Consider the following 144,179-nt stretch of genomic DNA (forward strand, 5'->3'; position numbering starts at 1 on the left):
TCTAGTGTTATTGTTGAAATAAAATTCTTTTTTCCCCAGCAGATAGACATCTATTTTGAGAAACAGTAACACTGAGCTTGTGTATTTTTAAAAAAAACTTTGTCTTGTTGTTTCACTGCAAATAATCTTGCCATTATGTACTCATCTGAGTGCCAGCTCTAGGATTTTAAGTTCAGTACAAACTTTGGATCTCATTTCTTTCTAACAAACTATCTATGATAATTGGTTTTCTTGTACTGTGTATGACATATGATTGGTTCCCTTGTATCCTTCATTTCATCTGCAAATGATTAGGATAGCCACTGATTAATTGTACATGCTTGAATGATGTTACTGACACATTTAAAACAGTTTGATTGGGCAGTTGAAATAATTTGACTCACTACTATGATCACCACATGGGTATGATTTGCATTTCTTTCTAAGTTTTTTAAATTCTTCCTCCTTTACTTGATTTGATACAAAATAAAACTAATTAACGTACAGTGCAGTTCTACCTTTAACTGACTGTAACAAAATTAAGGAAAACTTCTGCAATTTGCAGATCAAAACAAACTTGATACTTAATTGGGTTATTAGGAAAACACTTATGGGCATCATCACTTTAACAGTTTATTTACATTTTCACAGTTGAATAGAAGGCACAGCACATAATTACACTGAAAGCAAATAAAAGGTAAAACTGAAACAGATTTCACTTCACAAGACTTCTTTAATTGGTATTCCATTGCAAACATTTTTATTTCTTGATATTTCATCATGCATTGTTATTTATATGTATTGAGAATGTTTTAAAAAAATAAAATTGAACAAAATATGCAGTTTCTTATTAAAAGTTGAAATTTAATAATGTGTTGATTCCAAATTTTTCTGACCTCCATGTTTGACAATAAAATGTGATATATCAAAGTTTCATTTACAAGTTTGATCACCTCCTCTGTCTGTGTGTGTTTATGCTCAGCCAGTGTGAGAAAGCTGCCAATAGTCTCCTGTGGGTCTGGTTCTTACTGGGGGTTTTCTCGGGTTCTTCCTCCACCAGTTATACAGGCCACCATATACAGTCTTAAGCTGAGAAATGGCTTTAAACTCAAATCAACAACAATTTTGATCACAATTTTATTTGTGTTAGCAAATATGGGCAAATTTTGGGCGTTATTTTCTACAGTTGGAGAAATACCTGCTCTTATGTGGTAAGCAAGTCTGATCATTAGTTTGGCATGCTAAAATAAGGGAGTGATTTAATTATGTAAAGGCTATTAATAGCATATAGCTAAGTTTTCACTGGCCTGTAGCCTTTGCAGTGTATCATGCACATGTTCTTTCAGTCTACATGTAGGTTCAGTTACTGGCAGTCAACATGTACAAGGCTTGTATGTAGTCAGACACGAAAGGGCTGGTACACTTTATCTGCATAAAGTGAGTAACCAAGAACAAATTATATGAGTATTCTGTCTGGTGATTGAAAAATACATACGGAGATATTTGTATCTCTCAAAGACGGTACAGCCTGATAGGAAATGGAGACATTAATTAAATGGGAGTCCAGGCATTTCTAACTAAACTGCCATCACTTGCCTTTTTACAGAAACATGTATGTACAAAAAGCTTAATAGACAAGTGTTTTTGCCACTTGGGGTGCATCAAATCAGAGGATCAACTAACGTGTGCTCAAAAATACTGGTGTAACTGACATGTTCTACACACAGCCAATTTGACATATTTGATTTGCACTGATGGGAAGTTTGAATTTGGTTACAGAAAATCAGAGCTAACACTTGCCAAATCAGAGATGAAAGCAGATTTTAGCAACAAGTTTCATCAAAGCCAAGCAATATTTTCATGCATTTTAAAGGTCATGAATTTTTCATGCATTTTTAAGATCATGAATTTTATAAATTAGAGGTTCCTTTGTTCTTTTGAAATTGTTAAACACAGTCCAATGGCTTGACCATGTTGCATTTGAAATTGCGTTATAATAAGGGCATTTTAACAAAAAGAACCTGTTACAGTCGTAGTAATTCTAGTTCTACTGGTTATTATGCCATGGATGTTCTTACTACTTCTACTACTACCACTTCTGTTACTACTACTGCCAGTACTACTACTACTCCTCCTCCTCCTCCTACTGTTATCATAGTCTCTGCATATCCTCCAAAACTGAAGTGATGACAGTGTTCTATACAGTTGCCAACAACCATCCATTGGACAAGTACCTGCAGAATTCATTTAGATTGTTCAAATGTTTTCTGAGGGACTGGGTGGGGGGGTGCACATGTGTGAGAGACAGAATTTTAGCACAATATTGGCTATATAGTGCCAATTACAAGTTTAGTTAAACACTGGCAGATCTGGGTTTTTGAAGTTTCTTAAAAGTAATCTGTTGAACAAAAAAATTGAGACCCTGATCTGCCAGCACATTATGTAAGATTGGCACCATTAACATTTAGGACCAGCCAGATGTAATAAACTACTGTCAGTGTTGTCATCCATTCATGAGAAGGAGCTATAGAAAGATATTCAAGATGGCCACAGTGGTGGGCACATTGGATGTCAGATCTGGGACATATCAATTAGATTTCATACGTTTTCTGGTGAAAACCCCATGTTGATATTTTAAGAAGAGTATTCACAGTATGATTTCCAATAAAGCCACTGTGAATGTCCCAGTTGCACAATTTTTATTTAGAACCAATTAGACCTTGAGATGAGGGGCCCCGAGTGGCCAAGTGGTCTAAAGCGCCCACTGTTACGGATCACTGCCATCTCGCCTCTGTCTGCGTGAGTTCGAGTCTCAGGCTCAGCTAACGTTGGTACATGAGAAAGCCTGCCAGTAGCTTCTCGTGGGTCAGTGGTTCTTCCCTGGGTTTACCAGGGTTCTTCCTCCACCAATTATACTGGCCGCCGTGTATAGCCTATCTTGTGCTGAAAAATGGCATTAAACCCTATAACAACAACCTTGAGATGAATGTGTGTAAAGTTTCAGTAGCTTAGGAATAGTGATCACACACTTCTGCTAATGGATGTATGACAAACAATGGGCCATCTGACAAGTTCTTCTGTCTTTGACTATTACAGCTAAATATTGCAAACAGTATTTCTTTGTGTAAAAAAATGACAACAAAATCCCAATGCAACCAGAAAGTAAAAGCTTCAGTTGATGTCAGAATCTGTTTTCCAGGATTGTCAGCATCATGATGTATATCCGTAATCCTTGTCTCGCCTGTGCTTGCAGATCAAGATACATTCATACTGCTTTTTTGATCCTGTTTAAGTTCATCGTGCTAGCATAATATTTTTTTATTCTTTTGTGGTTCATCATGCTGGAAGATTGTGATACATTTATATTATTTTTATGATTCTGTTCGGGTTCATCAATAAGATTATATTTTTGAAAGTCATCATGTATACATCATTATGGTGTTAAGCAGTATGTTAGACAATGTTCCAAGGATCCTTTTGCATCTCTTGTGGAAAATGATAAATGGCCATTTTGAATCACATGTCTTATGAGCAGATAAAGATTACATGTTCCTCCTCAATTATCAGCACCATGATTATTGCATTTCTTTTCACTAAGCAATGGCAATGATGTATAATAACTTTGTTCCAGTCAGTTTGTTTCTGTCACCTGCCTTTATAAGGTGTACAAGTTGTATATGTCCTATTATTACCTCTAATGTGTAGAATATTGTCTAGACTTTATTGCAGTGTTTGTGGAACATTTGTTGCTTAAAGCAGCCAAATTCAATCGAAGGAGCTTAAGAGATCCTAAAGTTTTAAGCTAAAAGAAAGAAACCCCAAACTCCAGGCTGGATTTGTCCAGTTTTATTTAATCCATAATATTATGATAACATATTCAACCAATCAAAAACTATGCAACTCATTTGAATGTAATGGATAAAAAGTTTAAGATCACTCCACAAATTTCATGCCCAGAAAGACAATGTGTGTTAAATGGAAAAGAAGCATTTTTTGCATTAATATACTCTTGTTTGTGTTTTAAAAAAAGTGCTCATTTTTGTTTGTTTGGGCAGGTTGGCTAATCTAAGTCACTATCAGAAATGGAAAACATGTAAGTCTTTGAAGAATATAATTTAATTTACCATGAATTCACACCATGGTGAAGACAAAGGTAAACTGTAAACATGATAGTATTCAGTATACTGTAAACACCATAGTATTCAGTATACTGTAAACACAATAGAATTCAGTATACTGTAAACATGATAGTATTCAGTATACAGTAAACACAATAGTATTCAGTATACTGTAAACATGATAGAATTCAGTATACTGTAAACATGATAGTATTCAGTATACAGTAAACACAATAATATTCAGTATACTGTAAACATGATAGTATTCAGTATACTGTAAACATGATAGTATTCAGTATACTGTAAACATGATAATATTCAGTATACTGTAAACATGATAGTATTCCATATACTGTAAACATGATAGTATTCAGTATACTGTAAACATGATAGTAATCAGTATACTGTAAACAATAGTATTTGCTTACAAAAATGTTTCAGACTGCATGTAAATGAAAAGAAATCAACAAAGACTGCATTTTACAGACAATAAAATAATGTACTTGCAAACTAAAACTGAATCAAGTTATGGGTATACTGTGGTTATTATCGGAGAAATACCATATATACTCCTAAGTCCAATCCAATCCACATCGACTGGCAAATTACGTGATAGCAGACCTGGGTGTATGCAATTTGTCAGGAGTAATCAGTAGAACAAACAACATAGACTCTGACTTGACAGCACATTATGCAATGGCAGATCAGGGTATATATTGTTAGCAGCTGGATTCTAGTTATAAGTGAGTATATATACAGTATGCATACAACTGATAGCACAATTTAAGCTGATCTAACTAAACACGGCCTAAAAGAGATTTCCAGTTCCTGTCCTTTCTCTGTCTCTGTCTCTCTCTCTGTGGCCCATGTGGCCTAAGGCAGTGGTCTCAAACACGCATCCCGCAGGCCACATGCAGCCCGCCAAGCCGTATCTTGTGGCCCTCCCCAAATGATTGTCATCACAAAGTTTCATGAGAGATAACAAAGGAGGTGCGCCCCTAGGGCCATCGAAAATGCCCTCATGCAGCCCTCAGGGTGGTTTGAGTTTGAGACCCATGCTCTAAGATTGTTCACCTTTACAAATCACTAACCTCTCACCTCTGGCCACACGGGCTCAAATCTCAGCATGGCTAATGTGGGTACGTAAGTAAGTCTCCAGTAGTTTGGATTGTGGTTTTTCCTCATTCCTCCACCAAATATAGTGGCTGCCTTGTATAGCCTAACGTGTTAAATAATAGTATTAAACACCACAAACCAACCCTCCCCTTTAATCCTTCAGCCCCAGGTTCTTACTTTCTGGCTCAACATTAAAATCTGAGTCAAACTCATCAGAGTGGGTTCATCTTCCCAACATCATCAATTTTAATATATACCAAAGTTTTTAAGCAGAGTTTGTACATTTTTAAAAAAATAAAAAAGTATGCCTGTTACAGATGGAAATCAACAATAAAGAAAAGTATTCAACCTTTTTCCACCTCAGTGGAAATGTCTAACTGAAGCACAGTTATATACCAAACTTAATTTCTGACAAATGAAACATCTTAGTATGATAAAATTGAATCTGTCACATGTAATATTACATAAAGAGTACGTCTTTCATATACCATGATATGACAAAGAAGTGATCTGCTACATGATATGAAAAAGTAGTGATTTGGCACATAACAAGATATGACATAAAGTAGTTCTCTTTCATATATCATGATATGACATAGTGTGTGTGTGTGATTTGGATTTTGAATGTAGTATTAACAATTTTTCAGTCATATCTTTACCATGTCTGCAGTGTGGCAGTTTATAGTGCTGTCTAGCACTGGAGCATCATACTGCAGACATGCAGCATAATGTCCCACCCAGTCACGTTATCCTGACACCAGGCCGACCAGCCCTAACACTAACCTCTTAATGCTGAGTGCCAAGCGAGGCAGCTGTTAGTACCATTTTTGTAAGTCTTTGGTATGACTCGGCTGGGAATCAAACCCATGACTTCCCGCATCTGAGGCGGATGCTCCAACCACTAGGCCACCGGAGCAGTGATATGACATAGTAGTGATTTGTCACATACCATGATATGATAAAGTAGTGATCTGGCACATACCATGATACGACATAAAGTAGTTCTCTTTCATATATCATGATATGACGTAGTGATCTGCCACATACCATGGTATGAAAAAGCAGTGATCTGTCACATAATATGATACAACATAAAGTAGTGATCTTTCATATACCATGATATGACATTAAGTAGTGATATTTCATATACCATGATATGACATAAAGTAGTGATCTTTCATATACCATGATATGACATAAAGCAGTGATCTTTCATATATCATGATATGACATAGTAGTGATCTGCCACATACCATGGTATGACAAAGTAGTGATCTGTCACATACTATGATACAACATAAAGTAGTGATCTTTCATATACCATGATATGACATAAAGCAGTGATCTTTCATATATCATGATATGACATTGAGTAGTGATCTTTCATATACCATGATATGACATAAAGTAGTGATCTTTCATATATCATGATATGACATTGAGTAGTGATCTTTCATATATCATGATATGACATAAAGTAGTGATCTTTCATATATCATGATATGACATTGAGTAGTGATCTTTCATATATCATGATATGACATAAAGTAGTGATCTTTCATATACCATGATATGACATAAAGCAGTAATCTTTCATATATCATAATATGACATTAGTGATCTGCCACATACCATGGTATGACAAAGTAGTGATCTGTCACATACTATGATACAACATAAAGTAGTGATCTTTCATATACCATGATATGACATAGTAGTGATCTTTCAAATATGATACAAATTAAAGTAGTGATCTTTCTTATATCATGATACGACATAAAGTAGTGATCTTTCATATATCATGATACAACATAAAGTAGTGATCTTTCATATATCATGATACAACATAAAGTAATGATCTTTCACATACCATGATACAACATAAAGTAGTAATCTTTCAAATATCATGATACAACATAAAGTAGTGATCTTTCATATACTTCAGATCTTTAACTCCTTTCCAAGCAAGTACTTATTTTCACTTCTAAAAATTATTGTATCTTTCTTTACATGAAAATATAACCATAATAAATTGCAAGAAATAACTAGTTTTTCTTCTGTAAAACATTTACCTGTAACCAAAATAAGTCCAGAGTTAACATTTTTAAAAATAAATAAAAATTGCTTTATTGGGATAAAAATCTAATCATCTACATATAAACATGCAAACCAATCTCATTTGTTCGTGCTTAGTTCCCCCATTCCTGACATTGGTTCAGAAAGTTCTTAAAATTAAACAAATATTGGAAAAAACTACTTTAGGGGCATGAAAATAAAATCAGATCATATCCCTACACATAAAAACAATGCAAGTTAAAAAAGGATTAAAAATATTTTAAAAATAAATAAATTGCTTTGTCAAATAATAATCTACACCGGTCATCTACTTAAGGCTACAAACATGCTAACTGAATTTTTATTTTTGTCTATTAGGTAGTTTTTATGCAACAAAGCTAACAAGCTTCCCCATATTAATGGATCAATGAATTAATGAGCATCTGAACAAATGCTGCTAGACTGGAATGCCTCTTTTGCAAGCAGTGGGGATATAAATTTAAAAAAAAGCCTGATATGGCTGATGTAACTAATACTGCACTCCAGGATCATGAGATGTAGACAAACATGAAATTTTTGTACAAGTGCTGAAAAGCATCCTTATGTTGAAAATAGCATGTGTTTTGATTTCTGCCCAAAGCTGAGAGGCTATTTGAGCCTATACAATTGAGACTATTTGCACATATAATATTTCCGACCAGTGTACACATGGATCTGATGGCTGTATGAAAAATATTTCTATGTCTCCTTTCCTCTGCAGCTGGAGTCGAAGGAATATAAATAACAAACAAGCTAGAATTGAGTTTATAAAACATATACACTCTAACTCAGACCAAATGTCTACTGTAGTAAAAATTTTGAAAAACTGTTACAACAGCATGAAAACCTAAATATATCATCTAAATATATATCACATATATCATCTAAATATATATCACATATATCATCTAAATATATATCATATATTCAATCTAAATATATATCACATATATCATCTAAATATATATCACATATATCATCTAAATATATATCATATATATCAATCTAAATATATATCATATATATCATCTAAATATATATCATATATATCATCTAAATATATATCATATATATCATCTAAATATATATCATATATATCATCTAAATATATATCACATATATCATCTAAATATATATCATATATATCATCTAAACATATATCATATATATCAATCTAAATATATATCACATATATCATCTAAATATATATCATATATATCAATCTAAATATATATCACATATATCATCTAAATATATATCATATATATCATCTAAATATATATCATATATATCATCTAAATATATATCACATATATCATCTAAATATATATCATATATATCATCTAAATATATATCATATATATCATCTAAATATATATCATATATATCATCTAAATATATATCATATATATCATCTAAACATATATCATATATATCAATCTAAATATATATCACATATATCATCTAAATATATATCATCTAAATATATATCATATATATCATCTAAATATATATCATATATATCATCTAAATATATATCATATATATCATCTAAATATATATCATATATATCAATCTAAATATATCATCTACATATGAATATGTAGACCAAATTTTATTTCGTAACCTAAAGTGCTTAATATTACAGTGTTCCCCTTCTTGAACAGACCCTCTGACCAGTGGCCTTCCGCTTTTTACAGCAAAAACCCCTGGACACTGACAGGTTTGTGTTTAAAAGTACCCCTTATGGATGCCTGTCCCTCTAATGTAACTATGTGCAAACTGGTCATGTGGCTATTGGGAAGGAACTGGCAATAACAAATGTGAATGGACAATTCATTAAGTGGACAAAGGTCACTTGGACTTACATCCCGAGAAGCTGATAAACCAATGGTTAATCTCTAGCATGTGTACTTGGATTTATCAGCTGACACTCCTTTATCAATGTCATTCATTATTGACTGGGTCAATGTCAAACCAAATACAAAGGCTCCAAGAATCAGAAAAGCTGAGGAAACTGCAAACAGGAATCTATTTTTTCTGCTCCATGTTCCTTTCTCTCTCACTTCCTTCAAGTTGGTCACCAGTAAACACATACCTGTAACATAAAACAAATATTGTGTTGTAACTTCCCATTCTTTTACTTTGTAGTTGTGCGCAAAATATTTAGAACACACTAATTGTTTTATTTTTATCCAACTAGAGTTATTACTACAATTTGATCATCAGGCCCTAAAACAGAGACTCTTGTGATGAGAAACCCAAGTCTGGAGCATGGGCAGTCAGGGGAAGTAACTCCTCTGATAGAATGACAACATTGGAAATCTAACTTAGTATGGTCACATCAATATAAAACTGAATGATAAATTTAATTGAAATTCAACATTCATAAGTAAAAATAATTGCTGTGAAGTCATTCTTGATACAATATCTTAATCAGTCAGCTGTGCTACTGGTATAGAATTCTTTCTGCATAAGAAAAACAACAAGAGGCCTAAGTGTATCTGGTAGTGCTCACCTGTCATATACAACTTGTCATAAGATCAATTCACCCAACTGGCTTAGGTGGTTTTGTCTGAACCAACACATCCAATGTAAACTCTCTCCCAAATTTTATATCATGTTAATTGTACCTATTTTATCCCAACAAGAATGTTTTCAAACGATAAGGGCATCATTAATATGCAGTGTTTTGATCATAATCAAAGTTATCTAAGATGCAGATGATATGCATATTCACAAAGTTTTATCAAAAATTTCATGAGAAATATAGTTTCTAAATCTAGAGAGGTTACAAGCCCTGCCAATCAGAGGTAAGATGTCTCATCAAATATGTAGATTTCACTTATTACAGAACCTGTCAATGATAATGATAACATAAGCTTAAGATAAAGAAAAATTTGATTGGAATCTGTTCTTCGGGGTGGTAACAAGCTCAGCCAAACAGATTCAGGATTACCTCATTAATATGTACAGATCTTGCCCATAATAAAATTCATCCCTCTTGATAATACAGTATTAAAATATTTAACAATTTTGATTAATCTGATTAAAATTAAATCCCCACTGTCCTATGTGAAGATCTGACCCTCGACTGCTTTGGAGTTATGTTCTAATGACCTTTAAATTAGCCAATGGAAATTCAGCTTTCAGAAATCTAAAAGTGAATTAAATCATTCAGTACACACTGATTCTGTTCAGCCATGCTACTCAGTCTCCCAGACATGAAGACTTCATTTGATTGGCTGATAAAATTAGCAATTATGGAAATAAGATAGGCCACTAAAAGATGACCCCTAAGTGGTCACTGTCAGATCTTCAGTGACGATCTGATTATAATCAGATTGCAATTCTGATCAAATTATAGCTGCTAGGATTTTGACAAGCACATCCAGTCAGATGCAATATGTTGACAAGCACATCCAATCAGATGCAATATGATGACAAGCATATCCAATCTGATGCAGTACGATGACAAGCACATCCAATCAGATGCAATATGTTGACAAGCACATCCAATCAAATGCAATACGATGACAAGCACATCCAATCAGATGCAATATGATGACAAGCACATCCAATCAGATGCAATATCTTGACAAGCATATCCAAGATTGGATGCAATGTCCCCTCATTAATATACATCCATTTAACTCAATGAAACTCAAACAAGATCAAAATAACATGGGCCTATTTAACCAGTCTGATCAAAATCCTTTTTAAAATAATCCCAAGAGTGATAAAAAAAAAAAATTCATATCTGATACAATATTACCCCATAAATATGCACAGGTCTCACTCGTAACAAAAATCATCCAACATCTTGATATCTGTCTATTTATCAAGTCTGATTAAAACTGATAAGAAATACAGCCTGTCAAGGGGAAAAAAGCTCAGCCAATCAAATGCAAGATCACCTCAATAATGTGCATAGATCTTGCTCATGATAACACACATATCTAACACATATCTGTAAGCCTATTTAACAAATTTTATAGAAATATGATCAGAAAAAGTCACTACAGTCTTGACAAGCAAATCCAATCTGAATCAAATCACCTCATTAATAGGTAATGGATCTTGCTCATAACTACTCAATTAAGATGTTAATGATTTAGACACACAGACCAAGTTTAATCAAAACTGGATCAGGAATACACATGCAGGATTATTTTATTAATAAGTCTGGATCATGCAAATTATCAGACTCATTTGAGATCTTTATAATATAAGCTAACATTTGATGTTGGATCAAAACAGGATCAAAAATATGGCTTCAAGAGTGGTAACAAGCACAGCCTATCAGATGCAGGATGACATTAATATGCATGGATCCTGCTCACTTCCAAAATTGTCCATGATCTTGCTGATATATCTGTACGCCCATATACCAAATTTTATTTAAAAAACAATCAGAATTATGGCTTCTAGAGTGGTAATAAGCACAGCCTACTGGATGTAAAATCATGTCATTAATACAATGGATTTCACTCATCATAAAAATTGCCAATGTTCTTGATGATAACAACACATTTCAAGCCTGATCTAAATCAAACCATAAATATCGCTTCCTGAGTTGTAACAAGCTCATCCAATCAGATGCAATATGTCTTCCAGAGTTGTAACAAGCTCATCCAATCAGATGCAATGTCTTCCAGAGTTGTAACGAGCTCATCCAATCAGATGCAATGTCTTCCAGAGTTGTAACAAGCTCATCCAATCAGATGCAATATGCCTTACAGAGTTGTAACAAGCTCATCCAATCAGATGCAATGTCTTCCAGAATTGTAACAAGCTCATCCAATCAGATGCATGATTATGTCATTATATGCATGGATTTCACTCATTATCAAACCCATCCATGATCTTGATGATGCACATCATACCTTCAAGTTGGATCAAAATTGGATCAGATTTATAGCTTTCAGTGCAGCAACTAGTTCAACCAATCGGATTCAAGATCATTTCATTAGTATGCATGGATACTGCTCATAATACTGAACTCTGAAATCCTCATGATATGTTCCATGTCTGATCAAAACTGAATCAGAAATATGGCCTCCAAAGTGGTAACAAGCTCAACCAATTAGATGCAAGATAATGTCATTATCATGCATAAATATTCCTCATTATCAAACTTGTTTGAGATCTTAATGATGTAAAAATATATTCCAAGTTTTATCATAACTGGATCAGGAATGGTAATAACCTCCATAAATTTAATGCAAGATTATCCAATCAGCATGTAAAGATCTTGATTATCACCAAACTAGTCCAAGATTTTAATGATATAAACTAAATTTCCAAATTGTATTGACATTGGATCAAAAATAAAGACTTCAAAGTGGTAATTAGCAATTGTTGATGGACAGATGATGCAATTTGTTGATGACATGATGGAGACAGGGCCATAAGATCACTTAGCCTAATGGCTAGGTGAGCCAAAAATATTTTCAAGCTACCAAAGGAACATCTTCATTAGCCAAGTTCTGATATGTTAACCCTATCTACACCTTGATGGATCAATCTGATATTTCTCTGCTTCGGGTCTGTGAATTTCATTGGATGTGGCAGCAAGCCATCACATCCAATTAAATTCAAGTTGTTCAAATTTGAACACTGTTTCTACATGAATGAGATAAGGGAAACACACATCTGGAATGGACTCATAAATAAGCAATTTTATATTGCCGGTCTATGTTTGTATAAATACATCCTTTCAATCAAATACACCTGTAATAACTTCTGTCTAGTATGTAGTCATACTTTTGATGTTAAACTTACAATGTATCCTTTTGAAGTCAATTGCCTTTCCTATATCAGCTGATGTACAATGCACCACTGTTACATGATACTGATTAGTTACATACTAAGGGAGACAACTCATGAAATCCAATAGATATTGCTTGGACAAAGCACTAAAATATCTGATCGATCTGTCACGGTGTAGATATGGTTAACATATCAGAACCTTGTCTGGAGAAGATCCCAAAACAAACAGGTCCCGACCTGATGAAAATAAATATGTGAACTTAACTCCCTCTATAGTTTAAGAAATAGATTCTTACCAGGAAAAATGAAAATGAAAGTTGCTGCTAGTGTTCCCAGCAGCTGTATAACAACTCCAATATTGGGTATAAAGGATGCAAGAATTATTGTGGAAATGAACCAAACAATGGTAATGACGATACGACGCAACTTCTCATGAGACTCGATAACTTCTGGTGATAATCTTCGTAAGTCTATCCATAAACATTCAAAGGATGCCCTACAAAGATATTAAAAGAAAGGAATCACAAACATTCTATGCTGATACATTATATTCCCGCCCTAGGAATCACAAACATTCTATGAATGATGCATTATATTCCTGCCCCATGTTTAAAACTTCTTTAAAGAGACACTAAAAGAGCATGTCCGACCATATACAGCAATGACACTTACCATGCCCTTCTAACTCTATAAATATAATGTTCCTTCCCTGACCAAAAGGCAAACAACTTATCAATTTTATTGCAAGAAGATGGTTATAATGTGACAACAACACAGTTATAATGTAAAAATAATAGTTATAATGTAAAACCCAAACAGTCTATAAAGTTTCTGGTAAACAGTTCAAGTCTATAATGTTTCTGGCAAACAGTCTATAATGTATCTGGCAAATAGTCTATAATGTTTCTGGTAAATGAGTCTAAGCCAGTAATGTTTCTGGCAAAGAGTCTAAGTCTATAATGTTTCTGGTAAACAGTCCAAGTCCATAATGTTTCTGGCAAACAGTCCAAGTCTATAATGTTTCTGGTAAACAGTCCAAGTCCATAATGTTTCTGGCAAACAGTCCAAGTCCATAATATTTCTGGCAAACAGTCCAAGTCCATAATGTTTCTGGCAAACAGTCCAAGTCCATAATGTTTCTGGCAAAGAGTCTAAGTCCATAATGTTTCTGGTAAACAGTCCAAGTCCATAATGTTTCTGGCAAACAGTCTGTCAGTAATGTTTCTGGTAAACAGTCTAAGTCAGTAATGTTTCTGGTAAACAGTCTAAGTCAGTAGTGTTTCTGGCAAACAGTCCAAGTCCATAATGTTTCTGGCAAACAGTCTAAGTCCATAATGTTTCTGGCAAACAGTCTAAGTCAGTAATGTTTCTGGCAAACAGTCTAAGTCTATAATGTTTCTGGCAAACAGTCCAAGTCCATAATGTTTCTGGCAAACAGTCTGTCAGTAATGTTTTTGGCAAACAGTCTAAGTCTATAATGTTTCTGGCAAACAGTCTGTCAGTAATGTTTCTGGCAAACAGTCTAAGTCAGTAATGTTTCTGGCAAACAGTCTAAGCCAGTAATGTTTCTGGAAAACAGTCTAAGTCAGTAATGTTTCTGGCAAACAGTCTAAGTCAGTAATGTTTCTGGAAAACAGTCTAAGTCAGTAATGTTTCTGGCAAACAGTCTAAGTCAGTAATGTTTCTGGAAAACAGTCTAAGTCAGTAATGTTTCTGGCAAACAGTCTAAGTCAGTAATGTTTCTGGAAAACAGGCTAAGTCAGTAATGTTTCTGGCAAACAGTCCAAGTCAGTAATGTTTCTGGCAAACAGTCTAAGTCAGTAATGTTTCTGGCAAACAGTCTAAGTCAGTAATGTTTCTGGCAAACAGTCCAAGTCCATAATGTTTCTGGTAAACAGTCTAAGTCTATAATGTTTCTGGCAAACAGTCTAAGTCAGTAATGTTTCTGGCAAACAGTCCAAGTCCATAATGTTTCTGGCAAACAGTCTCAGTCAATAATGTTTCTGGTAAACAGTCTAAAACAGTAATGTTTCTGGCAAACAGTCTAAGTCAGTAATGTTTCTGCAAACAGTCTAAGTCAGTAATGGTTCTGGCAAACAGTCCAAGTCCATAATGTTTCTGGTAAACAGTCTAAGTCCATAATGTTTCTGGCAAACAGTCTAAGTCAGTAATGTTTCTGGCAAACAGTCCAAGTCAGTAATGTTTCTGGCAAACAGTCCAAGTCCATAATGTTTCTGGCAAACAGTCTAAGTCCATAATGTTTCTGGCAAACAGTCTAAGTCAGTAATGTTTCTGGCAAACAGTCCAAGTCCATAATGTTTCTGGTAAACAGTCCAAGTCCATAATGTTTCTGGCAAACAGTCTGTCAGTAATGTTTCTGGCAAACAGTCTAAGTCAGTAATGTTTCTGGCAAACAGTCTAAGTCAGTAATGTTTCTGGCAAACAGTCCAAGTCAGTAATGTTTCTGGCAAACAGTCCAAGTCCATAATGTTTCTGGTAAACAGTCCAAGTCCATAATGTTTCTGGCAAACAGTCTGTCAGTAATGTTTCTGGTAAACAGTCTAAGTCAGTAATGTTTCTGGCAAACAGTCTAAGTCAGTAATGTTTCTGGTAAACAGTCCAAGTCCATAATGTTTCTGGAAAACAGTCTAAGTCAGTAATGTTTTTGGCAAACAGTCTAAGTCAGTAATGTTTCTGGCAAACAGTCTAAGTCAGTAATGTTTCTGGCAAACAGTCCAAGTCCATAATGTTTCTGGCAAACAGTCTCAGTCAATAATGTTTCTGGTAAACAGTCTAAGTCAGTAATGTTTCTGGCAAACAGTCTAAGTCAGTAATGTTTCTGGCAAACAGTCTAAGTCAGTAATGTTTCTGGCAAACAGTCCAAGTCCATAATGTTTCTGGTAAACAGTCTAAGTCCATAATGTTTCTCGCAAACAGTCTAAGTCAGTAATGTTTCTGGCAAACAGTCTAAGTCAGTAATGTTTCTGGTAAACAATCCAAGTCCATAATGTTTCTGGCAAACAGTCTGTCAGTAATGTTTCTGGCAAACAGTCTAAGTCAGTAATGTTTCTGGCAAACAGTCCAAGTCCATAATGTTTCTGGTAAACAGTCTAAGTCCATAATGTTTCTGGCAAACAGTCTAAGTCTATAATGTTTCTGGTAAACAGTCTAAGTCAGTAGTGTTTCTGGCAAACAGTCCAAGTCAGTAATGTTTCTGGCAAACTTCCTAGGTCTATAATGTTTCTGGCAAACAGTCTAAGTCAGTAATGTTTCTGGCAAACAGTCTAAGTCACTAATGTTTCTGGCAAACAGTCTAAGTCAGTAATGTTTCTGGCAAACAGTCTAAGTCAGTAATGTTTCTGGCAAACAGTCTAAGTCAGTAATGTTTCTGGCAAACAGTCCAAGTCCATAATGTTTCTGGTAAACAGTCTAAGTCTATAATGTTTCTGGCAAACAGTCTAAGTCAGTAATGTTTCTGGCAAACAGTCCAAGTCCATAATGTTTCTGGCAAACAGTCTCAGTCAATAATGTTTCTGGTAAACAGTCTAAAACAGTAATGTTTCTGGCAAACAGTCTAAGTCAGTAATGTTTCTGCAAACAGTCTAAGTCAGTAATGGTTCTGGCAAACAGTCCAAGTCCATAATGTTTCTGGTAAACAGTCTAAGTCCATAATGTTTCTGGCAAACAGTCTAAGTCAGTAATGTTTCTGGCAAACAGTCCAAGTCAGTAATGTTTCTGGCAAACAGTCCAAGTCCATAATGTTTCTGGCAAACAGTCTAAGTCCATAATGTTTCTGGCAAACAGTCTAAGTCAGTAATGTTTCTGGCAAACAGTCCAAGTCCATAATGTTTCTGGTAAACAGTCCAAGTCCATAATGTTTCTGGCAAACAGTCTGTCAGTAATGTTTCTGGCAAACAGTCTAAGTCAGTAATGTTTCTGGCAAACAGTCTAAGTCAGTAATGTTTCTGGCAAACAGTCCAAGTCAGTAATGTTTCTGGCAAACAGTCCAAGTCCATAATGTTTCTGGTAAACAGTCCAAGTCCATAATGTTTCTGGCAAACAGTCTGTCAGTAATGTTTCTGGTAAACAGTCTAAGTCAGTAATGTTTCTGGCAAACAGTCTAAGTCAGTAATGTTTCTGGTAAACAGTCCAAGTCCATAATGTTTCTGGAAAACAGTCTAAGTCAGTAATGTTTTTGGCAAACAGTCTAAGTCAGTAATGTTTCTGGCAAACAGTCTAAGTCAGTAATGTTTCTGGCAAACAGTCCAAGTCCATAATGTTTCTGGCAAACAGTCTCAGTCAATAATGTTTCTGGTAAACAGTCTAAGTCAGTAATGTTTCTGGCAAACAGTCTAAGTCAGTAATGTTTCTGGCAAACAGTCTAAGTCAGTAATGTTTCTGGCAAACAGTCCAAGTCCATAATGTTTCTGGTAAACAGTCTAAGTCCATAATGTTTCTCGCAAACAGTCTAAGTCAGTAATGTTTCTGGCAAACAGTCTAAGTCAGTAATGTTTCTGGTAAACAATCCAAGTCCATAATGTTTCTGGCAAACAGTCTGTCAGTAATGTTTCTGGCAAACAGTCTAAGTCAGTAATGTTTCTGGCAAACAGTCCAAGTCCATAATGTTTCTGGTAAACAGTCTAAGTCCATAATGTTTCTGGCAAACAGTCTAAGTCTATAATGTTTCTGGTAAACAGTCTAAGTCAGTAGTGTTTCTGGCAAACAGTCCAAGTCAGTAATGTTTCTGGCAAACTTCCTAGGTCTATAATGTTTCTGGCAAACAGTCTAAGTCAGTAATGTTTCTGGCAAACAGTCTAAGTCACTAATGTTTCTGGCAAACAGTCTAAGTCAGTAATGTTTCTGGCAAACAGTCTAAGTCAGTAATGTTTCTGGCAAACAGTCCAAGTCCATAATGTTTCTAGTAAACAGCCTAAGTCTATAATGTTTCTGGCAAACAGTCTAAGTCAGTAATGTTTCTGGCAAACAGTCTAAGTCAGTAATATTTCTGGCAAACAGTCCAAGTCCATAATGTTTCTGGTAAACAGTCTAAAACAGTAATGTTTCTGGCAAACAGTCTAAGTCAGTAATGTTTCTGGCAAACAGTCTAAGTCAGTAATGTTTCTGGCAAACAGTCCAAGTCCATAATGTTTCTGGTAAACAGTCCAAGTCCATAATGTTTCTGGCAAACAGTCTGTCAGTAATGTTTCTGGTAAACAGTCTAAAACAGTAATGTTTCTGGCAAACAGTCCAAGTCCATAATGTTTCTGGTAAACAGTCTAAAACAGTAATGTTTCTGGCAAACAGTCTACGTCTATAATGTTTCTGGCAAACAGTCTGTCAGTAATGTTTCTGGCAAACAGTCTATAATGTTTCTGGCAAACAGTCTAAGTCAGTAATGTTTCTGGTAAACAGTCCAGGTACAAAAAGTTAAGAAATGTGTAGAACACTGAAATCTTTCTATCAAGTCCTGAAAATCTAATCAGGTAGTCAACATATGAATACAAATATGCTAACCAAATTTCATTTTTCTGTGTTGTGTAGTTTTGTGGAGTCTGGGTAATAAGCTACTTGGGACTGATGGACAGGACCAATTCACTTCAATGCAAGCAGTCTGGCATAAATACCACTGGGACAATTTTACTGGGCATTTTTATTATCAGGCAAGTGAGACATATCAAAGCCATATCCTTACTGAGACAACACATTGCTATGATAAATGTATTTTCACACTTACCTGCCACAAAAAAGCAGGATTGGATATGTTGTGTAGGTTTTAACAGCAATGAGAATGACAGCCATTAAAATGACAGGAGAGTGGTCATATGATAATAAAATGTCACTGGTCACTTTATCCCCAAATGTCAGGTAGCCAAAAGCTGCAGTACCGGTATAAGTTATCACACATATTAACATGGCAATGCCTGCAGTCTTGGAGAAGTCTCGTAGATTTCTTCCCTCCATACAGGAATATATAGGAATGACGCTGACATGGCACTGAAACAAAACAAAAGGCTCTTGTGGGCCTGATATCACTCACCTGGCTTATAGAACTTAACAGTCAACCATTTCACAAAGCAGTCTTGTGTAGTATTGTAAAAACACAACATATTCAAACTACATCCCAAACTTTATATTATGTCAGTTTTATCTATTTTACCAAAGTCTAATAAAATTATTTCCAATGATATAAGCATTATAATCTGATAAAAATTATTTTCAATGACATAAGCAATATAATCTATAAAATTCTTTCCAAAGATAAAAGCATAATTAATATGCGTAGTCTCCTGCTCCTAACTGATGTCAACCATGAGCTTTAAAAGTTAAGTTTCCGGATGAAACTTGTTGTCTACAGAATCATGTCTTTCAAAATCATAAGTCACATTTTTTTCAATCCATGGCTCTCCTTATTCTTTGTAATTAAACTTGTAATTGTTCCATGAAAAAAGCATATTAGGATAGGTTTTTTATTATATGCCAGAAATCCAGAAAAAGAATTCCAAATAATTTGTGAATTAAGGCACTGAATATATATAATGTCATAAATCAATAATAATACATGAGATAATGTACAAATGACAAATGTTTCAGGCACTTTAAATTGGCAATACTAGCAACTATCAAACTAATTCACCACAAATATAAATGCTCTTCCAAATATTTAAACATTTCAGATACGTCAAAAAGTTTAGAAATAATTCTTCGCAAATAAATTTATAACCATAAACATGGCATTTACACAAATGTTTTTGGGAAACAAAATCATTAGAAAAAACCAATTATTTTCAAACAATTATCTATAACTGTTTAAAGAAAATCTTATCTTTTTTTATAATACTTAACATAAATTATGCAATCCTCAATTATTCTCTTGACCGCTCTGGTGGCCTAGTGGTTAGAGCGTCCACCTCGGAAGCGGGAGGTCATGGGTTCGATCCCCAGCAGAGTCATAACAAAGACTTACAAAAATGGTACTAACAGCTACCTTGCTTTGCATTCAGCATTAAGAGGTTAGTGTTGGGGCTGGTCAGCCTGGTGTCAGGATAATGTGACTGGGTGGGACATCATGCTATATGTCTGCATCATGATGCTCCAGTGCTGGACATCACTATAAACTGCCACAATGCAGAGATCGTAGCAATATGACTGAAAAATTGCTGAAGAGTCCAAATCACACACACACTCAAATCTTCTCTAGCAATATACTATCTCTCCAGTAATAAAATGCAAATCATTCATTTTTAATGAATTATTTCAATGACATTTATGATTTTTTGTATTCTGAAATTCTTTTCCTAAAACAGATTTTCATAATTTTTTCAAGGACCCAGTAACATTAATTCTGGGATTCTCAATAATTAACATGATGTATTACTTCCCATTCTTCTTAGGAGAGAGAGAGAGAAAGCAGATATCTGAAACAAAACCTACCAAAAATGTACAAAATTGCATTTGATCATGACCTGAGAAATATTTCACTGAATTTCATTAATATGTGAAGATTTTGTTCAAATAAATCTTATTTGACATCTGGTTCCCTTGAGGTAGTGTGGTGGAATTCTGTCTCTATCCAAACTTATACAAAAGGCACCAAGTTGCTGCTAAGATTCATGAACCAAATATGAAACAAAATGGGGTGGGCTGGGAGAGGAGGGCACATTGTTTACATGTCAATTGCCAAGGCATGAATTAGGGTTTTAAAATAAAACAAGAAGCTGATGATGGCTTACATGTCAAGACTTTTCTGCAAGCTTTTGATAAATTGGTGTAATATACATATTAGGCCAGACAGACACATGAATGCCAGGATACCAAAGTGACTGTGATGAACGGGACAATGCTACAGTGTCAGTGCATAGTTCCATCACTTGAGAACAATGCACAATGCCAAAAACTTTAATTTTTTTCTTCATCCAAATTCTTCATTCAATAGGAGATGCAAACTGGTTAAATCAAGGACTCCATAACGACCCAGACAACTATGATGCAGAGAGAAAAAGGAAATATAATGGTAATTTTGGATGAGCTTTTTAATTTACGAGAGATAAATGGAAAATGTAATAAATTAAATTTACAAACATATGCAATCACATGTGGGGAAATCCAAACAATAGATCATGCCCTTGTCTCATGGATGAATAAATAAATTAAAATCTGGTGCCAATAAAACATAAAATGTCCACTTACCTGATAACCAAAACATATTGTTGGTACTACAATAAAGACATCCATCCATTCATCTGGTCTGGAATACAAGAAGAAACTGATTGTGCTAAGTGGTTATGGTGAATTTTCAAAAATGTCTTTTTTTATATGATTTAAATTTTTATCACACGATAGCAATGAATGTGCATTGTAAAACTTGTTTCTTAATTTTGATATTCAGCTGGTGACATACCACCTTATGACATAGTATTCTGATATTCAGCTGGTGACATACCACCTTATGACATAGTATTCTGATATTCAGCTGGTGACATACCACCTTATGACATAGTATTCTGATATTCAGCTGCTGACATAACACCTGATGACATATTACAAGGTACATAGCAAGACTGACATCCAATGGTAAATGCAGGATGTTAGAGATATCCTAAAGTAAATTTATGTCGAAAACATTTTTTTTAAAAGGTGTGCATGTTATATTGAGCTCAACAGAATCTTAAAATATTCAAACAATTTGTCTGTGACATAAATAATAGCAAACACCTTGTCTATAACATAAATCATTTCAAACACTATTTGGAGATCCATTTGTTATTGCATGATTTATTTTGTCATCTTGATATACAGAATTAATAAATGATTGTCTTGTCTCACCTACATTTTTAAAACCTCCTTTACTTAAATTATTGATAAAATCAGAACCACTAGATCCAGTTTGCACTGGGCTGAATATTTACTTAACTGATAAACTGCTTTCTGAACTTCTGACAATGAAGCAACAGAAATAAAAATAGCACTTTAATGAGAAATACTTTTATCCACAAAATCTCTCTCCTACTGTGAAATGCTTTATTTTTATAGGTTTCAAATATCACAGTTTGGGTAAACCAAAAGTACATATTTGTTGGTACCTAATTTCAAGGATCTATCTTTAAGAAAAATAATGATGTATATGCAAGCGATTACATTGATATTTATTTCCAGCTACAGTTATTCAGTTGATTAAGTTATTCATTGCTGGCATAAATACAGAAATCTTAATGCCTGGATGACCTTGACCGTGTAGTCCAAAAATTGGATCCATAAAACACTGACAAGTAAATCTCCTTTTATTTACAAAACAAAAGAGTCTTTACTGCCTTGCATGTTGTTGCTGTTGTGGGGGTTTAACGCCATTTTTCAGCACACGATAGGCTATACATGGCGGCCAGTATTAATGGTGAAGGATTTGGTTGGTTGTTGTGGGGTTTAACGCCATTTTTCAGCACACGATAGGCCATATATGGCGGCCAGTATTAATGGTGGAGGAAGAACCCGGGAAATCCCCAGAAAGAACCACCGACCCTCAAGAAGCTACTGGCAAGCTTTCTCACATAACCACATTGGCTGAATCTGAGACCCGAACCGCTGCAGACAGAGGTGAGATGCAGTGATCTGTAACAGAGAGCGCTTTAGACCACTCGGCCACTCGGGGCCCCTTGCCTTGCATGAATTTTCAGGTTCATTAAATTCTGCATTTAATTAATTGTAATTAATTAGTGCCAGTTTTCTTTATCATTCATTTCTTAACCTAATGTATATTTCATACTGTCAGCACTACAGATAGCTGTGGAATTAAAACAAAGAAAGAAGCAGGTAATGCGTTTCTACTTCATATGATGGAAGGGGGCATAGGGGATGTTGGCTTTGGGAGATATTTCATTGTGACTTTAAATTCATGGTTTAGCTCAACCATGTAAACCACAAAAATTAGAATCAGGAAATTTAAAGTGTTTCACAGTATCAAAGAAAAATTCTAAATGTCACTACTTCTAAATGATCACTTTTGTACTTCTAAATGATCACTTTTGTTCTTAATCTATTTACAAATGATTTCCATCCATCACAGTACAATTGTAAAATGTCAAATCCTCTCTGCAAGCCAACAGATGAGTTATAAAAATGTACATTATCCATCATTAACATACATAAATAAAACAATTATAAAAACAATTTTATCATACTTATTTCTTTCCCATCATTAATGAATTCATCAACCAGAACATGCATATACATTACAAATAAAAATAGAGAAAAACATCTACCTTGGTGTACACCTAAAAAGCATGAAAAGTTTTACTCTAAGTGCATTCTGAGAATTATCCTTTGTATACATCTAAATAACATCTAACATTTTGCCATGAATCCCTAGTTTACTCAATTTACATCACAAATTATCAACATAAAAATCAATTTCTTATCACTAATTATCATATAAGTAATTAAACCATGCAAAATGAATATATCATCTCAAGTCTCCATATTCTTCATATAACCTAACTGTGATTCAATAAAAACATTTAATTCATCAACCTAATGTTGAAAATACCAATGATAAAGTTATCAAGGTGAAACACAGTACAGTACCAAGTTGATAGCATAGCTTGCCTCTCAGCATTTTTTCCATTGCAACTACAGCAAATAGGAGACACAAATCAATTATGTGTTTTACATATTATTACTCACAATGATTAGTAAATACAGGTAACTGTCTAGTGCACAACGTACTGATCCCAAATAATCAGCTTTGAGAAATTTCAAAGACACATGAAGCCCACATTGACTTAATGTTTAAATGATGATGATGAATACAAACCACAGACAATCCACACAAATAGAACATAACCCTACCGGTAAGAGTGCTTGAGACAATGTCCTAAAAATCTAGTTCAAAATCATGCATACATAAATTTAGGACAGTGACCTAATTTTGATGTGATGATTACTATGTTGAATCCAGAGTGAAAGCCACATGTCTACACACTGAAAATTGTATGACTGTAACAAAATTGCTAAAGGTAAAAAAAAAGTCAATTAAGTGTAAAATGTATATCATGATGACCTACTTTTGATATGACTGTTTAGTACTCCATGTTTGATCCAGACACTAAACTACAATATTCTAGAGACCGCTCCAGTGGCCTAGTGGTTAGAGTATCCACCTCGGATGCGGGAAGTCATGGGTTCAAACCCCTTCCAAGTCATACTAAAGACTTATAAAAATGGTACTAATAGCTATCTCGCTTGGCGCTCAGCATTAAGAGGTTAGTGTTAGGACTGGTTGGCCTGGTGTCAGGATAATGTGACTGGGTGGGACATCATGCTACATGTCTGCGGCATGATGCCCCAGTGCTAGACATCACTATGCATTGTCATACTGCAGACATCGTAGCGATATGACTGAATTTTTTTAAAAAGCTACGTTAAAAATCTAAATCACACACACACACACAATATTCTAAATGAGAAAGTGCATGAAAATATCAACTTGAGAAACACAAAATTAAACCAAGGAAAGATGGAGAGAGGTCAGACTAAGGTCAGAGGAGGTTAATGCTATATCCACATTCACATATTAGCCTTCTGATATCAGTCAATTAAGTTCAATTAAGATGAAAGATTAGAGAATTTAAAAAAGTCAAGGTCATTTTATGTAACACTTGTAAGTGACAATCAAATGCAGTTTCTTCTTAAAAGAAATAAATAAAACCTTAACACAAACTTTAGCTTTCCCTCTATAGTGATCAAATACAGACTGGAACCTAAAATGTTTCAATTTAAATTGTGAAGAAAATTTTTTATATTTTAAAAACATGTATAAAACAAGGTTAGGCATATGCTGATGAAAACATTGCAGTTCCTTCCAATAATAAAAACTCAAAAATATAAAATGCTGTCTACACCTTCCAATGCTGATACCACGGATGACACTGGTATCATAAGCTCCCTACATGTCATGCAGTTGAGTTAAACAGCAATTAAATGTACACGAGAAATAGAGAAAAATAATAAAGTAATAAAATTCAAATGATAAATCTTACTTGGCAGGTTTGAAAATTAAATAATTAGTTCTGCTTGATAATAAGCCATATTCTATTTAAAGAATCGTAGCCATTTAGCAAAAAGTACATATGCACTGAAAATTCCTGCAATCTCTTGCATTGATGGGATACACAAAATAATTGGCAGATTTTATGCCTCTTTACTCAAATGCAAAATACATTCAAGTCTGTAAAAGGAACTTAGTAATGATATGATTATTTTAAAGAAAGTATATAACAGAACAATGAAGTTGACTGGTTGGAAAAAAGCTCTCTGTTAACACAATAACGGAACATATACAGAAAATGAAAGGAATTTGTTTACCAGTTCTCTTTCTTCATCATAATAATCATTATTATCACTATTTTATCGTTATTAATATTTTTTTGCTGTTCATATTATTACAATTATTATAACTGCTACTAATGTTGTTGGTATTGTTGTAAATGCAGGAATCGTGCTTGGCTTCACCAAAGTTGCAAACTGCAATTTTTTCACCTTATTGGCAACAAAATATACCATCTGGCGATTTTTTTGGCAACAACATTTTTGGCTGTTAAAAACTCCATATACAGTCTTGGGTTTGGAGTTGAGAAATTTAAAGCACCAAGACTGGAAGCTGCAAACGTAGACATAAAACTCACTAGAATATATTGTTACATGAACAAATCCTTTGTTCATATTGACAAAACCCCTAACATGGCATTGTTATATCATAATCCACTTATGCTGATGTCTGGCCTTAGTACTCTGTGCTGTAATATGATAAAAATAGCCATGCTACCTGACTATAGTCTGAATATACCTCCGATTTAAACAACAAAAAGCACAAATGAGATAAAAGATGCACTGAACTTACTCAGTTCATTTATTGATTTATAATTTTAAACCTGATTAAGCCTGGGTAGGACCCTAACACCGTTATCATCTGTGCGTTTCATTCCAAATGGAAGTTTTCAGTGTAATAGACAACCCTGTTCACCAGTCATTTCCAGTTCCTGGACAAGTTCATTTTCAGCAAGGGATGTATGCAAGACCATACATGTATGTACATAGAAGGAAAATACTATGTCATCTGCTTCAGATATTTACAAGGTCAAATCAAGCAAAGGAAAATAATGACAAATTTGCCTTTCATGTGGATTCTGTAATTTCTTTGTACATGTGTACAAAGGGATATAACTAAACATTCAACATTATGGTAATTTACTGAATTATTCAGCAGGTACCAAATAGGATGAACTATGTCACAATGTTGTCTGAGAAAATCAACTTACCCTTACAGGGTGTATGCAACATGGTGCCTTGTTAGTATGGAAAGTCCATTAAATATGAAAGGCACAGAGAATGCCAGTGTTAAGTCCACTCTGGTCACATTCAAGTTACTAATTATAAATCAATGAAATAATTGACTAAGTTCTGTGCACCTTTTATCACATTAAAAGTTTCCGTTTTTTAAATTGGTGCAAGGGGTACAAACAAATGGGGAGGTATATTAAGATTATAGCTGCAATCGACCACCTCTGAAGGTGGGAACAGGAACAACTACAATCTATCAGACAATGGCAATTTTTTTTCTTTTGAAAAATGTACCACAAAAAATAGCTTTGTTGAAACTTCAAAGAAAACTGATTAACGCTGAAGCATCGATCGTTCTGAATATATACTAAGCAAATGAAAAAAATTGTGTCTCTGTCAATGTTTTAGTTATCTGATGTTGCCGCAGAAATACCAAATGGGCATTTGTTTGGTCCTTGAACAATCATCACATGAACCATCATCAAAGTAAGCCAAAGACCTCTGATCAAAGGAAGTCGGTAACAAACGTAAATAAAAACATTGCTTCATTTTTCATAGTGATTGGAACATATTTATTGTGTCGTGCAAGTTTCCTGTTTGCAACAAAAAAGTTCATGCTTACAATCGCTACCAATGGCAGAGTAAAACCACAAATTAAAGTTCCATTATTTTGAAACAACAGATATCTGGCTGTCGAGTTAAATGAAGGTGGGACAACTCACAAGAATGTTAAGCTTTTTAATTTGTTCACATGTTTTCATTTCCCTTTTTAATTTGTTCACATGTTTTCATTTCCCTTTTTAATTTGTTCATACATTTTCATTTCCCTTTCTAATTTGTTCACGTTTTCATTTCCCTTTTTAATCTGTTCATATGTTTTCATTTCCCTTTTTAATTTGTTCACACGTTTTCATTTCCCTTTTTAATTTGTTCACATGTTTTCATTTAACTGTGAATAGCCTCATCCCCTTGATACCTCGGCATCATGTACATGTACATGTAGCATATAAATAACTATACAGCCATGTGCTACTAGGATAATGAATATCAGAGTGAATTGTTTTGGGAAACATTTTTGTTGACAATGGGATATAAATCAAATGAGGAGTACCATTTCGTATATATTTACGTTTTAGTTGTGTTTTCTAACGGGATTTGACTGATACATGGATTTTTTAACATATAGCTGAATACCTGAATTCACAGATTTTATTATGTATTATTTAATACACTGTGGAGTGTACTACACAAATGTAAGTTGTCAATATACAAGTGCATTTCAAACTAGTTGTCTTCATTTAATCAAAATTTCCCAAAAATTTTCTCTGCATAAATCTTAATCATTTATGACCGGTTATCTCTTAAAAATTTCACTTGTATGTGAAATTTCAATTTATTATCAGCCCCCCCATATAAACATCTATTTATGTCAACAATATTACCTTGGTCCCAAGGATGTTAAGATAAACAGATAGTATTGCATTATGAAAATGGCGATATTTTTTAAAATTGCCGACAAAATAATGAGGTTGTTAATTTTTTGGGTGACAACTTTTTAAAGTGAGTGCCAAGCCTGTTAATGTCTGGTAAATGAAGTTTTTGCAACAGTAATACATCCATTAATGATGTGACCGTGAGAACATTAGTGGCATTCCCTGTTGTCATTTCAATTGAACATCAAGGAAAATTTTATTGGAGTGCTTGTGTAGCTCAAAATAATATTCACAGATTGAAAACTTGTCCTAAATATTCTTTGTTTCAATATGTTTCATAAAGCAAGACCACAGTGAATCTTAAGAACAGAAAGCACTAGAAAAACACATTTGTTGATAGTTTCAAATCATTTGATGTCAACATCTGCTGCCAAGTGCCATGAAAGGATGCTGAAATATTACTGGCTTTCAACTAGATGGAAGATCAAATATGGAGGATCTATAAGACATAAACTGTCAATCAAAGTGTTTTGGAACAAAGCTGATGGAATATAAGTAAAATTATCTTCTAAGTCAAATGGATGACAAGGAAGACTGCCCTTTATGCCGATGCACTATAAAAATTATTTCTAAGCAACTGATGTATGCAACAGCCTCACTATGATATTGCCCCTACACTATGAAATTGCACCACAATGATACTTCCCCACAGTATGAAACTGCCCCACACTATGAAACTGCACCACTATGATACTGCCCCATACTATGAAACTGCACCACACTATGAAACTGCACCACTATGATACTGCCCCACACTATGAAACTGCACCACTATGATACTGCCCCACACTATGAAATTGCACCACTATGATACTGCCCCACACTATGAAACTGCACCACTATGATACTGCCCCACACTATGAAATTGCACCACTATGATACTGCCCCACACTATGAAATTGCACCACTATGACACTGCCCCACACTATGAAATTGCACCACAATGATACTTCCCCACACTATGATATTGTCACAAGCAATGAAACTGACCCACTATGATACTGCCACACACTATAATAATACCACACACTGTGAAATTGCCCCATGCTATGAATTTTCTGCACACTGAATTTGCCCCACTGTATTAATCTGCCTCACTCTGATATTGCCCCACACTATGAAATTACCTCACACTATGATACTGCCCCACATTATGATATTGCTCCACACTATGTAACTGCCCCATGCTATGAATTTGTCCCACACTATAAATCTGCCTCACCCTGATATTGCCCCACACTGTGAAATTGTACCACACTATGAATTGCCCCACACTATGATAATGTCCCACACTATGATACTGCACCAAAACACTGGATGAATGCAATATCCTCACTATGATATTGCCCCAACACTGTAAAAATGCACCACTAAGGTACTGCCCCACATTATGAAATTGCACCACTATGATACTGCCCCAGACTATTATACTATCCCACACAATCAAACTGCCCCACTGTGTTACTGCCCCATGCTATGATTCTGCCCCACACTATGATACTACCACACAGTGAAATTGCCCCATGCTATGAATTTTCCACACACTGAATTTGCCCCACTGTATCAATTTGCCTCATTCTGATATTGCCCCACAGTATGAAATTACCCCACACTATGAAACTGCCCCACATTATGATATTGCTCCATGCTATGTAATTGTCCCACACTATAATACTTTCCCACATTATGAAATTGCCCCATGCTATGAATTTGTCCCACAATGAATCTGCCCCAAACTATCAATTTGCCTTACCCTGATATTGGCCCACACTGTGAAATTGTCCCACTCTATGAACTGCCCCACACTATGATACTGCACCAAAACATGGATGCTTTAGATACCTTACCAAACACATTATATGAATAAATGTCTCAAAGTAATTGTTTGCAATCAAAACAAATTTTCTTTTCCTCCAACAGATTTATCAATGACTCAACATGGATAGTTCAAAATTATGAAAAGTAAATAAACTGCATTAATTTCTCCATATAAAATGGTACTAATCATAGTTACCTTGTTTTAATAGTGATGTCTTGGCTGTCATGAGGTTGAAAGTACTCAGCTGTCACCACAGCAACAACATAAAAGATTGCTACTACTCCTACCATGCTGAAAAGATAAATGAAAATGCTGTTAAAGTACCTGCAAGAATTTTAGCAAAGCAAGCAAAGTCTATGTATTTATGTCCCCCATTAAAACTGTTGAAGAAGTGAACATTTTATTATGATTTACATTTCTCAAAAAGTAAATTAACCCAATCAGATTAACATTCGGAAATTTTCATCCAATAAGTGTACCTCCTCCATGAAAGCTGAAAAAATTTGTCTTTCCTAGCTATATAACAAATTATAATAGTAGCATCTATGAGCAGAAACTCTTCCAAGATACAATTTAATTATTTCCCAGAGTCTCCTAGGTTGTCACTCATATAATGAACAGTCCTTAGTTAAAGTTAAATGGTACATTGATGAACACCACTGCATTTGCAAGGTGGCTTGGGAGAGTTTATTCATAATGTGAACATGTACATATTCTCAGAGAAACATAATTTAGTAAAAAAAATGTTGTTTCTAAACTGAATATGTGATCACATTAACATTAGGGAGGTATGAGGCAGAACTATGAATATGAAAGGATAACTATCAATCAAGCAACATCTAACTGCCCTAAAGCTTCAACCTGAGGTCAAGGAGAAATTTAATTGGCTTCCTTAGTTGAGAAAAATTCAGGATGAAAGCTTTAAACCAGTGCCCATGACAAGATTGTACTGGTATCAACAAGGTCTGGTGGACATTTGGGCAACTACCTCATGGCTGGTATCAACAAGGTCTGGTGAACATTTGGGCAACTACCTCATGGCTGGTATCAACAAGGTCTGGTGAACATTTGGGCAACTACCTCATGGCTGGTATCAACAAGGTCTGGTGGACATTTGGGCAACTGCCTCATGGCTGGTATCAACAAGGTCTGGTGGACATTTGGGAAACTGCCTCATGGCTAGTATCAACAAGGTAATGTGGACATTTGGGAAACTACCTCATGGCTGGTATCAACAAGGTCTGGTGGACATTTGGGAAACTACCTCATGGCTGGTATCAACAAGGTCTGGTGGACATTTGGGAAACTGCCTCATGGCTCACCAAATTCAGATATGTTAATGAAAAGCCAAATTCTGAACATAAAAGCCATGGAAAGTTGATTGTGCATGCCAGTCAACAGTCTTGAATTGAACAGCACATCTGAATGCATGGCTTTTGTGGTTGACTCAAATATGAAATCTTCAGGAGGAATATCTGATCTTGTGATATCGTTGAATATAAATCACCCAAATTATATGAGAGACCAAAGCTTCTAGTGTGATGTCCTGCTGTCATTCCTGTACCGGGAGGAAAAGTTTGATGGCCCTGACAAATACCTTTCAGTGATTTTAGATCTAAGATCTAAAAGAGATAGCTAATGGTACCCTTCTGATTACCAACTGACATCCCAAGTTACATCATTAACAACAACTGAATCATCTTAGTAGAACAAATGAACCATCTGAATGGAACAAGTGAACCATCTTAGTGGAACAAGTGAACCATCTGAATGGACCAAGTGAACCATCTGAATGGACCAAGTGAACCATCTTAGTAGAACAAGTGAACCATATGAATGGAACAAGTGAACCATATGAATGGAACAAGTGAACCATCTTAGTGGAATAAGTGAACCATCTGAATGGAACAAGTGAACCATCTTAGTGGAACAAGTGAACCATCTGAATGGACCAAGTGAACCATCTGAATGGACCAAGTGAACCATCTTAGTAGAACAAGTGAACCATATGAATGGAACAAGTGAACCATATGAATGGAACAAGTGAACCATCTTAGTGGAACAAGTGAACCATCTTAGTGGAACAAGTGAACCATCTGAATGGAACAAGTGAACCATCTTAGTGGAACAACTGAACCATCTGAATGGAACTGTAGATAGTTCAGGTCAATCAAATAGGTATGCAACTCACTCATCCTGCAAGCCAAAGCCAAGGATATCAAAAAATATCTTGTATAATAACAGCTTCAACAAAGTCATGGACAAAGGTTCATACTTTGAGGACATGAGCTAAGAAAGAACCAAGAAGGGATTCCATATGGGCCACAGTGACCTGTTCTAAAATGAGGGTGTAATATTCATCAAGCTAAATCCTATTTCCAAGTTTCACAATTCCAAGTTTAGAAGTATTACACAGTAGTTAAAGAAACAAATGTGGTCATGAGTTATGCAGAAACTTAACATGCCATATAGATCATGATGACCTTAAGTTTTGCAAAAAGCCTGTTAAATGTGCCATGTAGGTCATCTTGACCTTAAGTTTTGCAAAAAGTCTGTTAAATGTGCCATGTAGGTCATGATGACCTTAAGTTTTGCAAAAAGCCTGTTAAATGTGCCATGTAGGTCATGATGACCTTAAGTTTTGCAAAAAGTCTGTTAAATGTGCCATGTAGGTCATGATGACCTTAAGTTTTGCAAAAATCCTGTTAAATGTGCCATGTAGGTCATGATGACCTTAAGTTTTGCAAAAAGTCTGTTAAATGTGCCATGTAGGTGATGATGACCTTAAGTTTTGCAAAAAGCCTGTTAAATGTGCCATGTAGGTCATGATGACCTTAAGTTTTGCAAAAAGTCTGTTAAATGTGCCATGTAGTTCATGATGACCTTAAGTTTTGCAAAAAGTCTGTTAAATGTGCCATGTAGGTCATGATGACCTTAAGTTTTGCAAAAAGCCTGTTAAATGTGCCATGTAGGTCATGATGACCTTAAGTTTTGCAAAAAGTCTGTTAAATGTGCCATGTAGGTCATGATGACCTTAAGTTTTGCAAAAAGCCTGTTAAATGTGCCATGTAGGTCATGATGACCTTAAGTTTTGCAAAAAGCCTGTTAAATGTGCCATGTAGGTCATGATGACCTTAAGTTTTGCAAAAAGCTTGTTAAATGTGCCATGTAGGTCATGATGACCTTAAGTTTTGCAAAAAGCCTGTTAAATGTGCCATGTAGGTCATCTTGACCTTAAGTTTTGCAAAAAGCCTGTTAAATGTGCCATGTAGGTCATGACGACCTTAAGTTTTGCAAAAAGCCTGTTAAATGTGCCATGTAGGTCATGACGACCTTAAGTTTTGCAAAAAGCCTGTTAAATGTGCCATGTAGGTCATGACGACCTTAAGTTTTGCAAAAAGTCTGTTAAATGTGCCATGTAGGTCATGATGACCTTAAGTTTTGCAAAAAGTCTGTTAAATGTGCCATGTAGGTCATGATGACCTTAAGTTTTGCAAAAAGCCTGTTAAATGTGCCATGTAGGTCATGACGACCTTAAGTTTTGCAAAAAGCCTGTTAAATGTGCCATGTAGGTCATGACGACCTTAAGTTTTGCAAAAAGCATGTTAAATGTGCCATGTAGGTCATGACGACCTTAAGTTTTGCAAAAAGCCTGTTAAATGTGCCATGTAGGTCATGATGACCTTAAGTTTTGCAAAAAGCCTGTTAAATGTGCCATGTCGGTCATGATGACCTTAAGTTTTGCAAAAAGTCTGTTAAATGTGCCATGTAGGTCATGATGACCTTAAGTTTTGCAAAAAGTCTGTTAAATGTGCCATGTAGATCATGATGACCTTAAGTTTTGCAAAAAGTCTGTTAAATGTGCCATGTAGGTCATGATGACCTTAAGTTTTGCAAAAAGCCTGTTAAATGTGCCATGTAGGTCATGACGACGTTAAGTTTTGCAAAAAGCCTGTTAAATGTGCCATGTAGGTCATGACGACCTTAAGTTTTGCAAAAATCCTGTTAAATGTGCCATGTAGGTCATGATGACCTTAAGTTTTGCAAAAAGCCTGTTAAATGTGCCATGTAGGTCATGATGACCTTAAGTTTTGCAAAAAGTCTGTTAAATGTGCCATGTAGATCATGATGACCTTAAGTTTTGCAAAAAGTCTGTTAAATGTGCCATGTAGATCATGATGACCTTAAGTTTTGCAAAAAGTCTGTTAAATGTGCCATGTAGATCATGATGACCTTAAGTTTTGCAAAAATCCTGTTAAATGTGCCATGTAGGTCATGATGACCTTAAGTTTTGCAAAAAGTCTGTTAAATGTGCCATGTAGGTCATGATGACCTTAAGTTTTGCAAAAATCCTGTTAAATGTGCCATGTAGGTCATGATGACCTTAAGTTTTGCAAAAAGCCTGTTAAATGTGCCATGTAGGTCATGATGACCTTAAGTTTTGCAAAAAGCCTGTTAAATGTGCCATGTAGGTCATGATGACCTTAAGTTTTGCAAAAATCCTGTTAAATGTGCCATGTAGATCATGATGACCTTAAGTTTTGCAAAAAGTCTGTTAAATGTGCCATGCAGATCATGATGACCTTAAGTTTTGCAAAAAGTCTGTTAAATGTGCCATGTAGATCATGATGACCTTAAGTTTTGCAAAAATCCTGTTAAATGTGCCATGTAGATCATGATGACCTTAAGTTTTGTATAAAGCCTGTTAAATGTGCCATGTAGGTCATGATGACCTTAAGTTTTGCAAAAATCCTGTTAAATGTGCCATGTAGATCATGATGACCTTAAGTTTTGCAAAAAGTCTGTTAAATGTGCCATGTAGATCATGATGACCTTAAGTTTTGCAAAAAGTCTGTTAAATGTGCCATGTAGATCATGATGACCTTAAGTTTTGCAAAAAGTCTGTTAAATGTGCCATGTAGATCATGATGACCTTAAGTTTTGCAAAAAGTCTGTTAAATGTGCCATGTAGATCATGATGACCTTAAGTTTTGCAAAAAGTCTGTTAAATGTGCCATGTAGATCATGATGACCTTAAGTTTTGCAAAAAGTCTGTTAAATGTGCCATGTAGGTCATGATGACCTTAAGTTTTGCAAAAATCCTTCTAAATGTGCCATGTAGGTCATGATGACCTTTTGCTTGCAATGGTTTGGTATAAATAGAGATGCATACAGTTACCTAGTTTGACAATTCTGGCATAAACATTGCTTGGTACTGAATGCAAGTAAGCGAATTATGAAATATGGGTTACAGTGACATACTTTTAAGACAATGGTACATTATTCGTCAAGATGCATGGCCCAGAATATGATAATAATGGTATACATAGAGGTTGCAAAAAACACATTTGGTCATAAGCTAAACACAAAAACACAAATATTTAAAATATGTAGGTCACAGAGACATTCTACAGTGGTTTGTGTATGACAGTAATATTTTTTATTGATCTTTGTGGGGTTAACACCATTTATCAGCACATGATAGGCTATACATGGTGGCCAGAATATCTGGTGAAGAGAGAACCAGAAGACACCCCAAGAAGAACATCAAGAGACTACTGACAAGCTTTCTCTCATGCCTATGCTGGTGGAGCAGAGACTCAAACTCAAGTGGACAGGTGACACGTGTGAGGGACTGGTGGAGCAGAGCATCCTAAGACCACATGGCCACCCTGGACCTCTGCTACCAACAGAGATACATACAATCATCTAGTTTGATTGGTGAAGTTGAGCATCCTAAGACCACATGGCCACCCTGGACCTCTGCTACCAACAGAGACACATACAATCGTCTAGTTTGATTCTAGCATGAACAAAGCTTGAGAGGTAAACTTACAAGTCAGTGAAGCATGAAATACAGGTGATGAGGATATAGTACTTCCTAGGGCGCATTCCATCACCAAGTGTCATGACTCAAGATATAACAGTATTTATACAACAAACTGATCTAAATGCAGAAACTAACCCGGTCCCCTCAGCCCCTGCCCTGGGGGTACATATACATACAAAGTAAGTGCCCCCAGCCCCTTCCAAGGGGGTCAGTGCTTTGACAGTCAATGATACATAGCAATAAGAGTTTCAAGATTAGACCCGGGGGGGGGGGAATACTGAAAATCAGATCAGCAGAATTTTCATTTAAGACCAATTATAAACCATAGGAAGTCTTCCATGCTGATATGACTTTATGTTCAGGATTTTCAAGATGGTTGCTATGGTACCAAAAGGCAGTGAGCAAGGTCAAAACTGGAAATTTTGGCCCCTGCTGCAGATGTTCTATAACAATGCATAACATGTAAAATCTTAGAATGGTTCCCTTTACTTTTTACTTAAATTCTACCAAACAAAACTGATTTGTTTTTATATTCAAATTATCACCAAGTGACAGAAAAATCTACATGCCCAGCAAAACCACTTGTCCTGGGCAGCTGCTGGGCAATGGATTCTTCCTGAACTATGGTATCTTCCCACCTTTTGTGGATATGAACTTATGGTGACAAAACTATTGCCTGACAAATTACTTAATGCTGCTCCCTGTTTCCTTTGTGAACCACAATGAAGTCTGTCACAATCCTTGTCAACTCATTAACATGTTAAACTGTTTGACTGATAACTTCAAAAGTACTACTGTCAGTTCATTAACATGTTAAATTGTTTCGTTGATAACTTCAATAGTACTACTGTCAACTCATTAACATGTTAAATTGTTTCATCGATAACTTCAATAGTACTAATGTCAGTTCATTAACATGTTAAATTGCTTGATTGATAACTTCAAAAGTACTACTGTCAGTTCATTAACATGTTAAATTGCTTGATTGATAACTTCAAAAGTACTGCTGTCAGTTCATTAACATGTTAAATTGTTTGGCTGATAACTTCAAATGTACTACTGTCAGTTCATTAACATGTTAAATTGTTTGGCTGATAACTTCAATAGTACTACTGTCAGTTCATTAACATGTTAAATTGTTTGATTGATAACTTCAAAAGTACTACTGTCAGTTCATTAACATGTTAAATTGTTTGATTGATAACTTCAAAAGTACTACTGTCAACTCATTAACATGTTAAATTGTTTGACTGATAACTTCGATAGTACTACTGTCAGTTCATTAACATGTTAAATTGTTTGGCTGATAACTTCAATAGTACTACTGTAAGTTCATTAACATGTTAAATTGTTTGGTTGATAACTTCAATAGTACTACTGTCAACTCATTAACATGTTAAATTATTTGGTTGATAACTTCAATAGTACTACTGTCTGTACTTGCTTAGAAGTTGAGTCACACTGCAAACAACACAGACCCTTATCTACCAAGGCTTAATATAACAGCAGATCAGGGTCTATGTAGTTTGTTCAACTGATTACTCCTAACAACCTGTATGTACCCAGACTTGCCAGTGAATCATTCAAGAGCAGATCTTGGTATCTGCATCTTGCAGCTGAACATGCCTTTTAAACAAGTGTATATTGTGTATTCTCAATATTTTGATTAACTTTAATTCTTTTTTTTTTTAAACAGACATTTAATGATTATTTCATATATCAGTCCATAGCCTTCAATAACGTTAGAAAATATTGTTTTCAGTATATATAAAATACATTACAAGCAAGGCACAAGTACTATAAAATAGTTACCTGGGATATTTAAGGAAGTCGATTCTCTTTGGAAAACAAAGTGGCAAAATAAGAAGTGTGGATGTGACCATGATGGTTGTAATTCGGTTCATGTACCATGGGTTCTCGTGACAGAAGGTGTCATATGCTACAGACAGGAAAACTGAAAAGAAAACAACGTTAACTGGAGCTTCCATGATAGATTATCATTCTTTCTGTTTCACATTTCTTCCCCCTTTCTAAACCATATGACATAGGGAGGGGAGAAAATCCCTAAATTCATTATATGATTGAGTTACTAAACTTTAAATAACTAAAAAGATATATAAAAAAGATAAAATCTTTGACCCCCTTCCAGAGACCCCATGAGAAAGTCCCAAAATGTACAAGCTTCTTACAGAATAATAATAATAATAATAATAATAATGCTTTATTTATAGAGGGTGACTAATTAGTCAAGGACTATTCTTCCTTGAGGCCATCTTAAGGAAAGTATAACAATCCACATTGTATGAAGATAGCAATAATTAGTGTTTATTTTAACATGTTCAGTATTAAAATACTAAATTCCATTATCTATTAGAAACACATACCTGCTCATGATATCTTTTCTTAAATACTCTAATATTTTCAGCAGATTTTACATGTAGTGGAAGCTTAATCCACAGAACTGTACCAGAGTATTAAAAACTCCTTTTAAATTGCTCTGTTCTCGGTTTTGGTATTAGAAGGTTTCCATGTGATATTGATCTCAACTGGTATTGTGTTGAAAAAGGCCTGAATAAGTCTTGAAGATACTCTGGTGCAGTTCCATGTAGACATTTATATAAAAGAACTGCCTTGTGAAAATCTATCCTGTCATATATTGTGAACCATTTGAGTTCTGTAAATAATGCTTTTGAGGGATGATCAACAGATGCATCTAAAATTACACGTGCTGCTCATTTCTGAAGTTTATAAATCCTGTCAAGCTCAGATTTAGCACAGTTTCCCCATACATTAGAACAATAATCCATTGTTGGAAGAATATATGACTTGTAGTATAGATTGCGGGTTTCCATAGGTAAATAGTTCTTAATTCTGCTGAGAAGGGCAATTTTGGATGACAGTGTTTTACAAAGCTTATCAATATGGTCATTCCATAATAAATTATTATCTACAGACACACCTACAAACCTTTCATGTTTGACATTTTCTAATGGATGATTATTTATTGCAAGAGATAGTTTTGGGTTCCCTGACTTGTGTAGCTTTTGTGATGTCCCCAAAATCATACGTTTTGTTTTACCTTCATTAATTACCATCCAATTTTGTTGTTCCCAGTTTTGGACTCTAATAAGGTCTGAGTTTAATCTCATTTGGATAACTTCAGTATCAGAACTAGATGTATACAAGGTTGCATCATCTGCAAACAAATCTGTATTTGTGGATTCATTATTTAATGGTAGATCATTGATACAGATAAGGAAGAGGAGAGGGCCCAAAACTGAGCCTTGAATGAACAAGGTATGGTGAATTTCCACCCAGTGGTTTTGGAAGAGATACTTACAGACAGATGGACAGTGGGCATCATAATATTAACACTTAAAACAAAATAATTAGCAACTGTAAAAATATCATAGAAGGCACAATATCATAGAACTAACTTAAAATACTAAGGAGATAATAAATGTCCTGCATGAAAGGGAACAAAGAAAACAATTTAAAGGGAGATTACAGATGCAAAAGTTATGGTTGTTAAGTTATGTCTACTGACTCTTGAGTTAAATTTTCTCAGGAAACTAACTTTTGATGATTCTGATTAGAATGAAGACAGCCTTAACCAAAACAAAAATCATTAAAGGCATTATATATATATATATATATATATATATATATATATATATATATATAAAAGCCTATAAAAGTACATATACACCCATACTGAAAGGTACATCCATACCTATATTTGCAGGCAAACCTTTACCTATATTTAAAGGCACATCTAAACCAATATATCCAAGGCAAACCTATACATATTTTTAAAGGCAGCTATATATATACATATATATGCCTATAAAAGCACATATACACCTATACTGAAAGGCACATCAATACCTATATTTAAAGGCATATCTATGCCTATATTCAAAGGCACATCTATGCCTATAAAAGCACCTATCCACCTATTGAAAGGCACATCTATACCTACATTTACAGGTGAACCTATATCTATATTTAAAGGCACATCAAAACCTATATTTAAAGGCATATCTAAACTTATATTTAAAGGTACATCTATACCTATATTTAAAGACATATCTATACCTATATTTAAAGGCACGTCTGTACTTATATTTAAAGACACATCTATAGCTATATTTAAAGGCACATATATGTATACTAAAAGGCACATCTATGCTGATATTAAAAGTACATCTACACCTATATTAAAAGGCATATCTAAACCTGTATTTAAAGGTATATATATATATATATATATATATATATATATATACATTAAAAGGCACATCTATGCTGATATTAAAAGGTACAGCTACACCTATATTTAAAGGCACATCTATGTTGATATTAAAAGGTATATCTACATGTATACCTATTTCTTGTTTAATAAGAACTGAGTTTAACTAGACCACTTATGTCATCAAGAATACTGGAGTGAACAAGTTATCAATCATTGGAAAACTACAACCAATTATACATGACTGATTAAGATGTAGTATCAATTCTTTTTTTTAAATTTAATAAATAAAACAAATGATCATATATGACTGTCCACTAGCTGGCAACTGCATAATAGTCTAATGTAACTAGAAAAGACATCTGGTTTGAATACATTTATTCAAATTCTGGTAAAACAATATGTGATAATGATTTATATTTGTATTAAACCACAGCTAGTCAGAAAATTAAAAATATCACCAAAATGGCATGAATGACAGATTTACACAAATGAGATTAACACTGTCTGGAAAAAGAGAAGCAACCATCATGGCACAAATGTGCCAAACACGGCCAACCCAGGTGACAACTTTTATGCATACAGGAGTCTCTCATCACAGAAGTGCAAAAGGCAGACAAACTCATCATCCATCATGACTCCAATGTTAGAGTTGGTGCCGCCCACAAGACATGGCCCAGCGAGAGTGGTAAAATGGCTTTAGCAAATGCAATAACAACAGGCTTCTTCTACTAATGATATTTGCTGAACATGACGTCCTAACCACCAATACAGTCTTCTGCCTACCAAACCACAACAAGGACCTATCCATGTTCCAAACAATGGCAACTCAAGCAACTATGTCATTGTCTAGACAAATAGACAGGCACACAGAATCATTGCCTCCAAGGTCAATATCCAGAATCAGCCTAATGAATGACCATAAGCAAAACTGCACAGAAAGTTTTAATGTCTCCAAACTGAAACAGGAGAATGTGATGCAAGAGTCTGTTGATGAACTGAGCTTGAACTAGTAAAGAGTTTGGCAAATTCCAAGAACATTGATGAAAACTGAGCATCTTTCTAAGCCTCAACTGCGTCCAAATAAAATCAAAACCTCAGTGCCATGACATATGAACATCATGCCTGGTTTGTTAAGAACAATCCGGATATGTCAAAACTACCAATTGAAAAACATCAGCTTCAAAAGGCCTGTTTTGAAGAGAATGCTTTATAATCTAAGGACACCTTCAACAACAACAAGACAACTGTCAAGATTGATGGCTTAGCAACAAGGCAGATGATATTTAGTCCTATGCAGACAGGAAAGACAGGAAGAGCTTTGAAGACAATCTGTGTGTCTCAGTCATCAGGAACATCTCCATTATTAGGTGTTAATGCCACCACACGGCAGAACACTTCAACAATTATACATTTTAAATAAAACCATCAGAACTCGGGCTACATATTTGTTTTCATCAATAACCTACTTCCAGTGTAGAAAGAAGATATGGGTGGTGTTGTTCAGCTTGAAGTGTCAGAGATGCTCAGAATAGCCATGTGCATGGGCACAATCAGTGATTTAAAAATGAATCACCGATAACTTAAGGTGAAAAGTTTCTAAATTATTTGATGAATAAAAATGAAACATTCATCAAATTGATGTATAGTGTGGTGTACCTGTACCAATCTGATTTCTTCAAAACTAATGTACCTGATTATACCTTACTGTCACTCACTGTAAAGAAATAACATCAAGACCGCTCTGGTGGCCAAGTGATTATATCGTCTGTCTCGGATGCGGGAGGTCATGGATTCGATCCATGGCTGAGTCATACCAAAAACTTATAAAATGGTACTAACAGCTGTCTTGCTTGGTACTCAGCATTATGAGGTTAGTGTTAGAACTGGTCGACCTGGTGTCAGGATAATGTGACTGGGTGGGACATCATGCTACATGTCTGTAGCATGATGTCCCAGTGCTAGTTACCACTATAAACTGCCACACTGCTGACATCATAACAATATGACTGAAAAATTGTCAAAGCTATGTTAAAAATCCAAATCACACACACACACAGATAACATCTATGTGAAACAATGGTCATCACAGCAGACATATTTAAAAAATGAATGATACCATACGAATTTCAAGTCAAAATAACTTTTTGGTGAAAACTCTATCAATGTGTCCATAAATTCTGGAGGAACAGCATGGACAAGACTTATTTCGAAGATGGCCACCATAGTGCAATAGCAGACGACAAATCAAAGCCATTTTCATCTGGGACAAACTAGTCATCCTAAAAAGTCTTCCAATGTCATCTATCAAGAAGGAGTATCAATAACAAGGTTTTCAAAATGGCTACCATGGTGTCCATATTGACCACCAGACTGGCACCATTTTCATTTCAGACCAACTAGACACCATTTTCATTTCAGACCAACTAGACACCATAAGAAGCTTTGTTAGAGAAAACTTCACACTGATATAACCATCCAGCAATGACAAAGATTTTCAAAATGGTTATGATGGTGGTCATACTGGATGTCTGAGTGGCATCATTTTGTTTACAACCAGCTAGACAAAAGGATGAATGTGTGTGTAAGGTTAACTTAGGATGAGGAGTGACAGCAATGTAATGTTTGATGGACAATAAATAACAGACAAGAGAACATGCCTTAAGTTCTTCTGGTCTCTGACCCATATTACGGTTTGATGGACAATAAATAACAGACAAGAGAACATGCCTTAAGTTCTTCTGGTCTCTGACCCATATTACGGTTTGATGGACAATAAATAACAGACAAGAGAACATGCCTTAAGTTCTTCTGGTCTCTGACCCATATTACGGTTTGATGGACAATAAATAACAGACAAGAGAACATGCCTTAAGTTCTTCTGGTCTCTGACCCATATTACGGTTTGATGGACAATAAATAACAGACAAGAGAACTTGCCTTAAGTTCTTCTGGTCTCTGACCCATATTATGGTTTGATGGACAATAAATAACAGACAAGAGAACTTGCCTTAAGTTCTTCTGGTCTCTGACCCATATTACGGTTTGATGGACAATAAATAACAGACAAGAGAACATGCCTTAAGTTCTTCTGGTCTCTGACCCATATTACGGTTTGATGGACAATAAATAACAGACAAGAGAACTTGCCTTAAGTTCTTCTGGTCTCTGACCCATATTACGGTTTGATGGACAATAAATAACAGACAAGAAAACATGCCTTAAGTTCTTCTGGTCTCTGACCCATATTACGGTTTGATGGACAATAAATAACAGACAAGAGAACATGCCTTAAGTTCTTCTGGTCTCTGACCCATATTACAGTTTGATGGACAATAAATAACAGACAAGAGAACATGCCTTAAGTTCTTCTGGTCTCTGACCCACAGCAAGAAAAGCCATTTATTGATCATTGTTTGGTGCAAATACTAATTATGGTCCTAAATGATAGATTATATATGACTGTGAAACAGAGGGCTGACTCCTTTCATAATCTGGCTGTTCACACTTCAAATTAAACAGCTGCTCAGCTTGTTGAGATTAAAAACTTATATGAGAGGCCTGTGATGAAGATGGAATGACAAGAAGTTTAATGTGGTATCGTTGGTAACAAATGAACCAAAACTTCACCTGCCTCAACAGATAAGTTTTGTCAATACTGAATGATGTCTGACTCAAATAAAAAGGAATGTAATTCATATCTCTCCTGAAAGGTGAACTATTTTCATTTGATTCATAAGCAAATAACTACGTGAAGATATCTAACTATACCTTTGATACTAGCACAAAAGGTGACTCTATTGTGACTACAATACTACTTCCCCCATGAACCAGCTGATGAACTTGGCCTGACTGTGAAAAAAACTGCCTCACTTTTAAATTTGAGTTGAATGTGTGAGTATAGTATGGTGAGTACAAGCATGATGATTACAGACAAGATATCAAACAAAACAATGCTGAATTTTTTTAATTTTTTTTTTGCTGCATAGTTACCACTTTGTATGAAACCAAACTACTATAATAATTTGAGTTAGTTTAAAAAAATGGATGATTGATAGACACCCACTGCTTTAAAGACTTTGTACTATTTTAATGGCATATAGTAAGGGTGCACAATATACAGAATGCAGCTTGCTATCACATTTTGTGCAGCCCATGGCACGTGTCCTTATTTTATGCATGTGCATTTATGCTTTGTTAGACACAAAACTTTAGCATTGCAGCCCACTTCCATTCAAGGTCAATTCTGGCCCATGTAACCCTCTGAGTTGTGCACTCCAAGTGTATAGCAACAAAAGAATTTCTAATGCAGCAGAATTATTTTACTACTTCCCATCCCAGTCACTTTTTTATGTAGACTCCTACTAAAAGAAACTCACAGTACACCACTTAAGTCTATCTTTGTAAACATGGCTTTAAATATCCACTTGATCAACACCTGAAACAAGTTCAAATATGGCTCAGGCCAGCTCAAATTTGCAAAGTACTTACTCACAATCCAAAAATTCCGAGACAGAGAGAGAAAGAGGTCATGTTCAGTTTGTGATTCTTTATTTCCAAAAATTTTCTACCTTGCCACTACACACGTATCAGCAGTTTTGTTCAGTGTTTTCCACGTTCTTTCATTACATAACTACAACGGTTTCTTTGATCTATCAATCTTTTATTTTAATGATATATACTCAGTCTGTAATTTCCATCCGTTATTTAGGGTCAAGGTCAGTCTCAGATTTTCTCGCATAGATGTGATAATGTCAATATTTACTCTTGAACAAATTTGACAAATAAGGAATAAATATTTAGATATGAACATATTAGTTAAATTGTATTCATAATATTTATATATATATCAAGGATTCACAGATTTTCAAGTCTTAAACCATCCTTGGGCTGTTAGTGAGTTTGCTGAACTCGAAGTCAATGGCTTGTCAAAGGTTGTGTTGATGCATGTTGCCAATTTCAACATAAATAGGTGGCACTTGTTAACATTATAACTTGTGAGATTTCTTTGACAAGTGTATTTGGATATAAAAGGCACTAATCTCTAATGATTAACCACCAGGATTTCTTTTAACCATGATTGGCATCATCATGGATTAATCAGCATCCTGGATAAAATTCCAATCATCATGGATTAATGAGTATCCTGGATACAATTACAATCATCATGGATTAATGAGTATCCTGGATACAATTACAATCATCATGGATTAATGTGCATCCTGGATAAAGATCCAATCATCATGGATTAATGAGTATCCTGGATAAAGTTCCAATCATCATGTATTAATCAGCATCCTGGATAAAATTCTAATCATCATGGATTAATGAGGATCCTGGATAAAATTCCAATCATCATGGATTAATGAGCATCCTGGATAAAGTTCCAATCATCATGGATTAATGAGCATCCTGGATAAAGTTCCAATCATCATGGATTAATGAGTATCCTGGATAAAGTTCCAATCATCATGGATTAATGTGTATCCTGGATAAAGTTCCAATCATCATGGATTAATGAGTATCTCTCTCTCCCTACATATTTTTTTTTTCAGGTTGGGCTGTTCTGTTTTGGGGTAAGCTCAAATTTCCCAAAAGCAAGTTCGATTTTAAAGTCAGCAGGCCTCTCTTTCTCTACCATACATTTTTCTTCAGATTGGGCTGTTATGTTTTGGGGCAAGCTCAAATCTCCCAAAAGCAAGTTCGATTTTCCAGTCAGCTTCCCCTAGGCAAGCTGATTTTCATAAAAATTTCAAAGCCATGGTTTATGTGCTACTTACACTATAGATTTGTTTTAACTGAAGCATGTAAACTGTTTAATTAAGGAAAAGACACATCTACACAACATGCATGATATGCATACCAAATTTAGTTCAGTTTCAAAGCTATGCTCTGGTAATGAAAATGTTACTGACAGACAGACAGACAGACACATGGTCTTAGTGACATGTAGATCACCCTTTTTACATACTGAAAGGATGACAAGTAATAAATATGGTAGTGATTATTTATTCTATTCTCACTTACACTCTTCCCACTGATCTCCGATGATGATCAAGAACGTGATGCAGGTTCCAAAGCAATAGGCAGTTAGACAGATGGCACTCGCTCTCTGGGCATTCTGACCACATACTGTTAACACTGTATCTTGATACGTGCATGCTTTCTTCAGGTCAGAGCAATAGGCTAAGATCAAAAGAGCACATAGGACAAATACTACAAAAACCTGAAATAAACAAGATTAATATCACTGCCTATGTGTCTGTCTGTCTGTCCATCACATACATACAGTAACAACTTCTAACATGTGAATAAACCTTACTTTCAATTAGGATGTCTTTATCTTTTTACCTATGGTCAAAAGAAAGGACACCAGCTGCAGTTTGGCATAAGCGATTGTGCTCTATTGCATAATTATGGTTCATAATGTGATATCAAAAACAGGCCAAGTCAAACAAAGTAGACTAAAATGTACAGAAAATGCCTATAATAACATTTTTTGTAAACCCAAACATGATGACTGGATTCTGTCCAAATTTTCATTTTAATTTTAACGAAATATCTGTAAAACTTTTACAATGTAGGTGTCATCTGTAAAGATTTTCCTATGCAGATCTGGGTTTAGGGCAAATAGTCATGTTAAACAGTCCTATATGTAGGCACTAATACAACAAGGCTGACTTGGAAGATTACTGACAAAGTGTCTCAGTGACTGACCTTTGGTTAAAGTATGCAGACTTGAACTAAACCTAATGTGCAGAAATCATTAATTTCTTATCATACATACCATGACCATGATCTATGATATTTAGCCCCTAGAACATTTTGGTTTCTTCATTACCTTCAGTACCAATCATTAAGGACTTACTCTACAACAGAACGCATTCAGCAAACCTATTTTTCTTGAAGGTTCAATGACTGATCTTTGACCTTTGTCCCACAAAGTCAATAATCATCTTCCTTCAGTGCAAATGTTCCACAAACTCAATTCAAGATACATGATTTAAAACTAAAATAATACAAACAATTTTCTTATTTCTCTCATAGTCACCATGACACCTGACCCCAAAACCAAAACACTTCTTTATTAACCAATGTGTAAATAATCCACAAACTCTGTAAAAGGTACATGGTTGAGAACTGAAATTTGTGTGCACCAACTCTTTTTTTTCTATCAAACATGCTGACCTTGACACTTCATATATTGACTCCATAACCAAACATGCTGACCTTGACACTTCATATACTGACTCCAAAATCAAAATACTTCTTTCTTACTTCTTCACACTAAGTACGAGTCATCAACAAATCTTGGCTCTGAGTAATAAATAGAAATTATGTTTTTGTGCTGAAATCACAATTCTTCTTTCAGTTATAGCAACCATGATCTTGACATGTTCATTTTTCTTCCTCATCCAAAAGTGCAAGCTATCCATGAAGGTTGGTCAAGGTTTCTAATGAGAAAATATAGCCATTCTCTGAAGAATTTTTTTTTCTTCTTTTAGGCATAGTGACTTCTACCTTTCACCTTCTGGCCTCATGTGAATACCTTCCACAAAGTTTGGTGACAGCATGCAATGCAGAACTGATGTTATTCTGCCAAAACCATTTCTTTTTCAATCACAGCAACCTTCACCTTTTGACCCTAAAATAAACAGGATTCCTCCTTAACCCTATTGCAAACCATCCACGATGTTTGGTCTAAAATAAAATTTATTCTGTAGAACCTGATACTTCTTGAAGCCACTATGACCTTAACATTGCCATGTATAAATTCTTTGGTGGCTGTACACTTAGGGTACACAACTCAGAGGATTACATGGGCCAGAATTGACCTTGAATGGAAGTGGGCTGCAATGCTCAAGTTTTGTGTCTAACATGCATAAAATAAGGGCACGTGCAGCTCAACCACCACCCCAGCAACCTCCTCAGCCACAACCAGAAGTTCAACCACAACCTCTGCCAAGAGTCATAATTAACATTACAGATAAATTTACACCTGAAGGCATTGCTGCTATCAGAGACCAAGACCAAGTAATTAGCATTGCCACCATGACCTTGTTCCTTGAGCTTTTGACTCCAAGAACATCTTACCTTTTTTAGGCATTAAGTGCAAGTAATCCACAAACTTTGGTAAAATTATAATGTATGTGGTCTAGAAAGCTTTTATTATTCAAGAACAATTATTTTTTATTCAGTCACAGTGACCTGGAACTTTAACTTCTGACTAAAACCAAACCCACAAGCTTTTTCATTACTGTAAGACCATAAACATAATCCAGGTATGTGATGTTAAGCTAACATTAGTGTGCAGAAACCATTTTTCTTCTTTCAGTCCCCCTGACATTTGATATTTTTACCCCCCAAATTACCTTTTTACCTCCAGCATGTGAGGCATCTACAAACTTTTGTAATAAAAGATGGTATTACAACTCTCTGGTCTTAAACTGTAATTGAAGAAAGCAAAATCCAAGAAGTTGTGTAAAATTCAACAAATTATTTTTTTCCCTAGATTACAAAGTGAAACATGTAAAAAGAACTTACAGTATTGTGAATAAATCCTAAATAATCATAAAATTTCTAACATGAGTCCTAATGATTAAAGTTCTGAATAAACTTTAGAAAAGTGTTGATGTGCCTGTGATGGCCTGTGTCATGGTGATGTGACAACAGTCTTTTGTTTAATCACAATAATACAATCCAATAATATATCTTTGTTTGAATTTCACTATAAATCCAAGCATCTACTTCCAAGAATGTTATTTTTGAACACTTTGTATTTCCTGAGAAGAATAACTTTATTTTATAAATATTTAACTTTAATTAAATATTTGGAATAAATCAATTTCAGCCCAAATGAAATACTCGACAAAACAATAATACAAGTGATTCTGCTCAGATCTTAATTGGCAAATACTTTTTAGATAAGCATGATTATATAGTCCTCTACTTGACCTCAGGCAACAATTAGCATTTTCTATATATAAATAAATTACCTAATGGAAAATTTCATTCTGGAGGGTTCCAAATGTTTACAAGATAAAATCTTAGCTGTAATTTGAAGGTATATTACTAAAATTATAATCTAAAATGGTGCGAACAACAGGAAGACTCTGCATTTCTTGGGGAATTTCCAATGTTCTGGACTCAGATTGAGATGAACATGTTGTTTACAAAACCAAAATAAATTATTCAGATCAGAAAATGAACTTGATTTTCAACAAGGTGAAATCCAAAATATTATTATCCATAGCTAGTTAATATCATGGGTCACATCTCTTGCTTATCTCTACGGAGAGGACAGGTATATGAAAGGGAAAAAGAACCTGATTATATTGCACTAGATGCAGATTATCTCATTATTATGAGTGGATCTGGCTGATTGAACACACAATAAAATCCTAATAAAACTAAATATTGCTTTCAGAGTGGTAACATGCTTAGCCAGTCATATGAAAAATCACCTTATTAATTTGCATGGATCTTGCTCATTTTTAAGCTCATCAATGACTTTGATGATACGAATCCATAATTTATGTTAACTCAAAGCTGATCAGAAAATTGGCTTGCAGTGTGGTAAAAAGCAAATGTTTATGGATGGGTGGGTGAGGAACACCAGATAGGGTCATACTGTAAACTCACTTGGTCTTATGGCCAGATGACTTAATAAAGAACTTAAGATTTAAAACTTAAAACTAATTGGTCAGCTGGTCAATAAGTGGCCTTAGAGGTATCTTTATCACTGCAAATAAACATTTATCCTACACTGAATACAATGCAATATACATAAATATGGATCCTGAAATCCTGCTTACAGCTTGAATGAGTATAGCCACCAGAAGTCCTCCTGCTCGTTCATAAGCCTGCGGAAAATTCAAAAGTCCTGCACCAAGAGCTGCGTTTACAACCAGAAACACTGAAGCATACCATGAAGTACCTTGGAAAAAAAAATGGAAACTTAGTAATAGATCGGCTGAACATTTAATAAATAATTCAAACCTTAAAAAGTTATAAACTATAAGATTAATCTCTCTCTTGTTGTTTCATATATGTACTCAGCAATTTAGGTGTTTCCTAGAAATTCATAATCCTTGAAGAATTCTTCCAGTTCAACAGGTAATCATCAAGTAGAAAAAATGATAATATTCACAGTCTGAATACAGCTGCATGTAATATCAAAACTACTTATGAATTCTATCAAAAAGAATGTGATTTACAATATTATTTCGTATGTATACATGTTACCACAGGGGTATATTTAAACAACAGAGGGATATTCTTTTGCAACTGCAAAGCATGTTACCTATGACACATTTTGAAAATTTTTCATTTTTTTCTTAATAAACTGAAAAAAATAATCTCTGCTTTACTATAAAACAAGAGACCAAAGTGGCTCTTCTGATCAAGATCGACATACTCAAGCCAACTTTGTCTACTGAAATGAGCATTTTGGATATTTAGCTAATATTAAATACTTTTCATTATCTTTACATTATTATTAAAAATAAAGGACTGATAATACAAAAAGATGTCAAGTTCTGTGAATACATATGCAAAAAGAACTGCAGTGAAGAGAGAGGCCAGGCAATGTTTAGTAATTTTCTTCACGATTACAATACCACTATATATGTTCTTTCTACATGGAAACTGTGATAGCTATCAATTTACAGACATGTGTGGAAGATGACTCAGTCATGTGACTGTTCTGACTGAAAGAAGACCAATATGGCTGTCTCCATTACAAAAAATCATAATGTTTGTCAAATCTCTATGTGTATGCAAAAAGTTTTACTCACTAATCTTGTTTACACTTTATGCAACCTGATAATTAGAATGCAACTACTTAATTATCTGTTGTGCATAAAATGCAGTTATCAAAATACATATTTAAGATCTTATCCTGGCTTTCTCAGTTTTGATGCACTTAAGCACTTAATTTCACCTTTCAGAAATTTGCTTTTTAATAGTGAAACCACTCATTTTTATCTGAAACAACAGTTGTTTTAACAAAGCATGGGTATCAAACAACAATGATATTTGCTCTCATACTCTCTGTAAGCTTTCAACCAATTGGACCCTTGTTGGAAATGTCATGTATTGATTCCCTTGTTTTGATTCACTTCACATAAGTCTACATATGCCCCGGAGGAAAAAAATATTGCAGTAGCACACAGCAGAAAAAAAAATTTATAGGAAAAATGACAAACTTTTTTTCACATTCCAAAAGATTCTCTTAGGCATATCATAATATGGGTCTTGAAAGAGATTTTATATCAAAAGCTACATAGCAGAACTCCCTGGGCTACACTACCCCGAGCCTTGTTATCTCTTGTTCTTTACGATAGGTCTTTGTCCACAGTGTGACAGATTTCTACCCCAGCAGGACACCATCTTACTCATGGCTTCTTGTCCTTGAGTGGGTTCTCAACTGAATCACTGAATCGTCTTCCTGCGTCATCCTCCCCTCATCTACTGATTCGCTGAGTCATTGAGTGGGTCATCCTTCTGGATCACCAACTGGGTCATCAAACGGGTTGCTGAGTCAATGACTGGGTCATTGACAGTGTCATCCTCTGGGTCACTAATGAAATGCTGAGTTGTCAACTTGGGTAACTGACTGTGATCCTCTGGTCACCGACTGTGTCATCCCCTGGATCATCCTTCTGGGTTGTGGTCATGCATCATTACTTGATCAAGATCCAAAAATTAAGACAAACAGTAAAACAATGAGAGAATCGATATCTTCATTTGAAATGTATATTGCTGCAATGTCATGATTCCAAGATTTTTGTGCTTCTTGGATGAGTCTTGTATTGCCTGTATTCTGATTGACCAAAGACCTTGTCCCTACACATTTTAGATTCCCCGGCCTGGCCCTTGCCTGTTCAGTAAACTACAACCAAATATGCTTGCTCTGGTGGGCTGATTATTCTGCTTCACTTGCAAGGGGACATCTTCACACAATACCGCACACTGCAATTACAGCCACAGTTGACACATACATACACTCAACAGGTGGAATCATGTGACCTAAACTGAGATCATTGACAGCACTAAAAAACCCACTAACATTTAAAATCAAATATAAACTTTAATGACACGAAAATTATGAGATACAAAATGAAAATTACTGTACATGGGTTTTTTTCATTACACTACTAAAATTATTTTCTTGTACAAAAATACATTTTTGGATTTAGCTTATTATGACCAAGGGGAAAATGAACTGGCATGAATGTACTGTTTTGGAACTTCAAAACCATTTTTTATCTTTCATAACTCATTTCTGAAAAACTGCAAATACTTCGGGACAAAAAACAAAGTTACACAAAAGGGTTTTTTCATTGTATTATCATTTTAATATTATATACAATTTAAGAAAATTAAATAGGTTAAAATAAGTTAATTAGATTCACTTAAAAGATCACTGAAAATCTGCTGTTAAAGAAAAGTTCCTGTTTTGTCATTGGATAGAAAATCCTAATGCTTTAATAAATAAATATATACAAATTAAGATGATGTTAATTTAGCTATTAAATATACCATAAAAGGACATGTTTCTTATAAATATGCCCAAATTATTACAAGAACCACCTTCCACATGAAACGTTATGTCCTGTATGTTATTATAAATAGTGATAACTATTCTGCTATCCACCATGCTTCACGCTGCTATCACATGCCAAGTGGCTTACTGTGCACCTGTTGTCTGTCCCCTTATTAACAATATCATTTTTACATGTGTGCAACAGGGTGTCAGGTATTCTTGCATTCCAACAGCAGCCACCCTAATTACCAATAGTCCCTGGGGCCCAGGTAGCCGACTGGTCTAAGGTGCTCCCCTTTACAGATCACTGACATCTCACCAGAATCCCACTACTTTTTATAGTATATGTATAACTGATAGGTAAATTCTAAGCAACGATACCAGTCATGTGCTCTGTCCCCGTGGGTTCTAACTTCTAGTCTCGGATTGACCAACGTGGGTATGCGAGAAGGCTTGCCAGAAGCTTCCAGTAAGTCACAGGTTCTTCCCAGTCCTACAATGTAAGACATAGCACATGTTGTTTTGTTTTAGTGCTAAATATCAGCACCAAGGTCTGACATGTAGGACTAAGGTTCTTCCCTGGTTCATCCTCCACCAAAGGTAATGGATGCCTATCATGTGCTGAAAAATAGCAAAATTGGGGGAGAGGGGGTCTCAGGAGATTACCTTTTTTGTGTTCTAGTTTGTTTAAAGGCCTCTCTGTTATAAGTCCGATGTTTTCTTCACTGTTCGAGTATTCATAATCTTGACTTTGGACGGACATTGTCGTATATATCAAAATACTGAACGAATAATTATAATCCGACTTTTAAAATATTCAGTTTCATAAAAGCATCCAATTCATCTTCGTCTTCTAGGGGGCAGACATTTTACGTATCACATGATGAGCAAAGGCAAATACAGTCGGAATAATTTAATCACCTATTTGCGCCATACGTACACAGTAAATTGCGAACACTAGCGCGAATATCCAAATGAAATTATCCATTAGCTTTGACTTCGATTCCGTTTATTGTTGTAATTTGTCTATCACATGACGAAAACGTGACGTATGTGTTGGTTTCTTACGCAAAACAAGGAAGAACAAAAACATCATGGCGGACAGTAAATACCTAACAAAATATCTGTTACTGTCATGGGATTGTGGATTTTCAATCTAACTATGATGTAATAATGCTGGATTCTATGTTAAGAATAAAGGGGAGCTGCAGACTTTTTATTCGCTGACATGGGGGCAAAACAAAGCACGGGGAATCATGCCAGTCGAGTCCCAACATTCTCGGGCAGTCCATCAGGACACCGTGGCTCTGGACCCCATATGTCAGTCGGAGGGGGGCACGGGTCAGCGAACACACGTGCACGTGCTAGATCTCTGGGGAGTTTTGCTGCTGGAGCATCAGAAGGACTAAATATTCCGGGTAGTGCTGGAGGGGCGACAGGAACTAGTTCTCCTGATTCGGACTCTAGTCCTGACGAGTCCAATGGAGGTCCAAGGACTTTCCCCCATTCCCTGCCATTACATTTCTTCGCCTTGCAGGGTTAGTGTTAATTGATATCATGCCTTACCAGTAATTTTAGTGTTATTAATATTGTAGATATTTAAGTGATTGTGGACAAAAATATGTATTTTCTAACATCTGAAAATGTGTAGTATTTTCTAATGTTAGAAAATAATTATTTCATATTAGAAATAACAAATTTTAACTTACTTTATAATAGTATAAAATTAATTCCACCTGTGTAGTATTCCTGCTATTAAATATAATGATTGCTTTATTGACGAGTCTCCGGTTAGAATGCTTGCTATTTAAAAATTATAATGTGATAACCATTCCAAGACAGCAGTTATGTGAACAATGATGGAACAAAGTACAAGTAAATCACATTCTTGGATATGTCTAATGTCTTTTGGTGCAGGATATAATTCAGTCTTATGAGGAAATGAGTCCTCATTGACTGAGGCCCAACACATTGGAATTATTCAAGAGACTACCAGAGGAAGGTTATTAAAATTTATGGAGCTGAGTTACATGGGGAGATCCACAGATTATGTTTTCTTGTCAACTGACATTGCATCTCTGGCCTACCAGGCCAGTTGCAAAAGCTGTATTCGTGTTCTTGACTTTGCATTCACATTCCACTGACAGGAACCAATCCATGTATGTATGTATATGTATGTATGTATGTATATATGTATGTATACATACTTCCGTTTTTGCTTATTAGTTGGAAAAGTTATCTGTCATCCTCCTATTGAACTTCATTTAATTTCAATGATTTCAGTTACCATGTTACTTAAATTTTAAACAGATTAGTGGCATTTTATTTCCATATGAATGGAAATTGTTCCTCATAAGTAATGAGTAAAACATACCCTTATTTGGTTCAAAAAAAGATGCAGCATAAGACACCAACGGCATATTTGTCTTACAATATCCTCAACATCATTGAACATATCCAGCTGATGTTCTGTTTATGTAAGAACAAAGACACACAAAAACAAGTTTTACTATATTGAAAAATGTATAATCATTAATTAGTTCCAGATGTAATATAATACCATTTTTGCTGTTTTACCAAAGAATATGAAACGCATTAAAGGACTGTCATGCTTAATAGCCATTGTTGCCATTACATCATTGGGCTTGGTCACATGCAGGGGGTTCCTCGCTTGGTTGGCAAAAGACAATAAGCTTAATCAATATTTGATAACTAATTAGTGTTGTCAAACTAATTATATATATCATTCAGCATAACTGCATGCTTTGGTTTAAAGTCTATGAACTGGTTCTGAAACTGATGATGATGTTTGTTTTTGAGTTTTCTATGTTCCTCCACCAGATGAACATAATCACTAAAGATGAAAGGATATGTTTGGATCCCGAATTACTATCATGTGTACTTCATATAAACGTGTTTTTAATGTGAGATTTAAATTCCAGATAATTATTTAATAAACAGAAAATTATTGATTAAGAGTTCCTTCTCAGGTACGTTGATTTTAATGCCAATTAGGTTATGTTTATTTTCAATAATACCATAAAAGCTCTTAATTATTATAAATTGCCTAAGAAACAAGTAACACTAGATGAGGAAACTAATTCCACTGTGAAAATATTGATGGACATGTGTAAAAATATTATTATTATCATACTAAATGGATTATTATTTACTATTAAATTGTTCAATAAACTAGCCAAAATATAATAATTTCTGCATGCACGATCTTGACTGACATTTTACAGTAAGTAAATTCTTGTTAATTGACTAGTTTGAGTTTCTACCACAAAACGAAGCAAATTTTACCTGTTTGTAATAAATACATTATCACAAAAGCCAAGATAGCAAGAAGTAAAAAGGCAGATTTTATTACAAATATTGGTACCTGTTAACTAGAAGAGAATTGTACCTGTTGATAATAATACATTATCATTTTAAAAAAAATGAGACAGCAGGAATATAAATAGGCAGATCTTATTAAAAATATTGATACCAGTAAACTAGGAGAGATCTGAAAGAAGATCCTGGATGCACATTAGGATATTAGAATGTTATAACGTTATTTAATGAAACTGCTTCAGAATGTTTTATAATAATAATAATTATAATAACATGATTCAGAACAAAATGCCAAAAGGCACCTAGAGAATATCAGTGAAAAATATACATGACAATAACCAAGAAAACGAATGGGACAAATTTTACCAATCTAGATGTGAGTTTATACAGTACAGGCAGTCATTTATAATCTTTGATCCCATTTTACTTTTGCATATAGCAAGTACATGCTTCATTTGATAATACATTTGCATCATATTTTGTCCTATTCTGCCAACCAGACCTCTTCATGCACTTAAATGTGATGTCATACAGAGATCCTCCAACAATCCCTATATTCAACAACTTAATAGATTAAGTTTAAAAATATTTTACATCTGTTTTACAGCATTAAGAGGACAATATTTCGGATTTGGGTAACTTAAAATTGTCATATCCTTTGTTAAATGCATAGTGGGTTTTTTTGTGTGTGCAAAAGATGAAACACAAGACACCAATGTGATCTTTGTCCAGCAGTTTTTTTTCATGTCATTGAAAATATCCAAATAACGTTGTGAATGTGATAATGGTTACACCAAGGAACCAGTCTTACTGTAATGAAAATTTGGTTCTGTACATGAATATTGCAATCATTAACTGGTTGGTGATGTAATAGAATATGATTTTTGCTTTATGTGAAATACATTACAATAAGGACAAACAAAAAACACATTTCCGGTTGGCTGACTGCCCTTGTTTCACATTGCTAACCCGAGCACTTTTCCAACATGGTTTAAAAAAAAAAATCATATTTAATATAATTGTATTGTTTTAAACAAATGACATGCCAATCCTAATTTTCAAACTAGTGCACTCAGAAGCACATATTTTTATTTTGGTCTTACCTAAATAATGCCATTTAATGGAAATGAACAGAAACTCACATGTTCACCCCTCTCTACCTGTTTGGCTTATTTAACAAATGACTGCAGCTATAATGTACATGATGTACCTTGCACAGGTTGTAGTTGTTTAATTACCGCAAGTCTTTCATTATGAAGGGATTCATTAAGATACGTCTTTGTTGAATTTATTTAACAATTTAGGAATTTTCATGATATTGTTTCCAACAACTACATACATGTGAATGATGTGGAAAATGGATAAATATGTCTAGATGCACTGTGTCAGCAACCTGTTGTATAATGTGCGGTACAGCCAGTCTTCATCAGCTTGGTTTTTTTTGTTGCTACTGAAGCAATGTCACTTTCAGCGTGAAAATCATGCATACTTTAAGAATATGTATTTAAACAATCATCAGAAGCCGAGATTTGGTAATATAAAATTTAATTGGAATCAGTATTCCTATGTATCACTGACATTCATTTGCATGTCGTATGTATACACATGTACACAAAATCTGTACATATGTACCGATTTTTGTAAATGTTTACAAGCAGCTAAGCTATTTACACATTTAAATATTGTAGCCGTGCACTCCAAAAAAATAATCTTCAGCTTGAAACTTTAATTGAACAGTATTTTTTGTACACCTTGTTTTGCAGTTTTACTGGGTAAATATTCTTAATTTGGGTTATTTATTAAAATGTTTGTGTCCTTCATTTTTTGTTCATATAACATGTTTGGAATCATCCATGGTCTCATTATGTCATTTAATATAATTGATGTGTAATTGGTCTTCTTTATAAGTCATTATTAATTCGCATTTTATTTTTAACCCACATGTAATTTATCAATCCATTGACTTTAGACATTGCAGTCAGTGTTATCCAGTAGGCCCTTAATATGGTGTTGTAATTTGACTTTGGACAGTGCAGTCAGTGTTATCCAATAGGTCCTTAATATGGTGTTGTAATTTGACTTTGGACAGTGCAGTCAGTGTTATCCAGTAGGTCCTTAATTTGGTGTTGTAATTTGACTTTGGACAGTGCAGTCAGTGTTATCCAGTAGGCCCATAATATGGTGTTGTAATTTGACTTTGGACAGTGCAGTCAGTGTTATCCAGTAGATCCTTAATATGGTGTTGTAATTTGACTTTGGACAGTGCAGTCATTGTTATCCAGTAGGTCCTTAATATGGTGTTGCAATTTGACTTTGGACAGTGCAGTCAGTGTTAACCAGTAGGTCCTTAATATGGTGTTGTAATTTGACTTTGGACAGTGCAGTCAGTGTTATCCAATAGGTCTTTAATATGGTGTTGTAATTTGACTTTGGACAGTGCAGTCAGTGTTATCCAATAGGTCCTTAATATTGTGTTGTAATTTGACTTTGGACAGTGCAGTCACTGTTATCCAGTTGGCCCTTAATATGGTGTTGTAATTTGTATTGATTGCATTTGACAACAGATTTTTGATTTTCATGAAATAATTATTGTTTTGAAATTGTTAACAGTTTGATATCAAAAGGCGTTATTTAAACTTTGAAGCCTAAAGAGTATATAGGACAGGAAACAATTGACATATGTTATCTAGCAGGAACAGAGGTTGGAAAAACTGAAGTGCTTGAAAAATCAGTTGCAGTACTCAGACTAGTCTGAGTTAATTTACAACAAAATATCGTATCAGTTGAACTTGTTCACCAGTTCATTACTACATGTATTTATATTAATGAAAGAAAAACAACTTCCATTCACAGACCATTATAAAAAATAGATGCAACTGTGGCAAGAAAGTATGCATACTTTCAGTTTGTCTGACATTCAGCAGAAACAGTTGGGTTCCATGACATGAGGCAGTCTTAAACATGTAGCTTCTTCATGTCTGAAAACAAATGTGTAGCAGTTATGGATTTTACTACTGATCTAGGTTAAAGCCTTTTACCCCCACCCCCATCTCTATGACTTTCTCCTCATATCACATGCACATGCAAGAAGAAAGTCATATGGAACCTAGATGAATAATCAACACACCACTATTGTCATACTTTATCACTCACCTCAATAACTCATGACCTGTTAAATCACATACCTGCTTATGACATGGGATCAGGCATAGTTACCATTATTTGTACTAGAAAATGAAAAAACCTAGCCACAATTTGTTGAACATGGAGAAAATCGTGATCAAAATTGTAACTGAAACCTTGATATATCTCTCATTTTACCATCAAAACCTTGATATAGCTCTCATTTTGCCATCAAAACATGGGCAATTGTACTCAAAAATTGGAATCAGCACGATGAAATTCTCATCTTTTAATAAGAAGTCATATTTTCTTAAATTTCTTTCCAAACAACATTCTTAGGATACAGTAAATTAAATTTTGATCATTGAAAATATCACTAATGCCTACTGGAGGCAGCAGTTTAATAAATAAATACCAATGAAATATGTTTTGTCAAGGGAAATTCGTGCTATATCTTTTAGTTTGGTTTAACTTTAAGTGAAGCATCATAAACGCAATATGCTCTCATGTATTCAGATGTGAAAAATGTCAATCAGCCGTAACATCAATGTCCACGATGTGAAAAATGTCAGTCAGCCGTAACATCAATGTCTACGATGTGAAAAATGTCAATCAGCCATAACATCAATGTCCACAAGCATTTATGTGAGAACCTAATTAAGTGCCGACTGTTTTGATATATGACTTTCAGACGTATTTGTTGTATTTCTACATTGAATTAAAATCACACGCTTTGCATTGTCACATTAATTACATCCATTGAATAAAAGAAATTGGGTGGTATAAACGAAAAAAAGTCTGTTGGCATTAATGCTAAGGTTATGTGTCATGTGAACTCATTTCAACTGATCAGTTAAACATTGCTATTAATATTATATCAATCCGATCTCCAGTGGTTGATATTGCACAGTTGTTGAGAACATTTCTTGGTTGGCATGAATAAGATGCCCATGGTACCATTTACAATATCGCACCAGACTTTGGGAGAATTGCCACCATGATTCAGGTTAATCTGACCAAAAGTGCTAGTGGTCTTGTGTCAGACACTGCACTGATCGCAAAACAAGTTACAGTGTGAGTTGTTGATTGCATTGAAAGCATTGCTTTGAATGTTAAAAAATCTGAGATTGTAGGCAGTTCAGTCAATTCAAGATTGACAGTGATGATAAGTGACTCGACAACCAAAGGTTGAACTAATGGCAATTAGTCCATAAACACATCTGGTATTGACATGAGAGATCTGCAGCCTATACTTGATTGTATCGATAAAAACATCAGGTATCGACAAAAACGATTAACAGCCCATAATCAATAGTATTAAGTCCATGAAAACATCTTAAATCAAGAAGGAAAATCAAAACCCCATGCTTGACAATTTCCAAATCATATTGTGTGGATTTATTGTTGTGGAAGACAAAATATCAGCTGGATAAAAAAAATATCAGCAACTAATATTGTGACATCATTACAAAAGCTCCCAACACTTGCAATGATTTCAGTAGTAGCCTGACATTGCTACAAAAATCAAAGCGTATTTTGTGGAAAAACAATGGTCAAAAGGAGGCAAACATTTGAAAGGAATTTTTATGTGGCATTAAATAACAAATTTAAGAAGAGCTAATGGGATAACGCATCAATGCACCAATTATGTTGTACCCAATCAGTTTGTTTACCGCATGAGCGTTGATGCAAATCATGTATATGCACATATGTCTTTGCTTATGTATTCATGCCTTTACTTGTATCTGTATTTGTATTTAGAGCTACTCATGTACAAATGTGTCTGTGATACAATTCCATTAATAGTAATTGCTTTGTTTACCATGCAAACATTGATGCAGATCATAACAATGGCCAATGGATGTACGTGCATTGCACACGTCATATCATATTTATACTTGTCATGTTGACGGATATATACATGATAGTATGATAAAAGCAATTTTATTGATTACTGATCAAGGTTGAAGTCTTCTGGAATACATAACTTTCCACTTGCAGGATCATGTATGAGTAACTTTCACATATGGGGTATGTCCACATAGTATGGGGACAAAGTGGGTGAGGTGGAAGTCTTGAATCTAGTTCAGTAACAAAATTCAAAACTGCCATTATCATACTACCTAACATTATAACACCAAACCAATTTATAAAGACCTGAGAACTGTTTGAAATGCTTTGACTTTTCGTATCATGTATTAGGTCAGCATGTGTACTTTCCTTGCAAGGTCAAACATGGTCGAAATTTAGTAGATTTGCATAAAATTATCCAACTTTTGAACATAACACATTATGACACAAATGTTACTTACAAACTTTGTGAAGAATAATTTGATAATTTGTTATTTATTTTGTGCTCAAGATCTCCTCATATTGATTGCAGAAATTAACAAGTCCACAATCCATTCATTGTCATCATCCCAGTCTTAAGCATGCCATACCAGAATATGAATTCCTTGTGCTCATTTAACCATTCCCCTCTAGAATTTATTTTGGATATTTTAGTCTATACATTTTTTTTCTCCCTGCATGCTCTTTTTAAAAAAATGCATCAGTGGTTTTGCTGCAGATTTTGTCTTTACATTTTGCATTAATAATCAACCCATGTGCTTACGATTGATCACTAACTAATCAAAATCAGTGAGACATTTCTGTCAGCCAGTGAATTTGATAGTCTCATGCTGTTTGTCAATGAACACTTGGTTTCATTAAGCATGGAATTTTCTCTTTTCAATCTAATGTCAACTGTTACAGTCTCTATATTCTTCAGTCTTTGATATGGGGCTCTATGGCAGCAACTTGCGCCAGACCTGACAAATAAAGGTCATTGGCATAAAGTCACTGTAAGTGAAATGTAACTCATTGACTTATTACACTTATAACTGATTAATAAATCCCTGTTAAACATTATGATTTTGGATTTTTAACACAATCCAGCTGAATCCTAACCCGCGCTAGCCTGACAGAAGACCATATCCTCAAGTACGAAAAGGTTTGATAGAATACATGCAAGTAAAGGCTACTAATACAAATCTTATACACTTCATTTAAAGGAAATGATCAGAGTACATTAGTCTGTCACTATGAATCACCACATTAGAACCAGCTTGCACAGCATCAGATATTTGGCTGAATTAAAAATCAAGTTGTGTTGGGTTTTATTATCATTTTTGAGCACACAATCGGCTGTACATGGCAGCCAGCATAACTGGTGGATAAAGAACCTGGGTAACCCCTGGAAAAACCACCAACTATGAGAAGCTACCGGCAAGCTTTCTTGTTGGTCAGGCTGGAGACCCAATCCCATGATACAGATGGTAGTGATTGATAAAGGCAAGCATTGAGACCACTCTGTCACCCGGCCCCACCTTCATGAAAAGTGATAACAATAAAAGGTAGATTATTTCCAAAGTAGTAAAAAAAATATTTCTTCAAGCAAACATCTTCTGAATTAGAATCTGTCAGAATCCATTACACAGTACACTGGGCAGATTGCTAAATTTGAATCTGTCAGAATCCATTACACTGAACAGACTGCTGCATTTGAGAGCATGTTCAATTTTTTTTTTGTGGATTTGATAACCATTGTACCTTTGCTTATTAATGAATGCTGTCTACAAATTTATTTGCAAATGTGTAAATCCTGGGATATTTGTGTATATCACATGATGTTGTAAAGCAAAATGAAACAGAATAAAGTACCAATTAGCATAACAGAATTCCATCTGCAAACTATAGCACCATGGTTCTAGTTCTGGAAATCAGAGAGCATAAATTATGTTGTATAGCATTTGCCCTGGTAATCAAGCCTATGTCCAGATATTCCAAGTTGAAATGTTTTCTTCAAGTCAGTTAATTATTTTTTATTATTTACTCATATGAATGTGTTAAATATTTTCTATTGATTTACCATTCCGGTGGCCTAGTGGTTAGAGTGTCTGCCTCCAATGCAGGAGGTTTCGGGTTTGAACTCAAGTCATGCCAGAGACTTATAAAAATGGTACAAATAGCTGCCTCACTAGATACTCAGCATTAAGAGGTTATTGTTAAGACTGACCGGCCTGGTGTCAGGATAATGTGACTGGGTGGGACATGATGCTTATGTATGTGGCATGATGCCCCAGTGCTAGACATCACTATAAACTGCCACACTGCAGACATCATGACTAAAAAATTGTTAAAGCTACATTCAAATACAAATAACACATTTTCTATGATTTCTTTTTTAACAATATTTTTTGGCCATGTAACTTTAAATTTTTTGTTTTTGATGATATCATAGGAAATAATGTACTCCTGGATGCTGAGAAAATTCCGGTTTCAAGGTGTACCCATAATGTATTGATGTTTATTCTCACTCCTGTCCCCATTTTGCAATTCAGACACACATAGAAGCACAGATACAAGTTGCTTTACTTAAGGTTTGATAAATTAGATCTGTATTTCTTTTTTTAAGTCTTAAAGCTTTATAATGTTAAATAACCATTCTTATACAGCTATTATTAATCTGGTGGAAAGTTCTGACTATTTGGGGCAAAAAATCACAGTAGCACTGGACTTTACGTATTTGTGCAATAGATTGTTGATCAGGAATTGACAGTATCGATGGATATACATTTACCCTCTGCTGATGAAGACCTATAATTAACATGTGAAATGTCACTTGTGTTTTTCTTATACTTGCATATACATTGTACAGACATTTCACTTCATTACATATTCAAATTATAAGTGACTTCAAAGAGACCTATAAGTCAAGCATATATCACATACAGGTTAGAATCAGTTATTTTCATAAGGGAAGAAAACTACTTATAGTCCGATTTCAGAAATGGTAAATCCATACTATCTTTACATAGAAAGTTTTAGTTTATTCCTAGTGTAATGTCCAGAAAAGTATAAATAACTCCTTGGGGAAAAAAGAACATTTTTCAAAAACATTATAGGAACATACAATGTAGCTACAGTAATGTTTATCTATTTGTGGATTAAACTGAGTAACCTGAAATATTTTTTTTAATTTTCGTCATGAACATGGATGGATACTTAATGAAGATCTGATACAGTACATGTTGACTATTTGGGTTTTTTTTTTGGTTGTTTTTTTCAGCCCACAATGCATTTAGTGCATAGATTTATGCTGATATTATTATGTGCATTATGATGCTTTAGTATTTCTTTTTTCTTGTGCCATTTTGCAAATATTACAATAATTACAATCCACCTATTCATCAGAAATGTTTGAAAGTTGAATTTGATTTTTCACATAATAAACCATATGTACACGTAGAAACAGCTTAATCAAGATCTTCACACCCAAAGACTGAAAATGAAGAAAATTTTATGGATGCTATGAATCTTTTCTGATCAATACATATAATACAGTCATCATTGCAAACCCAACCCCCCTCCAAGTATGTATGTGTGTGAATGGTGGAATAGCTTGGTTATATGAAAGACAATTTACCATGACAGTTTATTCCAACAATGCATTTTCTAAACAATATTGCTGTTTGATTCAGTTCTTAAAATAACATTGGAGCATTTAGCCAATTTAATGTTACACAAACCTTAACTGGAGTTCAGTAAATACAAGGTAAGGTGTACCTGTAAGACATGTTTGCACATTAGTTCACTTGACGTGTCTTTACCTGAACAGTGCCTTTCTTGGAACAAAAAGCATTTTATTTGTCTGGTCAGTGTACTAAAGTGACTGCTTAATACCGTAAGAAACCAACCATTGTTTAGTTAAAAAGCACCTTGCTGTTGAGCACACAACTTTAATGAAGGAAATTGCATGGGGGAAATAGATGTCATGACCAGGTGACTAATAAATGTGATCATTAGGCCAGGTTTGCCCCAAGCCTTTTTGTATTGAGTACCTGGCATGAACTCCCTCACTTTCAAAAGGATGAAAAAGTACATGATTATTATTTTATTACATATCTAGATTGTGTTAGTTATAATATCACATGAAAAAGAAAATATTTGTCAGGAAATTGAATGTTAAGTTTAAACATTATATACATATAATTTTATAATTTGTACCCCTACAATTCTTGGCATCCTTCCATCTACAGGAGACGATGGCGTAGCTCCAAAGTAAGCTTTTGTTTATCCTTCTTTCTAGCTCTCTTTTCAGCTTGTTTTATTTTTCTCTCTTCCTCTGCATTTTGTACTTCCTGCCTGACAGCTAGACGCCAGCTGGAACGGTTGTTTGCACAGCTCTCCCAGTCATTGACATTGATGTTTGCTGTCTTAATATCCTTCTTGCAGACATGTTTGTAGCACAGATGTGGTCGTCCAGTTGGTTGTGCACCTTCTGCTAACTCCCTATATAACAGGTCCTTGGGAATGTGGCCTGGGTCCATTCTCTTGACATAGCCAAGCCAGCGAAGGCGCCTCTCGCTGAGAATGGAGAACATGCTGTTCATGTTGGCGCATTCTAGAACCTCTGTGTTGGGTACTTTGTCCTGCCACTGGATGTGCAGAATGTACCGCAGACATCTCAGGTGGAAGCTGTTGAGTTTCCTCTCGTGTCTTGCATAGGTGGTCCATGTTTTGCTGCTGTAGAGAAGTGAGCTGAGCACGCAGGCTTGGTAGACACGCAGTTTGGTCTTCTCTGTGAGGTTGGGGTTGTTCCAGACCCTCTGGTTAAATCTGGCCATCACTGCTGCTGCCTTGGCAATCCTGCTGTTCACCTCAGAATCAATGGAGAGTGAACTGGTGATGTTAGACCCGTGGTATGTGAAGTTCTCGACAACTTCCAAGTTGTACCCATCGATGGTGACAGAGGGAGGGGAGTCTGCGTCCTGCGCCATGACGTTCATTTTCTTCAAACTGATGGTCAGCCCAAATTCCTTACAAGCATGGGAGAGGCAGCATACCAGCTGCTGAAGTCCATCTTCCGTGTGTGATGTCAGGGCTGCATCATCGGCAAAGAGCAATTCACGGATGAGTACCTCTGTGACTTTAGTCTTAGCACGGAGACAGGAGATGTTGAACAGCTTGCCGTCAGCCCTGGTATGGATGTACACTGCCTCGCTGCAGTCCTTGAATGCGTACTGGAGAAGCATGGAGAAGAAGATGGCAAAGAGCTTAGGCGCGAGGACACAGCCTTGTTTGATTCTGCTGATGACTGGGAATGCTTCAGATGTTGCGCCATTGAAGCACACTGCTGTGCATGTTCTCGTGGAACGACATGATGACAGCAAGCAGACGTGGGGGGCAGCCAATCTTCTGCAGGAGTCTGAAGAGTCCACTCCGACTAACCAGGTCAAACGCCTTCGTCAGGTCTATGAAGGCAATGTAGAGGGGCATCTGCTGCTCGCGACAGTTCTCCTGCAGCTGACGTAGTGAGAAAATCATGTCTACAGTTGACCTGCCGGCTCGAAATCTACACTGGGACTCTGGGTAGACGTGGGAGGTTAGGATCTGCAAGCGAGCCAAGGCAACACAGGCGAAAGCCTTTCCGACGATGCTGAGGAGGGAGATGCCCCAATAGTTGTTGCAGTCACTACAGTCTCCTTTGTTTCTGTACAAAGTGACGATGTTGGCATCACGCATGTCCAGTGGGATGTATCCCTGTTCCCAGCAAAGGCAGAGGAGTATGTGTAGGGGCTGGAGCAGTGCTGGTTTTCCCCTCTTGAGGACTTAAGGCGGAATGCCGTCGCTTCCAGGAGCCTAACCACAGGCAAGGCAATCAATGGCTTTTCCGAGCTCTTCCAGGGTGGGCTGTGTGTCTAGCTCCTCCATGACAGGCAGGTCTGGAATGGCGTCCAGGGCAGTTCCAGTGACATTGTTTTGGATTGCATATAGCTCGAGATAGTGCTCAACCCATCACTGCAGTTGTTTCCCTTGGTCTGTGATGACTTCACCCGTCTTGGACTTGAGGGGGGCGGTCTTGTAGCTGGGGGGGCCTGTTGCCTTTTTGATACCCTCATACATTCCTCTTGTATCCCTGGTGTCGGCAGCTGTCTGTATTCTGTTGCAAAGGTTCAGCCAGTAGGTGTTGGCACATCGGTGGGCGGTCTTCTGGGCGTTGTTCCTTGCAATCCTGAGAGCTTGTAGTGTTCTGGGGCTAGGTGCAGCCTTGTATGCCAGAAGGGCTTTCCTCTTTGCCTCAGTCACGGGCTCCATCTCCTCCCAGTTTGCCTCATACCAGTCAACATTCTTGTACCCCTACAGTAACACTAAAAAAAATCCCACAAAAATAAAATAAATCATCAACAGTTTCAATGCCAGGTTGTATTGTAATATTTTTCCCCATGCAAATTCACTTTTTATGACACATCTTCATGTAGAATTCTGTAATAGCAATTTCCCCAGTGTTTGATAATCCATAGATAACACTTTTTTTCTTCTAGGCCGCTTCGGTGGTTTAGAACTTCCGCCTCAGATACTGGTGGTAGTGGGTTTGGACCCTGGCTGAGTCATACCAAAGACTTCTCAAAATGGTACTAACAGCTGCCTCGCTTGGCGCTCAGCATTAAGATGTTAGTGTTAGGACTGGTCAGCCTGGTGTCAGGATATTGTGACTGGGTGGGACATCATGCCCCAGTGCTAGACATCAATACAAGCTGCCACACTGCAGACATCATAGCGATATGACTGAAAAATTGTTAAAGCTACGTTAAAAATCAAAATCATTCATATTTTTTCCTCCAAATTTGTGTGAAAGAAACCCCGAGTCTACCACTGAAATGCACCATCTTTACTTTGAAGTTCCAGAAAGATGTTATTAAATAATTATTTTTCAGCACCATGTTGGGTCTCTATTTTTATAGACAAGTCCCTCCGCTTTGTAAAGATATCTACTTAAATGTATCTAAACGTTGTGTACAAAGTGAAGCACATGACCTTCGAATGGGGAACAGTACTAATTCCATTCTCCATATTTCATTGGTCATCTGTGTATACTTACACTGACTTGGTATTGCATCATCGGATAAATTTATCGAGCAGTATGGACTTGACAATTAAGCTAAGCCCTAGGATTAACTCCTTATAAAAGCCTCCAGTACAAAATATTTTTAGCCCTAAAAGAACTTAGATATTTACATTGTATTTTAATCCATTTAGTTCAAAGAGTTGGTAGTTACTGATTTTATTGATATACAGAGTGTTTTATGTAATTGTGACATACCCACAATACTATGACAGGAACTAATTACAAAATTTGAAGCTACTGTTTTTGCTGAATGATACTTTTATTTTAAAAAAAATTCCTGACTTGACTTCTGTCATCAACTTTGATTGAGAAGCATGGGGAATTTAGTAGTGACCAGAAAACGAAACTACAGTACTTAGTACTGGTTCGCATTAAGATGTGGAGAAAATGTTGCACTGAAGAAATGGAATCAAATCTGAATTTTAGTAGACAAAGTCGTACACAGTTCTTTTTCAGAAATAGATCCAAATTTGACAGTGTAAATAGTTCTTTTTTGCTCCAAGTTTCAACATTTTGTCCAAACAAGTATTTTAAAAAATGGCCCTATTGGACAAATTTATTTTGAGTAAGGACAAATTATATTTTTAAAGCTACTTTCCCTGGCCCTGTGTCTGAAAAAAGAAATTACTTTTAGTGCTAAAATAACTCTAGTTTTAGAGGAGAGTTATTTACAGTTGGTCTGGTGAGTATTTTTGCTATGTCCCATCCTTTTAAGGGGTTTGACACCTGGCTTAAGAGATTTAATGGGGTTTTTGTATGCATTTAAGATTATGGGTTCCTAGTGTACCTGGTTTTGATTCCCAGTAAAGGATGAACTACAGTTCAGATCGGGGCCCCGAGTGGCTGAGTGGTCTAAAGCGATCTCTGTTAAGGATCACTGCCATCTCACCGCTGTCTGCGTGGGTTCAAGTCTCAGATTCAGCCTATGTGGGTATGTGATTCTTTCTGGGTTTTTCCCGGGTTCTTCCTCCACCATTAATACTGGCCGCCATGTATAGTCTATCGTGTGCTGAAAAATGGCGTTAAACCCAACAACAACAACAACAGCTCAGATCTATATAATATTCTTTCACCATGCATGTGTTTGGGGGGTGGGAGTGTTGATTACAACTTGAAAATGAAATGATCATATTAACAACAGTTGTAAAACAATGTCTTAATGCACCAGTAATTGAGCATATATGGCATAATGCACAAGATCAATTCCCTCTGTAACAGGTTACACAGGTGTCATTGCTGGAAGGCAGCACAATGTCATCATTAGCTGCATACCTGTAACTGAACCAAGAATTTTTGAGATACTTGCATAAAAACCCTCGGAGCAAGTATTTAGCTCAGATGTCATTTATTTTTGGCTGCCTGCGATAGAGTATAAATTAAAACCTCCAGTGTTTGTAAAATTTGCATGTTGGAAGCATTCTTTTAGTGTGTGAAGGAGAAAACAAGCTGAATTTCATCCTGCTGTCAGCTTGATGTACTGGAAGACAAAAATAAATAAAATTTGTGTGGGCTGCTTAATTTTTTCCCATAATGTCATTTGCTTGGCATTATTTCTAAAATTTAGCTTGTTAGTACAGTTACCTTATATAGTAGCTTATAATCAGAGTTTATCTTGCACAGACCTAGATCTGCTGTTGTATAGTTATATAAGCTGGCAGATCTGGGTATAAGATAAATCAGTAGAACAAATGACATAGACCCTGATTAGCTGGTATGGCAGATCAGGGTCTATGTTGTTTGCAGTATGACTTGAATTATGAGCAAATATATACCCTAGATCTTGTAAAAATATGTGTGAAAGGCACTTCTATGTTATATGGATCACACCATTATCATTATCAGCAGGTGGTCTGTCTGACTTTTTTTTGACGGGGGTAATAAGTACTGTTTTGCAAAGTCAAAGTACATTCTGCATAAAGACTGTTATGTAGAAAAACAATAATATTTATTGTCCAGATATCTCTTTGTATCAAAATTACACTTTCCTGTTCTGTATTTACAGGTATCAAGTGTCCAGTCTGCTCAAAGTTTATACCCCCAGAAGATATTGAATGTCATTTGGTCATGTGTCTCACCAAGCCTAGGATAAGTTATAATGGTTTGTATTGTGTGACTGCTATTGCCAAGAATATTTTTAACAAACTTTTTTTTCAAAGAAGAAAAATCATCTAAATTGTGTTAAGCTCACTTAATATATACCTGTGCCATTTAGTATTATGGTAGATGCTTTGTTAGAAAAGCATTTGGAGCATACATCTTAATTCTTACTTAGTCACTAGTGTCATTACTTACTCATTCCTTTCACTTCTATTTTGTGAGAAGTTTCACAGTTGGATTAAGTATACATTCTTAAATGTATCTGCCTCTAGCAATATTTAATTGCCCTTTCTCACTTCAACCTATTTTTTCTGCCTTCAGATAAAGAGCTTCTTACAGTAAAACCTGTTAAAACGTGTAAGGAGCTTTTTACTGTAAAACTGTTAAATTTCAGTTCTTAAAGCTTCAGATATAAATAAAATGTATTTTCCTGTTACAAAAATGTAATTGTGCTGTTTCTAAATCAGAAGTTTAAAAAAATAGAACATTTGTTCCAAGACTTGTTGTTTTTATTTTTTTAGGGGGACAAAGCAGCAATATGGTAACATAGGTATTAAACTGCATTGAATCAGTATTGGTCTATATATTGAATATAGCTTTGCAGACACTGGAGAAGAGTTGAATGATTACTGCACAATTCAGTCATTAAATGGTATTGCTAAAACTGATGAATGTTTGTTTTACAAAACACGGATCACTGCCATCTCACCACTGTCTGTGTGGGTTCGAGTCTCGGATTCAGCCAACGTGGGTATGTGAGAAAGCTTGCCAGTAGCTTCTCGTGGGTCGGTGGTTCTTTCTGGGAGCTTTCCCGGGTTCTTCCTCCACCATTAATACTGGCCGCCATGTATAGCCTATCGTGTGCTGAAAAATGGTGTTAAACCCTACAACAACAACAACAAAGTAAAATGACATGAAAATGAATTTAAATTAAAAAATAAAACAGTTACTTGATTTACCCTTATAAACTAGTCGTCTTTTTAGTCAAGGTTTCTTCAGTTGCACCACATTGGGTGGGTGGGTTTGTGTAACAAATTCACAATTCAACTTTTTATTTATTTGTTTATTTTAGAGAAGAGATGTTTCAGATTGCTTATGTGGGAGAATTAGTTTTGAGCCGTTTTTATCACATTAACATAAAGAAACGTAGGGATAGTAAAGCACCATTTTCATTTAGGACTAACCAAACCATGGGATGAATGTATGTGTCAAGTTTCATGGCAATTTTCCGATAGTTTAGTAGGAGCAGTAATACCAAATTTGTGCTAAAGGCCAGCCGAATGGCCAGCTGACCATTCAATGCCTAACAAACAATCCCATAGCTCTTCTGGACTCTAACCAATAGTGCTAACTATGAGAATGAAAACAGTGCCATAAGCGTTGAGGGAAGATCAAGCCAAAACATTATATATATATAACAAATTAGAAAATAGTGGTGTAGGGTAAGATTCTATATTAAATATTTATGCAAGACCAGAGCTGGTAGTGATGGGTACATTGCAAAGGGCGCTGCTCTCTACAAAATGGTTGCCATGACTTTATGAACTTCTGCAGGAAAACCAACATTTGGAGCAGATCATCATTCTGAGGAGTGGGGGGATAAATCCAAAGATCTCATCCTGGGACTACCAAAGTTTGTTTTTGGACTACAAAACTGTAAGGTTTTTAAGCCTGTGGGACTACTGGCTGCATCTGATTTTTAAAAAAAATAAAATTATTAGGTCCACCACCAGTAATTTGTACCCTTCTTCCAAATTTAAAGCCTGAAGGTTATTTAAAAATGCACAAAACTTCATTCATTTATAATTTCTAACCAGCTTATCAACAGTGGGTCCCTACCAACATCATATCCTTCTCATTTCAGACCGAACGGAAATTCTCGTGTAAATGATGTATATGTTTAGAGTCATCATTTGGTTCCTGTAGAAGTCTTTTATTACTGAAGTGGTGTGGCTTTGAACTGCACATACGCAGAAGATAAATATAAATACTGCATGCATTCAGTATTTTTAACTTTAAGTTCTAATATTTCACAAAACTTAAAGTAAAAATAAAAATGGAATAAAATATTCCCTCGAATTTGAAAATATGCACTGTTAAGTAGCTGGGACAGCTATAAATTTATTGAACAAATTGATTGAAACAGGGTTGCCCACAATAATATGATGCAGTGTTTGCATAGTAAATCCAGTTTGGTTTGATACACAAGGATGAAAATATTGGGGATCCCCTGGCAACAACTGGCTTTGAATGACATATTTTTTGTGCATTTTTTGTACCTTCAGGCTTTTCATTTTAAAACTGAAGTGTGTACAAACTGCCATAGGGGTTGCTGGATAGCAATTGAACACTGGTATGAAGACCCACTTAGGCCCATTTATCCACACCAAACACTTCATTTTATAGATTTAAGCTACACTATTTATTTTGAAAAATTAAAAATGGATTTCTAATGTTTCAAGTACTTGTACATCTTGTAGACGTATGGCAAAACATTTCACTTGATTGTTTGTCAAACTGAAATTACAGATACCCAAGTGCTGAATATTAAAAAGTACACAGACGTATAAACCATTTCATTTATTTGTTTATTTTTTCTTTTCTGAACCTTTGACCAATTTTCAATTTGATCTGCGCACCTGTTTTTAACAACACATTAAATCGAAATGTTTCTTCATTGACAAATGTGGGCTACCAAAGCTTCCCACTGGACTGTCACACATGTTAGAGATTTGTCCACCTTTGAGGGGCTGTAACATTTCTAAATGATGATATGGAATGCTGGAAATCCAATGTCTCATTGATATCAAGGGGCTGTAACGTTTCTAACTGATGATGTGGAATGCTGGAAATCCAATGTTTCATTGATATCAAGGGGCTGTAACGTTTCTAACTGATGATGTGGAATGCTGGAAATCCAATGTCTCATTGATATCAAGGGGCTGTAACGTTTCTAAATGATGATGTGGAATGCTGGAAATCCAATGTCTTATTGATATCAAGGGGCTGTAACATTTCTAAATGATGATGTGGAATGCTGGAAATCCAATGTCTCATTGATATCAAGGGGCTGTAACGTTTCTAAATGATGATGTGGAATGCTGGAAATCCAATGTCTCATTGATATCAAGGGGCTGTAACATTTCTAAATGATGATATGGAATGCTGGAAATCCAATGTTTCATTGATATCAAGGGGCTGTAACGTTTCTAACTGATGATGTGGAATGCTGGAAATCCAATGTCTCATTGATATCAAGGGGCTGTAACGTTTCTAAATGATGATGTGGAATGCTGGAAATCCAATGTCTTATTGATATCAAGGGGCTGTAACATTTCTAAATGATGATGTGGAATGCTGGAAATCCAATGTCTCATTGATATCAAGGGGCTGTAACGTTTCTAAATGATGATGTGGAATGCTGGAAATCCAATGTCTCATTGATATCAAGGGGCTGTAACGTTTCTAAATGATGTGGAATGCTGGAAATCCAATGTCTCATTGATATCAAGGGGCTGTAACGTTTCTAAATGATGATGTGGAATGCTGGAAATCCAATGTTTCATTGACAATTTTGGCTGAAATGCAATGATCGTTAGTCAAGTTAAGCTGATGAAATCAAAGTCTGGAGAATGAGCAACAAGACCAAGGAAAAAAATGTGTTTCCCATTGCACTGGTTTTAAAATTAGGGTAGGCAGGTTTTTTTTATATAAAAAAAAAGATTATATACATATTTAAGGTGATTTAGTGATTATTATTTTTATACCATGAGAGAAAAAAGTGCAAGGGTCAAAAATGAGAAACAGAGATAGTTGGCTGACTGGAAAAATAATTTTTTGGGTTTGGCCAAAGAGATGACAACTCTTCTAAATGATAACACAGAACAATTTAAATAATTTCATTCAGTGATTTCATTAATTTAAAGCTGCATGCTAGAAATGATGAAATGTTACAAAGTTTAGTCAAGTTATTCTGCAGAAATCATTGATGGCAATCAAGTGCCATAACTCCAGTAAATGATATGATGGAATCAAAAGTCATGCACATTTCTCATCTGACTCCACAAACCCATGTCTGGTTAAAATCCTCCAAATGACCATAAAATTCTCTTAAGGAAACTGCAGCCTATAGGTTAAGCAATGAGGGTGACATAACTCCTCCAAACAATAGAAACTCCATAAAGGCACAACAAAGTCCATAAGATTCCTCATACCAAACTGCTTCAGAATATGTTGAATATTTCTTGAGATATGCCAGCTACAAGCAGCACCCTACATGTATGTGAAGTTATAAAGTTAATTTTCATGAGCCATAATTCTATTTATAAAAAAGTTCATGAGATAAACCCAAGGAAAGCACATCTAGGTATTGAGACAATTCACACACCCCATATTTATAAAGGATTGCTGGGAAGACTGTCAGCGGTTAAAATGAAGCAATGATCTTGCTTTGAATTTCTGGAAACTCTTTTTGCCCAGTAGATCATCAGTTCTTTTTTTTTTCAGATATTTGTATTACTAATAATAGTAACAGATTTTATGATTAGCCTTTGTAGCATAATGTAGAGTAGTTAACATGCTTTCAGTCTGTTATATTTCAAGGAGGCAACTCAGTTTTCTGTAAATGGTTAGACGTGATAGTTATCTGTGATGGAGTTTTAGTGATTTTAATACTTTGAAGCAATGGTAGAAAATGATTTTTAAAGGAAATCCCTAAGATAATAATAAATGTTAACATAAATTCTCTTCTGACATATAAAGAAAAGATTTTAAAATGTTATAAGATTATTTTAGAGCAGTATATACTTTGAATAATAATTAGCTCAGGAGTTTCTTCCATCCGATGAAATTAATACCTCCAATACTTTGATTTATTTTTTGCAGACATATGGCTTCTAAAATGCTTGAATCTTAGCAGATTATTTGTTTCAGTCTGATTGTGACCTATCTCAGACTAGTATTTTGCTTGTCATTTCCATTGGTTGTTAGGTTCTAGATTACGTGTTGAAGATCACTAGGCAGCATCTGTTCTGGACTAAAATTTGTGGTACTCACACTAATATGTCACACCGAAAAAAGACACTACCTTTATTTATTCATTATATTCAAACAATTTCCCTTGTTTTAGCTCACCTCTTTGGAACACACGCAAGCCATAATCCACACAGATAAAAGCAGACACATAACTACAATCTCACTGTCCCAACCATTCTTAACTTGGTCCCATTTTATAGTTTGAAGTGTATTTCAAGGCATCTATCCCCTGGGTGGGGGCTGAAGGGGCGTGCTTTGTATTTACATGTACATTAGTTGTACAGTTCTTGTGTTTAGATTATGCTCCAGTTTTCAAGAAATTTCACATCCTGCATAAGGTTTAATCAATCCAGTCAAAACTGCCTATTATATAGATATTTTTCATCTCTTACACTGTATGTCTAGTTTATGGGTTTTTTTAAGCCAGAATTGTTCTGCACCTGTTTAAATTTGGCTTGTGAACTATCAGAAGTGTTTCAGAAATAGCCAAAATTCAGTATTTTTGCCCTATCCTTGTTACACCAAACAAATTTTCCTATATTTATTTGGAAATTTTAAGTTCCTGAGTTTGCTTTTCTGTGGACAAGTAGTAAACCTGACCAGATCAACATTTTTAATTAAATCTTATTGCACATTTTTGCATTTTACAACTGAGGCATTTACTTGGAGTACAGTGTTTCACATCAGAATCCTATAGTATCATATTGAACAAAACATTTGCAACATTTGGTACAGTGCTGAATGCTTGAATAAAAAATCATTCATGGATACACTGTAAATAACATGACCCCATTGTCAAAATGTCAGGAGTCATCTTTTATTTATGAGTTAACCCTGTGCAAAGTATAAAAGTGTAGAGTGGAAACTTGGCTTGTTTTTTTTTTTTCTTCTTCACACTATATAAATATTATTATTTCCTGGAATATGAAACTTGATATAGAGATGTGTCTTGATGAGTAATACATTCTCACTACAGAAGTAGGTCATGGTGACCCATATTTCATGTTCCATTGATGGTTAGCTTTTTTGTTTCAAGTTTATTGCTCAAGGTTTATTCATACAATAATTGCAAACTAATTGTATGCACTTCTGTTAGTGCTACACCCTTCTCAATGACCTACATTTGACATTTTATTGTCATAGGATAATTTTATTTTATCTCATGACCTAGAAGATTTTAAGCACGTTGTGTACATACCAGTATATATATAATTGAGAAACTTGGGTGAAATGATGCATGTTGATGAGTACTACACTGTCAAAAAAATTAGGTCACATTGAGCAAAGTTTCTGTGTTTTAGTGATTTTTGTATTTTTACTGTTTATGCTTGAATCATGTAGATGATTGCATTTACTTCTTGGTACCACACTAATTCAGAAGGTTACTGTGACCTACATTTCACTGGCTTAGGTTAAGTTTTTCTCATTTATCTCATGGTCACATATTTTTTTTACGTGCCACATGTAGCTAATACCAGCCTGTTTAGAATCACAAAACTTTGTGAAGAGATGCATTCTGATGAGGACTGCTACTTCATTTTAGGACATTGTGATCCATATTTTACACTTAACAGACATGGATTAAAGTTCTTGATGTTGATATTTTATGCTTGTATCATCAAGTTCTTGGGTGAGCTCAGTAATGAGCGAGTTCCACACATACAAATGAGTTGATCTTGCATCAGTTTGGATGAGATTTTTACCATTCTGGATGCTGTATTTTTCATCTGATCAGATCTGGAATATATATATATATATATATATATATATCATCAAGATCTTGGAGAAGTTTAATAATGAGCACATTGCATTCATATTAATGGATGCTGTATTTTTCATCTGATCAGATCTGGAATATATATATATATATATATATATATATATATATATATATATATATATATATATATATATATATATATATATATCATCAAGATCTTGGAGAAGTTTAATAATGAGCACATTGCATTCATATTAATGAGGTGATCTTGCATATCATTGAGGTGATCTTGCCTATCATTGACATATCAGTGGGGTGATCTTGCACATCATTGAGGTGATCTTGCATATCATTGAGGTGATCTTGCATATCATTGAGGTGATCTTGCATATCAGTGGGGTGATCTTGCATATCATTGAGGTGATCTTGCATATCATTGAGGTGATATTGCATATCATTGAGGTGATCTTGCATATCAGTGGGGTGATCATGCATATCAATGGGGTGATCTTGCATATCATTGAGGTGATATTGCATATCATTGAGGTGATCTTGCATATCAATGGGGTGATCATGCATATCAATGGGGTGATCTTGCATATCATTGAGGCAATCTTGCATATCATTGAGGTGATCTTGCATATCAGTGAAGTGATCTTGCATATCAGTGATGTGATCTTGCCTATCAGTGGGGTGATCTTGCATATCATTGAGGTGATCTTGCATATCATTGAGGTGATCTTGCATATCAATGGGGCTATCGTGCATATCAGTGGGGTGATCTTGCATATCAATGGGGTGATCTTGCATATCAGTGGGGTGATCTTGCATATCATTGAGGTGATCTTGCATATCATTGAGGTGATCTTGCATATCAGTGGGGCTATCGTGCATATCAGTGGGGTGATCTTGCATATCATTGAGGTGATCTTGCATATTATTGAGGTGATCTTGCATATCACTGAGGTGATCTTGCATATTATTGAGGTGATCTTGCATATCATTGAGGTGATCTTGCATATCAGTGGGGTGATCTTGCATATCAATAGGGTGATCTTGCATATTATTGGCTGAGCTTGTTGCCATTCTGGAAGAGATGTTTCTTACCAAAACTTGATAGAATATGGATTATAGGTTTCTTATACATGTATTATGAGGATTTTGGATAGCTTGGTTTATGTGCTTGATCTTTGCATGTTAATGAAGTCACTTTGCATCTGATTGGCTGAGTATAATATTTTGATAAAATTTAAATATCAATAAGATCTTGGACAGTTTCCATGCCATTTAATGTGATGACCTTGTTCTAGATTGGCTGAGCTTGTTGCCAGTCGTAAAGACAAATTTGTTATGTTTTTAATCAAACTTCAAATATAGTTATTGTATTAAGCTCTCATGTCTTCTGTAATCAATACCTATTTTGCATGTGATTTAGCTGGGTTTGTTACCACTCAAGTGACTGTATTCCTGAGCTTTGATCATGTGATTTAGCTGGGCTTGTTACCACTCAAGTGACTGTATTCCTGAGCTAACTTTGATCATGTGATTTAGCTGGGTTTGTTACCACTCAAGGGACTGTATTCCTGAGCTTTGATCATGTGATTTAGCTGGGCTTGTTACCACTCAAGGGACTGTATTCCTGAGCTTTGATCATGTGATTTAGCTGGGCTTGTTACCACTCAAGTGACTGTATTCCTGAGCTAACTTTGATCATGCTTGGTAAATCATTGAGATATTGGATGAGCACTGTAAATCAGGTCATTTTGCATCTGATTGGCCAAATTTGTAAACAATGTAGCAACTTTATTTCTAATCTGATTTGATAAAACTTACTAAATGGACCTGAATTCTCAGGATATTGGATGTGTATGAACAAGTTAGCATGAGATAATTTTGCAGTGATTGCCTGCGCTTGTTTCCAGCCTGGAAACCATATTCTCATTGGGAAAAAAATTGTTCCATTATATTAAATTATGTATGTATTAAATGTATGTATTATGTATTAAATTTTTGTCATAGAGAGGGTCTTTAAAGAATGAAACCCGTGTATATCAGTGACATCTGATTGGCAGACATTATTGCCTTTATAGACCTTAAGAGTCTGTATCTATCATCCAATTTCTATAAAACTTTGTAAACGGGTTTATATCATCATGATCTCGGATGAATATGAGCATACTAATTATGCCGTTGTCTTTTGAAAGAATTTTGTATTGGGATAGGTAAAAATCAACGTGATATAAAGTCTGGGAAATAATTTTAATGGAATGCATTCAAGCCTGCTTAGTGAAATCATTAACTGTATAGTTATGTTATCGGGGTGAACAGTATCAGGCCCACGTTGCTCTCATTTTGTTTAGGCGCCCCATTTGCAAATGGGAGGAAGGGATTTTCATGTTGAACTGGACTGATATCAGGAAGAGTGTTATCGGTGTAAGAATAGATGGGAAGTGTTGCATAATAGAATTAGACACGCACACATGCACTGGATTACATTTTTTGTATTGAGTTCATTTTCTCTGACCGTTGTTCATAGAGTCGTGAAATGTAATGGGTGTATTCATCTCGGAGGATACTACCCACTATGTGCAAGATTAGATCACATTGACCTACTTTTCATACTCCAGCAATTTCGTTTCTATATCTATAGTCATGGAATTTGATGGATATAGAATATATATCTTAGGAATATTAGTCAGCTGACTGACCTACTCTTATGTTCACAGTGATCTACATTTTTTGATTTATAACAGAGCAGTGAGACGACCCTCTGAAGAATTATTATAAAACATGATACATTATACAATTTAAAAATGTTGCCTTTTTGTTTGAGGAAAAAATATTTCACCTGCATGATGCAACAACAAATACAATAATGTGACATAACATTAACAATAATTTCACAAATCACCAGACATCATATTAACCACTGACCGCTCCAGTGGCCTAGTGGTTAGAGCTTCTGCCCCAGATGTGGAAGGTTGTGGGTTCAAACCCTGGCTGAGTCATACCAAAGACTTGCAAAAATCGTACTAACAGCTGCCTCGCTAGACGCTCAGCATTAAGAGGTTAGTGTTAGGACTGGTTGGCCTGGTGTCAGGATAATGTGACTGGGTACATGCTACATGTCTGCGGCATGATGCCCCAGTGCAAGACATCACTTGAAACTGCCACACTGCAGACATCGTAGCGATATGACTGGACAATTGTTAAAACTACATTAAAAATCTATATCACACACACACTCGTATTAACCACTGATAAACATCTAAGAGAAATCTTGTAATAATAGTAATGAATGTAATAGAATGATAAAAGTATAACATCTTGAGTTAATGTATTAAAGTGTTTTTGTTGTTTTATTTTCTTTTAGAGGATGTTTTGACTGAAGATAAAGGAGAGTGCTGTATATGTTTAGAAGATTTAGCACAAGGCGACACGATAGCGCGACTACCTTGTTTATGTATATATCATAAAGTGTAAGTAAATGAAAATTTACTTTTCATTGATAATATGATAGAGCAAAATAAAAAACCAAACTTTTAAAGCAGAGTACAATTTTGCAAATATTCAAATAAAAAATATCAGTATTGGAATATTTGTTTGTTGGCCTTGCATGTAAGCAGTATTTTGTAAAGAAACATTGTGAAATGTCATCTTTGCAAGGTTATTATAAAAAAAATGAAAGAAGTGGTATTGTTTTTATCCACACTTTTGTACAGTGAGTAATGTCAAAATCCCATGTCATCCTGAATATACCAATTTCAATCATACTGATTCAACACTTTTTATGACCCACCCCCACCCCACCATAAGACCCAGCATATTATGATGTTGGTTTCATCTGTTACCGCGGGAGGTCGTGGGTTCGATCCAAATCACATCACATCACACCATCTGTTACCAATTTGGTTTCAACACAGCTAATAATAGATTTTCCATACAACTAAAAATCGATGTGTTCATCATCTGCAGCTACCAAACATTGTGGATGGCTTGCATGTTGGCTAATGAAGAACCCTATCAATTTTATGTGATAAAGCTACCAAATGTTGTGGATGGCATGTACTTTGGCTAATAAATAACCCTATCAATTTTATTTGATAAAGCTACCAAACGTTGTGGATGGCTTGTACTTTGGCTAATGAAGAACCCTATCAATTTTATGTGATAAAGCTACCAAACGTTGTGGATGGCTTGTACATTGGCTAAATGAAGAACCCTATTGATTTTATGTGATAAAGCTACCAAACGTTGTGGATGGCTTGCACTTTGGTTAATGAAGAACCCTACTGATTTTATGTGATAAAGCTACCAAACATTGTGGATGGCTTGCACTTTGGCTAATGAAGAACCCTATTGATTTTATGTGATAAAGCTACCAAACGTTGTGGATGGCTTGTACTTTGGCTAATAAATAACCCTATTGATTTTATGTGATAAAGCTACCAAACGTTGTGGATGGCTTGTACTTTGGCTAATGAATAACCCTATTGATTTTATGTGATAAAGCTACCAAACATTGTGGATGGCTTTCACGTTGGCTAATGGATAACACTATTGATTTTATGTGATAAAGCTACCAGATGTTGTGGATGGCTTGTACTTTGGCTAAATGAAGAACCCTATCAATTTAATGTGATAAAGCTACCAAACATTGTGGATGGCTTGTACTTTGGCTAATGAAGAACCCTATCAATTTTATGTGATAAAGCTACCAAACGTTGTGGATGGCTTGCACTTTGGCTAATGAAGAACCCCATCAATTTTAATGTGATAAAGCTACCAAACGTTGTGGATGGCTTGTACTTTGGCTAATGAAGAACCCTATCAATTTTATGTGATAAAGCTACCAAACGTTGTGGATGGCTTGCACTTTGGCTAATGAAGAACCCCATCAATTTTAATGTGATAAAGCTACCAAACGTTGTGGATGGCTTGCACTTTGGCTAATGAAGAACACTATTGATTTTATGTGATAAAGCTACCATTTGTTGTGGATGGCTTGTACTTTGGCTAATGAAGAACCCTATTGATTTTATGTGATAAAGCTACCAAACGTTGTGGATGGCTTGCACTTTGGCTAATGAAGAACCCTATTGATTTTATGTGATAAAGCTACCAAATGTTGTGGATGACTTGTACTTTGGCTAAATGAAGAACCCTATCAATTTAATGTGATAAAGCTACCAAACATTGTGGATGGCTTGCACTTTGGCTAATGAAGAACCCTATTGATTTTATGTGATAAAGCTACCAAACGTTGTGGATGGCTTTCACGTTGGCTAATGAATAACCCTATTGATTTTATGTGATAAAGCTACCAAATGTTGTGGATGGCTTGTACTTTGGCAAAATGAAGAACCCTATCAATTTAATGTGATAAAGCTACCAAACATTGTGGATGGCTTGCACTTTGGCTAATGAAGAACCCTATTGATTTTATGTGATAAAGCTACCAAATGTTGTGGATGGCTTGCACTTTGGCTAATGAAGAACCCTATTGATTTTATATGATAAAGCTACCAAATGTTGTGGATGGCTTGCACTTTGGCTAATGAAGAACCCTTTTGATTTTATGTGATAAAGCTACCAAACGTTGTGGATGGCTTGTACTTTGGCTAATGAAGAACCCTATTGATTTTATGTGATAAAGCTACCAAATGTTGTGGATGGCTTGTACTTTGGCTAAATGAAGAACCCTATCAATTTAATGTGATAAAGCTACCAAACATTGTGGATGGCTTGCACTTTGGCTAATGAAGAACCCTATTGATTTTATGTGATAAAGCTACCAAATGTTGTGGATGGCTTGCACTTTGGCTAATGAAGAACCCTATTGATTTTATGTGATAAAGCTACCAAATGTTGTGGATGGCTTGCACTTTGGCTAATGAAGAACCCTTTTGATTTTATGTGATAAAGCTACCAATCGTTGTGGATGGCATTCACATTGGTTAATGAATAACCCTATTGATTTTATGTGATAAAGCTACCAAATGTTGTGGATGGCTTGTACTTTGGCTAAATGAAGAACCCTATCAATTTAATGTGATAAAGCTACCAAACATTGTGGATGGCTTGCACTTTGGCTAATGAAGAACCCTATTGATTTTATGTGATAAAGCTACCAAATGTTGTGGATGGCTTGCACTTTGGCTAATGAATAACCCTATTGATTTTATATGATAAAGCTACCAAATGTTGTGGATGGCTTGCACTTTGGCTAATGAAGAACCCTATTGATTTTATGTGATAAAGCTACCAAACGTTGTGGATGGCTTGTACTTTGGCTAGTGAAGAACCCCATCAATTTTAATGTGATAAAGCTACCAAACGTTGTGGATGGCTTGTACTTTGGCTAATGAAGAACCCTATCAATTTTATGTGATAAAGCTACTAAACGTTGTGGATGGCTTGCACTTTGGCTAATGAAGAACCCAATTGATTTTATGTGATGAAGCTACCAAACGTTGTGGATGGCTTGTACTTTGGCTAATGAAGAACCCTATTGATTTTATGTGATAAAGCTATCAAATGGTGTGGATGGCTTGTACATTGGCTAATGAAGAACCCTATCGATTTTATGTGATAAAGCTACCAAATGTTGTGGATGGCTTGCACTTTGGCTAATGAAGAACCCTATTGATTTTATGTGATAAAGCTACCAAACATTGTGGATGGCTTGTACTTTGGCTAATGAATAACCCTATTGATTTTATGTGATAAAGCTACCAAACGTTGTGGATGGCTTGCACTTTGGCTAATGAAGAACCCTATTGATTTTATGTGATAAAGCTACCAAACGTTGTGGATGGCTTTCACATTGGCTAATGAATAACCCTATTGATTTTATGTGATAAAGCTACCAAACATTGTGGATGGCTTTCACTTTGGCTAATGAAGAACCCTATCAATTTTATGTGATAAAGCTACCATATGTTGTGGATGGCTTGCACTTTGGCTAATGAATAACCCTATTGATTTTATGTGATAAAGCTACCAAACGTTGTGGATGGCTTGTACATTGGCTAATAAATAACCCTATTGATTTTATGTGATAAAGCTACCAAACGTTGTGGATGGCTTGTACTTTGGCTAATGAATAACCCTATTGATTTTATGTGATAAAGCTACCAAATGTTGTGGATGGCTTGCACTTTGGCTAATGAATAACCCTATTGATTTTATGTGATAAAGCTACCAAATGTTGTGGATGGCTTGTACTTTGGCTAAATGAAGAACCCTATCAATTTAATGTGATAAAGCTACCAAACGTTGTGGATGGCTTGCATTTTGGCTAATGAAGAACCCTATCAATTTTATGTGATAAAGCTACCATATGTTGTGGATGGCTTGTACTTTGGCTAAATGAATAACCCTATTGATTTTATTTGATAAAGCTACCAAACGTTGTGGATGGCTTGTACTTTGGCTAATAAATAACCCTATTGATTTTATGTGATAAAGCTACCAAACGTTGTGGATGGCTTGTACATTGGCTAATAAATAACCCTATTGATTTTATGTGATAAAGCTACCAAACGTTGTGGATGGCTTGCACTTTGGCTAATGAAGAACCCTATTGATTTTATGTGATAAAGCTACTAAACGTTGTGGATGGCTTGCACTTTGGCTAATGAAGAACCCTATTGATTTTATGTGATAAAGCTACCATTTGTTGTGGATGGCTTGTACTTTGGCTAAATGAAGAACCCTATCAATTTTAATGTGATAAAGCTACCAAACGTTGTGGATGGCTTGTACTTTGGCTAATGAAGAACCCTATCAATTTTATGTGATAAAGCTACCAAACGTTGTATATGGTTTGCACTTTTGCTAATGAAGAACCCTAGTGATTTTATTTGATAAAGCTCAAAGACTAAGGTAACTGTGACTGAAAGAAAGAAAAAACAGTTTTAGCACAACAATTCAAGTTTCCCATCATCAACAGATACCAGACTTTCTGGGTAGATGTAGGGTAAGGAAGAATCCAATCATGGGTAGATGTAGGGTAAGGAAGAATCCAATCATGGGTAGATGTAGGGTAAGGAAGAATCCAATCATGGGTAGATGTAGGGTAAGGAAGAATCCAATCATGGGTAGGTGTAGGGTAAGGAAGAATCCAATCATGGGTAGGTGTAGGGTAAGGAAGAATCCAATCAGTTTTGTAGTTTGAAGTTCAAAGTGCATGGTCATTACCTGAAGGTAGACAAATGCTTTATTCACAATAATTTGAGCTCTCCGTCATCAGTGGTTACCAAACTTTGTGGATGACTTGCATTTGGGATGGAAAAGAACCTTAATGAATTTGTATTTAAAAGGTCAAAGTCACTGTAACTGAAAAAAGAAATATGACATTTCTGCATCACATGCATCAACTAAGCTTTGCCTGATGTCTTGTATTTGAGATAATGAAGTTTATTGGTTTTGCAGTCAGAAGGTCAGAGGCAAAGGTGACTTGACCAAAGGAAGAAAAAAGGTTTCTGCACAATAGTTTGAATTCTACTACACCATCTGAAGTTACCAGACTTTGTGGATAGCTTGCACTTCGGGTAAAGGGAAACCTATAAATTCGGTGGCAAATGTCAAGGTCACTGACTGAAAGAAGGCAAATTATTTCTGCACTCTAACATTAGTTCTCAACCATTAACAGTCACTTTTGTCTCCTTCTTGAGCTTAGGAAGAACTCTTGATTTTGGGCTCAAAATGTGCAAGGTGAAGGTCACACTTAAGATAAATGGTTTCTTCATATTAACATGAATTCTCCATCAGCTGCTGTTACCAGTCTTTTTGGAAATGCCCAGGTGGCCTTGTGGTAAGAGTGTTCGCCTCGTATGTGGGAGGTTGCATGTTCGAAGCCCGGCTGAGTCATACCAAAGACTTATACAGATGGTACTAGAAGCTGCTCAGCATTAAGAGCTTAGTGCTAGGACTAATCTGCCTAGTGTCATGATAATATAACTGGGTGGAACATGATGCTATATGTCTGTGGCATGATGCTCCAGTGCTAGACATCACTGTTAAATTATACCATATTGGTCAGAGCATCCATGTCCCAGGGATGTATTTCTGCCTCAAAAAAGCTATGGGTAGCAGTGACCCAGTTATTATCAGAAACAAGTTGGCAGCAACAAAACCATTTCTCATCAACAACAGAGAAAGAAAATATTTATCTCCATTTTAAACAGAAACATTTTAGGACATATCTGTAATAGTATTGAGCCAAATTTCATTATGTTGCAAAGACTTTGAGGAGCTACAATTGAATTTGGGTGGTCATGCCCTGCCCAATGAAGTTCTGATATATATCTAAGAATGGATTACATCCATCTGTCAGTCCATTTATCTATCCCTCTGTCACAGTTTTCATTTTCAGAGCACGATTCCAAAACGGTTGTGGTGGCTATTATTATCTGTGCCTCTTACCATTTACAATTATTCATGTCCATTATTTTTTGACATCGTGTTTTCGTTTCTGGGGTATAATTTGGTACATACACATATAGGGTATGAGACATGTGATCCAGATGTGCCTTTTGCTATTTTTAATCTTTTTTGCCCATTTATCAGGAAAGGAAAAGGTATTTCCAAAACGAAGATCTCTGCATGAGCAAAGTTTTTAAAGCAGTTTTCCAAGACTTGTAACTAAAAATTTGTATCACTTTTTATTTTCAGATGCATTGATAGTTGGTTCAAGAAAAACAGATCCTGCCCAGAACATCCTCAGGATTAATATTTGGAGGAATAAACAGCAAGATTACACCAGTGAAATTTGTGTCCTAGGGCTTTCTGATTTTTATTTAAATTGAAGTTTGTTGTACTTAGCATTCTTAGAGAAGGTCCCTGTTCACACATGTGATATTATTGACTCATCAGGGAATTCATTCTGGAAGAGACTACAAAGTTAAGAATATAAAATTCATGATTTCTGGATGTGGACTGATATGCAAATAAAGTCTGTGTTATTCTAAGAATGGAGAAAATTACGTCTTATCATGACTTATTTATTGAAAGCTTCGTATGTGATATATTGATGTAACAATGCTGTACAGATTAGTTTAAGTACGTTTTATTGCCAGAAGTAAATACAAATATAAATGGCAAATGGATTGTAAACAGTTTTTAAAATTTTCATACAGGTTTTTGAATGTTGAACAGAAAAGACATTATATTCAAGAATATGCAGTAAGTTAAAATGGAGTCATTATTACCTTAATACAGATTTATACTAGGTATGAAATATTAAACATTTACCAGATGTACTCGAATATACGTTGAGTTCAAGTGTAAACAATATATGTCCTGATCTGCTTTGTCCCCCTGATTACTCATACAAACTGCATTGACCCAGATCTACCAGTACATTATGCCCCAGCAGGTCTGGGTTTATGCAGTTCGCAGTTGGACTCGACTTTTAAGTGAGTATATTTAGTACATCATCATATTTACCAATTTCAGGTGGAGAAATAATGACAAAAAAATATGAAGATAAAGGCTAAAAGATCAAAAGAAATGCCTGAAGATTGGTCATCATAGGGTTCAACCATGGTATAACAAAAGAACCACGGTATAACAAAAGAACACTTGTTGCATGAATGCATTTTGTATAGCATGATTCATTGAGGGCTTCACAATTTTAGTTTACTTCTGTCCCTGATTCACCAACAAATTATAAAGCATAATTTGGACTTGAAGCATTTCATTGGTTGAACTTAAGTCAGACTTAAATTTCATCCAGTCAGATTACTGACTTCCAGATATAACATTAACTCTAGACCAAATCAGTTGGTGAAATCCAGGCCTGCAGATTGACTTAAATTTCATCCAGTCAGATTACTGACTTCTAGATGTAACATTAACTCTGGACCAAATCAGTTGGTGAAATAGGCCTGGAAATTGACTTAAATTTCATCCAGTCAGATTACTGACTTCCAGATATAACATTAACTCTAGACCAAATCAGTTGGTGAAATCCAGGCCTGCAGATTGACTTAAATTTCATCCAGTCAGATTACTGACTTCCAGATATAACATTAACTCTGGACCAAATCAGTTGGTGAAATCCAGGCCTGCAGATTGACTTAAATTTCATCCAGTCAGATTACTGACTTCCAGATATAACATTAACTCTAGACCAAATCAGTTGGTGAAATACAGGCCTGCAGATTGACTTAAATTTCATCCAGTCAGATTACTGACTTCCAGATATAACATTAACTCTAGACCAAATCAGTTGGTGAAATCCAGGCCTGCAGATTGACTTAAATTTCATCCAGTCAGATTATTGACTTCTAGATGTAACATTAACTCTGGACCAAATTAGTTGGTGAAATCAGGCCTGGAAATTGTTTGTGCAGTAATAGCTTCATCCATTGTTAATATTCATTCACTTAGATTAGGAGATGATAGCAGGCAATGTAAAATCAGCTTCTTGTTGTGTCCATCATATCAAAATTTTAGTGTTATAAATTTCATGTTGTTTGTAAAATTTGATAGCTAATCATAAAGTATTGATCCTAAAATTTTTAGCATAGACATGAAAGTCTTGAATTTTTTAATTTGTTTACATGAAATATAACAACAAATTTAATTCATGCAACAAAATTGACTTCCAAGAAGTTTTCAGGAAAGTTTATTAGTTAATGTGGCACATCCTATAACTTTTAAAATACATTTGACATTTATTTCTATAAATAAACTTTTTCAGTGTATATCAACACTTTTGAAGATTAAAAACATCATTATCCTTCCTGGTTATCATAGGAGTACTAATAATGTTGATTTAATTTGCCTATACACTGTTTGTTGGTATCACATATGAGAGACATTATTTAAGAGTGTTGAATTGTTTCCCAAACTTTGTACGGAATAATTGCATCTGCAAAAGACCATTTCTTTGCCTTGATATGTAACGAGAAATTAGAAGTATTCGAGTATACTACAATGCTATTTTACCTGTAAATTTCATTACCTTGATATATAGAGATATTAGATGTGCTTGAGTATAGTACTAGTGCTGTTTTACCTGTGAATTTCATTACCTTGATATGTAAAGAGAAAGTATATGTACTTGAGTATAGTACACCTGCTTTTTCTTGAACTGATAATTCACCAGGCTCAGACTTTTTCAATCAATCATATTTTATTTGAAATCCCAATGGACTTACAACCATCTGAAGCCTGGCTATGTGTAAATCATTAAACAGTGACACCAGGGATGCGAAGTATGTATAACTTTGAAGCAGCATGGTTCGCTTAATGTTACGACACCTAACTAATTTGCTAATGTCTTACCATTTTCATAAGCTGTCTTTCATATATAGAAACTGCTCTGATAACAAATTGAAATGATTGACACATTTACTTGCTTGTAAGTTGAGTCGACCACAAACAACAATGATCCTGATCTGCCGTAGCATAATGCACCTACAGGTCAGGGTCTTTGTGGTTTGTTCTACTGATTGGTCCTAACAACACTGCACAAACCTAGATCTGCCAGCACATTATGTGACAGCAAATCTGGGTCTATGCAGTTTACAGTTGGTCTTGATTTATAAGCAAATATATGTGGTATCCCTGCTTTCATCAAGTGAACACTACAAGTTGTTAGTTTCCCAAGAATCTTTCACCATTGTACTTACAATTTTTGTTGTCGTGTTTATGTTGTGCACATTCATTTATTTTGTCCTGCACCACAAATTTGAAAGAAGGCTTTTTTGCCAAGGTTATCTGTTTTATGCTCTGACAGGTTTTGTTTGTACTAGTAACAATGTATTTTATGCTGTCCTTCACACTGAATTTGTTTGCTCCATTATGAAAAAGAACTATTGCAAAAAATCATTCTGTTCCATCGCTTTTTGTTTATTTCATACATTAACAACTCTGTAAGATGTGGTAATATTTATTGCATAATTCTGGTGAGATATATTTTTTTAATTGTTTGATTATATGCCATCATGTGATCTGCAGTAATTCATGATATTGCAAATTGATGAGTGGCTGCATCTTAAGAAGAATAGCTCTACTGTACCAAATGTAGGTCTTAGTGACCTGTTTTTTTTATATACGAGTAATATGCATATTTTCTTAAGTTCGTTCATACTTGTCTTTAACACTATTTCACTTTGGTCATTAAAATTGGTGTGTGGATACATGTCATTTAAAGCAACTTAATCGTATCAAAAGCAGGCCACTGCAGTCAATTTTCTAGGCTTGTTTGACTTTTGTGTTTTCAGTGGTTAGTTTGCAACACTATCATTATTTCGGAACTTATTTGACATCACTCACCAAATTTATTTTGAGGTTTCTAATGAAGAATAACTCAACCTAGCCAAAAATAGGCCACTGTAGCCTTTTTTGGCTGCTTTATCAACTCTTGCACATACAGACTTTCCATGCCATCAGAGGCGTAGCTATGATATTTTGCGCCCGGGGACGAACTATAAAATTGGCGCCCCAGCCCCCTCCCCGTTTAATCACATTTTTGAATATTACCCTTGTTTACTTATTATAATGTAACGTTGTAAGCCTCATTTTGGCGCCCCTGTACCTTGGCGCCCGGGGACATATGTGCCCCCCTGCCCCCCCCCCCCCCCCCCCCCCCAGCTACGCCTCTGCATGCCATATCTTCCACAGTAGAAGCCCGACATCTGTCAGACTACATACATGGACTTCTCTACAAGCATGTAACGTCAGTACAGAAAATTACATAAATGTGCCCTAATTTGACTACTTTTGTTATTCAGTCACTAAAAGTGAATATTTAAACCCCTGCCATAAAGTGGAGTGTGACATCCATTCCTACATCCATCCATTTGTCATCCGTTTCTTCCCAATTTTGTTTTCTACACAGTAAATCAAGTTTTTCGCAACTTACCATTACCAAACTTGGTGGATGGCTTGCAGTAGGGTTAAGGAAAAAACCTGTCTAACGATCAGGGGTCAAAGTCACTGTGACCTGAAGAAAAATTATTTCTCTTCAGTAACTATGTTCTACATCACAGACCTGGTCCTAACTTGCACATGGAATTAGGTTGAATCCTATTGATTTTAAGGTTAAAAGGTTAAAATGTCAAGATGGCTGGAAAATGGAAAGAAAGCAAATTCTGCACAAACGTTTCAGTTCTTGACCCTGCATCTTCACCAAAGTTTGTGGTATTAAAGAAGTCTATTGACTTTGGGGTCATAAGGTCATTGCCTCAATGGTTGAAAGAAGAAAATGATTTTTGCTTAATTTTTGTTGAAAACCACATACCTTGACAAATGCTTGTGGAGGATTTACACTAGGTAGGGAAGAAGCATGGGTTTCAGGGTGAAAATAAAAGCTGAAATTTATTACCTTTAGTTTAAGAGCATATGTTTTGATGACAGTTCCAGGTCACAGACCCATTTGTCATTAATCTCTAGTCAGCCATGGCTTACATAGCATCTCCGTAAAGGTTTATTTAACATGGAGATGGCATACAATGCACCATTCACAGTAATCTTGTAAGCATGGATCTTTAGCATGGTTTATCCAGCATTTATCAAACTGTACATGTATATGCATTTTCTGAAGTACTGCAGTATCTTTTCGGAATTAGGTCACTGTTGCCTGTTTGTTAACTTTGACTTCATCATGGATTTTATTCAATATCTTGAACACTATCAATTTTACACTAGTGAAACTTTCTCAGTGTATATGTCCTAATGAGCTGTATTTTGCATTTATAAAAGTGTGTCAGTATCAGCAAAACCAGGTTACTTTGACCTACCTTTGATGCTTCAGAGACATTTCTGTTAGCATGTACATGGCACACAAATTATATTGTTTAGCTTTAGCCACTTGCTTCACAGGGCAGGTAACTTGGAACTTTTATTCAATTGGCATAAATTATACTCATCCTGTACTGGTGTATAATTTTGAAAATTTAAACTTCATCAGTCACATGATTTGGCAACTTCAGTACATTCAGGCTATAAACCCACAAGTTAGTAGGATTTGAGACTGCTGCTGATGCATATTTGCAACAATCATGACAAAATTGGTCATTAGACTCGTGTTCTAACCAGTCATATTCAGCATGACATGCCTATTGAATGTTTCTTATGTTTTGTAGAATCATGCTGCTTTTTCGAAAGATTTCTCTTCTTTGCTTCTGTTTTAGCCTCTGTTTTCTCTCAGAAAACTAATGAATATCATATATGCCTACTGTCAAAACAATTATTGGTGACATTGACCTCTGATATGTCTTAATGAAATTGCCTGTTGCATCAGATGCAGCTAACCCAGTTTGCAAACCAGTCAGTATTGTCTGGTACTTGAGCTTTTTTTTCAGATAGACTGCATTATCAAATACAAACCTCTCAATATAGTCCGGTGCTTTATCTCTTTTTCCAGATAGACTGCATTATAAAATACAAACCAGTCAGTATTGTCCGGTACTTTAGCTCTTTTTCTAGATAGACTGCATTATAAAATACAAACCTCTCAATATAGTTCAGTACTTTATCTCTTTTTCCAGATAGATTGCATTATAAAATACAAACCAGTCAGTATTGTCTGGTACTTTATCTCCCTTTCCAGATAGACTGCATTATAAAATACAAACCTCTCATATAGTCGAGTACTTTAGCTCTTTTTCCAAATAGACTGCATTATAAAAATACAAACCTCTCGATATAGTCTGGTACTTAGCTCTTTTTCCAGATAGACTGCATTATAAAATACAAACCTCTCAATATAGTTTGGTACTTTATCTCTTTTTCCAGATAAACTGCATTATAAAATACAAACCAGTCAGTATTGTCTGGTACTTTGCTCTTTTTCCAAATAGACTGCATTATAAAATACAAACCTCTCATTATAGTCCGGTACTTTGGCTCTTTTTTCCATATGAACTGAATTATAAAATATGAACCTGTCCATATTGTCTGTTACTTCAGCTCTATTTTGAGATGAACTGCATTGTAAAATACAAAGTTATTGATAATTTGACACTAAATTCATAACACTTGTACCCAGAACATTGAAAATCACGGATTATTCCTGCTGTATTAGAATCTCATATGCCTTATGTGAATGTGATCTGTGTTAAATTACACATATGATTTAAGTTTGAGTATTAGATTATTATGCGTCTGGCTGATAGAGACTCCGTGCAAATGGATATGCTTTATGCTATGTCAGATGACACAGCTTTTGAATAAAGAATGAACCACCAGTGATTAAAGAAAACACATATTTTTAATTTTTTTCAAACAACTGACCTAACGTTGTGCTCTTTTTATCTTGTCTTGAAAAAAGTCACTTGCCACCTGTCAATTTTAAATATGAGTGGACAAGTGAAATTTTGTGTGTAGCTATGTTGCCTTTGAATGCATTTCGTTTAATACTACAAAAGTTAACATTATCCAAAGTGACCTTTAAGCTACTATAACCCAGTACTACATTTAAATATATGGTTGATAGGGATTTGTATTTTGATGCACATCTTTAATATTGGGAGGCGATTGTGATCCAGTCCATCCTTTTAATAACTGTAATATATGTGACATTAATGTTATTCATATTGCATCTGTATCTTCTCATACAACTACCACCACCAGCCAGGAAAATGGCCCCTTGGTAATAACATTGAAAATATTGCGCTTCCCACCCTACTCTCATATCTATAGTTACTGGGCATGAAATGGCAACTTTATATATGCAGCTGATATTTGATCCCATGATCAGGATAATAACATGGAATTGATTGATATCCCCACCCTATTATTATATCTATAGTTACCGGGCATGAAATGGCAATTTTATATATGCAACTAATATTTGATCTCAGGATCAGGATCCATAACTTGTAAACTATTGAGATCCATATTCAGTTATGTTGGTGTACTTACTGGGCATGAAATGTCAACTTTATATATGCAACTAATATTTGATCTCAGGATCAGGGTCCATAACTTGGAAACTATTGAGATCCATGTTCAGTTATGTAGGTATACTTGCTGGGCATAAGAAGGCAAATTTACATATGCAGTTGACAATGACCTCAGGGTCAATCCCTAACCTCGATGATTTGGTCCCTCGGTCACAAGTTGGAAACTACTGAGATTCCTATCCTTTAACCTTGTACATACTACTTGTCATGAAGCTATAAACGCACATACCCGACTGGCATTACCCATAGTAACCGGCCCAAAAGGTTGCAAGCTTTGAGATGGACGTCAGAAGCAAGAAGCTTGGGAATATGTTTTTCAGATACAGAATTCTTGTTTGGAATTATAACTATACCATTATCTCATCTGTTTTATATGCATCTATTTTGTACTTCTTGGCAATGTTAACAAATCATTAGATATGTACAAATAATTTTGCTTTGTAAAAATTTTATTATTGTAAGCAGGCAGCCTATCAGATGATTGTACTGTATAACATTTAATATCAATGAAATTATGCTTGGTGTGTAAAAATATCTCTACATTTTTATTTCATGCAAGTTGTATATACAGATGTGTTTCATGTCAACAGTCTTCATACATGGCTTGTGTATCTTTCATTTATCTTGGCGCAGACTTGACACTGTGATCACTTTGTCATCTTTTGTTTATGTATCTGTCTTTATGTCAGTCCATTCATCCAAACCCCATATTAACCCTGGTATTTTACTTTCCGTTTTGTACACCTATTATAGCTGAAAAAATTGGCTGGACAAAAAGTGGGTCTTGTTCTATTATTCTAGTCTTGCATAGATAATCAGGGAGCCTTAAGTGCTTAGTAATAGTGGGATGGACAAAAATAAGTCTTGTTCCATTATTCTAGCATTCCATACATAATTGGTGACCTTAAGTGTCTAACAAAGGTGGCATTGCTTAGGCAAACGTGATAAAAATTGAATTCATATGTAGAAATTTGCTTTGAAATACACTTTTATGGTCTTAATACTGTTCTTTAGTTTATTTTCTGGAGGAATGGTTTTTGTGGTTTAGACATGATAACGTGGAATTTTTTTCAGTACTTGTATTTATGGATTGAGCCTGGTAGCATTGTGATATTTTCGGCATGGAAGATCCAGTTTGCAATAACTATAAAATCATGAAAATTGGGTTCCTGCAAATAAAAGTTAACCTATACCATGTTGGAAAATAATCCATATTTAATAAGACAGGAGGGTAATTTTTTTTCAGCCGTGACCAGTTAAAAGATGTCATATAAATGGATTTTACTTGCTTATTTGATCCAGCCAGCTCAATACAGAAGACTACTCACTGATTGGATCCAACCTACTCCATTTTAAAGACAGCACTCACTAATTAGATCCAGCAAACTCAATGCAGAAGACAGTACTCACTGATTGGATCCATGCCAACTCAATACTGAAGACAGCACTCACTCATCGGATCCAGCAAACTCAATAAAGAAGATAGTACTCACTGATTGTATCCATGCCAACTCAATACAGTAGACAGTACTCACTGACTGGATCCATGCCAACTCAATACTGAAGACAGCACTCATTTATTGGATCCAGCCAACTCAAGAAAGAAGATAGTACTCACTGATTGTATCCATGCCAACTCAATGCAGAAGACAGTACTCACTGATTGGATCCATGCCAACTCAGTGCAGAAGACAGTACTCACTGATTGGATCCATGCCAACTCAATACAGAAAACATTACTCACTGATTGGATCCATGCCAATTCAGTACTGACATAGCACTCACTAATTGGATTCATGCCAACTCAATACTGAAGATAGCACTCACTAATTGGATAAGCAATACAGGTGGTAGAAATGAACCACTTCGAAAAAGTCGCTCTTAGATAACAGATTTATCTGTTTGCAGATGCACTGAGTACAAAATTGTTTTCTTTTTGTCAGTACATTAACTTCGCTGTCTGCTCAGTAACTATTGAAGGACTTTTTAATGGACTTGAACAGTGATATGGTGGAGGTATCAAAATGTCCAAGGTCAGGTCAGAGTTTTACTTTTTTGTCAGATTTTAAATTAGGAACCCATTTGACTTGCAGACTTGCCCTTGCATCATAAACTAAGATTTGTTCAGTGTATACTTGTGAAAAGGGTACCTGTGATTTTCCAGGAAATTAAGGTGTTTTAATCACTACTGATAATTCATTGCATAACTCCTGTTTTTGGGGATGTTTCTAAAAATACGAATTTAAAAAAAAATTCAAATGCATTATTGCAAGCTTCCCTCATGATGTTTCCTTTCATTTCTGAAGATGTATTCCTTAATAGATAATCAGCTGCCAACAAGGGATGCCTTTAGTATAATGCTGGCTTTACAACAAGGGATGCCTTTAGTATAATGCTGGCTTTACAACAAGGGATGCCTTTAGTATAATGCTGGTTTTACAACAAGGGATGTCTTTAGTATAATGCTGGCTTTACAACAAGGGATGCCTTTAGTATAATGCTGGCTTTACAACAAGGGATGCCTTTAGTATAATGCTGGCTTTACAACAAGGGATGCCTTTAGTATAATGCTGGCTTTACAACAAGGGATGCCTTTAGTATAATGCTGGCTTTACAACACTGCTTTGCTCAAGGGATATTTTTAATATACCTGCCAGAAGTGTTATATTATGAGGCGGTCCATGAGGTTACTAACTTGGTTTCTGCACAATAATTTGAGTCGCACTTGTGTAAGGAAAAAGAACCCTAATTGACTTTGGAGTCAACTGAGAAAGGACGTGTTTTTTCCCTAGAGACCCTAGTTCTCCCACTGTGCTTTCTCCATGGCACTGGCTGGGCAAGTGATTTAAGGCTACATCCTAGGCTGTTAAAACAAGACTGCAGGTTGCATCCGACACACGGTCAATAGGTTGCACATCTCTGATATAAAGTTATCCAACTTTGTGGATGGCATGCACTTTGTATAAAAAGAACTATATTGATTTTTGGACCCAAAGATCAACAGTCAAGGCTCCTGTGACTGAAAGAATAGAAATAGCTTCCTCACAATAATATTAGCTCTGCATCATAAACCTGAACCAAACTCTCTGGATGGTTTGCACTTAGGATAAGGAAGAAGACTTAATTTGGGGGTCAACAGAATGGTCTTTACTGAAAGAACGAACGTGATTTCAGCACAAGTTTAAAATTGTCTGAATATAGGACTATTGGACAGGGTGGGAATACAATGTGCCATTCACAGTTAATTTTTTTTGGTATTAACTCGAACAAAATAACATCACAGATCATTAGACCTTTCAGACATGTCTACCAACCCTGCAAATTTATGTTACCCGAATCGATGGGAGGACTGCAGATTCAGACCTGATATGGTTAGTTAAACATAGTACATAATATGGGACAACGAGACTTGTAACCAGAAGGAGAACTGAAATGCAAGAAATATGTAATAAGTGGTATTTACAGTAATGCAGGAACTGTTGCTTTGATTTATTTTGATCAAGTTTGAGATAATTCTTTTACAGTAATGCAGGAACTGTTGCTTTGATTTATTTTGATCAAATTTGAGATAATTCTTTTTAAGTAATATTTCTAAACTATCTTATTTTTTTACACATTAGGAAAGATTTTTATATGTATACGAGTGTTTGTGGTACATTAATCACATTTTACAAAGGGTTTCTCCATGCATAATGTAAGTCATTTAACCTGGGACTAGAATTAAAAAGGAATTTGCATCTGAGCACGTTATCAAAATGTAGCAGACTCCCAGTTTGTATGCACAAGAGACGCCCTGTCACTGTGTTTCACAGCTGAGCTCAGAGGAAAAGCGGGGGTACCTGGTCCATGAGGCATTTAATCTATCTTATTATTACCTATGGAAGAGGCTTCCAAAGGTGAAATTTGATGTTGTCTTGATTGATTGTTTAGTAAAATGATTGGTTAACTTCATGGTTTCACTTTCATTTCAATGTCAAACAGTCGAAGACAAAAATTAAATTAACTTTGGGCCAAGGCATTTGACAACAAATTCAACAAAATACAATAATTGTTAAAAGGGGGACTAAAATTGTGAAATATTTAAATATCTGGATATGGGAGGGGGGAGCTATTTTTAATTCAGTGACCGTTATATTGGCATTTCAATTCCAGATCTAAAGGTCTAGTCTTCTTGATAAATTATATTTAAATCCATCCAAGAATTATTCGAACACTTTTGTAACTACCTTATTAATAAAACGAGATTGCTTATTACCATTATAAAAGTACAAGAAAAAACACGTCTGTTCTGGTCAGAAAACGTTCATGGATATGATTAAATAAGTGGCAAGTTTCTAATGTCGCCCACTTTTTTTTAAACAAACTTTACAAATTGCAAATTCCAACCAATGATGTTATGCTCCCACTGAAATTGTCGAAGGAATCGTATTGTCTTATCCCAAATCCATTTCATAATGATAATATAAAAACTATCAACTTACAGTCGTGCAATTTTAAACACGTTATCTTGATTTTAAATAAATGACCTGGTTGTATTTTCAAGCCATTTAAGTAGCTTTTAATATTTACACTTTTGATCTTGTGGGATATCATACCTTTTATTTTTACAGCACTCGTGTTAGCCTGGTTTACAAATTTAATTTAGTAGTCATATTTGTATTAATACGTAATTGTCCAATTCTATTTTCATGCCTTCAAGTAATTTTCAAAATTTTGTCTTCATTTTAAAGTTTTGGGAGTAAGACTTTTGATATTTTCATTGGAATCCATCATATATTACAGACTTCACACTAAAAGTTTGCTAGCATTTTCACATCAGAAGGCCTCGCTTTTTATTGTATTTTCACGTCGGAAGGCCTCGCATTTGATGGCATTTTCACGTCGGAAGGCCTCGCATTTGATAGCATTTTCACATCATAAGGCATCGGTTTTGATTGTATTTTCACGTCGGAAGGCCTCGCTTTTGATTGTATTTTCACATCGGAATCCATCGCATTTGATAGCATTTTCACATCGGGAGGTCTCATTCAGGTCAGTGTCACTATGTTACATTTGTATCTTCATATAGTCATGAATTCAACATTATATATCTTGTTTTCATTAGATTTCTTGGGGTTTATATTCATGCTATATAGAATGCTGTGATGATAGACAGACAGGGCTGTCTCGGTCAGTCTGGACTACTGAAAAATGCTATAAATGTACCATATGCAGAGTATACCATAGTTATCGGAAATATATACAGAGACCCAGGGTGGCTGAGTGTTCTAAGGGGATCGCCTTTACAGATCACTGACATCTCGCCCCTTTCCGCGTGAAATTCGAGTCTCGGGCTCGTTCAACGTGTTTACGTGAGAAAGCTTGCCAGTAGCTTCCCATGGGTCGGTGGTTCTTCCCAGGGTTTTTCTGGGTTCTTCCTCCACCAAATACACTGGCCGCCATGTATAGTTTGTGCTGAAAAAAATGTTATTAAATTCATAACAACAGCAAACATGGATGCAGCCTAATATTGTAAATGCAACTGTGTTTTTGTAAGTATTGCCTTACAGTGATGCCATGTAGGAAATGAGTTATTGAAGGTTATATACACATTTTATCCGTTATCGGACTGTTGGGATTGACTGACATTTATAATTTCAGCTATTTAAAATGTTTTAAGTAGATCAGCTCTGACCCTGTTACATTATGCTAGAGTTGGGTGTAACTAAAGGTCAGTATTTTCGTGATATGCAAGGTTTTATGATACAAAAGCCTGTCACATTCATGATGCAAGGTTTTATGATACAAAGCCTGTCACATTCATGGCAATAAAACTACATGTTGTATTAGTAATATCGATAACGTTGACCATTGAGTAAATTAAAAACATGGCAATAAAGTTACATGTTGTATTGGTAATCTCGATAACGTTGACCATTGAGTAAATTAAGTATGCTATTTTGATATGTATAAAAAAATCACTTAAGAATGGTATATGTTAACAAATTTGTTACATAAATATAAGCATATTTGTATATCTGTCCATTGTTTTTATACCTACATTGTGTCGATTGATTTATTTGTTTAGCTCTCCTGGTTATGCTGCTTACGTGATGCCCTCTTGTCCGTCGTCCATCCGTCTGTTAGCAGAAGTTTGTTATCGACGCTTAGCTTTTCCTAAACTACTGGAGGATTGTAATGCAGCTTGGAAAACTCAATTTATTCCAGGTCTGTTTGGTCTTTAATGAAGATGAAACTTGGCAAACGCACATTTATTCCACGGTCTGTTTGGTCTTAAATAAAAGTGAAACTTGGCAAACGTACATTTATTCCACGGTCTGTTTGGTCTTAAATAAAAGTGAAACTTGGCAAACGTACATTTATTCCACGGTCTGTTTGGTCTTAAATAAAAGTGAAACTTGGCAAACGCACATTTATTCCACGGTCTGTTTGGTCTTAAATGAAAAATAAATTTGGCAAACGCACATTTATTCCATGGTCTGTTTCGTGTTAAATAAAAGTGAAATTTGGCAAACGCACATTTATTCCACGGTCTGTTTGGTTATAAATGAAAATGAGACTTGGCAAACGCACATTTATACCACGGTCTGTTTGGTCTTAATTGAAAATGAAACTTGGTAAACGCACATTTATTCCACGGTCTGTTTGGTCTTAAATGAAAGTGAAGCTTGACAAACGCACATTTATACCACGGTCCGTTTGGTCTTAAATGAACATGAAACTTGGCAAACGCACATTTATTCCACCGTCTGTTTGATCTTTAATGAACATGAAACTTGGCAAACGCACATTTATTCCACCGTCTGTTTGATCTTAAATGAACATGAAACTTGGCAAACGCACATTTATTCCACCGTCTGTTTGATCTTTAATGAAAACGAAACTTGACAGACGCACATTCATTCCACGGTCTGTTTGGTCTTAAATCAAAATTATGGCGCATATGCATCCTTTAGGGCTGCAGCTGCTTTAAAGGTTTATCGCTAATCAGATGGCACGGAGTTTTCTTTCCAATCAGGATATTTGTTTTTAATTACCCCTTGATACATAAATTTTTCAACCCGTATACTGGATATAATAGGTTCTTATTTTCAATAAATCAGAATAAGAATATTTTTTCAAGCTATTTCAGGCCGAATTTGTTATAATTTTTAAAATCTCAGCCCCATCTCCACCCCACCCCCACCCTTAAATAAAAATCCGTTGCCGCTTTTATCTGAGTAGATGGTCCCGTGAACATGGAAGTTTTGTGATGTCAAGTTAGTCTGGAATGAAAATGTGGACAACTTCACATCCAATATTGCCGCCACGGCAGCTGCCATTAAAATCATGTTATTGTTACTTCTAAATGGATGATGGGGTCCACATGAGTATTCTCGTGGTCTTGTTGGCGATGTTGAAAATCTTGGTTTAGCATCTTCTGGGGCGTTTAAAGTTGTAGCAAGATCTAGTTTTCATGACATGTAAGATACAATTTAGGTATAGTCTATTTGATTACAAACAATGAAAACGGTGCCAATCAGGCCTCCGATACGATTACCCTGTCAGCTATCTTCAAAATCTTGTTGTAAGAGAGGACCTTATAGACAGTGGGTTTTCACTCATAGTCTTCTTGTATCCAGCTCGTCCCGAGTTATAAAACAAAACAGTGCTTATGAATGGTGGCTATCTTGAACATCGTGTTATCACTGCTCCGCTTGGTATGATGGTATCAAATGGGATTGCACTAAAAACCTATTCACTGCATGTAATTGATCCTAAACAGTGGTCATACTGACATTAAAAGAAAACTACTTTATTCTTGCAATATACAGTTAATCGTATATTAAAATATTAAATAGCAAAACGATTTTGAGAGTCGCGGTAGCTCAGTAGAGCATCGGTCTCATAATCCAAGTGTCGCGGGTTCGATACCCACCCAGGCCAGTCGTCAGGGTCTGGTGCCTCTGTGTGTGCAAAGTACCGTTAAAACCAAACAACCAAAAAAAATAAACGAAAAAAGAAACCCTAGAATTGAAGACTGGACTATATTTGGCTGCTTTTTGCTGACTAAATCGAAAGGTGATTTCACTAAAATACTACTACAGCATCATGTTCTAACGGCAAAATGGTGCTCGCCGGACCTTGAGTGAGACACCATAGTGGTGGTCAAAAAATTGTTGTTATCAGTACTCCTGTCACATAAATGGTGGTACTTGTAAAGGTTTAATTGGTTCTGAAGAAAACTGGTGCTCATCTGATTATCCAAACATCATCACTATTTTGAAAAAGTTTGGAAGACCAGACCAAGTTGACTTTTGGGTCAAGTCAGAGGTCATTGCTTTCATATTTTGGCTTACTTGGCCATTACGCAAAATGGACGCTTAGGGGCATGTTTATACGCCTGTAGTGCGTCCTTCAACAACTACAACTTACAAGCGCAATTGGACAAATTGCTAAAGTATTTACTCGCTTATGAGCCAAAAAAAATTGCAAAAAACAACAAAGATCCCGATTTACCATAGGATAATGCGCCTGCAGACCAGGGTATATGTTGCTTGCTCTACTGGTTACTCCTACCAAACTGCACAGACCCAGATCTGCCGTCGCATAATGCGCGGGCTGATCTGGTCGGTGCAGTTTGGAGTTGGATTCGACTTAAAAGCGAGTGTATACGGTCCCTAATATGGTATAGACTCTATAGAGCATCCTGGCATAAAAGACCTCTCACGTGTGAACAAATAATGCTGATCCGCTATTAAATATGGTTGCTATTAATATTATTAGAAAACCCTTTAAATTATTTATAAAAAGCCGCTGCAGTGTATTATACCAGTTATAATAGAAAATATGAAGACATTTCACTTTGTCACAGACGATGCAGATCTGTCATCAATATGGCCACCATTGCTAAAAATAGAAAAAATAAATATTGAACAAAAATAAATAAAACAATTTCTGTTTCCAAAAAAAAGTGCTGCTCAGTGAATTGACCGAATTTGACAAAAAGAATATTGGCATAGAAGGCATTCGAGTTAGAGGAATTTGATGCATGTTCACGACTGTTAGAAGACAAACATTGATGACGTGGGCGAATGATGCTGATGTGCCATATAACATGGATGAAGAAAGAATAACTAGGAAAACACTGAAACAATTGTTTTCATGACATCAACAGCCTTGAACGAAATTTAAATTTGCCACAAACGATGCTGATGTGTCATCAGTTATGGATGAATATTTAAAAAGCATTGGACGAAATTCCAACAGCAATATTTATTGGCTAGCTCCTCTTGGATTTCGCTTTTGGCTAGATATCAGCAGGCGAAGTAGTCATTATTTTTCCACCCGCAGTTTTAAAATGTCTGTAAAACTATGTTAAAGATGTAGATAGTTTGTCACTGTCGCTAGTTACCCTTTTGCCTCCAGGATGTTTTGATGAAAACTACATGTGAAATGATTGGGGCCCCGAGTGGCCGAGTGGTCTAAAGCGCTGTCCGTCACGGATCACTGCCATCTCACCTCTGTCTGCGTGGGTTCGAGTCCAAGGCTCGGCAAATGTGGATATGTGAGAAAGCTTGCCGGTAGCTTCTCGTGGGTCGGTGGTTCTTTCCGGGGTTTTCCCGGTTCTTCCTCCACCATTAATACTGGCCGCCATGTATAGCCTATCTTGTGCTGAAAAATGGCGTTAAACAATATAACAACAACAACATGTGAAATGATTATTATGATAGGTAAATTTCTTAGTAATTTCGGTATGACCTGCGTGCGTCGTACGCCCGTCAGCATGATCTTGTTAACATGACTCCATATTTATGATTGGATTTCAGTCAGACTTGACATGCTGTATTATAACAATCTCGAACGAGTAACGACCGTCAGCTGTTTCACGCATACTAACGAAATGATCATGTATTTGATTAGTTCACATTGTTACCGCGCTGGAGAAAATATTACTGATCCAGTTTTCATGAAACAAGGAATTGTTGTTGTTGTTGTAATAGGGTTTAACGCCATTTTTCAGCACACAATAGGCTATGCATGATGGCCAGTATTAATGGTGAAGGAAGAACCCGGAAAAACCACGGAAAGAACCACCGACCCACGAGAAGCTACTGGCAAGCTTTCTCACATACCCACATTGGCTGAATCCGAAACTCGAACCCACGCAGACAGAGAAACAAGGAATACATGCTCATATTAAGATCTCAGATGAGTTCGATAATGAGGGACGTCTATACATACTAATGATGTCATCTTGCTTCAGATTGGCTGAGCTTGTTACCACCATATTTCTAACCTGATTTTGTTCAAACATGAAAGACTGGCGTGTATCATACATATCTTGGAGGAGTTCGATTATTAGGAGATGTTATCTTGTATCTGATTGGCTGAGTTTATAACATCTGATTTTTATGAAATTTTGATTATAAGCCTACATGTTTAAGATTTTCCATTAAATCTATTATGCATGAACCCATGACTAGTAATGTCGCAATTTTTAATGTGGATATCTGAGATTAGTAGTTAAGGGGGGCACTTTACGGACAATGGGAATTAGCATTACAGACCCCCCTGGGTTAGATTACGGACAATGGAAATTTAACATGGCGAAAAATCGTGGGTCAGATTACGGACAAGGGGAATTAACATGGCGATAAATCGTGGGTCACTTTACGGACAAGGGGAATTTAACATGGCGATAAATCGTGGGTCACTCTACGGACAAGGGGAATTTAACATGGGGAATAGTTTGGGCTTGTTTAGGGACAAGGGGAATTTAACATGGGATTTTTTTTTAAAAAAAAATTTTTTAAAAAAGGGGTAGGCAATTCAAAGACTATCTCTTTTCGAGAAATATGGCTGGCCCTGAAAAGGGCCTTTGGGTTTTCTTCTTCTTCTAATTTCTTCTTTTCCTCCACCAAGTTCTTATTTTATCTCCTACACTCTTCTTCTCTTTCTTTTTTTTCTTCTCCTCCTCTTCTTTCTTCTTCTCTTCCTCCTCTTCTTTCTTCCTCTTTTCATTTTCTTCTTCTTTTTCAATTTTTTCGTTCCAATTGCGTATTCTTATTCTTTCCTCTTCATCCTCCTTCTCCTCCTTAATCTCTTTCATGACACCACTAATCTTGTCCTTTGCTTTCCTTAAGTTATTAATTTCCATCTTCACACGATGGGGACTATAGGAATAATGGTCTTCAACCAGTCTTAATAGCATCTGTTCCATTATTCCTAAGTTGTCTAAAACGTCTTGCAAGGTTTGTATTTTGTCGATTTGGTTTGACGCCATCTTCTTTTTATTCTTTGCAGAATGGTTTGAACGACGAACACTGTGGGTTATTATAGTGAAAGCGCGGACGTGATGGAAAACATCCCCCTAAAAAACATAAAATGGATCTTACCTAGATCATGACCCAACAACGCGCGAACGTGAAGGAAAACATCCCCACTTTTCTCATTTCATATAATATAACCCTAACTATACTCTCCACATACGCTAAGAAACAATAAAGAAACCCATAATCTACTATTCACACAAACTTACTTTACTATTTACTAACACAAACACACAATCACATACACTTCCACTATTAATAAAGAGTTAGTGTTTATATTCACACTACTCTACCTACATACATTGGCCAATTGATCGTTATTTCTTTTCTAGAGTATTGGGTAGCCCTGAAAAGGGCTGTTTTGTTTGGAACTTCATGGGCACCTGGTTAATGGTGGCACCTTCCAGGCCTGGCGCCACATACGCATCTTATCCCCCAGTTACTTTTTACCTTTTGGGGGGAGAGAGCAGAGGCAGGATATGTCGCTTCAGAATCCCAATTTTCGCTCTCTGGGATTTTGAAATTTCTTCTCTCCTTTTCCTCCTCCTCTTCTTTGTTTCTTCTTTCCTCTTTATATCTTCTTTCTTCTTCTTTATATCTTCTCTCCTCCTCTTCTTTGTTTCTTCTTTCCTCCTCTCTTATCCTTCCCTCCTCGACAATGGCTTCCGCGGCCAGTTCATTTAATATGCGCCTGGCATATTCCAGATGCACATGAAGCTCCAACAGTTTCTCAAGTCTCGTGTTCATTTTTTGGTGTTGATCAATCAACAAGGGTAGCTGGACTGCCGAACGAGTTTCAATTTATACTGAAAGCGCGGACGTGAAGGAAAACATCCCCCTAATAACATAAAATTCATCTTACCTAGATCATGACCAAAAAAAAAACAACAACGCGCCGACCTAAAAGAAACACTCACTCACTTTTTTATGATACCCATCACTATTTTAAAATTTTTACAAATCACTTCAATAGACTATCCACATAAGCAAAACAATCCAATCTAACTCCAAATATACACCTCAAAAACCCAAAAAACATCATTTTAATCCACTATCCACACCAACCTACTTTATCACTTACAAACACCAACACATACCCTAACTTTTTTAATAGCAAGAGTTAGTGTTTATTTTCACACTACTCTACTTACACACATTGGCAAATTAATAGTTATTTCTTTTCTAGAGTATTGGGTAGCCCTGAAAAGGGCTGTTTTTTTGTTTGCTATGGCATTCTTTTTTAGTTTCTAAGAATGCGATGTCCTCTGAGGATAGACTTTCTGGCAATAGGTCTGCTTCTTCGGAAAGAGAAGAAGAACTCTTTGGTGTCGATACGGCAATCGACAAAGCCTCTGTCAGCTTCAGGTTGCTGCTGCTGTTGTTGTTGTTGCTGTTGTTGCTGCTGTTGCTGCTGTCTCTGAAGTCTGTACTTCTCTGTCCATTCTTCTTTTTCCCTGTTCACTTCTTCTCTGAAGAGCTCTTCTATTAGGTCTTCAGTGATTTTTAACATTCTCACATTCTCTATTTCTTCTGGCTTTGGTATCAGACTGTGTCTGACCCTATGCAAATTCACGTAGGCTTCGTTGAGCTTAGCTAGTTTGGAGCACATCTTCGTAGGAGGATGAGTCGACAATGGATGGTTAGACTGGGAACAAACCGGTTCTTAAAGTTAAAGCGCGGACGTGAAGGAAAACATCCCCCACACGGTTTTTTCGAGCCGCAACGTTCATGAGAGGGATAGTAAGAAATGAAAGAGCATCAATTCAACATTCTTATAGCTAAACAAACCACAAAGGCATTTTTTTTCTTCAAAACACAACATTTTTTATTCAAAAATCACTTAACACTAAACAACAACTCTAACATTTTTAACAATAATCCAACACTATAACATCAAACAATTTTTTCAAATCACAAACATTTTTTTCTCAATGCACAATCTACTTTAAACAGGGCTGACAACGTTGTGAATGAAATTGTGATTTCCACTGTTGGAAATCATTAGGCCATTGATGGACACTACGTTTCCTAGCTTGAGACAAAAGATAAGCATAATGGTCACAAAACCATCGATCTACTTTCACATCGTTTCTAGCAGAAGAACGAGGATCGAAATGAGTCACTAAATGTTCTAAGGAATAGTCCAGGCTGCGATGATGCAGAAAATACACACAGTACTGTCCACACACCAAGGAATCTGTGCCTTGTAATTTCACGTTATTGAATCGGGTGGTTTGAGCATTTCTTCTCATAAAGTCGATGATATCGTCTTCCAAAGGGGGCAATCCGTACGAATCGAAATATTCCACACATCCTTCTTGAGGAAAGTAGACGGCTACCCAGTGGGTTCCTGGGAGATGACTTTCGTCCGTGTTGATCACGTAAGCTTGATGGTCTTTAGGTTTGCGATGAGGGAGTTCATCTTTAGCACAGACGACAGGATTCCAAGAAGCCGTATACGAACTGTGGTTCAAAAGGTAATAAAGTTCCCAGGTATCCATTGATTTGTGTTTTTTTCTTCTTCACAGGTAATAATAAGTCGTCAATTCGATTCTGACTTTTTGCTTGAAAATGTCTGACGAATAAACGGTTATTCGTTCTGTTTCCTCACTCTGATTCAGGAGAGCTTCGATACGATGGATCTCTTGAGTGGTTAATGGTGGACAAGAATGTTCACGCAAGTCTTTATACCACTGGTGCAACACGTCTTTGTTCGAGATGAGACTCCAAGCTTCGTCCAGATACTCGTCCAATTTTTCTTCTTGACTCAACATCAGGCATTTATCGTGTTGAATTTGACTGGGATGATCGTTTTGACATCCATAACAATTTTTCTTGATCAATTCCGTCATTTTGTCGACCAAGTGGTTGGCAAAACAGGAGACTAAATGGGCTTCTTGTTCTGGCCATCTTGACTTCATCATGATCACTTCTTCCACAGTCTCCTCACATTTCATGTCCAAAGTTTCTCCACTAGGTAAAGAGGAATAACAGTCTTCCATGGTTTCTGGTAATCTAGAATGACTTCTCTCAAACTGTTGATTTCTATGGTATTGTCGAATTCTGCATACAGAATGACGTTCACCGTTTCATCAGGGATTCGGTCTTTAAACTGAATTTCCACACGAATCTGGCCAGATTTTATAGGGTGGAAATGTCCCTCGTCGCTGCCTTGGTCAGGAGTGAAATCGAAAGCCCACAAAGCATAGCCTCCTACGTAATCCTCGTACGTAATACCGTGACTGGTGTTGGTTCCTAACTGGCCGGTGGCTTCGTACAGGGACAAGTACGATCTCAAGTAATTCTTCTTCTCAAAGTCAGGTTCGAAAGGTCGGGTACACAAGGTCTTGCCATCGCGACTGACTTCGATCTTGGACACGCCAAAGTGTTGAAAGTTGAAAGGATTTTTACCCAAATCTCCGTTGAAGGCTGTATTTTCGACGATACCAACGATCAAACGTTTGGGTAGCTGTCCTTGAAACAGATGATCTTCGATCATGGATCGTTGTCCCTTGGGAATGGTGAAGGTTTTCACTTCCACGCGTCGGATCGGATACTTAGCGGTCGTTCTGCTCAACGTCTGACTGATGTCGTTACCCACTTTAGGTAACACTTCTACGCGTCGTACGTAGAGCCTGGCTTCCTCGATGACAGTTTTGCAAGCAGTTTTACCTATCAAATGGAAAGCGGTACTGCTACGATTCAGTCTCAGGCGGACATTCACCCCGTTTAGCAAATATTTCTCTTGTAACCACATGTCCAAATGCAAACGATCCATCAGTTCTAAACTTTTGTTGTCTCCTATGATTCTGTTTCTTCGTTCTATAAATCCGTCATTTGTTGGTTTAGTTTTATCCTTTGTATCAGTTTGGAATTCTTCAAACTGGCCTGCTTCGTCAGCTTCCCATAGCACACAGGCATTGAGATGAGTGTTCTTGGCATCTATTCCGTACGTCAAGAGATTTTCCAGGTAGGCACGATAAGGGTAAGTATCCATGCTGCTGCTGACCAGTTTGTTGTTCAAGTACAAGTCCACTCCGCTAAACAAGGAATGCATGAAATTGTTGACGGGAGCTATTACCTCATCGCCATCTAGGGTCGAATTGTCCTCATCGACAACTTTGACTTTCAAGTACAAGTAACTGCTATTCAGATCGATGTAATCTTCGGGCTGTCCTTTGATTTCAAACTCGATGGGAGCTGAGGCTGTCAATGAGGAGACGGGGTGAAATTCCACCCATTGGGATTCTTGCATCGTCATCATGGTGGGGGGCATGGCAAACAGATCCAGTTCCGTCTTGGAACAAGCGCAAGATTCTCGGTGCATCATTTTTTTGTCTCTTTTCTCAATAATCGAAAACGTCTAAGTCTCGAACGGTTCTTCTTTTCTTGGCCTTTCTCGCTTGAAGTCTGGTGAAAGGGTGTTTTCTTCGTCGTCGTCTTTTTCTGCCTTGTCCTTGCTGAATGCCTGATTCGGTAGCGTGCAGGGCATTTATAGGTGTGTCTCGTCGGCCCAAAATGTCTTTGCCCGTTTGCAGCAAGACATTTTTGCCTGCCCTCATGAAGGCTTCTTTAGGGTTTTGTTTGTCGATGATGACATTTTGGAGAAATTCTTTGCCTTGCGTCAGTGACGCATCTTTCAAGGCGTGCAATCCGCGTGTCACCATCGGTTTCAACACCGGGACCACCGAACGAAAGGCCGATTTTAACATGTCTCCTAAACCGTGTCCTCGCTGTCGAGCAACCCCTTGGTACACTGGATACATGACTTACTTACGAGTCGTGAGAGAACCGTTTTCGAAAATGGAGTTTCACCGTGACTTTTCCTTTGGTGAATGGAATATTTTGTCCCAAATCTCCTTTTATAGCAATGTTGACCGTGTCCAAATACGACTTGCTGACAGGCAAATAATGAGGATGGACAAATTCGCGGTGGACGTGGTAAGTGTTTCCACCTTCCTGGTCACTGACCGTGGTATTATCCACTTTGAAAGGAATGACACGCAGTAACGGTACAGAGGTGTGTCCCACCACGTTATACTCCACCACATCGGAGTACACGAACATTAAATTCAGTCCTTGATTCAGTTCTACAGGGAATCGAAAAAACTTGTAAAATTCCGTATTGCTGTTGATCTTCGGATTAAAATTTGGAGCCATGTTTGTGTCTCCACCTAAAATATCAAACAAGTCACGATTGAAACTGATGGACATCGTTTGGGTATCCTGAAATTTCATCAGTAAGCGACGAGCCACTTTATGGTACTCCAGGGTGACACTTTTTTTGGTTCTGTTCAGGGCTTTGGCAAAGGCGAACTCGAACCTGTCCGCAATAGTGTCCACCAAATGTTGGCCACTAAAATAAAACCCTGGTGGAATTTTCACGGTGTAGATTTTGAAGGCTGGATTGCTGGTGGATGTTGTTGTGATCCCTGAAAACCCGATGTCAGTCATGGCTTCTTGTAATTGTTGGTTCAGGATTTCGACCTCAAAAAAGTTTTGAGTTTCAGTGATGTTTTTGATTTGTGTAGGGTGAATCATTTCTACTAAAGCCACTTCCCAATGGGCTTCGTGATCTAAGGGGATGGCTTGAGGTAATTTGGCCGTGTAACAGCACAATGTGTTATTGGGAAACACCTCCATGGAACTGTCACTGGGTAAGGTTAAGTAAAATTGGTTTTGGTGACTCATAATTCCAGAGTTCTGTGGCTCTCCGAGGGGATATTACTGGACGTCAGAGGCGTGTCTCCGCCCAAAATGGGGTTCTGATTGTGGTTGGACTGGTGACTGGCACTGGCACTGGCACTGGACACAACGTTCCCGTTCGAGGAGAATTTCAGGGAGGGATTGGGAAGCAGGTAACCGATGCAACTGCTCAATAAAATGGTCCACAATTGTTTGTCTCCTTGTTGCAAACTCAAATTGGCGATGGCTGCCCCGATGACACAATACACCACGAAGATTTGGCAGAAAAAGACGATTTGCGTTTTAGGCACACGTTCTCCACACCACACCCACAAGGGTTGTTTTTGTAAATCTTGCACAGAAGAACTAGGGGAAGAAGGAGTGGTCGACGTAGCTGCGTCTGCTGCTGTGTGAAAGGGCATGATGGTCACTTCTTCTTTTTATAGTCGATGACTTGCGAAGCGTCGATCCAAGAATCGAAACTGGGTGGATATCCTTTCCAACGTACTTTGACTTCTTTGACACGTCGTTTGCCCACTTTACGGGTTCTGCGTTCGAGAATGCTTTCGATGTCGTACACGTCGTCTTCTTTTTTGGTGACACGTTGTAACTCGGGCAAATAAAACGTTCCTTTGAGTACTTCTCCGTTCATGTCTTCCAATTTATAGACGGCAGGATGACGGCCATGCACTCGTCCAGTGACGCGAAACAATTCGGTCGTCCAGTTAGGTAAGTAACCTTTGTCGAAAGTGCGTTTGGTTTTGCCAATGCGCACCCAATCTCCTACGGTCAACTCTCCACTTTTCTTGGGGACAGCCCTCGTCGGGGACGTACCGAACAGGCGCTCGAACACCAGCACTTCGTTGTCGGGAGTCACGTCTTGCGGGGCACGTCCGATGCTTCGATGGTAAGATTGGTTGTACGCTTGCACCAGGTGCGGTAAGATGTCGATGTACTTCAGAGTGTGGTGATGCGTAAAATATTTCCACATGCGTTCTTTCAAAGTGCGTTGAAAACGTTCCACGATGCTGGCTTTGGTTTCGGGATTCTCGGTGGTAAAAAAATGAATGTCACGTTTCTTTAATTCTTTTTGGAAAGCTTGGTTCAGAAATTCGGTGCCTTTGTCCGTTTGCCATCGAAGAGGGCGACGACCGCTTTGTTTCAACACCCGTTGCAGGGCTCGCACTAACTCGCTGCTCGATTTGGAAGTCAAGGGCACGACCCAGGCAAATTTGGAAAAGACGTCGATGACACAAAACAAATATTTGTAGCCACGATTGTAGCTGGCCAAATGAGAGACATCGGCTAAATCGGCTTGCCATTGATGATCGATGCCTTCCACTCGGGTGCGACTTCTGGCAAACTTGCGTCGAATGGGTTTGTGCAAAGTGTAGGTAGCTTGTTCTTGTAACCATCGTTGCACTTGAGGTAAACGGAGACTTTTCAGTCGCGTTTTGGCAGCACGATACAATTTTTGAACTCCTGCGTAACCTGCAGGATGCGAGGGATCGTAGTAAATGCTGGCTAAGACTTTTTCCATTTTTTTATTTTGTGTTGGTGTGTTAATAAGTCACCCACTCTTCGGTGATGCTACTTTGGGTGGGACGAAAGGGTGGTTTGGAAACAGATTTACGTGTCCGATGGGCTACGGGAGTAGAAGTCGAAGGTAGTGGTGGTGGTGGAGGTGGCAATGGAATGGCTTTGGTTTTCTTTTCTTTTTTCACTTCTGGTTTCCCTTCTTTCTTTTTCACTTCTGTCGAAGGAGGCGTGGACATCATCTTTTTAACCCAAGCTTTCATTTCTTCTCGTTGGGGTGTGGGGGACGGGGTCAACAAGGATGCTGCAATCTTACTCGAAATGGGAGCTGCTGACGGTGTTTGAAACACTTCGCGCATCTCTTCTTCCTCAGGTCTTTGTGGGGTAGCATCTCTGGTGACCCTTGGGGATGGTAGTGGTGGTGGTAATGATGATGATGGTGCTGGACTTTTCATCAAGGTCTTAAAATCTTTCAGAGTGGGTAAAGCTGTTTCGTCTAAAGCTTTCTGGTGAAAGAGTTGCAGTCGTTGCAAGAGTTGACCGTACTTTTGCGATTTTTCTGTTTCGGACAAATCTTGGCGATCCATCAAGGATTGCAGTTCGTGTTGTAACTGGGACATCTCGCTCAAATTGGGATTGGGAGGTAAATGCGGGGTGCGTTGTTCTTGCCATCGATGGTATTCCATCCATCGTTTGTAAGGCACTAAAGCTAGTTTTCGTCCTTCCATGGGTTGTCAGGGGTCGATTCTGAGATCTTGGGACTTCCGAGGGCCTTTTTATCTTGCTCCCACCAGTCCTCCCAACATGGTTCCCAAGACTCCTTTCAGTATGGGGCCTAACAAGAGAGGTAAAATGCCTCCACGTTGGACCAACATCTTCTTTTTTTGACGAATGGGAATTTTCTTTCGAACCATTTGGCGAAGAACGTGACGATGTTTGCCTAAGCATTGTTTCTGGTGTTTGGACAAAGGGATCGTGCCTTTCAAAACGTTCAAACAACATTCGCACACGGTATCGATGACCTCTTTGGAGGCCGTTTGAATGAGTTTTTTTCGTAGGGGTGAAGAAGCTTTGGACAGGACAGATAACATGTCCCCATGTTTAGCTAAACGTGGTGGCAGTCCTTTTCTTTTCTTTACTTGGGGTTTTCTGGAGGGTGACATTTTTGCTTGTGGGTTCCGGGACATTCACCGAACAGACACTAACGTCGATGACTTAACGCACACCCTTTTATCTTTTTTTTGGGACTATCGCTTTGTCATAAAGGTGACAATGTTTTTCCCAAAATCACCAAGGAATCCTCCCCTTTGTTGACGCCTCTTTTTCTTGGAACGACTGTGTCTTTTCTTAGGGTAATGTCGATGCTTGGCTAAGCGCTTTGTCGGATGACGCGTCTGCCTTTGTCTCTTTCTTTTGTGGCTTCTTGGAGGTGACATCTTTTTTACAAGTTCACTGATACCCCGACTTGGTCACAGGCTCTTTTTATACTGGAACGCGTCGCCACTGGTTGTCTTTACGTTTTATCAGTTTGAGGACAGGCATGACACGTCGTGCAGGGGTACGCAACGGACTAAATCGAGCCAGTTCATGCTTGGACAAATCCAGTAAACTTTGTAACATGCCCGATCTTTCTTGGACTTTGATTTTGGGAGAAGGTACTTTGTGAGCAGCAGCCACTGCCACTAAATTGGAGGGTCCTGCCACTGGGGAAGTTCTTTTGGGGGTCATCAACGGAGATGTTCTTGGTGTGATCAACGTCTCCAAGTACTCTTCAGTTCTGGGTGTCATCAACGGAGAAGTGGATGAACGTGAGGATGCCGGAGACGCAGTCACTGCCGTGGCAGGTCGTGGTTTGCGAGTGTAAGGTTGCGTCCTGGCCGAAGTGCCTCTCTTGCGACTAGTTTTCTTCTGTGGACTTTTCTTTTTCTGGGGACTTTTTCTCTGTTTCTTTTTCTGGGGGCTTCTTTTCTTTTTCCGGGGTGGTGGTGTCTGGTAAGAGGAGGGTCCTGCCACTGGAGAAGTTATTCTTCTTGGGGACCTGGTCTTTTTCTTTTTCTTCTTGGGGCTTCGTTGGACTTTTGTCTTGGGGATAACTTTGGGGGCATTAGGATCCCATCTTAAGAGTGAGCGAATGATGACCCCTCCTAGAGTACCGCTCCCTCCAGGTTTCAAAATGATTTGTTTTTTGGTTTGAGTGTCAATGCGGGGATCGGCCAGTTGGACCAAAGCGACTTTGTTTCGATCGAAAAAGCGTTTGGTTTGATGAGGAATCTGAATGATTCCTTGGAGTAATTGACGTGCCGTCACCGTGAACCATCGTAAGACTTCTTTGAGACTAGCTTCTAAGACACGGGCTCGTGTTTGTGGATCTTTTTCTCGACTGATGCCATACAAGGCACGAATCAATTTGACGGGAAGATGCGACTGAAGGGACGTCATGTTCACACTGTGTGAGACAGACGAAAAAGGGTCTGAGGTTTTTATAGATTTTTTGATGGGGAGTGAAATGAAGTCGAGGACAGAGACGTGTACAGGACAGGCCCTCCGTCTTGGCACCAGTGGTGAAACAAGTGGGTACGAAATCGCAAATCCTCGGGGGTCGTAGGTTTCAAATCGACGAGTAAATAGGCGTGTGGCGTTTGAGTGGCATCGTCGTACGCCTGAGTCAGCCAAGGCGTTCCTAACTGTTTGGCTAAGACTTGCACTTGCGATTTATCTCGAGGGCTTTTAAACAAGACCACGTAATGCGCATTGAGACTGATGGTGCGATGGGCTTTACTTTGTTGAAACAAATTTTGGGTGATGTAAATGACACTGGCATTACGGTGATGCCCTTTGCGCGTGAACCACAATTTAATTTCTTCTTCGTCTTCTCCTAACATGTCGTCGAAAATGACCAAATGGGTTTGACGGGAGGCAGAGACGATGCCGTCGTCTTCTTTAGGAATGCCTTCCACAAACACGATGGAATCGCCTTGACTTTCTCGCAAGAGGCTGTACGCCGATTGCCACTCTTTGTAACACCACACGATCCGTTGAGGGGGCCGATCGATCAAATGATGTTTATGTTCGATCAAACGTTTGACGAATTCGGTTTTGCCTGAACCGCTAGGTCCAGCAATGAGCATGTTAAAGGGATGACGAAGATACAAAGCCTCCCAACTGGCACGATCTAAGTGTTCGTCGATGACTTTGACAGTAGAGGAAGAGGGAGCAGAGACAGTAGAGGTAGCCATGGTGTGAGAAATGTCACTTGTGACACGAAAACGAACAAGACAAGAGTTTATATACTTTTTCAGAACACGTTTATTGAATGTTTTTTTATCAAACATGAATACGAAAGACAAAAATACATAAAAGCCAAAGGCTTAAGTACAAGGATAAAAGGCACATGATAACGATGAACGTGGAATAAACACAAGTGTCTGTACAACAATCACATCTTTTGGGTAATGTTCTAACCAGTTCAACAGGGGGTAAGGTCACACAAGTGTCCTCCCGAAAGGGTCTTTCAGGTCTGTGCACGACAGTCCTGTCCTGGGTGACGGGTTCTTCTGGCACCGTCACTAACACGGGTTGAAAAGTAACTTTTTTCCTTGAACAACTCTCGTGCATACTGGGCCACTTCTTGGGTCCAAGCCTCAAAATCCCATTCTTTCCAGGCACGGACATCTGTCCAATGGGGATGTAAGTCACAAGCTACACACACATCGTCATACACGTCTTGGGTAGCTAAAAGTTGACGAATCTTTTTTTCCCGTAGAGGTCGAGAAGTATCCAGATGAAAACGCAAGGCTTTGAGCAAAAGGAGTTTTTCGTGACCATTTAAGGCCATGGAGGTGGTAAGTACTGATCGTAAAGAGTCCACAAAGAATCGGCTGGTAAACGAAATCCCAAAAAACAAGTCACTAAGACACACACCACTTGTCGTCCCAAATTGAATGGATACAGTTCTTGTAATAATCGATGGTAATGATCCACGGTTTAAATATGGTCATTGAGTTCCTTCCACGGAATCTGTTGGATGACATGTGACATAAGTCGTGGCATGGCAGCCTGTTTTTATAGTCTCTTTGTTTCGGAAACAATACACGTACTTTCTAGCCAGAGATCTTCGTTCTCCAGTAGGGAATCTAAATCTTGCATACTGTAACCGAAACTTCAGAGTTCGTTTAGAAGTTTCCTCTTCCTCTAAGTAGATTCCACGTAAAATATGTTGATAATCCTTTAACTTGTCTTCCTCAATGTATTGCTGTAGGTGAATCTCGAAGTAACCAAAATAATGAACATTTCGATCATTCACTAACTCAAAGTGTTGAACAAGGTCTGACCACTGAAACAATTTCTGACGAATCAGTTCTCTTATACCATTCAGGTACCAGTGGTTAAAGATCTGGTGACGTAACGGATGCAATTGTTCTTTACGTTTGACTTGTATTTTGACCAGCTCTCGGTAAATGCGTTCTCTCAACTCCACAGGCAAAGCACGAATGTTCTCTAGCAAAGTATCCATGAATAGGTCATACTAAATCCTCTTTGGTCTGACACAAGAAATGTACTCTTTGCACAAACATGGTTTCGCTTCAGTGTCGAATTTAAATCGTTGAGTCACTAATCTACACATTACAATTCGTTCAGAAGTTTCCTCTTTCACTAAGTTGACATTCTGTTCAAGATGTTGGTAATTCGTTAACTCTTCCTCTGGAATTCGATGCAGTACGTTTACAATGATGTAGGTAGAATCGTCCATACCAAACCAATCCTTTTTAAAACTAGAGGATCGTTGATCAATGTCTGTCCGATGGAACACTTTCAATTGAATCAATCCTTGTATAGCCTTCAGGTACCAGTGGTTCAAACACCGGTGACGTAACGGATGCAATTGTTCTTTACGTTTCACTTGTATTTTGACCAGCTCTCGGTAAATGCGTTCTCTCAACTCCACAGGCAAAGCACGAATGTTCTCTTGTAAAGTATCCATGAACAGATTATTATTTATGGTAAGAAGTTACTTCAATGTCTCGGTCCCACTAAGGGTAAGTAATGACAATTCGGTGACCATCGAGCATGTTCTACGTAGGCCGAATCTTGCGGTTCCCAGTGGTGAAGTGTCACATCGCAACTGAAGCACCTGACTTTATCTCCTTCGCCCAAGTAGAAAAATCCGGCTCTGGCTAATTCTTCGGGGGTCGGTCCTCCCAGATACTTTGGCCATTTTCCTTTGAACGATTGAAGACGATTTTCAAAGTCGCAGTATTCCGACAAACGCACAGGAAACGAATATTCGTTTTTCACAGGTTCGTTTCGATGAGGGTTGAGTGACATGGGTAGGAGTTTGCTCAAGGCTGGATGACATCCGTAGGGGGGTAGACGTGAAGGTGAACATTCCCCTTTAAACCCGGTAAAATGTCTAAGAGGACGAGCGGCATCACTTTCGCATCCCTCAGGTTTGACACGCACAGCATCACTTTCCATGACAGGGGCAGTGAGAACAAAGTTCCCATGATGCTTTACGGCATCGCTCAGGTCACAACGTACAGCATCGTATCCATCGCAAGGCTCACAATCGCACTCGTCTGCAAACTCCGTTACGCAATTACAATGGTAACCACATGGACAATCGCAGTTTCCTTCTGGACATTTTCCGTCGCAATGCCTGGGTCTTATCCATCCAGTATTAGTCACACTAGAGGAAAATACAACTTTTTTACAATCCCCAAACTGGAACGATGTCTCTTTCAAAGTATTCATCTTGTTCGCTCGGTCTTGGTAGTCCCAATGAACTATCGATCTTGCCTAGGGTTCCTTTTTATATACAGACCAATACCGACGTGACCGTACGGTAAGGTGAAATGATTGGGAAGTCGCACTCGCTTCTGGTACACGATTTGATAAACTTTTTCCAAAGGTCGACTGACGATGTGGTGAGTGGGTAAACGTACAATCTTGTTCGGTTGGTAAGTGGTCACTTTAAAGTTTCCATCCTCTTCCGATTGCAAGGCTTCTTTCAATACCCCAAAGTTGACCACTCGACTGGTACGATGATTCAGAGTCAGTCCTTTCACTTTGCACGTCGTGTGCACTTCTCCTTGTTTGTCCCGGTATTCGTAGCCGTAATTTTTGGGACCGCCACTGACGAAACTTAGAATCTTGTCGTCGGGATGCTCGTCTGTCCAGGCTCCTAAACGGTCTCCTTCGATGTCAGGGTGATGTTGAATCGGGTGATGGATGTAAATGCAACTGTCCGTGTCAAAGTACAGGACGCGTTCTTCTAACAGTTCTAAAGCTTCGTACAATTTTAAGCGAGCATGGGCTGTTACGTAAGCCGCAATGATGACATTTCCAAAGGGGTCGTCTTGTACAAAGTCCAGATCTTCTTCGTAATTGACTAAGATCAAATCCTCGCGAACGACGTCCACGTGTTTCATGAATTTGGTTTTGTCGTGAATCATCTGAAAGTAGCGGGAAGGTTCTGTCAAATATTCCGTCTTGGGTAAACACGGGCGTTGTGCCATTTTACCCCACAAGCAATTTAACATCACTTTGGCAAACGATCGCCTGCCTTCGTTTTTCTCGATGTGGTCTAAAGTGATGCCTTCTTGTTCGTAATATTTCTCTTTGAATTTTATTTGGTCTTCGGGAGTGTGACACCAGGAAGGATAGCCGCTGGCTTCTTGCTTCAGTTTCAAAAAGGCATCCACGTAGTCGGCGAAAATGCCTTTCTGAGTAGGGTCACCCTTGTGGTAATGTTGTGTCTTGGGAAAGTGGCAAATTTCGTACACTTCTAACAGTTGGTATCCCATGTCCAGAGCTTTGAACAATTCTACGCTGACCCAGGTTCCCGTCAAGGCCCGTTCTTCCTGGCTGTGCTGACAAGGTTGGTCTTGGTTGCACGTTTCGGCACAAGTACGGCACAAGGGAAACATCAGTTTGCCTTGACAATGGTGAGGTAAGACGGGATGGTATAGGTTCGTGGGAGGCAAAACTTTGCACTTGATCAAGCCTTCGTATTGTCGAATGTTGACCAGGTCGATGTGTTCCGTCAGCAATTGCGGGTGCCCTACAGGAAAGCGACAATATTTGCACACGTAGGGATGCAGCGAACACACGTCCAAGTATTTGATTTCTTCTCCTTTCTCTTCGTCGGCTTGGTACAGCAAACAGGTGGCATTGGTCCTTCCTCCGTACAAACTATCCCTCGGGTTCAGCGGGTCCATGAACTGTTAACTTTCCACGAGGCGTTTAAACTCGGGATCGGTTTTCAAACGGTGATCGTATTCGTGTTCCCACATTTCCACCACTTGGTATCCTTGCTGTTCTAACTTTAGGCGCCGCTGACAAGTGTCCTGGTACAAGTCTTCCATGGTTCGTTGCAAAAACTGATTTTTAGTGCCACGGTCAGGGTAACAGACGGGACATCCGTGAAATAAGCAACCGTTAAACTCGTACACGATCTTGGGGTTTTCTAAGTCCCAGCCATCGACCGAATACGTTCCGATGGTCTTTTCGCCCCCTCCGTTGCGAGCATGCTGAATCCACTTGTCTTCCTTGTCACACAAGTAATGTAACCAGCGTAAGGCTTTGACCGAGTATTGACGTTTGACAAAGTGGGTCGTTTGAGGGCTGATGACAGCCACGGTGTTTTCAGGCATGAATCGTTGGCGGTACACTAAGGAACACGCTTTGGCAATGGTGCAAGCTTCTTTCAAAGGATCGACCCCTCCGTGTTCCATGAACAGTTCTCGAAATTTTCCACAGCAACGCCGTAAAATGTCCACGTCGGAACGACAATACTTTAACATTTCTTCCTGAAAGTCGAAGGGGTCAGAGGCGTGAGCCTGATACCAAGCGTAGAAAGCTTCTCGTTGTTCGGTACGCATGTTGTCGGGGTCGTAATAGTGAGCCTCAGGTAAATGGGGTAGAACGGCGTGTTGATTGGCTTCCGTATTGAAAAAGTGTGGAAAGTACCCTTTAGCCATTTCTGTCATTCCAAACGTTTTAGGCATTCGGCTCAAGGCATGGCCAAGTAGCTCATCGAATCTTTAAACTGTACTTGTCCCACTTGCATGAAAATGATTTTGGCTCCGTTCAAAGTGACTTTAGGACGTTCGGTGCCTTGTTCCGTATAGTACCTCAAAAGAAACTGTCCATCGTATCCGGAGAAATTGTGAGCCATCACCGTGGCATGACGATGACAATCTCCGTAACGTTCGATATCCTCTTGGCTCCACGTCTTGTCGACGGGGTCTAAGACCCATTGGGCAAAATCGGCTAACGTGTTTGGCCCCCGAAAGATTTTTTCACGTCCTCCGGGAATCTTGCTGCAGTGAGGGCAATGACTGAAGATAGGTTCTTGAATGCACTTCTCGCACGCTCGATGAGCCACGCAGAAATTAGGAATGTGAATGCCGGTCTCTTGCATGCATTCGAAATCGAAAAAGATGAAATTGCCTTTCTTCTTGTGACCGTCCTCTTTCTCTGGTGGGGGTTGGTATTTTTGCACGTAACATTGGTGTTCCAAGTCCACGATGCGGTGACAAATGTGACATTTTTTCTTTCCTGAACATACGTGTGCCTTGGTATTATTGGTACGTATGACTTGTTCACACGTAGAGCACAATCTCAGCAGTTGACAAGCGCATTTCTTCTGTGAACCTTGCGTCTTCAAATGTTGTTGGTAACAGGTAGGGCTGACAAACGTGCGCAGACAAGTTGAACAAGGCACTGGTTCTTCGCTCAGACAGGGTGAAGAGGCCAAACATCCTGTGCATTTCGATCCGCAATGCTTGTGTTGCTCTCGATTGTTATAACCATGGTCACATTTCTCACAGTAATAACTGTATCCCAGGAATCCAGTGATAGTGGTAATCGTATCGAAATGGTCATCGTGATAATAGACATGAATGTATTTTCCGTCCTTAAAGTCTTGCCCTCGAAACAATAGAGGTCCGCGCACTTCTTGAGGGTGCACTTTCAAGGTGTATCGTGGAGCTAGGACATCTTGCAATTTTTGCATCTCAGGAATGCCGCAGGGTGTGTCTTTGGGCAGTCCGGCTTGTTGTAACAGGAGTTCTGCTTCATTTCGTTTTTTGGCTCGGTCGGAACGTTGAATAGTGTCCCAGGTTCTTTTCCATTCTACCGTGTCGTTCTTGTTGGCATAGGTTCGTCCCACCACGATGGCACGGGCTAAGCACATCTGGTCATGAGGGTTGTCAATTCGGACGAGACTCTTTTTGGTGTTGCGAAGGTCGTCCACCAATAACATCTTTTTGCGTCCTGTCCCTTGAGGAGGAGAGACGTGGGTCATGTCCAGTGTGGCTTTACCATCGGTGATGTCAAACTGATCATTAGATTGTTGTACGTGTTGAATCTTGTCCATGACTTTGGAAGCAGTCAATTCTGCAGGGGTGCTAAACTCGATCCAAACAGGGGATTTCAAACCGTCGTGTTGTATGGAAAGTCTCAAGCGATCGTCTTCTTTGGGTTGACATTGTCGCTTAAGTGCAGTGAGCAGAGAATCCCACACTCCGGTGATGAACCCTTCTGCTTTCTCTAACGGCACTTCGGACTTGAAATCTTTAAACTTCACCGTGTATTTGTAAGCCGTGGTTCTAAATTTTCTAGAGGAGCGCTTTTCCGTCTCTCGAATGGAATAGTATTTTTCAGGGTTGACTAAGGGTGGTAAACTTGGTTTAGAGGTTTCAAATTCTGGTTCACTCATGTCCTCTTCAAAATCACTGGCATGAATTTGTGCCAAGATTTCAGCCCTGGTACGAGGCGATAGATCACGTTTCTGCCTCTTACTTCTCGAATGAATGGGATCGTTTCATCTTAAAATCAAAAAGTCAAATGACTCAAGTTCAAACACCATAAGCTACTTTATAGTCATAGCAGACCAGCGTATATAAAAGGGTGTGTGTCTTGTCCTTTCACTATTCATTTCACTCTCAAGCCGAGCACAACGATGGAAGAGACTAACCAGATGGAACGTTTCGTCAGAGCTTTGCGAGGGGTCATTAGAAAATTCTCTTCAGACCAGCCTACGGACTACTCTCCTTCCTTTAGAGATAAAAGTCAAGATACTTGCTATATCTGTCAGAAGAAAGGGCATTGGTCTTCAGAGTGTCCAGACCGTGAAAAAAGAACAAAAACAGGGACTAAAAAAGACAAAAGTCAAGATACCTGTTATTATTGTAAAGAAAAAGGACATTGGTCTCCAGATTGCCCAAAAAAGAAACAAGAGGAGTCAGAAGAAAAGAAGGATTCTTCAGAAGAAGAGAGGAATTCTTCAGAGGAAGAGAGGGATTCTTCTGAGGAAGAAAGAAGACAGGTGAAGAAAAAGAAACAGGAGAAAAAAAGAAGAAGGGAAGAAAGCGAGGAGGAAGAAGAGGAAAAGAGTGTGACGGTGAAGAAATTCAAAAAACAGAGAGACTAAACAAGGAGAAAAGAAAAAATAAATGAACTTTTTATTAAAGTGTTGAGTTGTGAATTGTGAATTGGATTGTAAAAAATGGAGAAAAGAATAAATGAATGATATAAGGTAAGAGTCTTTGAGTTTTGATTTTAAAATAAGAAGCTACACTCACGCACTCATACACAGACACGTACTATAAGGGTAAAATGGGTGGGGTTTATTTGTGACTTATTGGCAAATTGAAATTGTATTTCTTCTCGAGAAATGTGGGTGGCCCTGAAAAGGGCCTTTTCTCTTTATGGTGCAGGGGTGAGTTTAAGCAATCAATTTTAACTGCCTTAAGCCTTTGCCACGGCCAAGGCCTACTTCTGGACTGCGTAATGATGATAATGATTGGGTTGAAATCACTAAGGGTGGTACGGTAGGCTTAGTCACAGGGTTGACGTGTTTAGCTCGGGAAGGTCGTATTCTCTTCGGTCGTGATAAAGAAGTCTGATACATTTGTTTCAGACTTCTTAACTCCGCTAAAATGTCCAACAGTACCGTGACCGTTTGATTTTCACCCTCTTGTTTCTTTGCTGCTACTTCTTCTTGCTGTTGTTTTTTTCTTACCTCTTCTTCTTCTTGTTGCTGTTGCTGTAAGAGAAAAGCCTGTTCCGCTTCCTTTTGTCGTTGTATAAATTTCTCCAATTCTTCTTTCTGTCTCTGTCTAAAATTCTCCACTTGCGGTAATGAAGAAGGTAACGAAGGTTCCGGAACAAATTCTTGCGAGGAGAGAAAATCGACAAAATCCCAATTCACCTCTTCTGAAAGTAAGTCCGGGTTCCCTTGGGCGGTCTCCCCTGCTGGTGCACCCCATTGGATCGTTTTCTGAGTTTCCGTCATGTTGAATCACTGTCGCATAGATTGACTGCACACAAGCGCTAGCGAATCTATATAGACTACGTGACGTCACAGACTGCTCTCTTCGGATTGGATGCGGGCTGACTGAATTCTGTAACGCGTGTTCGGATTGGTGAATGAACTCAATCCGTTTCAATCCTTTCTGTCCCTATAAATAAGCGCAGTTCACTGCATTGATTCACCTATTGTAGGAGCCTCAACATGTGGACCGACGTTGAATCTTCAACCCTTGTGTCAACAATGATGTTCAGGACGGACATGCTCATGTATGTCCGATCCAAGTGGACCGTTGTCCACAGGACCAGCAGCAGCCTGTGGATAAGAAGAGTCTATATAGAGAGACAAGGTTGCCTCAAGAGGACTCTGATGTACGGCCCTGCTGTAAGACGAAGTTTGAGGACAAGAAGATGTCGCAAATGCCCTTTATGTTAAGGGCATATTAACATAAACCAAAGGCCCTTTTCAGGGCCAGCCATATTTCTCGAAAAGAGATAGTCTTTGAATTGCCTACCCCTTTTTTAAAAAATTTTTTTTTTTAAAAAAATCCCATGTTAAATTCCCCTTGTCCCTAAACAAGCCCAAACTATTCCCCATGTTAAATTCCCCTTGTCCGTAGAGTGACCCACGATTTATCGCCATGTTAAATTCCCCTTGTCCGTAAAGTGACCCACGATTTATCGCCATGTTAATTCCCCTTGTCCGTAATCTGACCCACGATTTTTCGCCATGTTAAATTTCCATTGTCCGTAATCTAACCCAGGGGGGTCTGTAATGCTAATTCCCATTGTCCGTAAAGTGCCCCCCTTAACTACTGAGATTATTATCACTCGAGAGACTTTATTTCTGATTCCGTTTGAAAAAAACTTTACAGATGGGCCAGATCTCATATGGGTACAATTGTGTGCGAGATCCATGCATCTCATCGGCTGAGTTTATCGGCACTTTAGTGACTGTGTTTCTGATTAATATTTTTATTTATTAAACTTGTAAATAGGATTATATCACCAAGATATATCATGATTTGGGAAACAGAACAATATTAAGATGTTGAATTGTTATCTTTACTGGTCATAGTCCATGAGAGTTCTTGAGATGGTTGGATATCTGTCTGTCCTCCGCCCTAACGTTAGCACAATATTGTTATCCCTGCTCGTAAACTATTTAGAGGTATGTTCATTCCATAGTTTAGTTGCTCCTAAATGAAAAGTGTGCTGCTCAGACATCCAATATGGCAGCCACAATGGCTTTCTTCAAAATCTTATCGCTACTCTTTCTGAATGGACGGTCATATCAACATGTGATTTTCACTAACAGACTTTTTATGTCGTGTTGGTCTTAAAGGAAAACAGTATCGATCAGACGTTCAGTATGGACGCCAAAGCAGTCATCTTGAAAATATTGCTATAGCTATCCGTTCTGAACGAAAAATCATATTAAACAGGGAGGTTTCAACAGAAGACTTCTTAAGATAGCTAGTTAGCCCTAAATGAAAATTGTACCGTTTGCACATCCAGTATTACTGCCATAGCCGCCATCTTGAAAATTCTGTTGTCGCTATTCCTCCAGAATGGATGGTCATTATCAACATGACGTTTTCACTTAAATATTTCGTATGATGTATAATTGGTTCTAAATGAAAATGGTGCCTCGCAGAAAAATACGATGGCCTCCACATAAGAAATCTTGAAAATGGCAGCAGCACTTCTGAATGAATGGTTATATCAACATGGGGTTTTCACTGAAAGATTTATTTTAACTAGTTGGTTGTAAATTAAGATGGTGTCGATCTGACCTCCAGATGGTCATCTAAGACAAGAGAGTATCTCAGTTCCTTCCAAATAGATATTGGGTTTCAACTAGCAGACTTCTCGTGATACCTAGTTGGTCCTAAATGAACGTGGTACCAGTCGATTATCCAATATATCTGCCACGACGACCGTCTTTACTGCCTGCATATCCCCATGAATGGATGGTAATATTGATACCGGGTTTTCACCAAAAGACTAATGAGGTCTACTTAGTCCTAACTGCAAAGGATGCCTGTCTGACATCCAATACGGCCACCACAACAGTAAAATCTGAAATCCCTGCTCTTGCTGACAAATATCAGATATACTTCCAACTCGCTGCAGTTAATAAAATGATTTTATCTTAAATTCCTTGAAATTCTGTTCGACCAGGAGAGCGTCAGTCCCGGCGAGGGACTCTTGTTTTTATTATTATGAGTGTGATTTGTACATATTTATGAGGTGATCTTTTATCTGAATGGAGATTTTTAAAACCACACGAGAGACTGTTATATTTAGAATTTTGAACATGGTAAATAAGGTCTTGTTATCAAGAGTTTGGGTGAGTACAATTCACGCATATTAATAACGTGATCTTGCATCAGATTGGCTGAGCTTATAAACACTCTAGCAGCTACAGTTCTAATCTGATTTTTGATCGAATCTAATTGTTAAATTGACTCGTATTTTTGGAATGTTAGATAAGTTTGATTGTAAACGAAAGCTGCTGTAGAATTTTGTGACACCTTATTTGATAATATTATAATCTCTAGACAGATTGTTTAATAGAGGGGATATACGAATGTTAATGAGAAACCTTGCGTCTGATTGGCTGAGCATAGACCTAGAAAATATATTTCTCATCCAATTTCTAAACTCCATAAATGGGTTTATGTCATCAAGTATTTTGGATGCATATGAGCAAGAGACTGCATAGTATTGATACCTTTATCTTTATAAAGAACGCATATAAGGTTTTAGTAGAACTGTAAAATCAACGTAAAGAACGCGTATCAGGATTTAGTAGAACTGTAGAATCAACATAAAGAACGCGTATCAGGATTTAGTAGAACTGTAGAATCAACATAAAGAACGCGTATCAGGATTTAGTAGAACTGTAAAATCAACATAAAGAACGCGTATCAGGATTTAGTAGAACTGTAGAATCAACATAACGCGTATCAGGATTTAGTAGAACTGTAAAATCAACATAAAGAACGCGTATCAGGATTTAGTAGAACTGTAGAATCAACATAAAGAACGCGTATCAGGATTTAGTAGAACTGTAAAATCAACGTAAAGAACGCGTATCAGGATTTAGTAGAACTGTAAAATCAACGTAAAGAACGCGTATCATAATTTAGTAGAACTGTAAAATCAACGTAAAGAACGCGTATCAGGATTTAGTAGAACTGTAGAATCAACATAAAGAACGCGTATCATAATTTAGTAGAACTGTAGAATCAACATAAAGAACGCATATCAGGATTTAGTAGAACTGTAGAATCAACATAAAGAACGCGTATCAGGATTTAGTAGAACTGTAGAATCAACATAAAGAACGCGTATCAGGATTTAGTAGAACTGTAGAATCAACATAAAGAACGCGTATCAGGATTTAGTAGAACTGTAGAATCAACATAACGCGTATCAGGATTTAGTAGAACTGTAGAATCAACATAAAGAACGCGTATCAGGATTTAGTAGAACTGTAAAATCAACATAAAGAACACGTATCAGGATTTAGTAGAGCTGTAGAATCAACATAAAGAACGCGTATCAGGATTTAGTAGAACTGTAAAATCAACATGATATACAATTTAGATGATAGTTCACATGGGTTGCATTCTTACAATATTTTACATACATCTGCTGACGGAAATGGTCAAAGTCGAACGAGCCATATCAAGTCTACCTGAGTCTAGTCTCTTTTTCTTTCTTTCCTATAGCAAACATGAAATTATGAAACCATTAAAACTTGTGTGGCTAGAAAACGCGGGTCAATAACAGACCTATGATGACTGAATTCTTTCAATACAATTATTCCTTCCTGAAATATTGATGATTACCCATGATTAATTACTGTGGCTACTTTTTTTTGAACGAATTGTCTACATAACGGTAATGCGTAGAGATACAGTTATTAACCATAGGCTTCGTAATTATTGGTTATGCGCAAGGCCAGATTAAAGTCGGAGCCAATGAAACAATTGCATCAGATCTCGGCCTTGGACCACGTCTTTCAGAAAGGATTCTGACCTGATAACATTCTAGTTGGTACGAATGATGCATATTTGCAGTCATACGCGACTTTTGTCATTACAAACAGGAAAAAAACCCAGCTTAAAACCACATCGCTGAACAGAATTTAACCAAATTTGTTAACAAGCATCCTGGCCAGAAGTTTAAATTTATACACACGCTACTGGTTGGCTGCCAAATATGGCCACTGTTCCCAAAAAATAGAAAAAAAAGTTATTTTCAAAGCTGGCTTAACAGAATTTGGTCATGTTTAACTGAAAGGATTCATGCATTGCGAACTTTCAGATTTGTACAAATGATCTGCTTTTGCAAATTAAAATGGGAAAATATCAATTCTAAAGAAAAATACAGAGCAAAATTTAACCAATATAAATCATCCTGAGAAGAAGAACTTTAAATTCTATATGCATGATGCCGATATGCCACCGTTACTATAAAATGGGAAAACCTTTAAATCGACCTTGTTCAAAATAGGATGAAAACCATCCTGACATGAGGACGTCTCAAATTTGGCCGCCATTACCTATGTCAGTGACATTTAAACGACTTAAAATTATTTTAAAAAATGAGCCGTCCACTGGGTGTCCTTTGGTCCCCGACTGTGTCGTTGACCTAGTCGCTGGGTCGTCGAACGAGTTGATGTGTCGTCGACTGTGTCGCTGACTTGGTCGATGAGTCGCCGACTGGATCGCAAACTTGGTCTTATAGTCTCCTACTGGGTCGGATAGTAAGTCGCAGAGTCGTCGACTGTGTCGCTGACTTGTTCCCAGAGTCGCCCACTGTGTCGTCGACTGAGTCGCTGGGTCGTCGACTGGATCACAACTTGGTCGCAGAGTCGCCGACTGAAACACAGATTCATTGTCTGTGTCGCACACTTGGTTGCAGAGTCCTGACTGGGTCGCAGAGTCGTCGTCTGGGTCGCTGACTTGGTCCCAGAGTCGAGTCCCTGGGTCGTCGACTGGATCACAAACTTGGTCGCAGAGTCACCGACTGGGTCACAGATTCGTTGTGTCGCAGACTTGGTTGCAGAGTCCCGACTGGGTAGCGAAGTCGTCGACTGATTCGCTGACTTGGTTGCAGAGTCGCCTACTGGGTCGCAGAGTGAGCTGAGGAGTCGTCGACTGTGTCGCTGGCTGTGCTGCAGAGTCGCTGACTAGGTTGCATACTTTGTCGCAGAGTCGTCGACTGGGTCGCTGACTGTTTCACAGTCACCGACTGGACCACTGAGTCGTCGACTGTGTCTCCGACAAGGTGTCACGGAACTGTATAAACCTTTTATTTATTAAATACATGTACTCCGGTTTCGTTTTTTATGTACAACGATACCTGAGGGTGATATATGTATATTGTACAAAGATTTCGAAATAGTGAGTTCGGTTCATCCTATGCCGCACGTGCGAAGTGCTTTCGATGGGAATACTTCCAGTGCGTTGACGATGAATTGGGGCATCTTCTATGTAAGTAGTAATAGGGGTCACTTTACGTACAATGGGAATTAGCATTACAGACCCCCCCCCCTCCGGTCCAGATTACGTACAATGGAAATTTAACATGGCGAAAAATCGTGGGTCAGATTACGTACAATGGGAATTAACATGGGAATAAATCGTGGGTCACTTTACGTACAAGGGGAATTTAACATGGGAATAAATCGTGGGTCACTTTACGTACAAGGGGAATTTAACATGGGGGAATAGAGTTTGGGCTTGTCTAGGGACAAGGGGAATTGAATATGGGATTTTTTTTTTTTTTTTTTAAAAATTTAAATTTAAATTTAAATTTAAATTTTAAAAAAAAGGGGTAGGCAATTGAAAAGTCATTCTCTTTTCGAGAAATATGCGTGGCCCTGAAAAGGGCCTTTGGATTTATGTTAATGTATCCATTAACATAAAGGGCACCGCATTGGTCTTCTTCTTGTCCTTAGGCTGCGTCTCACTGTTGGCCCGTAAATCAGCACTCTTTTGAGGCATCCTTGTCTTTCTACGTAGATCCTACGTATCCACAGACTGGTGTTCGTCCTGTGGACAACGGTCCACTTGGATCGGACATACATGAGCATGTCCTTCCTGAACATCATCCTTGACACAAGCGTTGAAGAGTGCACATCGGTCCACATGTTGAGGCGCCGAGAACAGGTGAATCAATGCAGTGAACTGCGCTTATTTATAGGTAGAGGAAGGATTGAAACGGATTGAGTTCATTCACCAATCCAAACACGCGTTACAAAATTCAGTCAGCCCGCATCCAATCCGAAGAGAGCAGTCTGTGACGTCAGTTGGTCTATATAGATTTGCTAGCGCTTGTGTGCAGTCAATCTATACGACAGTGATTCAACATGACGGAAATTCAGAAAACGATCCATTGGGGTGCACCAACAGGGGAGACTGCCCAAGGGAACCCGGATTTACTTTCAGAAGAGGTGAATTGGGATTTTTTGGATTTTCTCTCCTCGCAAGAATTTGTTCCGGAACCTTCGTTACCTTCTTCATTACCGCAAGTGGAAAATTTTAGACAGAGACAGAAAGAAGAATTGGAGAAATTTATGCAACGACAAAAGGAAGCGGAACAAGCTTTTATCCTACAGCAACAGCAGCAAGAAGAAGAGGTAAGAAAAAAACAACAGCAACAACAGCAAGAAGAAGTAGCAGCAAAGAAACAAGAGGGTGAAAATCAAACGGTCACGGTACTGTTGGACATTTTAGCGGAGTTAAGAAGTCTGAAACAAATGTATCAGACTTCTTTATTACGACCGAAGAGAATACGACCTTCCCGAGCTAAACACGTTAACCCTGTGACTAAGCCTACCGTACCACCCTTAGTGATTTCAACCCAATCATCATCATTACGCAGTCCAGAAGTAGGCCTTGGCCGTGGCAAAGGCTTAAGACAGTTAAAGTTGATTGCTTAAACTCACCCCTACACCGAAATAAAAAGGCCCTTTTCAGGGCCACCCACATTTCTTGAAAAGAAATACAATTTCAATTTGCCAATAACTCAAAAAAACAAAAAAAAACATTTTACCCCTATAGTACGTGTTTTTGTATGAGTGCGTGAGTGCAGCTTCTTATTTTAAAATCATAACTCAAAGACACTTACCTTATATCATTAATTTATTCTTTTATCCATTGTTACAATCCAATTCACAATTCACAATACAACACTTTATAAAAAGTTCATTGACTTCTTCTGTCTCCTTGTTTAGTCTCTCTTTTTTTTAAATTTCTTCACCGTCATACTCTTTTCCTCTTCTTCTTCCTCCTCGCTTTCTTCCCTTCTTCTTTTCTTCTCCTGCTTCTTTTTCTTCACCTGTCTGCTTTCTTCCCCTGAAGAATCCCTCTCTTCTTCCGAAGAATCCCTCTCTTCTTCTGAAGAATTTCTCTTTTCTTCTGACTCCTCTTGTTTCTTTTTTGGGCAATCTGCAGACCAATGTCCTTTTTCTTTACAATAATAACAGGTATATTGACTTTTGTCTTTTTTAGCCCCTGTTTTTGTTCTTTTTTGACGGTCTGGACACTCTGAAGACCAATGCCCTTTCTTCTGACAGATATAGCAAGTATCTTGACTTTTATCTCGAAAGGAAGGAGAGTAGTCCGTGGGGTGGTCTGAAGAGAATTTTCTAATGACCCCTCGCAAAGCTCTGACGAAACGTTCGATTTGGTTAGTCTCTTCCATCGTTGTGCTCGGCTTGAGAGTGAAATGAATAGTGAAAGGACAAGACACACACCCTTTTATATACGCTGGTCTGCCATGACTATAAATTAGTCTATGGTGTTTAAACTTGAGTCATTTGACGTTTTGCACTCAAGATGAAACGATCCTATTCATTTGAGAAGAAAGAAGAAGAAGAAGAAAGTAAGAGGCAGAAACGTGATCTATCGCCTCGTACCAGGGCTGAAATCTTGGCACAAATTCATGCCAGTGATTTTGAAGAGGACATGAGTGAACCAGAATTTGAAACCTCTAAACCAAGTTCACCACCCTTAGTCAACCCTGAAAAATACTATTCCATTCGAGAGACGGAAAAGCGCTCCTCTAGAAAATTTAGAACCACGGCTTACAAATACACGGTGAAGTTTAAAGATTTCAAGGCTGAAGTGCCGTTAGAGAAAGCAGAAGTGTTCATCACTGGGGTGTGGGATTCTTTGCTCGCTGCACTCAAGCGACAATGTCAACCCAAAGAAGACGATCGCTTGAGACTTTCCATACAACACGACGGTTTGAAATCTCCTGTTTGGATCGAGTTTAGCACCCCTGCAGAATTGACCGCTTCAAAAGTCATGGACAAGATTCAACACGTACAACAATCTAATGATCAGTTTGACATCACCGATGGTAAAGCCACACTGGACATGACCCACGTCTCTCCTCCTCAAGGGACTGGACGCAAAAAGATGTTATTGGTGGACGACCTTCGCAACACCAAAAAGAGTCTCGTCCGAATTAACAACCCTCATGACCAGATGTGTTTAGCCCGTGCCATCGTGGTGGGACGAACCTATGCCAACAAGAACGACACGGTAGAATGGAAAAGAACCTGGAACACTATTCAACATTCCGATCGAGCCAAACAAGGAAACGAAGCAGAACTCCTGTTGCAACAAGCTGGCCTGTCCAAAGACACACCCTGTGGCATTCCTGAGATGCAAAAATTGCAAGATGTCCTAGCTCCACGATACACCTTGAAAGTGCACCCTCAAGAAATGCGCGGACCTCTGTTGTTTCGAGGCCAAGATTTTAAGGACGGAAAATACATTCACCTTTATCATCACGATGAACATTTCGATACCATTACCAGTATCACTGGATTCCTGGGATATGTTTATTACTGTGAGAAATGTGATTATGGTTTTAACAATCGAGAGCAACACAAACATTGTGGAATGAAATGCCCAGGATGTTTGGCCTCTCCACCCTGTCTGAGCGAAGAACCAGTGCCTTGTTCAACTTGTCTGCGCACGTTTGTCAACCCTACCTGTTACCAACAACATCTGAAGACGCAAGGTTCACAGAAGAAATGCTACGAGCAAAAATACCAACCCTCACCAGAGAAAGAGGACGGTCACAAGAAGAAAGGCAATTTCATCTTTTTCGATTTCGAATGCATGCAAGAGACCGGCATTCACATTCCTAATTTCTGTGTGGCTCATCGAGCGTGCGAGAAGTGTATTCAAGAACCTATCTTCAGTCATTGCCCTCACTGCAGCAAGATTCCTGGAGGGCGTGAAAAAATCTTTCGGGGACCTAACACGTTAGCCGATTTTGCCCAATGGGTCTTAGACCCCATCGACAAGACGTGGAGCCAAGAGGACATCGAACGTTACGGAGATTGTCATCGTCATGCCACGGTGATGGCTCACAATTTCTCCGGATACGATGGACAGTTTCTTCTCAGATACTATACGGAACATGGCACCGAGCGTCCTAAAGTGACTTTGAACGGAGCCAAAATCATTTTCATGCAAGTGGGACAAGTGCAGTTTAAAGATTCGATGAGCTATTTGGCCATGCCTTTGAGTCGAATGCCTAAAACGTTTGGAATGACAGAAATGGCTAAAGGGTACTTTCCACACTTTTTCAATACGGAAGCCAATCAACACGCCGTTCTACCCCATTTGCCCGAGGCTCACTATTACGACCCCGACAACATGCGTACCGAACAACGAGAAGCTTTCTACGCTTGGTACCAGGCTCACGCCTCGGACCCTTTCGACTTTCAGGAAGAAATATTAAAGTATTGTCGTTCCGACGTGGACATTTTGCGACGTTGCTGTGGAAAATTTCGAGAACTGTTCATGGAACACAGAGGGGTCGATCCTTTGAAAGAAGCTTGCACCATTGCCAAAGCGTGTTCCTTAGTGTATCGACAACGATTCATGCCTGAAAACACCGTGGCTGTCATCAGCCCTCAAACGACCCACTATGTCAAACGTCAATACTCGGTGAAAGCCCTACGCTGGTTACATTACTTGTGCGACAAGGAAGACAAGTGGATTCAGCATGCTCGCAACGGAGGGGGCGAAAAGACCATCGGAACGTATTCGGTCGATGGCTGGGACTTAGAAAACCCCAAGATCGTGTACGAGTTTAACGGTTGCTTATTTCACGGATGTACCGTCTGTTACCCTGACCGTGGCACTAAAAATCAGTTTTTGCAACGAACCATGGAAGACTTGTACCAGGACACTTGTCAGCGACGCCTAAAGTTAGAACAGCAAGGATACCAAGTGGTGGAAATGTGGGAACACGAGTACGATTACCGTATGAAAACCGATCCCGAGTTTAAACGCCTCGTGGAAAGTTAACAGTTCATGGACCCGCTGAACCCGAGGGATAGTTTGTACGGAGGAAGGACCAATGCCACCTGTTTGCTGTACCAAGCCGACGAAGAGAAAGGAGAAGAAATCAAATACTTGGACGTGTGTTCGCTGTATCCCTACGTGTGCAAATATTGTCGCTTTCCTGTAGGGCACCCACAATTGCTGACGGAACACATCGACCTGGTCAACATTCGACAATACGAAGGCTTGATCAAGTGTAAAGTTTTGCCACCCACGAACCTATACCATCCCGTCTTACCTCACCATTGTCAAGGCAAACTGATGTTTCCCTCGTGCCGTACTTGTGCCGAAACGTGCAACCAAGACCAACCTTGTCAGCACAGCCAGGAAGAACGGGCCTTGACGGGAACCTGGGTCAGCGTAGAATTGTTCAAAGCTCTGGACATGGGATACCAACTGTTAGAAGTGTACGAAATTTGTCACTTTCCCAAGACACAACAATACCACAAGGGTGACCCCAGTCAGAAAGGCATTTTCGCCGACTACGTGGATGCCTTTTTGAAACTGAAGCAAGAAGCCAGCGGCTATCCGCCCTGGTGTCACACTCCCGAAGACCAAATACAATTCAAAGAGAAATATCTTGAACAAGAAGGCATCTCTTTAGACCACATCGACAAAAACGAAGGCAGGCGATCGTTTGCCAAAGTGATGTTAAATTGCTTGTGGGGTAAAATGGCATAACGACCGTGTTAACCCAAGACGGAATATTTGACAGAATCTTCCCGCTACTTCCAGATGATTCACGACAAAACCAAATACATGAAACACGTGGACGTCGTTCGAGAGGATTTGATCTTGGTCAATTACGAAGAAGATCTGGACTTTGTGCAAGACGACCCTTTTGGAAATGTCATCATTGCGGCTTACGTGACAGCTCATGCTCGCTAAAAATTGTACGAAGCTTTAGAACTGTTAGGAGAACGTGTCCTGTACTTTGACACGGACAGTTGCATTTACATCCATCACCCGATTCAACATCACCCTGACATCGAAGGAGACCGTTTAGGAGCCTGGACAGACGAGCATCCCGACGACAAGATTCTAAGTTTCGTCAGTGGCAGCCCCAAAAATTACGGCTACGAATACCGGGACGAACAAGGAGAAGTGCACACGACGTGCAAAGTGAAAGGACTGACTCTGAATCATCGTACCAGTCGAGTGGTCAACTTTGGGGTATTGAAAGAAGCCTTGCAATCCGGAGAGGATGGAAACTTTAAAGTGACCACCGATCAACCGAACAAGATTGTACGTTTACCCACTCACCACATCGTCAGTCGGCCCTTGGAAAAAGTCTATCAAATCGTGTACCAGAAGCGAGTGCGACTTCCCAATCATTTCACCTTACCGTATGGACACGTTGGTATAAAACATTGGTTGTAAGAGGATAGTCACACGCTAGAAGGATGACTTCGCCACAGCAAGAATCGAGTGAGAAACCCGATGAGAACTCTAAGTTCAAACCCTACCATTTTCCAGTCTTCTTACCTGACTATTGTGATTGTGCCCGTCGATTGGACACGTTTCAGAAATGGCCTACTGATAGGGAAGGATTACCTTCTTCGCATGTTTTAGCTAGAACAGGATTTGTCTACTTGGGACCTGAGTCAGGATTGGGATACGAGGTACAGTGTTTCGCTTGCGGACTGAAGTTACGAACGGATCTATGTATCTATAAAGATTCAGCTATTCCGGAACATACTCGATGGTCTCCGCACTGCCCTTACCTTTCTATGGCCTTTCCGCCCATCACACTACGGTACAATGTTGACGGTACCTTAGAGACGGTACCTTCCAGAACAAGATATAAAAAACATAAAAAAGGAAAGATGTACAAGCTGGAGACTGCATTGCGACTAGTATAAAAAGGGGCTATGGTCAAGATCGATAGTTCATTGTGACTACCAAGACCGAGCGAACAACATGAATACTTTCAGAGAAACACAGAACAAGTTGTTTAGAAAGGCACAATTCAAGTGTGAAGCTTCGGAAGTGGAATGCGATTGTGAGCCTTGCGATGGGTACGATGCTGTACGTTGTGACCTTAGCGATGCCGTAAAGCATCATCATGGGAACTTTGTTCTCACTACCCCTATCATGGAAAGTGATGCTGTGCGTGTCAAACCTGAGGAATGCGAAAGTGATGCCGCTCGTCCTCTTGGACATTTTACTGGATTTCGTTTTAAAGGGGAATGTTCACCTTCACGTCTACCCCCCTACGGATGTCATCCAGCCCTGAGCAAACTCCTGCCCATGTCACTCAACCCTCATCGAAACGAACCTGTGAAAGACGAATATTCGTTCCCTGTGCGTTTGTCGGAATACTGCGACTTTGAAAATCGTCTTCAATCGTTCAAAGGAAAATGGCCTAAGTATCTGGGAGGACCGACCCCCGAAGAATTAGCCAGAGCCGGATTTTTCTACTTGGGCGAAGGAGATAAAGTCAAGTGCTTCAGTTGCGGTGTGTCACTTCACCACTGGGAACCGCAAGATTCGGCCTACGTAGAACATGCTCGATGGTCACCGAATTGTCATTACTTACCCTTAGTGGGACCGAGACATTGAAGTAACTTACCATAATCTGTTCATGGATACTTTACAAGAGAACATTCGTGCTTTGCCTGTGGAGTTGAGAGAACGCATTTACCGAGAGCTGGTCAAAATACAAGTGAAACGTAAAGAACAATTGCATCCGTTACGTCACCGGTGTTTGAACCACTGGTACCTGAAGGCTATACAAGGACTGATTCAATTGAAAGTGTTCCATTGGACAGACATTGATCAACGATCCCCTGGTTTTAAAAAGGATTGGTTTGTTATGGACGATTCTATCTACTACATCATTGTAAACTTACTGCATCGAATTCCAGAGGAAGAGTTAACGAATTACCAACATCTTGAACAGAATGTCAACTTAGTGAAAGAGGAAACTTCTGAACGAATTGTAATGTGTAGATTAGTGACTAAACGATTTAAATTCGACACTGAAGTAAAACCATGTTTGTGCAAAGAGTACATTTCTTGTGTCAGACCAAAGAGGATTTAGTATGACCTATTCATGGATACTTTGCTAGAGAACATTCGTGCTTTGCCTGTGGAGTTGAGAGAACGCATTTACCGAGAACTGATCAAAATACAAGTGAAACGCAAACTCAAAGTTATTCATCCGTTTTTAAATTATGCTCTGTTCCAAAGTACAAGAAGACTGATTATGAGTGGATATTACATCAGGCACAAAGTTAAACGAGGCTATTGGTCACCACCCAACGATTCCAAAAACAGTGTATATACTTATGGATACTTTACAAGAGAACATTTTGGGCTTGCCTGAGGAGTTGAGAGAAAGGATTTACCGAGAACTGGTCAAAATACAAGTGAAACGTAAAGAACAATTGCATCCGTTACGTCATCAGATCTTTAACCACTGGTACCTGAATGGTATAAGAGGACTGATTCGTCAGAAATTTTTTCAGTGGTCAGACCTTGTTGAACACTTTCAGTTTGGGAATGATGATGAACTAGACGTTCGTAATTTTGGATACTTCGAGATTCACTTACTGCAACGTATTGAGGAAGACGTGTTAAAGGATTACCAACATTTGTTACATGGAATCTGCTTAAAGAAAGACGAAACATCTAGACAAACTCTGACGTTTCAGTTACAGTATGTAACATTTAAATTCCCTACTGGAGAACGAACATGTTTGGTTAGAAATTACCTTTATTGCTTCCGAAACAAAGAGACTATAAAATCAAGTTGCCATGCCACGGATTATGTCACATATTATTGAACAGATTCCGTGGAAGGAACTCAATGACCATATTCAAACCGTGGATCATTACCACCTATTAATACAAGAACTGTATCCATTCAATTTGGGACGACAAGTGGTGTGTGTCTTAGTGACTTGTTTTCTGGGATTTCGTTTACCAGCCGATTCCTTGTGGACTCTTTACGATCAGTACTTACCACCTCAATGGCCTTAAATGGTCACGAAAACCTCCTTTTGCTCAAAGCCTTGCGTTTTCATCTGGATACTTCTCGACCTCAACAGGCAAAAAAGATTCGTCAACTTTTAGCTACCCAAGACGTGTATGACGATGTGTGTGTAGCTTGTGACTTACATCCCCATTGGACAGATGTCCGTGCCTGGAAAGAATGGGGTTTTGAGGCTTGGACCCAAGAAGTGGCCCAGTATGCACGAGAGTTGTTCAAGGAAAAAATTACTTTTCAACCCGTGTTAGTGACGGTGCCAGAAGAACCCGTCACCCAGGACGGGACTGTCGTGGACAGACCTGAAAGACCCTTTCGGGAGGACACTTGTGTGACCTTACCCCCTACTATAGAACTGGTTAGAACTTTACCCAAAACATGTTGTTGTACAGACACTTGTTTTTATTCCACGTTAATGGTTATCATGTGCCTTTTATCCTTGTACTTAAGCCTTTGGCTTTTATGTATTTTTGTCTTTCGTATTCATGTTTGAAAAAACATTCAATAAACGTGTTCTTAAAAAGTATATAAACTCTTGTCTTGTTTGTTTTCGTGTCACAAGTGACATTTCTCACACTATGGCTACCTCTGCTGTCTCTGCTCCCTCTTCCTCTACTGTCAAAGTCATCGACGAACACTTTGATCGTGCCAGTTGGGAGGCTTTGTATCTTCGCCATCCCTTTAACATGCTCATTGCTGGACCTAGCGGTTCAGGCAAAACCGAATTCGTCAAACGTTTGATCGAGCATAAACATCATTTGATCGATCGGCCCCCTCAACGGATCGTGTGGTGTTACAAAGAGTGGCAATCGGCGTACAGCCTCTTGCGAGAAAGTCAAGGCGATTCCATCGTGTTTGTGGAAGGCATTCCTAAAGAAGACGACGGCATCGTCTCTGCCTCCCGTCAAACCCATTTGGTCATTTTCGACGACATGTTAGGAGAAGACGAAGAAGAAATTAAATTGTGGTTGACACGCAAAGGGCATCACCGTAATGCCAGTGTCGTTTACATCACCCAAAATTTGTTTCAACAAAGTAAAGCCCATCGCACCATCAGTCTCAATGCGCATTACGTGGTCTTGTTTAAAAGCCCTCGAGATAAATCGCAAGTGCAAGTCTTAGCCAAACAGTTAGGAACGCCTTGGCTGACTCAGGCGTACGACGATGCCACTAAAACGCCACACGCCTATTTACTCGTCGATTTGAAACCTACGACCCCCGAGGATTTGCGATTTCGTACCCACTTGTTTCACCACTGGTGCCAAGACGGAGGGCCTGTCCTGTACACGTCTCTGTCCTCGACTTAATTTCACTCCACATAAAAAAAATCTATAAAAACCTCAGACCCTTTTTCGTCTGTCTCACACAGTGTGAACATGACGTCCCTTCAGTCGCATCTTCCCGTCAAATTCATTCGTGCCTTGTATGGCATCAGTCGAGAAAAAAATCCACAAACACGACCTCGTGTCTTAGAAGCTAGTCTCAAAGAAGTCTTACGATGGTTCACGGTGACGGCACGTCAATTACTCCAAGGAATCATTCAGATTCCTCATCAAACCAAACGCTTTTTCGATCGAAACAAAGTCGCTTTGGTCCAACTGGCCGATCCCCGCATCGACACTCAAACCAAAAAACAAATCATTTTGAAACCTGGAGGGAGCGGTACTCTAGGAGGGGTCATCATTCGCTCACTCTTAAGATGGGATCCTAATGCCCCCAAAGTTATACCCAAGAAAAAAGTCCAACGAAGCCCGAAGAAGAAAAAGAAAAAGACCAGGTCCCCAAGAAAAACTTCTCCAGTGGCAGGACCCTCCTCTTCTCAGACACCACCCCGGAAAAAGAAAAGAAGCCCCCAGAAAAAGAAACAGAGAAAAAGTCCCCAGAAAAAGAAAAGTCCACAGAAGAAAACTAGTCGCAAGAGAGGCACTTCTTTTAGGCCAGGACGCAACCTTACACTCGCAAACCACGACCTGCCACGGCGGTGACTACGTCTCCGGCAGCCTCACGTTCATCCACTTCTCCGTTGATGACACCATGAACTGAAGAGTACTTGGAGACGTTGATCACACCAAGAACTTCTCCGTTGATGACCCCAAAAAGAACTTCCCCAGTGGCAGGACCCTCCAATTTAGTGGCAGTGGCTGCTGCTCACAAAGTACTTTCTCCTAAAATCAAAGTCCATGAGAGATCGGGTATGTTACAAAGTTTACTGGATTTGTCCAAGCAAGAACTGGCTCGATTTAGTCCGTTGCGTACCCCTGCACGACGTGTCATGCCTGTCATGAAGTTGATACGCCGTAAAGACAATCAGTGGCGACGCGTTCCAGTATAAAAAAGGCCTGTGACCAAGTCGGGGGTATCAGTGTTTTTTTGGTACTCCTGAACACTCAAAGATGTCACCCTCCAGAAAACCCCAAGGAAAGAAAAGGAAAGGACTACCACCACGTTTAGTCAAACATGGGGACATGTTATCTATCCTGTCCAAAGCTTCTCCACCTCTACGAAAAAAACTCATTCAATCGGCCTCCAAAGAGGTCATCAATACCGTGTGTGAATGTTGTTTGAACGTCTTGAAAGGCACGATCCCTTTGTCCAAACACCAGAAACAATGCTTAAGCAAACATCGTCACGTTCTTCGCCAAATGGTTCAAAAGAACATTCCCATTCGTCAAAAGAAGAAGATGTTGGTCCAACGTGGAGGCATTTTGCCTCTCTTGTTAGGCCCCATACTGAAAGGAGTCTTGGGAACCATGTTGGGAGGACTGGTGGGAGCAAGATAAAAAGGCCCTCGGAAGTCCCAAGATCTCAGAATCGACCCCTGACAACCCCATGGAAGGACGAAAACTAGCTTTAGTGCCTTACAAACGATGGATGGAATACCATCGGTGGCAAGAACAACGCACCCCGCATTTACCTCCCAATCCCAATTTGAGTGAGATGTCGCAGTTACAACACGAATTGCAGTCCTTGATGGATCGCCAAGATTTGTCCGAAACAGAAAAATCGCAAAAGTACGGTCAACTCTTGCAACGACTGCAACTCTTTCACCAGAAAGCTTTAGACGAAACAGCTCTACCCACTCTGAAAGATTTTAAGACCTTGATGAAAAGTCCAGCACCATCACCAGTACCAGTACCAGTACCACCAGTACCAGTGGCCAAGACAGAAAAAGGAAAAGAAGAAGAAGAAGAAGGGTTTCAAACTCCACCAGAAAAAGTACGCAAGTTAACAACACCACCTACCTCCAGAATTGGATGGATTAAAAAGATGATGGCCACCCCTTCTTCATCACAAGAGAAAAAGAAAGTGAAGACAGAAGTGAAACAAGAACCGATATCCCCCGCTCAGACATCCTCCTCCTCTTCAACACCTATTGCCGGTCGCACACGCAAAGCATTGCAATCCAAAAAAAATACCCCAAGAGAAAAAGAGTAGCATCTTCCAAGAGTGGGTGCCTTATTAACGCACCAACCAACACAAAAAATGGAAAAAGTCTTAGCCAGCATTTACTACGATCCCTCCCATCCTGCAGGTTACGCAGGAGTTCAAAAATTGTATCGTGCTGCCAAAACGCGACTGAAAAGTCTCCGTTTACCTCAAGTGCAACGATGGTTACAAGAACAAGCTACTTACACTTTACACAAACCCATTCGACGCAAGTTTGCCAGAAGTCGCACCCGAGTGGAAGGCATCGATCATCAATGGCAAGCCGATTTAGCCGATGTCTCTCATTTGGCCAGCTACAATCGTGGCTACAAATATTTGTTTTGTGTCATCGACGTCTTTTCCAAATTTGCCTGGGTCGTGCCCTTGACTTCCAAATCGAGCAGCGAGTTAGTGCGAGCCCTGCAACGGGTGTTGAAACAAAGCGGTCGTCACCCTCTTCGATGGCAAACGGACAAAGGCACCGAATTTCTGAACCAAGCTTTCCAAAAAGAATTAAAGAAACGTGACATTCATTTTTTTACCACCGAGAATCCCGAAACCAAAGCCAGCATCGTGGAACGTTTTCAACGCACTTTGAAAGAACGCATGTGGAAATATTTTACGCATCACCACACTCTGAAGTACATCGACATCTTACCGCACCTGGTGCAAGCGTACAACCAATCTTACCATCGAAGCATCGGACGTGCCCCGCAAGACGTGACTCCCGACAACGAAGTGATGGTGTTTGAGCGTCTGTTTGGTAGGTCCCCGACGAGGGCTGTCCCCAAGAAAAGTGGAATGTTGGCCGTAGGAGATTGGGTGCGCATTGGCAAAACCAAACGCACTTTCGACAAAGGTTACTTACCTAACTGGACCACCGAATTGTTTCGCGTCACTGGACGAGTGCATGGCCGTCATCCTGCCGTCTATAAATTGGAAGACATGAACGGAGAAGTGCTCAAAGGAACGTTTTATTTGCCCGAGTTACAACGTGTGACCAAAAAAGAAGACGACGTGTACGACATCGAAAGCATTCTCGAACGCAGAACCCGTAAAGTGGGCAAACGACGTGTCAAAGAAGTCAAAGTACGTTGGAAAGGATATCCACCCAGTTTTGATTCTTGGATCGACGCTTCGCAAGTCATCGACTATAAAAAGAAGTGACCATCATGCCCTTTCACACAGACGCAGCTACGTCGACCACTCCTCCTTCACCTAGTTCTTCTGTGCAAGATTTACAAAAACAACCCTTGTGGGTGTGGTGTGGAAAACGTGTGCCTAAAACGCAAATCGTCTTTTTCTGCCAAATCTTCGTGGTGTATTGTGTCATCGGGGCAGCCATCGCCAATTTGAGTTTGCAACAAGGAGACAAACAATTGTGGACCATTTTATTGAGCAGTTGCATCGGTTACCTGCTTCCCAATCCCTCCCTGAAATTCTCCTCGAACGGGAACCTTGTGTCCAGTGCCAGTGCCAGTCACCACTCCAATAACAACCAGAACCCCATTTTAGGTGGAGACACGCCTCTGACGTTCAGTAACCCCTCGGAGAGCCACAGAACTCTGGAATTATGAGTCACCAAAACCAATTTTACTTAACCTTACCCAGTGACAGTTCCATGGAGGTGTTTCCCAAGAACACGTTGTGCTGTTACACGGCCAAATTACCTCAGGCCATCCCTTAGATCACGAAGCCCATTGGGAAGTGGCTTTAGTAGAAATGATTCGCCCGACCCAAGTCCTCAATGTCCTTCCCAATCAAAATAAATTTGATGTGGAAGTTTATGACGAGCACGTGCAACAGTGGATGGATAGCAATAGCAAATATGACAAGAAAACCCGTACACAAAATCTAAAGTACACCACCTATCACTTGTTCATTCCCCCAGGCTATTATTTTAGTGGTCAACATTTGGTCAGCACCATAGCCACCAGGTTTAATGGCGTGTTTCTGAAAGCTTTGGAAAGTGCCAATAAAGGTATCGTCACCCTGGAGTACCATAAAACAGCTCGTCGCTTCCTGATGAAATTTCCTGAGGGGCGTAAAATGATGTCTTTCTTATTTTGTCCTGAATTGTTTGACATGTTGGGCGGAGACATGGAGCTGAGGAAGAAAATAGAACAAAAAACCGAATTACCAATCATTGGCGACAACGAGACTTTTGCCAAGTATTTTCGTACCCCGGTAGAACTGAACCAAGGACTGAATTTGATGTTTGTGTACTCCGATGTGATGGAGTACAACGTGGTGGCACACACCTCCGTGCCGTTACTGCGTGTCATTCCTTTCAAAGTGGATTCTGCCGCAAACGCTGACGAGGAAGGTGGAAACACTTACCACGTCCACCGCGAATTTGTCCATCCTCACTATTTACCTGTCAGCAAGTCGTATTTGGACACGGTCAACATTACTATAAAAGGAGATTTGGGACAAAATATTTCATTCACCAAAGGAAAAGTCATTTTCGAAAACGGTTTTCTCACGACTCGTAAGTAAGTCATGTATCCAGTGTACCGAGAGTTGCTCGACAGCGAGGACACGGTTTAGGAGATATGTTAAAATCGGCCTTTCGTTCGGTGGCCCCAGTGTTGAAACCGATGGTGACACGCGGATTGCACGCCTTGAAAGATGCGGCACTGACGCAAGGCAAAGAATTTCTCCGAAATGTCATCGTCGACAAACAAAACCCTAAAGAAGCCTTCATGAGGGCAGGCAAAAATGTCTTGCTACAAACGGGCAAAGACATTTTGGGCCGACGAGACACACCTATAAATGCCCTGCACGCTACCGAGTCAGGCATTCAGCAAGGACAAGGCAGAAAGAGACGACGAAGAAAACACCCTTTCACCAGACTTCAAGCTAGAAAGGCCAAGAAAAGAAGAACCGTTCGAGACTTAGACGTTTTCGATTATTGACAAAGAGACAAAAAAATGATGCACCGAGAGTCTTGCGCCTGTTCCAAGACGGAACTGGATCTGTTTGCCATGC

The 144,179-nt window shown here is 37.7% G+C and overlaps 2 protein-coding genes across 2 annotated transcripts; one reads left to right on the plus strand and one right to left on the minus strand.

Annotated features, from left to right (window-relative positions):
* Nucleotides 1-8,850: 8,850 nt before the first annotated feature.
* Nucleotides 8,851-53,223, minus strand: LOC149779958 (sodium-coupled neutral amino acid transporter 7-like). Its single transcript, XM_089936669.1, has 9 exons — nt 53,016-53,223; nt 49,618-49,739; nt 45,830-46,028; nt 37,363-37,504; nt 29,916-30,011; nt 21,267-21,324; nt 18,814-19,073; nt 13,376-13,575; nt 8,851-9,405 (listed from the first exon to the last, which is right to left on the minus strand). The coding sequence occupies exons 1-9, from the start codon at nt 53,110-53,112 to the stop codon at nt 9,209-9,211; spliced, it is 1,371 nt and encodes a 456-aa protein (XP_089792795.1). The 5' UTR covers nt 53,113-53,223; the 3' UTR covers nt 8,851-9,208.
* Nucleotides 53,224-53,385: 162 nt separating this feature from the next.
* LOC149779959 (E3 ubiquitin-protein ligase znrf2-like) lies at nt 53,386-99,548 on the plus strand. Its single transcript, XM_089936670.1, has 4 exons — nt 53,386-53,887; nt 69,764-69,859; nt 79,986-80,091; nt 86,291-99,548. Exons 1-4 carry the CDS (start codon nt 53,578-53,580, stop codon nt 86,346-86,348), a joined length of 570 nt encoding a protein of 189 aa, XP_089792796.1. The 5' UTR covers nt 53,386-53,577; the 3' UTR covers nt 86,349-99,548.
* Nucleotides 99,549-144,179: the final 44,631 nt, after the last annotated feature.

Source organism: Sinohyriopsis cumingii, chromosome 16 (genome assembly GCF_028554795.1).
Source record: "Sinohyriopsis cumingii isolate HCF-2022 chromosome 16, ASM2855479v2, whole genome shotgun sequence".
Lineage (NCBI taxonomy): Eukaryota > Metazoa > Mollusca > Bivalvia > Unionida > Unionidae > Sinohyriopsis > Sinohyriopsis cumingii.

Coding starts and splice junctions, on each gene's coding strand:
- LOC149779958 (XM_089936669.1), bottom strand. CDS start 53,112: ATGTCCGTCCAAAGTCAAGATTATGAATACTCGAACAGTGAAGAAAAC. Junction 21,325..29,915: donor GACATCACTATTAAAACAAG/GTAACTATGATT, acceptor CTTGTATTCCAG/ACCAGATGAATGGATGGATG. Junction 9,406..13,375: donor TTTCATTTTCATTTTTCCTG/GTAAGAATCTAT, acceptor TTTATGTTACAG/GTATGTGTTTACTGGTGACC.
- LOC149779959 (XM_089936670.1), top strand. CDS start 53,578: ATGGGGGCAAAACAAAGCACGGGGAATCATGCCAGTCGAGTCCCAACA. Junction 53,888..69,763: donor ACATTTCTTCGCCTTGCAGG/GTTAGTGTTAAT, acceptor CTGTATTTACAG/GTATCAAGTGTCCAGTCTGC. Junction 69,860..79,985: donor GCCTAGGATAAGTTATAATG/GTTTGTATTGTG, acceptor ATTTTCTTTTAG/AGGATGTTTTGACTGAAGAT.